Here is a 144179-nt window from a genome sequence, read left to right as displayed (position 1 = left end):
CCATTTATTTCGACTCCCAACCCCCATAGAAATGACTCCTGTCTTAGCAAAGACAGGAGTCATGCCCCCTTGCCCAATGGCCCCTGGGCATGGTCATTGGGCATAGTGGCATGTAGGGGGGCACAAATCAGACCCCCTATTCCACAAAAAAAAAAGAAAAAAAACACTTACCTGAACTTACCTTAATGTCCCTGGGATGGGTCCCTCCATCCTTGGGTGTCCTCCTGGGGTGGGCAAGGGTGACAGGGGGTGTCCCTGGGGGCATGGGAGGGCACCTCTGGGCTCCTTCAGAGCCCACAGGTCCCTTAACGCCTGCCTTTTGCAGGCACTAAAAAACAGCGCAAAAGCGGCCGTACGTCATTTTTTTTGACCGGCCCACTCCCGGGCGTGATTTTTGCCTGGGAGTATAAATCCGACGCACATGCCTCGGAGTCGATTTTTTAGACGGGAACGCCTACCTTGCATATAATTAACGCAAAGTAGGTGTCCACGCTAAAAAATGACGCTAACTCCATGGACTTTGGCGCTAGACGCGTCTAATGCCAAAGTATAAATATGGAGTTAGTTTTGCGTCGAAATTGCGTAAAAAAAAACGACGCAATTCCAGCGCAAACGGAGTATAAATATGCCCCATGGTGTTTACCCAAACCATGCGGGTAGACCATTAAGACTTCAAGATTGGTTTCTTCACTAACCACATTTTAAGTTTAAGCCCCAAAAATATCTCAAACTTCTCCAGGAAAGTGGGAGTCCACTGGTGTGCCCTAGAAGGAGACACAAGAGTACCTCCATGCTCCCTCAGAAATTGTTCAGAACGCAAATATGCTTTTTGCACAATTTCCTCAAGGAGGTAAACATCCCAAAAAAGATGGACTTAGTTAAATGGCAAAAAAAAGGCTGTATCAATATTTTATCCAGCATCGCTAGTGAAAAATAAAATTTGCGGTTGAACTAAATTGGTTAGCTGCCAAGACAATACTCTGTCTGTGCTTGCCACCACACTTACCTACTCTCTGGGTTGTTCAAACCTGCTATGATTGCCCCGCTGGAAAGACTGTGCTTGGGAAGAGACATCATGACTGCCATCATTATGTCCCTCAGTATCGCTGAAAGATGAGTCATTGGATAGAACTCTATTGACTGAAATACCACTTCCAGATTCTGCTCCATTGTCTTCTCCTCAGCTGCTGTCACAGTATAAGTCTTTGATCCTGCCTTAGAGCTGTCCTCCATAGTCTGAGTTACGTCCTGGGCTGCAGTCATCCACCGAGATGCCATCTCTGCTACTTGCTAAAACCACCCATCTAAAGCACTGTCCTACATAGAAGGCAGACATTGGGGGTTATTCTAACTTTAGAGGAGTGTTAATCCGTCCCAAAAGTGACGGAAAAGTGACGGATTTACCACCAGCCGTATTACGAGTCCATTATATCCTATGGAACTCGTAATACGGCTGGTGGTATATCCGTCACTTTACCGTCACTTTTGGGACGGATTAACACTCCTCCAAAGTTAGAATAACCCCCATTATGTTCTAATTTAGTCAGTAGATGTGTCTGTAGGAGATGTGTGCAACAGTAAATAAAGACTAAGTTAACTTACCTTATATTCTTTCCTGAATTTGCAGGTTCTCCATAGACACTGAAAAAGACAGAAAAGGACAAAATATCATTTCAACTTGCCACATACCCGATGATCTGAAAACCACCCAGCATGGGTTGCGATCTCCCAGTCTCCAACATCGATGCGGCGCGTCGTTTCTCCTGCTCCGTGCATTGACTCTTCAGTCGCATTTCCGGCGAGCGTCGATTTTCAGCCACAGAGCTGGTGGCACGTCGTTTCTTCAGCTGCAGATCGGAGTCGCGATGATCTTTTCCCCACACGGCTCTGTGTGCGTTGATTTCCTCCTCTTAGGCTGCCAGCTTCTCCTTTCAGGGTCCCAGGATCTGGATGGGCATCACAGGGCAGAGTAGGAGTCTCTCCAGAGACTCCAGGTGCTGGCAGAGAGAAGTCTTTGCTGTCCCTGAGACTTCAAACAACAGGAGGCAAGCTCTAAATCAAGCCCTTGGAGAGTTTGTCTCAAGAAGGAAGGCACACAAAGACATAAGCATATGAACATCACCATCCGCCCCATCTAGACCACATTTCCTGCAAGCTATCTGAACATTCGTATTCATTTTCTTTTTTTTTTGTTGGTGTATAATATGCTGTATGTAGGACAAAAAGGTGATTTTTCCTAAGGAACTCCAGTTTTACCACCTTATAAAGAAGCTGCCAAGACTATGGGGGTCATTCTGACCCTGGCGGTAAATACCGCCAGGGCCGGGGTCGGCGGTAGCACCGCCAACAGGCTGGCGGTGCTCCGCCGGGCATTCTGACTGCGGCGGTACAGCCGCGGCCAGAAGCGGAAAGCCGGCAGTGTACCGCCGACTTTCCGCTGCCCATGGGAATCCGCCATGGCGGCGCAGCGTGCTGCGCCGCCATGGGGATTCTGACAGCCCATACCGCCATCCTGTTCCTGGCGGTTCACCCGCCAGGAACAGGATGGCGGTATGGGGTGTCGTGGGGGCCCTGGGGGCCCCTGCAGTGCCCATGCCAATGGCATGGGCACTGCAGGGGCCCCCGTAAGAGGGCCCCACAAAGAATTTCAGTGTCTGCTTTGCAGACACTGAAATTCGCGACGGGTGCTACTGCACCCGTCGCACCTTCCCAATCCGCCGGCTCCATTCTGAGCCGGCTTCCTCGTGGTAAGGGTGTTTCCCGCTGGGCTGGCAGGCGGCCTTTTGGCGGTCGCCCGCCAGCCCAGTGGGAAACCCAGAATGACCGCCGCGGTCTTTTGACCGCGGTACGGTCTAATATCCTCCCTGCTTACCACATCATCCCAAAGAGAGCCAGGGAATTTCAGTTCACAATCTAAGCTGTCTACAAATATTCTATATTAGGCAGCAGCTTCCTTCTTACCGGAATGATTCCTACTCAGTAGCTTCTCTAACTCATTAGTGTCTTCACCCCTAGCTTGTAAGGACCTGGCCCAAATTTGTAATTGATAATATTTAAATCTGGATAATGAGCACTGCATCTCAGTTACAAAAGTCTCCCAAGATTGTATTACTCCTTCATATAATACTTGTCCCCATTCTACAATGCCACCCTCCTTCAAAGGTCGAGATAAAGCATCTTTAAGGCAGTCTGGAGTTCCTGGGGAATCCCAGATAGGGGCATAAATACTATAATAGGATAATTTCATAATCTTCCCTATCTTCACCCACAGTAACGCGGCTGCTTGTAATGTTTCCAACTTCACTCTTTTGTAAAACATTGGGTGTCCAAATGTATACATACATTTCCATTCGCCCTTCCCCTCACCTTTCAACATAGCTTTCTTCTGATGGGAACCACCCTCTTCTATTAGTAAATCCTTTACATTCTTTAACTGGAAGGCCCATGCATATAATAGAATATCAGGGAGGGCAATCCCTCCTTTAACATACTTTCTTCGAAGTTTTTTCTTTGCAAACCTGATCCCCTTAGAGGCCCAAATAAAGCTATCTATTCTTGCTTGAAGGCCTTGTATCCTCTTTTCATTAAATTCCAACAGGATCATATTGAAAAGTAAAGTAAGTTTAGGGAGGATAAACATCTTTACTAAGTTTACCCTCCCATATAGTGTCAAAGGTAGCTGTGCCCAACTTTATAAAAGTTTATCTGTTTCTTGTGCTACAGATTTCAAACTTACTAATGCAATATCTTCCAAATTTTAGCAAATCTTAACCCCAAGATATTTTATCTCCTTTTTTATTAACCTAGGTTGCACATTCATATTCCTTGTCATTATCTCTGTCTTTGACATGTTAACCGCATATCCAGACACCTGACCAAAATCCTGTGTTATCACCTCAAATCTACCTAGCGCCAATGGGAGATCTTCCGTGAAAAGTATAATATCATCAGCATACAAGGATATTTTTTTCTCCCTACCCATATAGACAAATGACTTAAACAAAAAATATTTTTTAATCATAAGGGCCAATGGCTCTATGTATAAATCAAATAGTAACGGAGAGAGAGGGCAACCGTACCTAGTCTCTCTGTTAATAGAAAAAGAGTTAGTTAGGTTCCCATTTATTAACAATCTTGCCGATGGGGTATTGTAAATACATTTTAAAATCCCACATAACTTTGGTCCAAAATTTAAATGTGTTAGAATAAAATCTAGGTAATTCCAGTTCACTCGATCAAACGCTTTGGTGGCATCCAGAGTTATAACTTCCAGAGGTAACTCAAATGCCCTTGCTATACCAATTACCCCTATCAATTCAGGAGACAGTTGATGCATATATCTACTCTTTGAGAAGCCCTTTTGATCATCCTGAATCAAAGGTGCCATACTTCTCCCTAGTCTATTGGCCAAAATACTAGTAAATATTTTATAATCATTATTTAGTAAATAAATTGGCCTATATCATTCACAAAGTAAAGGGTCCTTCCCAGGTTTTGAAATAATCATAATTATTGCTTTATTCCAAGATATTGGGAGACAGGATTCTCCCCTCCAAATTAGATTGAAGAGGTCTTTAAGAACTGGAGTTTAAACTCCACGTAATTTTACATAAAATTCAGCCGGTAAGCCACCAGGACCAGCTGCTTTCTCCTTATTACTTTTAGAAATAGCCTGTGCCACCTTATCCTCTAGAAATTCATCTTCCAATAATGTCTGTCCTTCATCATCAAGTTTTTCCATCCTTAATTCCTCTACATTTGGTAGCCTAGCCTCCTCTGTATCTGATAAGTCCTCTGTATACAAAACTTCCAAAAAACTCTTAAATGCTTTCTGAATCTCTTAAGGATCCCTTAAAATCGCCCGTGTAGTGGAGTCTCTTATCTCTGAGATCTCATTCCTAGCAAAATCGGATTTTGCTTTCCATGCCAACAACTTTCTTGCACTTTCACCATAGCCAATTCAAATTGAGTTTAAAAAAACACTTGGTTTCACTTGACAGACGCTCTACGACTTTAATATCATTCAAAAGAGAGCAATCCAGCGTCCATCTTCTTGGTAACTGTGACCCTGCCTCCTCCAAAGTCAACATTACTGCAGCATGATCAGATAAATGAGCTGGAATATGTTGAACGTCCACCACGGACGCCCTAACTGACTTAGCTAATAAAAAGTAATCTATCCTAGAATTATGTTTATACTTTTTATTATGAAAGTTAAAACTACGAGAGCGTCCATGAGACTCTCTCCAGATGTCTACCAACGCATAGTGCTTCGTTATTATCTTAATATACGCTGACGACTTATACGCCCACAACTTCTGTCATCCGGACACTTTACTTCCAGTGGACTTATCTAATATATGATTTAATACTGTGTTAAAATCACCAGCTATTATAATTGGGTGCTGGGCCTCCAACAGCTCATTACATACTTCCTGCAATGATGTTGTGTCATCCACATATGGGCCATAATAAGATGCTAAGGTATAAAAAGCCTTGTGAACCCTAGAATCTGCCGTAACCCATCTACCTTTCAAATACGTCCTAGAGTGCAGGATAGAAGCATGAAAAGCGCTTTTCACCAAAATCACAACCCCTTTGAATGTGACTTATTATTTGAGCGAAACATTTGCTTAACCCAGGTCAAGGATTTAAAAATCTCATAAGCTTCTACAGCTGCTAGATGGGATTTTTACAGCATTACAATCTGAGCCAGGGAATCCTTGATATATTTTAAAATGTGATTCCTTTTTTGACTTACCCTCAACCCATTCACATTCCAAGAAAGAATCTGAAAACTGCCTCTAGCCATTTCTGCTATGTATATATTTTTTTTATTTTACGGACTCCTTTATAAATGTTATTGCGGGCCGGGCCACTCCCCTGACACCTCTTCCCCACCCCCAAAAACCCCCACCCAGTTTTCCCAGATCCCTTCAACCCCCAACCCTGGGGAACCCCCCCATCTTTCTAGCTGTTAGGCGTTTTGGCGCTGCTTAGCCCCTACATCATACTATCAAAAACTAAGCGCGGTTAAGAGCAGAGAGTGAGAAGACTGGGCTTAAGGTCAAGTCTAATTTTAGCTTTCCTTAAATTTATCCAGTAGAGAGTTTGAACATCCCGAAGGTAATACCTTTGATTATTTCTCATCATTCTCAGGGTCGCCGGGAATTTTTGTTTGACCGTAGCTCCTAACTTCTGAAAGTCCTCCATCCTCTTACCTAACTCCCATTGTCTATTAGAAGTGGTGAGAGAAACATCAGGTCTAATCTCAAAGGAGTAACCTTTTGCAATAAGTGTTCCCATTTTTAGGGCTTTTAAGAGGATTTTCTCCTTAATTGCATAGGTAGGGAAATTCACTAGTATCCTCCTGGGTTTGGTCTAATTTAGTGGCTTCCGGAAGGGATCCTTATGAACACGTTGCATATCTTTAGTTAGTACATCCTGAAGCCCCTTCCATACCCCACTTTGTTTCAAAAGATCCACCACCAGAGCTCTGATATTGTCTCCTTCAGCCCTTTCCGTAACATTGATTATTTTAATGTTATTCCTTCTTGCGCTATTCTCCAAAATTTCCAACCTCTCAGATTTCAGGTTTCCCATAACTCTCAATGCGTCAAGTTCTCTAGTATGTTTCTCTACTGTTTCATTTAGCTTGTCCACTTGTTTTTCCAAAACCTGGGTTCTCCCGGACATTCAGCTCCTGAGTGTTCCGGACCTGCAGTGCCCCCCCCCCAATACCTGAGAAGCGGTGTCTGTGTTACTTTGGGAGTCACTTTGATCGAGGTCGGGCTCCTTCCATGCTTGTAGGAAGGAAAGAGATTATTTCCCTCTCCTGAGAGGCAGCGTCTCTCTTCGTGTGCTCCTCAATCTTCCCCAAAGACTTGTGCTGCGTCTACCGAGGTTACCCCCAGTCGCGCCTCTCAGTGTAACCCTGGAGGTGAGAGTTCTAACTCTCCTGACTTCGAGGGCGGCGCGCTCCAAAATTGCCGCCGCTCTCCCTCGCTGTCTCTGCTTCTGTCGATGTTGGCGTCCCGACCCGAGTCAGGACGCGGTCGCATGGGCGAGTCCGCGGCGGCATGTACTGCCGATAAGGTGAGAAACTCCATAAAACGAAAGGAGCACTCCTCGGCCGCCCTTTCTCTGCTCTGCTGCTTGGTTCGGCTAGTGCAGCGCTACGACTAGACTAGCAGCGTCCGTGCTGCTGGTCGCTAGCCGTCATGTTCCCCCTCCCCCACCACAATCAATTATTACATTGTTTAAAAAACTTTTCAGTTTTTAAATTGTTTTTTCTTTTTTTTTACAGTGACTTTTTAATTCATAAGTTTCACATTAAGAGTTTTATATTTGTTCTAAATTAATAGGTTCAGTCAAATATGTAATAGTGAGAAAACCTGATTGATTGCAGAAGCCGCCTAACATTTTTCCCTCCGTCTCAAGGCCTGTGCTCTGTGTAAGATAAGTATGCAAATTAGGCTAATTATAACTGGCTATGTCAACCTACCTATAACTCCCTAGTCTAGGGTAGGGCATGTAGGTTTAGTGACCCCAGTATAGGTGGTGTACCCATAGGTGCACTGCTGAAGGGCCCAGTGTCATTTTAAAGGCGGACCTGCCTTGCTGGCTGCTTTTAGAGTAACATTAAATGTAAATTCAACTTTGGAATTAAAGGTAATTGCAAAGTCTTAAACGACTCTGTTTTTAAACATGTCACTCCCAAGGTGTACCTTAAGTGCCCCTAGGGCTGAGTGCTACGTAACTAAAAGCAGGGACCTTATACACATTTTTTATAAACCCTGGTGAGGAAAAATCTGCCAAATTTGTTTTTCCCTCTTTGAAGTGTGGCTGCTAGTTTTGTATAGGTATAGTGTGTGGAGAGCTGACTTATACCCCTTAAACCACAGATATATGTCACGCTCCCTTTTGTAATCTATCACTAGGTCTTTTGGCATGTTTACCCTGCTCTCAGGCTATACTGAGGTACTGCTGCCACCACCTGTGGTGGACTGGCTCCTTTGGTCCACCTCCCTCAAACTTAATTCATGAGCCAAAATCACCTGTTTCTCTTCTATGGCTAATGTTCTCTCTTCTATTTCCATTTTAAGTTTTTCTTATTCAAATTGGTGCATCCTCTCTTCTTGTTTGTTCTGCAACTCCTCAGGGGTCAGACCTTTGGAAGAAACACTGCTACCTGTCCTGGAGGCCCTCCCTCCCAGACAGGTCAGGGTTACCCAGCACAACATAATTTATGCTCTTCATCTCCTCATCCACATTCTCCTTCTCTGTGTCCCCCCAGCCTCCTTAGCTGCTAATTAGGCCTTCAGCGGCTTTTGCAGCTCCTTCCTACCTTGCAGAGCTATTAATTAGGCAGGGAAGTACTCCTCCAGCTTCTCCAACTCAAACACAAACTTTGTAGAAACATCTGGTGCATCCCCAGAATGAGAAATGCTTGTGAGTGAGTTTCAATAAAGATGCAAGAGTTCCCCAAATCCAAAAAGGCAGAGTGGTCCCAAGATAAAAACAAAAAGGAAGCAGAAAAAAAATCCATAGACAAATCCATAGACAAAAAACAAGTAGTACGTGGTCACGCAATGATCTGCACTGAAAACAGTAGTGTACACCAATCACTGTACACCAAGTACAAATACAAGTCCTATCCCAAATATCTGATCACCAGTGTTATAAATGGGGTCTCTGGTTGGCAGTCAGTTAGCACTCTGCCCCAAGCAGGGATCCTCACTCTAGTAAGGGTAAGGAAGATACACACCAAAGATAACCCCTGCTCACCCCCTTGGCACAAGCAGTCAGGCTTATCTCAGAGGCAAAGTGTTAAGTATTTGTACAGACACACACAGTAAAACAGTGAAAACACCACAAAAGTACTCAACATCAGTTCATTAAAGTAGCCCATATTTATCTGAGTAAAACAGGACCAAAATGACAAAAACCCAAAATACACAACCAAAGATATTAATTTTCCAAGATTAAACTTCAATATAGCGCTTAGAAACACAAATGATTCAATTTGGTGCTATCACAGCATTGTGATAGAATCGTTCCCAACAGTCCAACTCCAATGGCCTCGGTCATAGAGTCGCATGGACCCCCAGATACAGTACCTTGTGAAAATGAGGAAACAAGGTGGTGCATGGAGTCGGGGAACTGGTGCAGCATTGGTTCTGGTGCTACGAAGCAGAGGAGTGGAGATGTCAGTACAAGGTATTGAGTTCTTGCTGCAGAGCTGTGGAGATGAGGTGGTGTTGGTGTGAAGTGTTGGTTCCTTATACTTCCAGTGGTGTCGAGGTCTGGCGGTGGGGTGACCTGATGGGGTCGCGGTCTCACCCCAAGGCTGCAGGCACTGTGGCGGAGCTGTGTGTCACGGACGTCAGTGACACAGCACTTTAGGACTCACAGAGTGGTGGACTTCAGTGAGGCTGCTGTGACGTCAGGCCTGAGATGTCAGTCGAGGTAGTCACACTCCAGCGGAGACCATGGCTTCAGTTGCAGGCGGCATTGTGGCATCCGGCAGCGGGGTCAGTTTGGCGTTGTCCGAAGTCAGTTGACTTGGTTTTTCACCAGCTTCTCCTTTCAAGGGCCCAATGACTGGATTAGGCACCACTTGCCAGGGTAGGAGTCTCAGCAAGAGAGTCTAGGTGCTGGCAGAGGAAGTATTTGATGGCACTGAGACTTCAGAACAGGGTGCAAGCTCAGTCCAAGCCCTTGGAGAAAATTCACAAGCAGGATACACAGCTAAGTTCAGTCTTTGCCCTCTCTAATGCAGAAGCAGCAACTGCTGGCTAACACAGCAAAGCACACACAGCAAAGGGGAAGCACTCCTCCTCCAGCTCTTCAGCTCTTCTCCTTGGCGGAGGTTTCTCTTGATCCAGAAGTGTTCTAAAAGTCTAGGGTTTTGGGTCTACTACTTATACCCCTTTCTGCCTTTGAAGTAAGCAAACCTCAAAGGAAAGTCTTTGTTGTTGACAAATCCTGCATTACCCAGGCCTGGCCCCAGACACACACCAGGGGGCTGGAGACTGCATTGTGTGAGGACAGGCACAGCCATTTCAGGTTTAAGTGTCGGCTCCTCCCTCCCCACTCTAGCCCAGGAAACTCATCAGGATATGCAGGCTACACCCCAGCTCCCTTTGTGTCACTGTCTAGAGGGAATTCACAAACAGCCTGACTGTCAGTCTGACCCAGATGTGGATTCCACAAGCAGGTAGAGGCACACAGTGTTTAAGACAGAAATACCCACTTTCTGAAAGTGGCATTTTCAAACTGACAATCTAAAAACCAAAAGATGTATTTTTAAATTGTGAGTTCAGAGACCTCAAACTCCAGATCTCTATCTGGTCCCAAAGGAAAACTGCACTTAAAAGATATTTAAAGGCAGTCCTCATGTTGACCTATGAGAAAGACAGGCCTTGCAACAGTGAAAACCGAAGTTGGCAGTATTTCACTGTCAGGACATGTAAAAGAATTCAGTGCGTGTCCTACCATTAACATATACTGCACCCTGTCCATAGAGCTGCCTAAGGCCTACCGTAGGGGTGCCATACATGTACAAAAAGGGAAGGTTTGGGCCTGGCAAGTGGGTACACTTGCCAGGTAAAATTGGCAGTTTAAAACTGCACACACAGACACTGCAGTGGCAGGTCTGGGCCATGTTTACAGAGCTACTCATGTGGGTGGCACAATCAGTGATGCAGGCCCTGGACACCTCTAGTCCAATTTACTAGGTACTTACTAGTAAATCAAATATACCAATCTTAGAAAAGCCAATTACAAATACAGTTTACTCAGAGAGCACTTGCCCTTTAGCATTGGGCAGAAGTGGTAAAGTACCAATAGTACCAAAAAACAGCAAAAACAAAGTAAAAAAATAGACAGCAGAGGCAAAAAAAAGACAGGGGAGACTACACCAAGGATGCCAGGTCTAACATTCTCTTTTTCTGAAGAAAACATACTGATTGTACAATCATTTATGGAGTGTTATTATTGTGTGCCAGTGAATGGTCATTACTAACCCACACCACCTTCCTTAAGGAGACCTTGGATTGCTCTGCTTCACTACGATGTGACAGTCCAGCACTACAATGTGATTTTTTGTTCCCTATAAGGACAATTGTGGACTTATTACTTATACAGCCACACAACTAATAATCCAGTTTCCTACAGGATTCCCTTTCAAAAAGTGCCACTAGATGAATTACAATACCACCTTTGCAATCTATTTCAAGAGAATGCCCATGCAAACTGACATACTTAGGAAGCACAATATTGAATAGAGTTTCCCATAATATATAGAAATCCGACTCAATGCTACTATTATCTGAACATTTAAAAAAAAAAAAAGAATATCAGAAGAACCTTCACTTACATGCCATCAATTGTGATCAATAAATTCAACTTCAATGAAAAGTCTGTGAATTGATACTTTTTTTGGACACTGTTCACCATAAATTTAACAGAGAAGCAGGCATGCATGGATGGCTATAATGATACACAATTTAAAGTTCAACAGCAAATATTCCTCTGCCTTACTAGACACATCACTGGGAACTCCTCCTCTTAACACTTGGTTTTCCTTCCCTCTCTATGATCTATGAGAGAACTTCCTAGGCCCCAACCTGGCCCAGGAATTCTTATAACAATTCTCAGTTACTCCAAACTAAGCTGTTAATGAAATTGTGACAGTCCACCTAACGTTATGGAGAGACATGAATGCAACAAATCAAACTATGAGGACTACTCATACAATGACTCATAAGGGGGAACTCTTTATGTTATTTTAAAATGTGATATGTACAGATAATCATTTAATGATACTTTGAACACCAGAGTGTGTATTAGTGTTTATGTATTTATTTTTATATCTCCGTTGCCCCCTCATAGAACTGTAATGTCTTCTGGAGTGCTACAGTTTGACATATTAATGGAGATGTAACAATTGAACCACAATATCCCCAGAATGTCTATACCTCAGTTTATAAATATTTAGGAGGATATCATTTTCATTAAATATCATGGCAGATTGACAAAACCATTTGTGATCATGTGATAGATAATTGCAATGGTTCTTCTCCCTCAGAGGAATGTATTTATCCAATTGACCACCGAAAATTGTACTGATAAATAGATAATTGAAAGAATGTTTGCACCACTGTATGTCAAAATTGTTCTTTCTTTACAGACAAACACTATCAAGCAGAAGATGGAGGACAACACACACATTTCTGAGTGAGTTGCATAACACACAATACTGTAATTGGGGGTCTTTTTTGCACATATTATTTATATATTTTATTTTTAGTGCATTTAGGCCCGTATTTATACTTTTTTTAGCACCGCATTTGCACCGCTTTTTAACGCAAAAGCGGCGCAAACTTACAAAATACAATTGTATTTTGTAGGTTTGCGCCTCTTTTGCGTTAAAAAAATGACATAAATGCTGCACTAAAAAAGTATAAATATGGGCCTTAGTGTGTAACTACAGAAAAGTTCAGAGGAATGTACGTGGTAAATTTCATTTTTGATATATGCATTTTACACCCATGATGTGTCAAACAAGATACACATTTCAATAAAATAATGTAAATGAACTATTCCATTGGACCAGAATGTTATTGTTAACTGTTTGAGTAATTAATTTCTGTAGTGAAATGCAATTCAGGACATTTTGCTGAGATGTACAAATGTTTTTGGTGGCTCCAATGGCCAGATTCACATAATTGGGCCATTTGGAAGGCAAACATGCTTTTTGTAACATTCACATACAAAATTGTAATTTTGAAACTTGTTACTGATTTGCAGTTTGAGTTTGTGAACAAAAACAGCTTCACTATTTTTAAGAGCATGTTCAGGGCATTCCTTCTAACTATGGAATCTTCATACTATATACTTTTGTTTTGTGACAGAAATGCAGTTACAACTCATTCACACTTTATCACCAAGTCAAAGTTGATGTTACCCATTTGCAAATGAGAAAAGCACACCTTGAAACCCATTACCCTTTTAGAATGATTAGAAAACTATTTTTAAGAGCATGCAGTGGTTCTATGGACTACTGCCTGCTCTTAAAATATAAAAATGGAACATTTCATTTTTTATTTTTAAATGCATCAAAGTTTCCTTTAAGAAAAATGGGCTGCATTAAAAAAAACGTTTTATTTAGAAGCATTCACAGACATGGCGCTGACTTCAGCAGGCCACCATCCCTGTGATGTCAGTGAATCACAGTGGGTTACACATTGCAACCAACCTCATTACCATTCATGAGGTAGATCTATTTGTGACCCTCTAGGAATCGCTAATTTAAGATTACCAAATAGTGATTCTTAAAGAATCACTATTGGATCATCGCTATAACTAGTGTTTATAGACCTAGCCCTTTGTTAATTGTGCAAAATTAAATTGTGATTCAGCAACCGGTTAACAAATCCGATTTGCATTAGCAATTCTGTATTTGGAAAGGGCATGTTTAGGGCATTCCTTCAAAACACCAATTTCCATTCATATGTATTGATGTTTTGAAACTAAGTTCAGGTTCCAAAACATTAATACTTTAAGACCAATTGAAAATGGTAAACCATTCACAAATGGGAAGGGAGCTCTAAGGTGCCCTTTTCCTGGTGACAGTGCCAAAAATATATATTTTTAAGAGTAGGCAGTTGCCCCGTGGAGTACTGCTTACTCTTAAGGAATGAAAGTTACTCTTTTCCTTGAGCTTAATTTTTAAAGCATCCATTTTCCTTTAAGGAAAATCGGTTGCACTAAAAAAAAAAGATTGCTTCACTTGAGAAAGCAATCACAGACATGGTGGTTTGCTGACCTCAGCAAGCCACCATCCCTGTGATGACTGTCATTCCTGATGAGTTGCTAAATAATTGCTAAATAACACTTTCATGCACTTGGAAAAATGCCATTTAAAAATTGCAATCTTAAAGTTACGTATACCTGGTCTTTTATTCTTTAAAGAGTGTAGTGTCTGTGCAAATGTAACCCTGCAGTGCCCCCATCCCGCAATTATGAGGGCACTATCTCACTGTGTCTACATCTGAACACATCTTGTGTCAGTGAGTTTTGGAAAAGACCAAACCAATTCTATTGGATGAGTCTAGTTCAGGTGTGAGAATGCAAAATATTTAGCAGGCCTGGTCTGTTAACACTCCCGACCCTTGAAGGTGCAGCTCTAAATGTGGCTCCTAATGCATATCAGGGCCTCCATGTATTATTAAGTAGATGTGCTGGATCGTTTAGGTCACCTGTGGTATTGTGTCAAACACATTTATTTGGTTACAGATAACGATAAGAAGTTTTTCATTCATACAGACATAGTGCAAAATGGACTGTGGATACAGTGTAGCAGCAATTTAGAGTTTTGTCTAAACAGAAACTATGGCTGCATGTGGGGAAAGAAAACCTCTTTTGCAGAATTCTACAATATGGACAAAATACTAATAGAATTACCTTGATCAATTTAAGCAAATGGGTTGTAGAATTCACTAACAGATTCTTTACAGGTGAGATAACTATTACCTTCACAAATTAGAAGATTCTCCATTTTCAGACACCTGTAAATTATGCAATCTGCCTTTTTTATGGATTTTCAAAACCATCAGTAGGGCAGGCCTAAAAAGGTATCCAATAAAGTTTAATCAGAATCACACACATATGCTGATAGACCCACTTGACGCTCTGGAGGTCTTGGTTGTCCAAAAGGGTTGCTCCTGTCAATGTTAAGAGTTGTCTTTGGAGCTGGCAGACAAGTCTAGTTTTGACAGAAGGAGGTCCCTGAAGATGACCAAGGGAATGTCAGAAAAGCACAACATGGGATTGGCCGCAAGGCTGGATCTACGGCAAGGCCCTGTGAATAACCCCTCGCAGACAGCTAACCTACGCATGGGGTTGGCTATAGGGTCTGGCTACTGACGTCAAAGAGACAGACACTAAAATTTAAAAGTGAGCCAATTGGCTTTCTGAAGTAGTCAGAGCATCAATATATATATATAAAGCACATGTATTGTCTTATCAGAAAATGACAATTAATTATATTGAAATGTATATTTTATTAATTCACACAGTTCAATGTTTCATAAAGTGATTGGCATGAAAAAATGTAATGGAGCTTTATTTTTTTTTAAATCAACATATTTTTAAGTGCTTTCTTTTGTAAGCATTTTTCAAACCCCAAAGTACATCCATGGAATCAACCACAAGGGAGCTCTGTACACCAGCTGAAGAGCATAGGGCTCCAGCTAGGACTACTTTAAAAAATATGGTAAGTTCTTGTGGGGGTCATTTATTCAATGGCACAGGAGACTCACTGTTGGTTTCAATGTTGCTGGAGAGCTGTTCCACTCGTTGCACCCTCCACACAACATTGAAAAAACAGCTTTCCTTTGCTAAGGGACACCACCATGCCAAAAAGTATGTTTAAAAAGCCCTTGTTGGGCATTGTCGAGTGCTCCTTGTATGAAGCAGTGACTAATCAGAGAGGATCAGGGAGGGGACAACGCACCCTTTCCCTTTAATTTAATGTTGACATTTGAGATTGGGTCCATGGAGCCCTCACCCCTAAATATCCAAATGCACCACCCTGGACCCTGGCACACCGGTTGAGGGCTTTTTGAAGCATGCGATCCACTGCAAGTTTGCCACATCATTTAAAAAACAATTAGGGGCCTCATTACGAGTCTGGCGGTCAAACAATTCTCAGACTCACAATGGCTGTCAGACCACTGCAGTCCTGGCTGTTCAAATACCAGATTATAACCCTGGCAATCGGAGCACCAGGGGACCACTGCCAGCAACATGGTTTCCGATGGGGTGGCAGCGGTCGGAGTTGTGGTCAGCCACAACAGCGCTGACTTCAGCAACGCCGTGCTCATCACGAATCCCCTTTTCACCAGCCTTTTCACGGGGAGGTCCCCGTCATAAAAAAGTTGCCTGAAAGCCAGTGCTGGGGCCACAGGGGGCCCTTGCCCAGCACCATCGGAATGCACACTGTCTGTTACAGCAGATTCCAAGGGTGCTGAAGGCCTCTTCTGTGTGATATCACTGGCCTCCGCTCCATGATGCGCAGAGGCCAATGCCAACACACTGTTTCCAATAAACTAACCGGCGGAAACCTGCTAATATCAGCCCAATGGAAACATTATAATAGTGTAGGGAGAAACTGCCACCGCCACGGCGGTCTCCTCCCCACAGGGCTGGCAAGCCTGTGGTCAGCCCGCCAACCTCGTAATGAGGCGCTGTATGTTTTTGGCCTCAGCTGGGATCTCTCTGGGGTCCATACACAAGGCCTAGGGGGCAACGCATCTCCCCTGCGCACAGATCTTTTTTTAACCTTTTTTTCAGGGCTCGGGGCTGGTTCTCAAGTAATAAGATGCCTTCCGCCACATCATTGTTGACATGGTGGAAACCAATCAGACCTCATCTTGATCTGGCAGGTCCGTGGATACTCCACGGTGTCAATTATACAAGGTTTTTGAGGCTTAACTACTGAATGAATTTACACCAGATCACACAAAGCACATTTTTGGACCATGACATAAATTTCTGCCAATTATGTTGGAACTCTGTTTCGGCTGCAGCTATGTCTAAATTTTCTATGCAAAAAATTAATGAATGAAAGAATGAATTAACGAATATATGTATTACTCAGTGGAAGTCAGCACTGGGTAGTTATAGTTAGGATCATGATTCCAAAGGAAGATCATTTTTTGCTTTGGTGTAGTTTGACAACTCTTCATGAAACTTTCCAAAAAAATGTTCTTCCACCCCAGCTCCTTCCTGAAACGTTTCAGGGGGACCTGTCTAGCAGAGGGTGAGAAAAAGGGGGGCCCAAAACACATTTTTCCCATTCATTTTTCCATAGAACATTTCCACCTTCCCAATTATTTATATTAGATCTTTCCCTCCCTTCTTCTGGGGGCAAGATTGTTTTCTTTTGTTATAAAATGATTTAACATGGCCGAGCCAGTCGTGATCTTGGATATGAAATTCCTTCATTTTCCCTGGTACCCCGATCATATTAGTTGCCCATTTCTTGTATTTTCTCACTTGATGTTTGTTTTATCTTTCCCCAGGTCCTCTGATGAACTTTGTTCTTCTTCTGCCTCTAGACATTTTATAGTTTCTCCTTGCAGTTTTAAATGTCATTTGATCTGCAGCTCTACTGTGATGTATGTAAATACATGTGATAAACTATTTTTCATCAGCCAACATTCTCTATCAAACTATTCATATATTTTAAGTGATTTGACCTTAGTGGGAATATTTCCCGTTGTGATATATCCAGCTACTTATTCAATCATTTGCTCAAAGTGGGAAAATATAACACCCTTACCTCCCTTTTCTACTTTTCTACTTCCATTATAAAATTTATGTTCCCAACAATATTGACCAGGCCATGCTATTGCATATGATCTGTAGAAAATACATAGCCACTTTACTTGACTTTTTAAGATCTCAATAAGGCATCTGGTCAACAGTTATAAAATACTGACAGTATTATAGGTCATAGGGGTACAGAGTGTATCGCGGGAGCCAATTAAAGATATATACCACAGAACAAATGTCAGAGTTCTTTATGACCAGATCAGACTATGTACAAATAAATAAATAAATAATAAATGTTACTTTGAATCAGTAGGGCTTGTATTATCTTTGCTATTTTTAGCTTTTAGCTGGGTAACTGTGGCACAGAGCAATAGGATTAACTGAAAGGAAAACAATGGGAAAGCATTTATCAGTACCAAAACCATTAACCCCTTCTGTGCCGAGGACGTAATGGTTACGTCCTGCGGCACAGTGCTGCTGTGCCCAGGAGGTAACCATTACGTCCTGGGCACCCAGCCCAGAGGGAGCGCTAGCGCTCCCTCTGTGGGGTTCCTCCCCACCCTCCCAAGTCAGGGATGGAAGGGGAAGCCCTTCCCCTTCCACCCCCTACCCCCTCACCCCCCCTGTGACGTCAGCGCACGAGCGCGCGCTGACAATCACAATGCCTCCTCCTTCTGAAGCTGAGCTTCCAGCGCGATGATCAGAAGAGAAATGCAAAGCATTTCTCTTCCGATCACGAGGAGGAGGCAGAGAGGCTTCAAAGGGAAGGAAATGTATTTCCTTCCCTTTGAAGTCTCTCTCTGCGTTTTGGCAGCCGGATTGTAAAGCAATCCGGCTGTCAAAACGCCCACTAGACACCAGTGATGTCTTTTTTGATGTGTGTAACTGGCAAAAGGGAGTGACCCCTTGGGCAAGGGTCGCTCCCAGGGGGGGGGCATTTTTTTTTAAGGCCCCCTTCAAAAAGGGGGGGGGGGGCAGAAACCTCTAGGCACCAGGGATACATTTTTATTTTTTTTATTTTATTTTTTTAGGTTTTGTTTTTTGAGGTGGGGAGCGACTCCTTAGGCAAGGGTCGCTCCCCTAGGGGGCAAATTATATTTAGGCCATTTCTGCCCCCCTTGGGGTCAGATTGGCCTATTTTTATGAGGCCAATCTGCCCCCAAGGGGGGCATAAACCACTAGACACCAGGGAGTTTTTTTGTTTGTTTGTTTTTCACATAAGGGGAGCGACCCCTTAGGCAAGGGTCGTTCCCCTGGGGGGCAAATGTATTTTAGGCCACTTCTGCCCCCCATGGGGGCAGATCGGCCTATTGGTATTAGGTCAAAACCTCTGGGCGCCAGGGCAAATTGTATTTTTGTGTTTTTTTTTTGTTTGTTTGTTTTTTTAGAGATGGGGAGCAACCCAATAGGCAAGGGTCGCTCACCTGGGGGGCAAATTGTATTTAGACCATTTCTGCCCCCCTTGGGGGCAGATTGGCCGATTGTAGGTCAATCTGCCCCCAAGGGGGGCAGAAACCACTAGGCACCAGGGATCTTTTTTTTGCGCCGTCACGCAAGGGGAGCAACCTTGTAGACAAGGGTCGCTCCCCGGGGGGGGGGCAAATTTATTTTAGGCCATTTCTGCCCCCCGGGGGCAGATCGGCCTATTGGTATTAGGCCGATCTGCCCCAGGGGGGGCAGAAACCTCTAGGCGCCTGGGCAAATGTTTTTTTGTGTTTTTTTTTTAGATTGGGAGCGACCCATTAGGCAAGGGTCGCTCCCCTGAGGGGCGAATTGTATTTAGACCATTTCAGCCTCCCCTTGGGGGCAGATTGGCCGAATGTAGGTCACTTGGCACCAGGGATCTTTTTTTGCGCCGTCACGCAAGGGGAGCGACCTTGTAGGCAAGGGTCGCTCCCCGGGGGGGGGGGCAAATTTATTTTAGGCCATTTCTGCCCCCCCGGGGGCAGATCGGCCTATTGGTATTAGGCCGATCTGCCCCAGGGGGGGCAGAAACCTCTAGCCGCCAGGGCAAATTGTGTTTTTGTGGCATTTTTTGTTTGTTTGTTTTTTTAGAGATTGGGAGCCACCAATTAGGCAAGGGTCGCTCCCCTGAGGGGCAAATTGTATTTAGACCATTTCTGCCCCCCTTGGGGGGGGGAATTTATTTTAGGCCATTTCTGGGAGCAGATCGGCCTATTGGTATTAGGCCGATCTGGCCCCGGGGGGGGCAGAAACCTCTAGGCGCCAATGTCACGCAGGAGGAGCGACCTCATAGGCAAGGGTCGCTCCCGCGGGGGAGGGCTGGGGGGGACAAATTTAATTTAGGCCATTTCTGCCCCCCCTGGCGCCGGCTGAGCTAGAGGCCAAAATCCACAGGTAAGCACTATTTTCTATTAAAAAATTTGATGTGTCTACGTTGTGTGTTGGCCCATTTCCTGTCGCGGGCGCTAGGCCTACCCACACAAGTGAGGTATCATTTTTATCAGGAGACTTGGGGGAACGCTGGGTGGAAGGAAATTTGTGGCTCCTCTCAGATTCCAGAACTTTCTGTCACCGAAATGTGAGGAAAATGTGTTTTTTTAGCCAAATGTTGAGGTTTGCAAAGGATTCTGGGTAACAGACCTGGTCAGAGCCCCACAAGTCACCCCATCTTGGATTCCCCTAGGTCTCTAGTTTTAAAAAATGCACAGGTTTGGTAGGTTTCCCTAGGTGCCGGCTGAGATAGAGGCCAAAATCTACAGGTAGGCACTATGCAAAAAACACCTCTGTTTTCTTTAAAAAAATGTGATGTGTCCACGTTGTGTTTTGGGGTGTTTCCTGTCACGGGCGCTAGGCCTACCCACACAAGTGAGGTATCATTTTTATCGGGTGACTTTGGGGAACGCTGGGTGGAAGGAAATTTGTGGCTCCTCTCTGATTCCAGAACTGTCACCGAAATGTGAGGAAAATGTGTTTTGTTAGCCAAAGTTTGAGGTTTGCAAAGGATTCTGGGTAACAGATCCTGGTCAGATCCCCACAAGTCACCCCATCTTGGATTCCCCTAGGTCTCTAGTTTTTAAAAATGCGCAGGTTTTGTAGGTTTCCCTAGGTGCCGGCTGAGATAGAGGCCACAATCTACAGGTAGGCACTATGCAAAAAACACCTCTGTTTTCTTTCAAAAAATGTGATGTGTCCACGTTGTGTTTTGGGGTGTTTCCTGTCACGGGCGCTAGGCCTACCCACACAAGTGAGGTATCATTTTTATCGGGTGACTTTGGGGAACGCTGGGTGGAAGGAAATTTGTGGCTCCTCTCTGATTCCAGAACTGTCACCGAAATGTGAGGAAAATGTGTTTTGTTAGCCAAAGTTTGAGGTTTGCAAAGGATTCTGGGTAACAGATCCTGGTCAGATCCCCACAAGTCACCCCATCTTGGATTCCCCTAGGTCTCTAGTTTTTAAAATTGCGCAGGTTTTGTAGGTTTCCCTAGGTGCCAGCTGAGCTAGAGGCCAAAATCTACAGGTAGGCACTTTGCAAAAAACACCTCTGTTTTCTTTCAAAAAATGTGATGTGTCCATGTTGTGTTTTGGGGCGTTTCCTGTCACGGGCGCTAGGCCTACCCACACAAGTGAGGTATCATTTTTATCGGGAGACTTGGGGGAACGCTGGGTGGAAGGAAATTTGTGGCTCCTCTCAGATTCCATAACCTTCTGTCACCGAAATGTGAGGAAAATGTGTTTTTTTAGCCAAATGTTGAGGTTTGCAAAGTATTCTGGGTGACAGAACCTGGTCAGAGCCCCACAAGTCACCCCATCTTGGATTCCCCCAGGGTCTCTAGTTTTCAAAAATACACAGGTTTGGTAGGTTTCCCTAGGTGCCGGCTTATCTAGAGGCCAAAATCTACAGGTAGGCACTTTGCAAAAAACACCTCTGTTTTCTTTAAAGAAATTTGATGTGTCCACGTTGTGTTTTGGGGTGTTTCCTGTCACGGACGCTAGGCCTACCTACAGAAGTGAGGTATCATTTTTATCGGGAGACTTGGGGGAACGCTGGGTGGAAGGAAATTTGTGGCTCCTCTCTGATTCCAGAACTGTCACCGAAATGTGAGGAAAACGTGTTTTGTTAGCCAAAGTTTGAGGTTTGCAAAGGATTCTGGGTAACAGATCCTGGTCAGATCCCCACAAGTCACCCCATCTTGGATTCCCCTAGGTCTCTAGTTTTTAAAAATGCGCAGGTTTTGTAGGTTTCCCTAGGTGCCGGCTGAGATAGAGGCCACAATCTACAGGTAGGCACTATGCAAAAAACACCTCTGTTTTCTTTCAAAAAATGTGATGTGTCCACGTTGTGTTTTGGGGTGTTTCCTGACACGGGCGCTAGGCCTACCTACAGAAGTGAGGTATCATTTTTATCGGGAGACTTGGGGGAACGCTGGGTGGAAGGAAATTTGTGGCTCCTCTCTGATTCCAGAACTGACACCGAAATGTGAGGAAAACGTGTTTTGTTAGCCAAAGTTTGAGGTTTGCAAAGGATTCTGGGTAACAGATCCTGGTCAGATCCCCACAAGTCACCCCATCTTGGATTCCCCTAGGTCTCTAGTTTTTAAAATTGCGCAGGTTTTGTAGGTTTCCCTAGGTGCCAGGTGAGCTAGAGGCCAAAATCTACAGGTAGGCACTTTGCAAAAAACACCTCTGTTTTCTTTCAAAAAATGTGATGTGTCCATGTTGTGTTTTGGGGCGTTTCCTGTCACGGGCGCTAGGCCTACCCACACAAGTGAGGTATCATTTTTATCGGGAGACTTGGGGGAACGCTGGGTGGAAGGAAATTTGTGGCTCCTCTCAGATTCCATAACCTTCTGTCACCGAAATGTGAGGAAAATGTGTTTTTTTAGCCAAATGTTGAGGTTTGCAAAGTATTCTGGGTGACAGAACCTGGTCAGAGCCCCACAAGTCACCCCATCTTGGATTCCCCCAGGGTCTCTAGTTTTCAAAAATGCACAGGTTTGGTAGGTTTCCCTAGGTGCCGGCTTATCTAGAGGCCAAAATCTACAGGTAGGCACTTTGCAAAAAACACCTCTGTTTTCTTTAAAGAAATTTGATGTGTCCATGTTGTGTTTTGGGGTGTTTCCTGTCACGGACGCTAGGCCTACCTACAGAAGTGAGGTATCATTTTTATCGGGAGACTTGGGGGAACGCTGGGTGGAAGGAAATTTGTGGCTCCTCTCTGATTCCAGAACTGTCACCGAAATGTGAGGAAAACGTGTTTTGTTAGCCAAAGTTTGAGGTTTGCAAAGGATTCTGGGTAACAGATCCTGGTCAGATCCCCACAATTCACCCCATCTTGGATTCCCCTAGGTCTCTAGTTTTTAAAAATGCGCAGGTTTGGTAGGTTTCCCTAGGTGCCAGCTGAGCTAGAGGCCAAAATCTACAGGTAGGCACTTTGCAAAAAACACCTCTGTTTTCTTTAAAAAAATGTGATGTGTCCATGTTGTGTTTTGGGGCGTTTCCTGTCATGGGCGCTAGGCCTACCCACACAAGTGAGGTATCATTTTTATCGGGAGACTTGGGGGAACGCTGGGTGGAAGGGAATTTGTGGCTCCTCTCAGATTCCAGAACTTTCTGTCACCAAAATGTGAGGAAAATGTGTTTTTTTAGCCAAATGTTGAGGTTTGCAAAGTATTCTGGGTGACAGAACCTGGTCAGAGCCCCACAAGTCACCCCATCTTGGATTCCCCCAGGGTCTCTAGTTTACAAAAATGCACAGGTTTGGTAGGTTTCCCTAGGTGCCGGCTTATCTAGAGGCCAAAATCTACAGGTAGGCACTTTGCAAAAAACACCTCTGTTTTCTTTAAAGAAATTTGATGTGTCCACGTTGTGTTTTGGGGTGTTTCCTGTCACGGACGCTAGGCCTACCTACAGAAGTGAGGTATCATTTTTATCGGGAGACTTGGGGGAACGCTGGGTGGAAGGAAATTTGTGGCTCCTCTCTGATTCCAGAACTGTCACCGAAATGTGAGGAAAACGTGTTTTGTTAGCCAAAGTTTGAGGTTTGCAAAGGATTCTGGGTAACAGATCCTGGTCAGATCCCCACAAGTCACCCCATCTTGGATTCCCCTAGGTCTCTAGTTTTTAAAAATGCGCAGGTTTGGTAGGTTTCCCTAGGTGCCAGCTGAGCTAGAGGCCAAAATCTACAGGTAGGCACTTTGCAAAAAACACCTCTGTTTTCTTTAAAAAAATGTGATGTGTCCATGTTGTGTTTTGGGGCGTTTCCTGTCATGGGCGCTAGGCCAAGGGGGGCAGAAATGGCCTAAATACAATTTGCCCCCCAGGGGAGCGACCCTTGCCTGATGGGTCGCTCCCCATCTCGAAAAAAAAAAAAAAACAGAAAAAAAAAACACAACAAAAAAATTTGCCCTGGTGCCCTGAGGGTTCTCCCCCCCCCCTGGGGGCAGTTCGGCCTAATAATAGGCAGATCTGCCCCCAGGGGGGCAGAAATGGCCTAAAATAAATTTGCCCCCCCAGCCCCCACCCCCCCCCGGGAGCGACCCTTGCCTACGGGGTCGCTCCCCCTGCGTGACATTGGCGCCAAAAAACAAATCTCCGGTGCCTAGTGGTTTCAGCCCCCTTGGGGGCAGATTTACCTAAAATCGGCCAATCTGCCCCCAGGGGGGCAGAAATGGTCTAAATACAATTTGCCCCCCCAGGGGAGCGACCCTTGCCTGATGGGTCGCTCCCCATCTCTAAAAAAAGAAACAAAAAAAAAAAAAACACACAAAAAAAATAATTGCCCTGGCGCCTAGAGGGTTCTGCCCCCCCCTGGGGGCAGTTCGGCCTAATAATAGGCCGATCTGCCCCCAGGGGGGGCAGAAATGGCCTAAAATAAATGTGCCCCCCCCAGCCCCCACCCCCCTCGGGAGCGACCCTTGCCTACGGGGTCGCTCCCCCTGCGTGACATTGGCGCCAAAAAACAAATCCCAGGTGCCTAGTGGTTTCTGCCCCCTTGGGGGCAGATTGACCTAAAATCGGCCAATATGCCCCCAAGGGGGGCAGAAATGGCCTAAATACAATTTGCCCCCTAGGGGAGCGACCCTTGCCTGATGGGTCGCTCCCCATCTCGAAAAAAAAAACAAAAAAAAAAAAAAACACAACAAAAAAATTTGCCCTGGTGCCCTGAGGGTTCTGCCCCCCCCTGGGGGCAGTTCGGCCTAATAATAGGCCGATCTGCCCCCAGGGGGGCAGAAATGGCCTAAAATAAATTTGCCCCCCCCAACCCCCCCCGGGAGCGACCCTTGCCTACGGGGTCGCTCCCCCTGCGTGACATTGGCGCCAAAAAACAAATCCCAGGTGACTAGTGGTTTCTGCCCCCTTGGGGGCAGATTGACCTAAAATCGGCCAATCTGCCCCCAGGGGGGCAGAAATGGCCTAAATACAATTTGCCCCCCAAGGGGAGCGACCCTTGCCTGATGGGCCGCTCCCCCTGCGTGACATTGGCGCCAAAAAACAAATCTCCGGTGCCTAGTGGTTTCTGCCCCCCATCTCTAAAAAAAGACAAAAAAAAAAAAAAAACCACACAAAAAAAAATTGCCCTGGCGCCTAGAGGGTTCTGCCCCCCCCTGGGGGCAGTTCGGCCTAATAATAGGCCGATCTGCACCCAGGGGGGGCAGAAATGGCCTAAAATAAATTTGCCCCCCCCAACCCCCACCCCCCCCGGGAGCGACCCTTGCCTACGGGGTCGCTCCCCCTGCGTGACATTGGCGCCAAAAAACAAATCCCAGGTGCCTAGTGGTTTCTGCCCCCTTGGGGGCAGATTGACCTAAAATCGGCCAATCTGCCCCCAGGGGGGCAGAAATGGCCTAAATACAATTTGCCCCCCAAGGGGAGCGACCCTTGCCTGATGGGCCGCTCCCCATCTCTAAAAAAACAAACAAACAAAAAAAAAAAATTTGCCCTGGCGCCTAGAGGTTTCTGCCCCCCCCCCCCCCCGGGGGGCAGATCAGCCTAATATTAGGCCGATCTGCCCCCGGGGGGGCAGAAATGGCCTAAAATAAATTTGCCCCCCCAACCCCAACCCTAGGTCTCTAGTTTTTAAAAATGCACAGGTTTGGTAGGTTTCCCTAGGTGCAGCTGAGCTAGAAGCCAAAATCTACAGGTAGGCACTTTGCAAAAAACACCTCAGTTTTCTTTAAAAAAATTTGATGTTTCCACGTTGTGTTTTGGGGCGTTTCCTGTCACGGGCGCTAGGCCTACCCACACAAATGAGGTATCATTTTTATCGAGAGACTTGGGGGAACACTAGGTGGAAGGAAATTTGTGGCTCCTCTCAGATTCCAGAACTTTCTGTCACCGAAATGTGAGGAAAATTAGTTTTTTTAGCCAAAGTTTGAGGTTTGCAAAGGATTCTGGGTAACAAAACCTGGTCAGAGCCCCACAAGTCACCCCATCTTGGATTCCCTTAGGTCTCTAGTTTTCAGAAATGCACAGGTTTGGTAGGTTTCCCTAGGTGCCAGCTGAGCTAGAGGCCAAAATCTACAGGTAGGCACTTTGCAAAAAACACCTCTGTTTTCTTTAAAAAAATGTGATGTTTCCACGTTGCGTTTTGGGGCGTTTCCTGTCGCGGGCGCTAGGCCTACCCACACAAGTGAGGTATCATTTTTATCGGGAGACTTGGGGGAGCGCTGGGTGGAAGGAAATTTGTGGCTCCTCTCAGATTTCAGAACTTTCTGTCAAAACAATTTGAGGAAAATGTGTTTTGTTAGCCAAAGTTTGAGGTTTGCAAAGGATTCTGGGTAACAGATCCTGGTCAGAGCCCCACAAGTCACCCCATCTTGGATTCCCCTAGGTCTCTAGTTTTCAAAAATGGACAGGTTTGGTAGGTTTTCCTAGGAGCCAGCTAAGCTAGAGGCCAAAACCTACAGGTAGGCACTTTGCAAAAAACACCTCTGTTTTCTTTAAAAAAATGTGATGTGTCCACGTTGTGTTTTGGGGCGTTTCCTGTCACGGGCACTAGGCCTACCCATACAAGTGAGGTATCATTTTTATTGGGATACTTGGGGGAACGCTGGGTGGAAGGAAATTTGTGGCTCCTCTCAGATTCCAGAGCTTTCTGTCACCAGAATTTGAGGAAAATGTGTTTTTTTAGGCAAAGTTTGAGGTTTGCAAAGGATTCTGGGTAACAGAACCTGGTCAGAGCCCCACAAGTCACCCCATCTTGGATTCCCCCAGGGTCTCTAGTTTTCAAAAATGCACAGGTTTGGTAGGTTTCCCTAGGTGCCGGCTTATCTAGAGGCCAAAATCTACAGGTAGGCACTTTGCAAAAAACACCTCTGTTTTCTTTAAAGAAATTTGATGTGTCCACGTTGTGTTTTGGGGCGTTTCCTGTCACAGGCGCTAGGCCTACCTACAGAAGTGAGGTATCATTTTTATCGGGAGACTTGGGGGAACGCTGGGTGGAAGGAAATTTGTGGCTCCTCTCTGATTCCAGAACTGTCACCGAAATGTGAGGAAAACGTGTTTTGTTAGCCAAAGTTTGAGGTTTGCAAAGGATTCTGGGTAACAGATCCTGGTCAGATCCCCACAAGTCCCCCCATCTTGGATTCCCCTAGGTCTCTAGTTTTAACAAATGCACAGGTTTGGTAGGTTTCCCTAGGTGCCAGCTGAGCTAGAGGCCAAAATCTACAGGTAGGCACTTTGCAAAAAATACCTCTGTTTTCTTTAAAAAAATTTGATGTGTCCACGTTGTGTTTTGGGGCGTTTCCTGTCACGGGCGCTAGGCCTACTCACACAAATGAGGTATCATTTTTATCGAGAGACTTGGGGGAACGCTGGGTGGAAGGAAATTTGTGGCTCCTCTCAGATTCCAGAACTTTCTGTCACCGAAATGTGAGGAAAATTTGTTTTTTTAGCCAAAGTTTGAGGTTTGCAAAGAATTCTGGGTAACAGGACCTTGTCAGAGCTCTACAAGCCACCCCATCTTGGAGTCCCCTAAGTCTCTAGTTTTCAAAAATGCACAGGTTTGGTAGGTTTCCCTAGGTGCCAGCTGAGCTAGAGGCCAAAATCTACAGGTAGGCACTTTGCAAAAAACACCTCTGTTTTCTTTAAAAAAATGTGATGTTTCCACGTTGTGTTTTGGGGCGTTTCCTGTCACGGGCGCTAGTCCTACCCACACAAGTGAGGTATCATTTTTATCGGGAGACTTGGGGGAACGCTGGATGGAAGGATATTTGTGGCTCCTCTCTGATTCTAGAACTTTCTGTCAAACAAATTTGAGGAAAATGTGTTTTGTTAGCCAAAGTTTGAGGTTTGCAAAGGATTCTGGGTAACAGATCCTGGTCAGAGCCCCACAAGTCACCCCATCTTGGATTCCCCTAGGTCTCTAGTTTTAAAAAATGCACAGGTTTGGTAGGTTTCCCTAGGAGCCAGCTGAGCTAGAGGCCAAAACCTACAGGTAGGCACTTTGCAAAAAACACCTCTGTTTTCTTTAAAAAAATGTGATGTGTCCACGTTGTGGTTTGGGGCGTTTCCTGTCACGGGCACTAGGCCTACCCATACAAGTGAGGTATCATTTTTATCGGGATACTTGGGGGAACGATGGGTGGAAGGAAATTTGTGGCTCCTCTCAGATTCCAGAGCTTTCTGTCACCAAAATTTGAGGAAAATTTGTTTTTTTAGGCAAAGTTTGAGGTTTGCAAAGGATTCTGGGTAACAGAACCTGGTCAGAGCTCCACAAGTCACCCCATCTTGGATTCCCCCAGGGTCTCTAGTTTTCAAAAATGCACAGGTTTGGTAGGTTTCCCTAGGTGCCGGCTTATCTAGAGGCCAAAATCTACAGGTAGGCACTTTGCAAAAAACACCTCTGTTTTCTTTCAAAAAATGTGATGTGTCCACCTTGCGTTTTGGGGCGTTTCCTGTCGCGGGCGCTAGGCCTACCCACACAAGTGAGGTATCATTTTTATCGGGAGACGTGGGGGAACATAGATTAGCAAAACAAGTGTTACTGCCTGTGATCGGGTAGACCCGAACACATCCTCGGCAGCGGCAGACATCGACGTGTCGGGTAGTCCCGACACGTCACTTCCGCGTTCCCACGTTTCCGTGGGAACGCTCCCAGAACGAGGACAGCGTTTCCCGGTTGCCGGGGTAACACCACGGGTCTTCCGGGCCGCGGTGTTGAAAGGGGAGGATGGACGTGGAGACGGGGGCGGAAAAGGAGCGAGAGGAGAAACCCTGAGAACACCAACCCGTACAGAGGAACTTACCGCTGTAGAAGAGACCCGGACCAGAGACGAGTCTGCGGAGAAGGAGAGTGTCGACGGAGGAGCACCGGAGACAGAACGCCCAGGAGCCAGCCACGACCCAGGAGGGTCGTGGCTTGCAAAGGTACGGTCCTTGTGGGGCACAAGAGAAAGTACACAGTTTAAAAAGGCACTGGGGAAGGGTTCTGGGGAGGATTAAAGGGGGGGCCCCGGGAAAGGCAATTGTAAAGGGCGTGCCTGGGCACAGGAGGCCACATATCACGTGCACTTTAAGGATACTATTTACGGTGTCCCAACACTCTGCCAGCACAAACCCTACCTTTTTTCCCCCCCTTCCCCTTGTTTTGAAAAAAAAACAAAACTCAGATGTAATTAACCACTTACCTTAGCGTTCTCCTTCTTTTCCCGGTAAATCCGCTGGAGCCATACGGGAGACATAGGAACCACCAACCTGAGAGACAAAGAAGAAAGAAGAAAAAACCCTAATTAGAAGATTAGAAGAAGCCATCCTGAAACCTCAAGAACCCTGTAACTTTATAACAGAAAATAAGAAAAGACAAACCTCATAAATAAATCACTTACTTTAGCACCATAACCGTTCTCCGTCGTCTTTATACCGTTCCGCCTGCCACAGTGGTGTCAGAAGTGGGATCAGGCAAAAGGGCTCTAAGGCTACCGAACGGTATAGACAATGAGTGAAAGTCCCTCATTAGAGGACATGATTAAACAACTGGCGGAAGGCCAGCGCCACTTGCAGTTGGTATGGGAAGCTCACCAACGAGAGGCGAAAGAGGACAGGGAGGCCTTACAGTCCGCCTTGAAAAGTCAAGCCACTATACTAGCGAACAACCAACTGGTACATGAAACGGCGATGAAAAAATTAACAGAGACAATAGCCGCCAGCAAAGTCCACCCCAATGTCACCAGTTCGGTGCTACAAAAATATCAGGAGGGGGAAGACCCGGACTCTTTCTTTACTAACTTTGAAAGAGTGGCTTCCTCTGCACAATGGCCTGAGGAAAGATGGGGACAATACATCACGCCTTTACTCACAGGACTCCTGCAAGCCGCGTACCAAGCAGCGAATCCCGGGGGGACAACACCGTACAAAGACATAAAGAATAGTATTTTAGAACGGGTGGGACACAATACAGAGTACTATAGAGTAAAATTCCGTAAAGTAAAATGGGGACAAAATGAGGACCCCCGAACCTTTTATTTTCGTGTTAAAGATTTAGCCCTGAAATGGTTGGGACCTATAGGGAATAGCCGGGAGGAGGTCATACAGACAATTGTCCTCGAGCAATACTTGGACTCTTTACCTACTCCTACAAAAAACTGGATAAGACAACATCCAAAGGTAGATACAGACATGGCCATTGACTTAGCCTGTGCATTCCATCGATCCACCGATGTGAGAGGTATACAGCCCAGACCTAACATAAAAGCCGTTATACCACCCCCCAAACCCTTACCGAGGTTTCCTCTAGAAGACCCGGTTACCCGGAAAATCAGAGAAGGTCCTCCCATACAGGGGCCACAATGTTTTAACTGCGGAGAGTGGGGTCATATAGCTCGCATGTGCCCCAGGAAAGTAGACGGAGGAGAACCTATGGAGATCGGGGTGACCCGACGAAGAGTACTATGTACAGGAGGGGGAGACATTAAATTTAAACAAACCCTAAAAATCAAAGGGCCGTCCCTATGTGCTCTCATAGATTCGGGTTGCAGCCAATCCGTTGTTCGCGAAGATTTAATAGGCCCTATAGATAGGGAAACCAGTCAATGGGTCAATATCTGCTGTATTCACGGCGATAAGGAGCAATATCCCGTTATAGTAGTGGAACTAGAGTGGGGTAAACACAGGGACTTCCTTTCTATGGGAGTTATGGACCAACTCATTGAGGAATGTATCGTTGGTACCGACTATAAACATTTCCAACAACTTTTAAATCATATCCAAAATCCAAGAGAGAACCTGGAGTGGTGGGCTGAGGCTCCTTTTGCTGGAAGTCCCATTGATTGTCCTCTAATCCGCAGGAAACTTTCCCGCTGAGAGAAACGGGATGAGAGGGTACAATTCCGGGCTCACAAAGAGAAGGAGCACCCCCTAAGACTTATAGCTGAGAATCATGAAGCACCCATAAGCTTCCGTCAACAACAGAGAGAAGACCCTACCCTCACTCAGGCCTGGAGAACCGCAAAAACCGAAGAAACCGATGAGGTGGGTCCCTACTTCCTGGTAAAAAGAAACCTCCTCTATAGGTTTACCACTACCCAAGCAGGGGATCGCAAACATCAGTTAATAGTCCCAGAATCCTTTAGGAACCAAGTCCTTATCCTAGCACACAACCAACCAGGGGGGGGGACATTTTGTGAGAGAAAAAACTGAGGAGTATCTCCTCAGACGGTTCTATTGGCCGGGAGTTTTTGCACACATTAGGAGATATTGCTCTCAATGTCCCAGGTGTCAGCTTACAGAACCAGGTAGGCCCAAGAAAGCGCCTTTCCTACCACTTCCCATCATTGACATTCCATTTAGCAGGGTGGGGATGGATTTAATTGGACCCTTAGTACCCTCCTCTAAAGGCCATAGATATATATTGGTTATAGTAGACTATGCTACCAGATACCCCGAAGCCGTCCCGCTGGCAAGTATGACAACAAAAACAGTCGCACAGGCGATGATAACCGTATTCAGTCGAATAGGGTTTCCCCGAGAGATACTCACTGACCAAGGTACCCCATTCATGTTGAATCTCATGAAACAGGTATGTAGGGTACTAGGAATTTCCCAAATAAAAACCTCAGTTTATCATCCACAGACGGACGGATTGGTTGAGCGCTATAATCGGACCATCAAAACACTATTAAAGAAAGTAGTTGAGGACTCAGGGAGAGATTGGGATAAAAAATTACCCTTAGTTCTGTACGCTATTAGAACCCATGAACAGGCCTCAACAGGCCATAGCCCATTCGAACTAGTGTTCGGACGGCAACCCCGTTCCCTTTTAGATATGGCTGTAGAAACCTGGGAGGAAGAAGGGGAGGAGGAAGGAAGGCCGTTGTTGGAATATGTCCAAAACTTGAAATCCCATTTACAAGGACTATGGGAAGAGGTACGGCAAAATATGGAACAGGCCCAAGAGACACAAAAACACTATTATGACAAAGGAAGTAAATTGCGTACCTTTCACCCAGATGACCAAGTCTTAATAATGCGTCCCACGTCTGAGCAAAAGCTTCTCGCGAGATGGCAGGGACCCTATCGGGTTATTAGAGCAATCTCCCCTGTCACTTATCTCAAAGAACTAAATGCCAATCCTAAAAAAAAACAAATTTATCATGTGAATCTCTTAAAGAAATGGGAAGTCGCAAATGAATTAGACAACCCAGTAGAGATGGGCCAGCTTCTATATCCCAGTAAGGAATTAGACATAGAGTTCTTCCCCAAGGACAAGCAAAATACTGCAAATATGCCCTCTGTCAATGCTTCTCTGACAAGGTCGGAAAAGGAACAGTTGTATTTCCTGTTAAGTCAGTTTCAACATGTTTTTGCAGAGACGCCCGGAAGAACCTCTCTAATCTGTCATAAAATACGAACAACCCCAGGTAAAACAGTCAGACTGCGTCCCTATCGTATTCCTGAGGCAAGGAAACATATCATAGAAGACGAGATACAGAAAATGTTAGCCTTGGGAGTGATCGAGCCCTCTAATAGCCCCTGGTGCTCTCCAGTAGTCCTGGTTCTGAAACCTGACGGGTCCGTCAGATTTTGTATTGACTTCCGTAAACTTAATGCGATATCTATGTTTAACACATATCCAATTCCCCGAGTAGACGATGTCCTTGAAAAACTAGGAAAAGCTAAATATATGTCTACATTGGACCTCACTAAGGGGTATTGGCAGATTCCTCTTTCCCCAGACGACAAAGAAAAAACAGCCTTCTCTACACAATCCGGTCTCTATCACTTTACGGTGTTACCCTTTGGTCTGCATGGAGCCCCGGCTACGTTTCAGAGACTAATGGATAGGTTACTAAAACCCTTTTACACATTCTCGGCAGCCTACTTAGATGATGTCGTCATTTTTAGTGAGACATGGGGGGATCATCTTTACAACCTTCGTCAAATATTTAATACCCTGGTGGAGGCAGGGTTAACAGCCAACCCCAAGAAATGCATATTAGGGAACACAGACATATCTTATCTCGGATACAAAATTAGCCAGGGTACGCTACAACCACAAACCACGAAGGTGGAGGCCATAAAACATGCCCCTACCCCTAAAACAAAGAAAGATTTGCGCTCTTTTCTTGGGTTAGTGGGCTACTACCGTAGGTTCATACCGGGATATTCCACCATTGCGGCCCCCCTTACAGACCTCCTGTCAAAATCCCACCCTAACAAGTTGATACCCTTTACAGACGGTCAAACGCATAGTTTTGAGAGGTTAAAATCCTCTCTTACTGAGGAACCTGTATTGAAATGTCCTGATTTCTCTAAACCGTTTCATCTGTATACGGATGCCTCTAATGTAGGGCTGGGGCGGTTCTGGCCCAGCCTGACGGGGACGGCAGGGATCACCCTATCGTGTTTATCAGCAGGAAACTTCTTCCCCGGGAATGTCATTATCCCATCATCGAGAGAGAGTGTTTGGCCATTAAATGGGCAGTGGACAACTTGCAGTACTATCTTTTGGGCAGGCCTTTTATTCTATAAACGGATCACGCTCCCCTTACCTGGCTGGCCGCTCATAAGGATTCCAACTCCAGGATTTTACGATGGTTCCTTGAACTGCAGCCTTTTTCCTTCCAGGTCCGCCACATCCCGGGGTCGCAACAAGGGCCTGCGGATTATTTGTCCCATTTTCCCTGTTCTTCTTCGGTCCTCGAGCAGGACCATTCTTAGGATGGGGTGTGTGATCGGGTAGACCCGAACACATCCTCGGCAGCGGCAGACATCGACGTGTCGGGTAGTCCCGACACGTCACTTCCGCGTTCCTACGTTTCCGTGGGAACGCTCCCAGAACGAGGACAGCGTTTCCCGGTTGCCGGGGTAACGCCACGGGTCTTCCGGGCCGCGGTGTTGAAAGGGGAGGATGGACGCGGAGACGGGGGCGGAAAAGGAGCGAGAGGAGAAACCCTGAGAACACCAACCCGTACAGAGGAACTTACCGCTGTAGAAGAGACCCGGACCAGAGACGAGTCTGCGGAGAAGGAGAGTGTCGACGGAGGAGCACCGGAGACAGAACGCCCAGGAGCCAGCCACGACCCAGGAGGGTCGTGGCTTGCAAAGGTACGGTCCTTGTGGGGCACAAGAGAAAGTACACAGTTTAAAAAGGCACTGGGGAAAGGTTCTGGGGAGGATTAAAGGGGAGGATTAAAGGGGGGGCCCCAGGAAAGGCAATTGTAAAGGGCGTACCTGGGCACAGGAGGCCACATATCACGTGCACTTTAAGGATACTATTTACAGTGTCCCAACACTCTGCCAGCACAAACCCTACCTTTTTTCCCCCCCTTCCCCTTGTTTTGAAAAAACCCAAAACTCAGATGTAATTAATCACTTACCTTAGCGTTCTCCTTCTTTTCCCGGTAAATCCGCTGGAGCCATACGGGAGACATAGGAACCACCAACCTGAGAGACAAAGAAGAAAGAAGAACAAAACCCTAATTAGAAGATTAGAAGAAGCCATCCTGAAACCTCAAGAACCCTGTAACTTTATAACAGAATATAAGAAAAGACAAACCTCATAAATAAATCACTTACTTTAGCACCATAACCGTTCTCCGTCGTCTTTATACCGTTCCGCCTGCCACACTGCCCATTGTCTTTCTCTACAATTTTCCTTTCAAATATAAGAGAGTGTGTAAAAAAGACATCTATTTGAGAAATGCCCTGTAATTCACTTGCTAGTATGGTCACCCCGGAGTTCAGAGATGTGCCAATAACCACTGCTCCTCAACACCTTATCTTGTGCCCTTTCTGGAAATACAAAGGTTTTCTTGATACCTATTTTTCACTCTTTATATTTCAACAAATGAATTGCTGTATACCCGGTATAGAATGAAAACGCAACCAGAGGAGTCCAGCAGACGTAACGGTATATTGCTTTCAAAAATCTGACATTGCAGGAAAAAGTTACAGAGTAAAACGTAGAGAAAAATTGATGTTTTTTTCACCTCAATTTCAATATTTTTCTTTTTCAGTTGTTATTTTCTGTAGGAAACCCTTGTAGGATCTACACAAATTACCCCTTGCTGAATTCAAAATCTTGTCTACTTTTTATAAATGTTGCGGTTCCTGGGATCCAGCATTGGCTTCATGCCCATTTCTGTCACTGACTGGAAGGAGGCTGAAAGCACAAATAATCGTAAAAATGGGGTATGTCCCAGTAAAATGTCAAAATTGTGTTGAAAAATTTGGTTTTCTGATTCGAGTCTGCCTGTTCCTGAAAGCTGGGAAGCTGGTGATTTTAGCACCGCAAACCCTTTGTTGATGCCATTTTCAGGGAAAAAACCACAAGCCTTCTTCTGCAGCCCCTTTTTCCCATTTTTTTAAAAAAAACGAAATTTTCACTGTATTTTGGCTAATGTCTTGGCCTCCTTCTGGGGAACCCACGAAGTCTGGGTACCTCTAGAATCCCTAGGATGTTGGAAAAAAATGACGCAAATTTGGCGTGGGTAGCTTATGTGAACAAAAAGTTATGAGGGCCTAAGCGCGAACTGCACCAAATAGCCAAAAAAAGGCTCGGCACAGGAGGGGGAAAAGGCCTGGCAGCGAAGGGGTTAATAAAAAAAGAAACACAACTTAAAAACAATCCCACTATGATTTATAAAAATCGTATGTATTTTTAGCTTCAAATGGACATCAAAACAATAAAAGCAGATGAAGGGAACTGGACTTATGATTTTTTCAGGCTGAAGTAAAGTAATGACTTACTTTTTTCCTTTTTTGTTTTAATTGAGTGTAGTATTTTTTTAAAGTGCATATTAATTTTTATTTAAATAGGGAATCTTTTATCTTCCTTTTCTGGCTGATCTTTTTCGTATTGTATTTCTAGTAGATATCATCAATGGAAATAGGTTGTAATGGCACAAGGCACCGCTCCGAGAAATCATACGAATGTGCAGAAAGTAACAGTAGATTTTAAATAATCATCACCAATATACAGACGTTCATTCATGCTGCATTTTTCTAGATACTTATGGATGATTCCTAAATAATTAATACATTGCCCATTATATAAAAGATAATAAAGACAACGAAGTATGGACAGGTTTCAATCAAGGGGCTTTCACAAATACCATACATGCCTTTACTGTGGATATCAAATACCACTCCAATTTGTTCTGCAATGTGGACAATGCATTATATAAAGACCTCTTTATCTTTGGCTCCAAGTAAAGAATTGTAGGAGACGTGAATATTTGTTGAAGGTGAACAGGGAAATCAAATGGCAGGCTGCTGCTGTTGGATGTACATTTTAGTCAGCATAAGAAACTGGGTTATTAGTTGAGAAGGGTGGGAGACCCAATCAAATAAAAACTACAGTCTTTGTCAGGTTGAATCACAAAAGTCACTAAATAAACCTGTACTTAACCTTCTGATAGCTTTGCAAAAACGTACACAAGCTTAACTTAGAGTCAATGTATATAAAGTATTTATGCAGTAGTCAAATAGTAATAAAGTAAAACACAAAACAAGGACAATCCCAAACCAATTTAGAAAAATGGAGGATATTTTAATACATGACATCAAAATAAAAAATAGGATCAGAGTTATTAATTTTTAAAGTTTTAAGCAAAAATAGCAAAACAGACACAATCTCTGTAATCTTGTCGCTCTGCTCAGAGTCAAAGTCAAAAGTTCAGGCTAACTGTAGTAGACCATCAATCAGTAAATTTCTAAAGCGCGCTACATACCTGTTAGGGTTTCAAGGCGCTGAGGGGAGGGGGGGGGGTAGCTGCTATTGGTCGAAGAGCCAGGTTTTGAGGAGTCTCCTGAAGGTGAGGAGGTCCTGGGTCTGGCGCAGGGGGGTCGGGAGGGAGTTCCAGGTCTTGGCGGCGAGGTGGGAGAAGGATCTACCGCCGGAGGTCTTGCGTTGGAATCAGGGAACGATGGCGAGGGAGAGGTTGGCAGAGTGGAGGTCCTTCGGGTGGTGGGAGATGTGGCATCGGCGGGGTACGTCGAGGATCAAACGGGCAGAGGCGTTCTGGATGCGTTGGAGTCGTTGGATGTCTTTTGCTGGGATGCCTGTGTAGAGTGCGTTGCCGTAGTCAAGTCTGCTACTGACGAGGGCTTGGGTCACCGTTTTTCTGGTTTCCGTCGGGATCCACTTGTAGATTCTACGGAGCATGCGGAGGGTGTTGAAGCAGGAGGAGGAGACTGCGTTGACCTGTTTGGACATGGTGAGGGTGGAGTCGAGGATGAAGCTGAGGTTGCGTGCTTGGTTGGCTGGAGTAGGGGGGGGGGCAGCGCGGTGGGCAACCAGGAGTCGTCCCAGGCGGAGGGGGTGCGTCCGAGGATGAGGACCTCCGTCTTGTCGGAGTTTAGTTTCAGGCGGCTGTTTCTCATCCACTCGGCGATGGATTTTAATCCCTCATGGAGGTTGGCTTTGGCGGTGTGTGGGTCATTGGTGAGGGAGAGGATGAGCTGGGTGTCGTCGGCATAGGAGAGAATGCTGAGGTTGTGCTGACGGGCCAGTTGTGCGAGGGGTGCCATGTAGACGTTGAAGAGCGTCGGGCTTAGCGAGGAGCCTTGGGGGACGCCGCAGATGAGGTTAGTGGCTTCGGAGCGGAAGGGTGAGAGTCGGACTCTCTGGGTTCTGCCGGAGAGGAATGAGGAGATCCAGTTGAGGGCTTTGTCTTGTATTCCGGCTTCGTGGAGACATGTTAGTAGGGTGCAGTGGCAGACCGTATCGAAGGCAGTGGAGAGGTCCAGGAGGATGAGGGCTGAAGTTTCGCCGTTGTCCATTTGCTGTCTGATGTCATCTGTGGCGGCGAGGAGCATGGGTAGGATACAGAGACCAGATTCTTCCAGGTGGAAATTTTACCTTCTACTTAGTCGAGTTCCACACAGGGAACCTCAGTCAGAGCTTCACATTTGCAAGGAGACAGAGGATGGTTCATTTTTAACCCAAAGAGCCCACAACCTCTGCATTTTCACCTGCAGGCCAGTTCTTCATGTCTTGTAGGTTGGTGGAGTACACTCTGACACCAGCCAAAGGTCCAGAAGTTATGGGGGCACTTTTTGGTCTGGTGTTGAAGGATGTCCTCTCAGCAGTGTTGAAACACCTGGACAGCTATATCCATTTTTCCCGAGGTGAGGATTTCACCCATGTGAAGGCTGAATTTTATGGTTTACCACACATATCATATGTGGTTAGGGCCATTGATTGCACACATGTAGGCTTGGCCTCACCTCAGGCCAATGAACAAGTATGCCATAATAGAAAGAACTTCCATTCCATCTATGTGCAAGTTGTATGTTTGGCAGATCTCTATGTTTCACATGTGTGTCGGTTTTCTGCGTTCAGCCCATGATTCTTTCATTATGCAGAAGAGAACCACACCCCAGATGATGTCACAACCGTACCCAGAGAGGGCCTGGCTGGTTTGTAAGTCACATCTGTCCTGATTGTGTGTGTGCAATGTCTGGTGCAACAATAAAAAAGTAAGTGACTTATTGTTGCACATATGTCCCATGCCTTACCAGGAGACTCCATATGTCCAAAGTATCCTTTGTTGTTGACGACAATAAGGAATTCAACTACACAAGGAGAAGACCACTTCAATGAGGCCCATGGAAGAACATGGCCTATTGTGGAACGTGCTTTTGGGCTCCTGAAGGCCAGATTTCGGTGTCTTGACTGGACTGGTAGAGTCCTCCTCTACTCACCCACAAACATGTGTCAGACCACTGTGGCATGATGTATGCTCCACAACATTGCTCTGCAGACAAATATCCCATACAAGCCAGAGGAGGAGGAGCCTGCAGTACTACTGGATGAGAATACTGAAATGCAAAGTACGGATGTCAGTGGTGAGGAGGAATACGTTGACTTGTGAGAAGATCTTATAGACAGCCGCTTTTCATGAGTGTAAGTATGGCATGTGATGTCATGACTGTGACTGTTAAATGTACTGTAGGTCTGAGAATGTGTGGAGTTGAGAATTTTGACGACAAGTATGGAGCTGATACTCTGCAATATTCATCCAAAGGGTGCTTGAACAGTTAGCCTTTGACATAACTCCACCTTGACGATGCTGCTTTGTTTCTGACAGTCTCAATGCAATATAATTCTATCTCCAGAAGCTTGATATCTGATTTGTGTAATAGGTATATTTCAAGTCTACACTCCTTGTTTTGTCTTTGTACAGGTACCTTCACCATGACATCCTCATTTGGGCATTTCAGAGTTGTGACTTTGGCAGGTATCTGGCACTGTTGTGACAGACAAAGTAGACATAGATTGTCCCAGGAAATGGAGGTCACTCATTTGGGGTGTATGAGACCTGTGCCAAGGCAGCTTGAACAGTGTTTGGGTGGAAGGTGTGAAGTGCACATTGTACTTGTTAAGTGTGTTGTGTTGGGCCATTTGCATCATGGATGTCATTATGTGGGCATGAAATTAGTAGTAATCAATTGTGAGCATAAAATTCACCCTTCACATTGGTTAAGCACTCTTCTTGAATGCCCTGTATGTAGCTGTAGGTGTGTTTCATCATTGCAGACCACAGTGCCTGTGCCACAACACTGACATATGTTTGTGTCATACCAACAGATGCATGGTCATTGGATAATATTTGGTCTATGATCAAGGAATGTTGCCTGTCCTCTGATTGTACAGTGGTTTATGTGATAGTGGATTACTCTGGTGTGATATGTGATAAAGCTCATGCTGGTGACCCCATCTACTTTTCTGTTTGCCTATTCAACAGGACAGTGTTTGACAAGGCCCTTTGTTCAGTCGTCTGTGGGGCTGTACCTTGGTATGTGTACCTTGACTCAATATGAGTCAGCAATTCTTAGCTATGACAGTCCAGAAATTTTAACAGCCTATGTGCTGTACAGAACAATACAATGTTTGGTATGACCAGACACTTTTAGTAATCTGTTTGTGTGTTTTTGTAGTAATCCTTTGCAGGATACTGGACCTGTAACATATCCCTCCCTGCATTAGTATTTTGTGTCTTCCTCATTTGCTTCACATGGTCTTGCATGTCTACATAGCAAAATGTGGAATAAAACCAAGCAGACAATTACAGTGTGATAGGTGGATTTATTGAAAATGTGTGCAGAAAATAAAATTAGGGCATGATGGAACAGAAAAGTTAAGAGATCAGCCATGGTGGATGAAATCATTGGAGTAGATGCCACATCATTGGGAGTCCAAAGTACATTGTACTCCCCCCATTGGAAATGGAAGGTGGCTTAAGAACACTCAACTGAGTGAATATGTGGCACACAAAGGAAGTCATTTTGGAAGAGGTCTCTTGCTGGCAGTGATGGTTGTCTTACCATCAGCACCTCCTGGATGCCTCACTGGACATTCCCGCTTGCAGGAAGTGATCTACTGCTACAGAGGCAGGGGTGTCTGGGGTGGTTCTTCTCCTGTCAGCACCTCCTTTCCAGTGGCTGGCACAGATGAAGGGCCTGGTGTAGCTAAACAAAGGGGTAGAGTGTTGTTGTCGATCCCTGCTCAGCATGGTATTAATGTCCCTCATCACTCCAGTTAGGGAGGCCATGTTGGTATTTTGAGCCTCCCACTGTTCACGCATTTCCCGATGGAAGTCCCTCTGCAGCTGCTTCACTTCCCAGGGTTTGGAAAGTGCCTGGATCATCACCTTGGAACTACAGAGAGATGCCCAAGATGTGACTCATGGCGTCCCGGCCACAAGCAGCCACAGTGGCCGCACCCCACTTGCCCACATCATCCCTCCCATGCACCTTACCCCCATGTCCCTGTGCCCTTGCACAGGGTACCCTCTCCAACTGGTTCCTGGACCATCACTGTCAGACGTGTTGTGCTGCAACTCAGGATCCATGATGGGGGCACAATATGGTTGACACTGTGCCAGGGACCCAGGTTGGGAAGCGGCACTGTTGCCTGTGCTGTTGAGGCAACCATGCTTGGAGCCATTGAAGTAACCACAATGTGATTCACTCTTTGTGTCTGACCAGACATCCTCCACATCTAGATGTCCAGTAATAGCTTCATCACTGAGGGCTTCATCCATTCGGGGTAGTGGAAGTCTCTTCAGTGGCCTCTGTGTGGCCAGCACTACCTTTTGATGTGAAAGATGCAACTTTACTGGTTGTATTGTAACATCTACCTACAAACGTTTAGAGCAACATTTTGCAAAGACCTTGTACATATTTGATTTGCAGGTAATCCTATTGTGACAGGTGCACATGGCATTGGTTGTATTGACATGACATTTGTGGAACATGCAAGATCTTCTTGCCAGAAACAGCTGCTGAGATGTGCAAAACATTGTCCTTTGGGAAGATGGCCTGAGAATGTCATCTTGCCACCAGTGCAGGCTAAACAGCGGCTAGGCAAGCTGGGTGCTTATTCCATTTTGAGGCCTAGTCGAATGTGATACAGGCAGACCCAGGAGTTTGTTGTATAGGTGACATGAGTCATCATGCCGTTACTGCAGTGCTAATGTGTCTGCTGCCACTAGTATTCTGGTGATGCATCTTAAGGCCTTTGTGATCATTGTTTTGCACACTGGGTAAGGTGTCCTTTCTGTCCTCAATAGTTTCATCTTGGGTTAGCAGGTCAATATAAAGCTAAGTAGCGGGACACATCTCAGAGTTGGGCATGATCTGTATCCTGGTCAATCTCAGACAAGTAAACCTCAAATCTGACTTGGCAAGCAAGGGTATTTGATCTAGTGACCCCGGGTGTGACGTTTTGACTTAGAGAAACAGTACGTCCTGGGAGTTACAGTCTTATCATTGTCTCTACTGCACACACTTGACAATTCTCATCCTCCTAGGTGTGTAGAGTTCATTTGGGAATTCTCTACTAGATGGATTTGGGAAAGTGAAACTGGTTCTGTTGTTAAATTTAGGGAAACAGTGTTGATTGGGATTTGCATTCTGGTCACTCCCTCTACTACCTACCATTTTTCATATGGTATCCTCCCAGGTGAGTGTACATAAATTGGGATCTCACAGACATGACTATCTGGGCATATGAACCCTGGGCTTGTGTCTGAAGTGAGAGACACAGAGACTCCTGGCAGTCGTGTCACACCCTCTACCATTCTCACTTTACAGATGGTATCCTCATATCTAAGTAAACTTACATTGTGATTTGCCAAACTGTGCTATTTGATCAAATGTACACAGTTATGGTGTTTGGAGTCAGAGAAACAGTGCCTCTTGTGAGCTGAGGTTATTCTAACAACTTCACACACTTGACCAATGTCATCCCCACATATGAGTAAACTAAATTTGGAAGTTGACAAAGAGAGGTCTTTGGACAAGAAAACACTCTGCTGGTGGTTGGAGTTATAGATACAAGACTTCCTGGGAGTTGCAGTCAGGTCACTCTCTCTACTACACACACTTGACAAATGTTATCCCCCCCCCCGGTGAGTAAACTTTGTTTGTGAGTTGACAAACGGGGTTATTTGGCAAGGGAACATTATGCTGGTATTTGGAGATACTGGAACAGTACCTCCTGGGATTTTCTGTCATATCACTCCCTTTACTTTACACACTACACATATGTCTTCCCCCAGATGAGTAAACTTCATTTGGGAGTTACCAAACCAGGTTATATTGGGAGGAGTAAACTGTGCTGGTGTTTGGGGTAACAGTGTCAGAGCCTCCTGGAATTTGCAATGATGTCAGCCCGTTTACTACACACACCATTGATATGTTGCCTCCCCAGGTGAGTACACTTCATTTGTGAGTTGACAAACAGGGGTATTTGGACAAGAGAACACTATGCTGGTATTTGGAGTTACTGAAACAGCGTCTCCTGGGATTCAGTCAAGTCACTCCCTCTACTACACACACTATACATATGGCACTCCCCAGGTTAGTCAACTTTATTTGGGAGCTATCAAACCAGGTTATATTGGGAGGAGGATACTGTGCTGGTGGTTGGGGCAACAGTATCCAAGCCTCCTGGGATTTGCATTCATGTCAGTCCCTTTACTACACATACCATCCATATGTTGTCCCCCCCAGGTGAGTACACATCATTTGTGAGTTGACAAACGGCATATGGGCACGTGAACAATGTGCTGGTGTTTGGAGTTACAGACCAGTGTTGATTGGGATGTGCAGTCATGTCACTTTCTATACTACACAGACTTGACAAATCGAAAACTTCCAGATGATTACATTTATTTTCAGAGTTTAGTAACATATTTATTTGTGCAAGTGAATAGTATAGTCAGAGTCATGGTTTTGGAGAAGCAGGGGCTATTGGGCTTTACAGTCATGTCACTTCCTCTACTTCCCAATAGTTAGCCCACGGTATCCTCCCAGGTGAGTATACTTCAATTTGGAGTTCACAAACAGGATTATTTGGAGAAGACTACACTGTGCTGGTGGTTGGAGTTATTGAAACAGTGCCTGCTGGGAGTTATAGTCATGTCACTCCCTGTACTACACACACTTGACAAATGGTATCCCCCCAGGTGAGTACACTTCAATTGGGAGCTACCAAACAAGGGTATTTGGAGAAGGAAACACTGGGCTGGTGATTTGAGTAACTAACAGTAACAGCGCCTCCTGGGCGTTGTAATCATGTCCATCCCTGTACTACACAAACTATACAAATGTCATCTCCCCAAGTGAGTACGCTTCAATTGTGAGTTGCCAAATAGAGGTCTTTGAACAGGTGGACACTGGGCTGGTGAGTGGGGTGACAGTAAATGATGCAAAAGGTGAGCTCTTCATTACATAGCATTTTGGTGACATTTTTGGGTTATGACTTACCACCCTGCTCTCCCCCAGGTATTCCTGTCAAGCCCTCAAGATGCAGGATGACCAAGTCCTGCTCCTCCCAGGAAAAGAGATGTAATGGGGCACTGAGAGGGCCACCACCAGTCTTCTTGGCCTGCAGCTGGTGCCTGGAGACCAGGGAATGGACCTTGCCCTCCGGGTCATTCCACCTCTCCTTGATGTCCTCCTTTGTGTGCAGGGTGGTGTCTACAGCATTTACTTTCTTGACTATCTTGTGATACATTTCTATTTTCCTATTGAGAGGAGTGTGCTGGACTTGTGCTCCAAACAATTGTGGCTCTACTCTTATGATTTCATCCACCATGACTCTCAATTCGTCCTCAGATTTTTTTTTTTTTTTAACGTGACATGGTGGGACAAAAATGTGTAACAGTGACTTACTAAAGAGGGGAAGTGTAAAAGGATGTGACTAGACAAAAGTGTGTGCTGGGTGTGAAAAAAGATGGTGAGAAAAAGTGGTGCCTAATATCTGTTCTATGTACAACGGTCACTCTGGCTTCAGTGTTTTGCCTTGGAGATGCAAAGTATTGTGGTGTGTCAAGGGGTGTGTTTTATAGTGTCCTTTGCAGGTGTGTCCACTGTGGCAAGGTATGCCAGCTGTGTTGTTTTCAACTCCACCCAATGTACCGTTCTTGATTACTTTGGTGACGGCAAACCGCCGAGGTTCAGACTGCTATTGGCTGACCGCTCTGGGTGTCTGTCACAGTGAATTTGTGCTTGTAATATGCTCAGTGTTTATTTGCGGTGCTGTCGGCACTAGAGGTCAGACCGCCTATTTCCAGTCTTCTGCGCATCCGGTCTGCCTTTTTTGGTTGGCAGTCAGCCGTCCTGCCTGTTTGACTTGAAATGGGGTGGCCTTAAGACCGCCAACACGGCGGTCTTTTTAGGCCTGCCAACATGGCGGTCTGGTGGTCCAATCACCAAACTCATAATTAGGTCCTAATACCAGTGCAGTCATGACCATTAACCACAGAATAGGGCGCACACCCCATTAGGATGGAAAATCAACAACAGTTTCAGTCCATGGCTTGAAATGCTCTTTCTATGTGTCTAATCCTGGTTTGGATTGACAACCACATGAATGTGTATCATACAGTTCATCGGCAGGCATGCTGAGTTTAAGTGACTGTATTTCTGTCCCACACTTCTATTTCAGGAACAGTAAAGCAGCAAAACAGAGAAATAATGTGTTGTTTGCAGGGGGCAAGTGAGGAAAAACGTGTAAAATCAAGTATAGGTTTATGCAACTAAACAGTGCCAAAAGTAAGGGGGTCCTTCTTGTCTTCGGTCGCACATCATGTTTTGACTGTAAGTCTAACTACATAAACTTCAAAAATAAGGTTTTATAAACGCTTTCTTAATGTACTATGTTTGGGTCTTCCTGTAGCCAAAATATTGTCTTCCCACAGATTCATGCTGCAGGGAGTCCTCTTTAGCTCTATCGCTCTGTAGCTCTTACTTTCCCTTTTGGTACTGAGATACATTTGCATCAAATAGGGTGGGGAATCCTAGATAAAACCCTCTGGAGGCACTTAGGGGCATATTTATACTCCGTTTGTGCCAAATTTGCGTCGTTTTTTTCGACGCAAATTCGGCGCAAAACTAACGCCATATTTATACTTTGGCGTTAGACGCGTCTAGCGCCAAAGTATGAGTAAAGAGCGTCATTTTTTTGTGTGAACGCCTTCCTTGCGTTAATGAGATGCAAGGTAGGCGTTCCCGTCCACAAAAATGACTGCGACGCAAATGTGTCGTATTTATACTCCCGGGCAAAAATCACGCCCGGGAGTGGTCGGGGAAAAAAACCCCGCATTTGCGCCTCTTTTTAACGCCTGGGTCAGGGCAGGCGTTAAAGGACCTGTGGGCTCAAAATGAGCCCACAGCTGCCCTCCCATGCCCCCAGGGACCCCCCCTGCCACCCTTGCCCACCCCAGGAGGACACCCAAGGATGGAGGGACCCACCCCAGGGACATTCAGGTAAGTTCAAGTAAGTATAATTTTTTTTTTTTATATATATTTTTTTTGGCATAGGGGGGCCTGATTTGTGCCCCCCTACATGCCACAATGCCCAATGACCATGCCCAGGGGACATAAGTCCCCTGGGCATGGCCATTGGGCAAGGGGGCATGACTCCTGTCTTTACTAAGACAGGAGTCATGTAAATGGCGTCTGGGCGTCGTTAAAAATGGCGCAAATCGGGTGGAGGCGATTTTTTAGCGTCAACCTGACTTGCACCATTTTTAAGACGCCCTAACGCCATTTTTCCCTACGCCGGCGCTGCCTGGTGTACGTGTTTTTTTTCCACGCACACCAGGCAGCGCCGGTCTGCTTGCGCCGGCTAACCCCATTCAATAAATACGGCGCCCGCATGGCGCTTCAGAATGGCGTTAGCCAGAGCAAACATTTTTGACGCTAAACTGCGTTAGCGCAGTTTAGCGTCAAAAAGTATAAATACGGGCCTTAATTTCTTCTCATTCCTGTCTCAAATATTCTCAAGATCAAGATCCGTACTGGACTCAGAACTCATTCAGAAACAGGGAGCAAATACACCTGCTTACCACGCACCAACTCATCTGCTGAATTACACATTATTTATTGAAAAGAAACACATACTCAATGAATGAAAGCAAAGGATTATGATGTGTTGTCCAACACTCTCCAAAGGCAACAAGTGCCATTTTTCAGTTTTTCCAGCGAAAAATGTACAGTTGGGCCCAGGTTTACTATGACTTGCGTCACTGCTGCGGGATGACAGGTGATGCAAACAGCGCAAGCCCTTCATTGAGATTTAATATGCCACACAGAGACACCTTATGTTGCTCTGCGTAGCATAATAAATCTGGGGTAATGCAAGGCAGCTCAAGTAACTGCCATGTGTTACTATGCACTGTGAAGGCATTCCATGGGTGGAGCTTGTGTGTTCCCATGCATCCACCCATGGTTTTTGTGCATTCCCAGAGTTACTAACACTAGTAAGCCTGGGAATGTGTCAAAATGCTATACCTTCCCAGATGAGCCATAGCAAGAAGAAATACGTAGTTCACCACATTGTTCATCTTTCTATGGATGCTACAATTTGCAACACCCATAGAAACAGAAAAATGCCTTAAAATATTGTTTTTGTGCAGGAAGGTTGTCCTTCCTGCACAAAACAATCCTGCCTATAACGCAGGCACCCCGCACAATTGCAGCAGTGCAGATAGAGAGCAGGGATGCACCATATGTCAGTGGTTCCCAACCTTTTGACTTCTGTGGACCCCCACTTTATTATTACTGGATCCCAGGGACCCCATTGAATCATTATTGGAATCCGGGGACCCCTCGACTGAGTCATTACTGAAAGCTGGAGACCTAATCTTTTAATATTATTTAATTTTATAAGCAGCCGTGGACCCCCTCAGAAGGCTTCACGGACCCCCAGGTGTCCCTGGACCACAGGTTGGGAACCACTGCCATAGGTAATTAAATATAGCACATTCATACCCCCTCCATTTAATACATCGCAGTGCAGCAAGTTGCCTTGGTGTATTGTGCCAAATGTCAGAAAATCTACCGCCATCTGCGTCATCCAACCCCACCAGTTAGGAAGTAGGACAATTTAGCTCAATGAATGCAAAACCCTAATTAAGACGGAAGATGGTTATTGCTACTATAGGAAAAGAATGATCAAAGGGCTGGCAGTAAGCGTTCAACTAGACTACACACACACAGAGCATCGATGCAAACCTGCACATCAAATTTAGCAAGAGGTTTGGATATAAAAACTTCACTAGGCATAACTACACATTGCTGATAGCTATATCATTTCTGCAAAGCACGCTAGGGAAAGCTTTCATTCAACATACAGAAGTATTGTATCGATACTGCTGAAACACTATACAAAAGTGTCAGATTGTAAATAACCGGTGTGGTGTTATAATCGCATCAGAAATGTTGGATGCATTTCCCAATTATACAACCGATAGAGTTGCGAATTTTATCAATTTTGCATAACTTTACCAGCTGAAACTGCGGTTTCATGGTTCCTGCTGCGAACAAAAACTATTTAAGAGATTTTTTCTCGTATGCATTTTAATAACCATTCCGTAGTTTAGCGAAGTCTCACTTGTGTATCTCGGTGGGATTTCAGACGCGGGGACGTTTAATGCTTGAATATTAAGGTGAGTGGCATATGACGAGCCCGTACCTGCACTCTACTGTGGATGAACTTGTGCTTCGTTTATTATTTGGTTTGTTTTTGAACTGTGCCCAAAATTTTCGCTTTGAGACGTGTAAAAATAATCCTTCAGGAATAACAAAATTTGAAAATGCAGTGCTTATGACTGCACGATTTGCCCGCTGGCGAGCACGATTATTTTGTGTTTTCCAGCAGGTGTCCAGAGCTATATTGGATTTAATCCCTTCATAACATTATCCATCTGTGATTTTTCTGCATCTCTGTGTTCAATTGCATTGTTGCCAATGTGCATTCTGAAATAGTTGCTTTAGAAACGGCAAATAAATAGAATAACATTCGATAATTGAGCAGCGTTCTGAAGGAATTCTCCAGTACAGATTTGAGTTTTCTAATGCAATTAACATACCTGAGCTGAATACATTACATGTGCGTGGGTTTCGGTTTCTCATTAAAGATGACTATTAAAATTAGCGAAAGTAATGCAATTGATTTCCTGGCAAGGAAATATATATACCCTTTGAGGGTTGGAGGACAATACGCAACCGAGTTTTAGATTTGTTAGGGTAAGGGATCCTTTCAAACATCCCGAAACAAAACTCGGCTGAGAAATGTTACCTCAATATTCTTGTAAGCACATGCATGAGTTGCCACTTGGAAACAAAATCAAATAAATCTTCCCTGGGTACTTTAGAGAAATAACTATCCTAGGTACTATGCCACATGAGGAATTAATGAAATATCTCAATAGATTTTTCGCCACCCAACTTGGACTATCTGTTCATGTAGCCACTATTTTCAAAACGTATTTGGAACGTCAGTTAGCTTTCTACTCAGTAAGGCTGATATTTTAGTTTTACCAGTTTTTTTCCGATTTGCAAGCAAATGCAGGTATCAAGATGCATGCATACACATGGCCAGCTATGTTGCAATGCATTTTCATAGTCTGGGTTGAAAGCGTAGCTGTTAACAGATAATTATGTGAGAATCCCAAGGAGTGGGGCTTTGACTCCCCCCACATGTCTGTAGCCAGCAGTAGATGTTTTTATTGGGCAGAAGTTGTGTGCTTCTCATAGAAAAGTGTTTGCCCTCCACACAGCTGTAATCATTTTGTTTATTTATCCAGCTCCCTGAGCTTGATGTTTTAGGGGCACACACATGACATTGTAATGCTATTACAGTGTCTTACATAAGTAGTCATAAACTTACATGTATTTTGATGCCTGGATTCGAACTGATTATTTTCTGTTCGTGGTGCTGCCAACTAGTCCTGACAAAGACCTCAAGGGAGTAATTGTACCAGGGGTAGAATCGTTGACTTCACATCATGCAGACCTTCAATTATTGCTAGCTGCTCAAAATATACTTTACATTTAAGTCTTGATTTTGGTTAAAGCAAAGCATGACCTTAATCTGCATGAATGTATTTGTTTGCATTATCATGCACAGCGCACTATCCACTTATGACTCACTGCACTGTTCACTGGGGCACTTGGTATACAGTTACTTAGGCCCTCATTATGAGTTTGGCGGTCTGGGGACTGCCAAGGTTGAGGGGGCAGTTGGACTGCTGCACTCCTTGTGGTCCAATCGCCAGATTATTACCCTGGCATTTGGACCCTCAGGGGCACTCTGCCACTGCCAGGATCATGGATCCCAGCAAGTTTGCAGCGGTCGAAGACATGGTCAGTCACGTCGGTGCTGAGTTCAGCCCCACCATGCTGAACACAAGTCCCCGTCCCATCAGCCTTCTGTGAAAAGGCTGGTGGAAAGTCAGTGCTGGGGGTTACAGGGGGCTGCCCTGATCACAACCATCTTGTGGGCAGTGCAGGGACCCCCTGCCCAGCACCCTTGGAATGCACATTGTCTACTACATTCCGAGGGTGCTGGGGGCATCCTCTGTGTAACGGCATTGGCCTCGCCACCATAAGGAGCTGAGGCCAGTGCTGCTGCACTGTTTTCACTGGGCTGACTGGCGGAAGCATCCATATTAACAGTGCCAGCAGTCGGTCTGCTAGCCTCAAAAAGTGGCCCTAAGTTGTTTGCATTTTAAGATCTGTGCATATGGTTATTTCAATTAAAATTAATTACAGGAATTGTTACTGTATACACAATTTTGAGCTTTTTGGCTTCCTTTGAGAGAACTGGTGCTTTCAGATAATATTGATTACCAAAAGCATATGTTATTATCAACAGAAGGATGGATTGTTATTTCACTGCACTAAAGATTATAGATAGGTATTTTGTTACATGAAATGTCAAATTATCTTTGTAAAGAATGACTTTGATGTTTATAATTCTTGCTAGAATCACTTCTTAAAGGACTGCAAAGATTTTGTAATAAAAACATTAAATTATCTATCTATCTATCTATCTATCTATCTATCTATCTATCTATCTATCTATCTATCTATCTATCTATCTATCTATCTATCTATCTATCTATCTATCTATCTATCTATCTATCTATCTATCTATCTATCCATACAAACGCATCTAAACTGACTGGTCCAGTATCATGGGCTGCTTTGTGGCTATCGAGCGGGGCTCCGGCACCCCCAACATTGTACAGCCAAACCTCATGCGTCCACAGGGAAAACTCAGGCTGAGTCCAAAATAAAATTGCAAAAAAAAAAGAAAAGGGTAAAGGGTAGGAATACCCTAACCCCCTAGCCTTGGTCCCCCTGGGATCCTTCCAAGATGAAAAAGTATATTTTTAATACATTTTCACCAAAATTCAAGGCTGATCTGCAGATTATGTCAAAAATAAATAAAAAGCAAAGTCTCCAGTGCTTGTTAATATTTTGCCCCCTGCTAGACCAGGTTCCAAGGGCATGCTGTTTAATACATACAGAGGGGGCTCATTGGGCCCCCAACCTAGGGCACTTAAAAGCCACGGAGACCACCACCTCCCCAGGACTGCATTTAACAAATATATTGGGGGGCCACGTGGACTCCTTGGGCCCTGGGGACCACAACCCTTTCAGGGAAAATTAATACATTTAAAAGAAGGAGGGGGCCATATTAGGCCCCGGGCCCCCACCTGACTGGGGCCAGCCCATTTAAAAAAAGAGGAGGTTCACACGGCTTCCCCTCCTGGAGCCATGTGTGGCCCTGTGGACTGCCACCCCCATGGTCTGCTCCTGCTGCCTCCCAAGGTGTCCATCATTGGGAGACAGCTGTTTGCTTTTGCTTGATGGGAGCTGTGACAGCTACTGCCAAGCAAAGACAAACATTCCACATTCAGCAAGCAGGAGCTGTGAAAATTCTTCTGCTTGCTGGAAGCAGAGTTTTCATCCCTTTCCCTGCCAGCAGAATGAAAGTATTGCTTCTGCACGCAGGGAGCTGCATTTCCAGCAGCTCCCTGCATGCAGGATTATTGCTGGCTCATGCAAGAGGCAGTGAGCCATCTAGGTCTGCAGGGGTCTTCAGGCTCACCCCCCAGTACCAAAATCTATTTTTAAAAAATGTGTCCTGCTCTGTGTGTTTATCTTAGAACCAAGTACACAGGGCAGGATTCATTGTGGCATGATGCTCACTTCATAGAAATTAAACCTAATCGGGAAGCACATACAGATAGAAGCAAAGCAGAAGCCCAAGTTGAAGTATTAATCACCTAATTTCTTGCACAAGGTGAAGGCAGAGCAAGTGTGTTTTCTCTGCATTTCCACCACGAAATCCTTGATGGAGGTGTTTACATCCTTGCCTTTTTCTAGAGCAACATCTAATCTTGTGACTGTGACAAGTGGGTTATTTCTTGTTGTTTGAAATAGGGTCCCTGGTTGGCAGTCAGTATGCACTCTGGCAAGCAGGGACCCTCCCTCCAGTCAGGGTAAGGGAGGTACACACCAAGGATAACCCATGCTCACCCCATGGTAGCTTGGCACAAGCAGTCAGGCTTACCTCAATAGCAAAGTTTAAAGTATTTGTACCAACACACACAGTAACACACTGAAAACACCATAAAAGCACAAAGCACTATTTTGGAAAAATAGCCAATATTTATCTGAGTAAAACAAGACCAAAACACCAAAAATCCAAACATACACAAGCAAAGTTTGTCTCCCTGTGCCACCGGGCCCCATTATTGTTCATTGGGGGCATTGTTGTGGCCCCCCCTATAGAAGGGCCAGTACAGGCCCTGGGGGCCCCAGAGATTGTGGACCCAGGAGGGGACTGTTATACGACCAAAGGAGAGGGTGCGGACCACCCCCTAACCCAGGCTCACCCGTGGCACCTGTTTCGCATATGGGAGTGGTGGGGGGCCCACCATATTGATCTTTGTGGCCTGGGGAGTGCCTTTTTCATTAGAGACCAGGTATTTAAGAAGGACATACATAATTCATATGTTCCTTCTAAGGACATTAGGGGTTTATATGTTAACCTGCCTTGTATGCTGATGTGCTACATATATGGTCTGCTGTTCCTTTTATGAGCATGATAGGATGATATGTTTTTAGGACTTGCCATAAGTTTTCATAATTTTCTTAGTATAGGCATTTCTTATATTCCATGACAAGTGCATTTATATCCTTTCTGTGATTCCTGACTACTGCTTATGTTGCAGAATCCTGAGTACTTACGTGTTCTAATGTGACTACTGCTTATTCTTGCAGAGTATTAGTAACCTGTGTAATGTTCTGACAGCTGCTAAGGTAGCAGGTTATTACTGACATGTAATGTTTGGTCTAATTATGTTTTGTGCAATACAGTTTATTTTTACATAGCCCAGTGTTGTGCTTAGTTTGTGGAGTATATTTTGCGTCACATGTGTTGTGCGTGTTGTGCAAACGCTTTACACACTGCCTCCAAGGGGGTGAGCAGTGGGTGGGTCCTGCCTGGCTTAGGTGCATACCCTACCCAACCAGAAAACCCATTTCTAATACCAGACAAGCTGGGGCCAGGCTGGGGAAGACGGGGATGCCTGACACCTCAAAGGGGTGGAAAACTCTAGACACTTCTTCCACTTCAAAGGAAGGCTCAGGTATAAATAGTGGACCTCAGGAACCATCTCTTCATCCCACTTCTGGACCTGCCCTGTTGGACCACTGCCTAACTGTACTGCTGCCTTGCTGGATTTCTGCCCTCCTACCCTGCTGCCCTCCTGCCTTAGGCAGAGGGCTTTGAACCGGTACCAGAACCTAGGACACCCACTGTGACTCCAAGGCCTAGTCTGCTGGCCTCTTGTTCAGAGCCACAGGAACATAACAGTCTGACAACCATCTATACCAGCACAAATATCCAGTTGGAGCAAGCCCCTGACCCCCATTTGATGCCCCTAAAGTCCTAGACCATTGCTGTGGCCTCAGAGAGGCTGAATTGAAGTTTTTGGGCCCTTTGTGACAGCAAAGTTCTCTCAGTCTGACCCTTTGCGCTATTGACTGCTTGAGCAGAACACAGTCATGGAACTCCAGCACCCCACTCACTACCAGAACTGGATCTTTGGGTTATATCAATTACAATTCACAATGCCAGGCCTGCTCTTTGAGCTACACCAACGACCGTCTGTGATGCTTCTCTGCTCTGACTGGCCCCCCTACACTGTGAACAGAAATCTTTACTCTGGACTGAGAAACTAACTTTTCAGGGGAACTAACCTGGTCCCTGGATCTTGCCCATGCTCACTGTGGTCATTCTGAACTTGTGACGTTCTCCCGGTCTTACATGACCAGATAGCCACGAGTGACACTGTGGACTTTCAGGCACTCTTTTTACATACATTTCTCGAATTGCATATCTCCTATTCTCCTGATTGATTTTTTTGTCATTTTGTCCTTGATTTATTTATTAAATTTGTTGTATTTTTCTAAATTGGTCTTGTGTTGTATTTTCACTTTAATACTCTATCTTTGAAGTGCTGCACAAATAGTGTAAATATTGCCTTTATGTTAAACATGACTGCTCTGTGTCAAACTACCAAAGTTGAGCACTGGTTAATTTGGGGTGTGCTTGTGCCTAGTCCTGACAAGGATTGGGGTTGCTGCTTGAGTAGGGTTTCCACCCTGTCAACCAGTAACCCAATTTCTCACAGCATTGGATAAAAAAAGAGAAAAGGAGATCAAGAAAATCAAAAGAATCAAAATAGAAAACAAAAATGTGGAGGAATAGTAGATGAATAGTGCCAAATACTAAATTTGGCCAGAGTCCACCTCAAAGTGAAATGTACAAGTCAAAATATCATTTAAACTACATAATACACAAATAACAATAACCTATATGCCCTGATGTTACTATAATTAAACTCAACCATTCCAATTGATTCCAATTACATTGCATTTTCATCTATTCTGTTTAGTATTTTGTCACCATTTCAAAATTATTTCTCTCAATATCAATGATGCCACTATCCTTTTGCATAGAAAAAAATACATCTGTAACTTCATACCTTATAGTTCTTTTATGACATTTGTCATTTGACTTTCACTCTGAAAGTATCCTTTCACTTTGGGTTGGTTTCATTGCCCCCTTCCACTATCTACAAAAAAGTACAATAGAATTTCAAACAGTGTGTAGAGACAGTAAAAGGATTTTCGGGTTAAAAACCTAAGGTCCACCTTGGAGACCAATTGTCTCTCGGATATGGTCCCACACAGAAAGGATATCGGAATACACTGATATTTATTTTGCCCCATCGTTATTACCTTTCCATCTTTTTTTAGAGGTACGGAGGACCTGTTAAATCAGATCATTGATGTACCTTAGAAGGAGGATTATTTCCTTGCAACATTGGATTTATTTACTTTGTATACAATCATAGAACATAAGAAGGAACTCGAAGCTCTTAATTGTTTTTTATATATTAAATCATCCAGTTACTTACAACATTCAAGGATGATATTGGACCTGGCAGAGTGTGTTAGACAACAACTTATTTCTGTATCAGAATAAACTATACCATCAGGAAACCGGAACAGCAATTGGTTTCATGGTTGCCCCCTCTTATGCAAATCTGTTGATAGGTTTGTATGGGAGGATCATGCCTGTTATGGGGATGTATACTGCCACACAAGGTAGTGTTTTGGGGCAGATGCATAAATGACAACCTTATGACATAGACAGAGTTACAGGATGAACTTAAACAATATTGTAAGTATCTTAATGGTGATACATGTATTCTGACTCTTAGTCTGGAACATCACAGACATTGTTTTACTGGATACAAAATCCTATGCAGAAAATAAGGTGTTATCTTTGAAAACGTTCTGTAAACAGACTGCACTAAACAAAATGTTTGATGCTAAGTCAATGCACCATTGTAAACAAAAAATATGATATTCCCTATGGTGAGTAATTAAGGGACAGCAGGACTGTAGTTTGGAGGAGGAAGATGTTAAACAGGAGATAATAATAACCCCAAAAGTTTTAGAAATAGGTTATGTTCAACAAATAATATTGAAAAGTACAGAAAAAAGCCAAAGTTGTGTATAGGTCGAGTTTATTAGGACCTAAAAAAAACAAATCAGAACAGGCAGAGAGAAATACATTTTGATTCATCACAATGCTGAGTACAGAAAATGTGTTTAATTATGAGACCTTGCTAAGCAGTTGGATGTTCTGAATTTGGATAAAGATATAAAAAAATATATTTAATGTAAACCTCTGATAGCATATGATATGTGTCCTTCACTTAAAACTACTCTGAGCCTGAAAGACAGTATAAAACATAAACCCTAAAAAAGACACTGTACCAATAAGTACTCATTGGATCCCAACTTGCTCAATTGGGTATTTCAAATGTGGTACATGCAACTGCTGTAGGTATGTCATAGATAAGGCAATTGATTTTGAAAAGGAAATTTCAGATAAGATTCTTGATAATTTGTAACACAAAGAATTGTATTTGTATGGCATATGCAATTGTGGTTGATGATATGTAGGATCAACTAAATTAAAGCTCAAGGAATAAAGGAAAACATTAAATCAATAATGAATAAAGATGAGAGGTACCCCTGGTTACACATTTGTTGATGTTTCATGGTCTGTATGCTAAAGCAGAACTTAGGTTTATTGGTACAGAGACTATGAGAACAGGTTGGAGAGGTGGTGAAGCTGAAAATACACGATGATCAAAAGAGACCAAAAGAGACGTTTTGGATATATAGATAAAAACGGTTGCTTTGGGTTTAAACTTGAATAGAGAACTTTTTACTCTTCTGAAAGGTCAACCTCTCTGTTTATTTATGACAAACTTTAGGATGTTGTCAATAAACACCTTAAAACTAGAGAACAGAGTATGACAAACAGTATAGTGCAGGGGATCAATTTGGTATGCATGATTTGGAAACCCAGGGAATGACTCTGGGTGGCTTGGAGTAAATGAAATCATGGTCTTCTTGTGTGGCGCATTTTCTGATTCCTGTTTCTTTATTACTTTGCTATGATCTATCCCAGTGTGATTTAGTTGAAGATATTCCTATCAATATTGAACTGTTTTGTTTTAGAATTTAGAACATAATGACGGACGTGTCCAGAATATGCTTATGAAGTAGGCAATGAATTGAACTAAACTGAATACCATTGTTCAGATAACAAAATAAAATTTGGGGTATGACAAGAGCAGCTGTGGCACGAGGGGTTGACTTGGTGTGTATGATCTGGGAAATCCAGGCTTGTTTCCAGGTGTTGGAATCCTGAATTCAAAGTCTGTTCTTGAACTTATTTTTTGAGAACTGCAGTCTGGTTATTAGTTGTAATTTCAGCTACAAACTTATGATAGGAAAAAATGTATTACGTTGCAGTCAAATAATTTTTCGTCCAGCATTTAATTTTTGGAGTACGGTGGTAATTGTGATGGAAGTTGAATCTTTTTTCAATCTCTATGCATCTATTGATATAAACATATTCCAGGATTTAGAATGTAGTGAAATTCTTTACCAAAATTCTGAGGGTTGAGATGCTAGAAGTTAGGCAGTATGGGGGATTTGACCAAGAGAATATGGTCAGAAGTGTCCCATTTTCGAAGTCGGTTCATAAAACTTTTTTTTCCCGCTAATATAAATATTTCTGAAGTAGAGTTGTTGATTTGATAATCACAATGGAAGTTGAGTCTTTTTTCAAGCTCTATCACTTCATATCTATCGGTTTAATACTTGTGGGTTACATTGTGAGGAAATTGTGTAGCAGGAACATGGATAGCCTATATAAAGGTCAGGGAAATAGTGTCCAGATACATACAGAGGAATTGTTGAAGAGTTTATGCCATGATAACTTCATTGCTGATAAGAAACTTAGGTAAAATGGTATCTGTGTTGTTTTTAAAATAAGGGAATATTTAGTGTTCCCGTGAGTATTCACTTAGAATAGTGATTATTTTTGAGACAATGAATTATGTAAGTTGTGGGGGAAAAAATCTTCATATAATGTCCCACATATATAAATTTGAATGTAGTTAATGTCAGAGTAATTTTAGATTAGTGCAGTGAGGGCAATGGCTTTTGATCACCTGGAATGGTCTGCCAATAAATCCCATCGCTCATTGGGACAAATGGCATACTTACGATCCATACTTGAGAGCAGATGAACTTTTCTGATACTTTGTGGAAGTAACATCAGGAGGTTCAATGACAGTGCATACTGTTTGAAAACGTGGTGTACTTTCTGTAGATACCAGAATGCAGCAATGAAACTAACTCAATGTGACAGGATATTTGCAGCATGCAAATCCATTGCCAATGCCTGTCTTTTTATTAATGAAAACTCATTGCGAGATGGGCATGATGCCAATGCATGCATGTCCCCATCCTAATGCATGTGCACGTGTGAGTTGTGATGCATACACCTGCATCATGACATATGTATATGTATGCATGCTAATGATTGATGCTTGGTGGTAGTGCTTGGTACCATTTTTATTGACCAATCTAATATGGCAGATAGCCTTGTTATAATGATAAATAAAAAAATGTAAGAAAGGCAAACATTCTGGATTAAACCTAAGGGCAACAGAAGCTGGAGTTGAGGAATGAAAAGGGTTCAGGAACGAGAAAAGGAAGAGGAAGGGAGAAATGAAACTTTCACTCCAGTAGGTCACAAAATTGAAAATAAAAAGAGTACTTTCGTGAAGGGAGTGGAGAATACAACTCATTCGATTAGAATATTGTGACACAAAAGTGCTCCTTGCTGAAACTAACACAAGAATAAAGAGGAAATCCATAAAATTAAAAGCGGATAACTGAGAAAAAAAAAACAACTACTGATTCATGAAAAAAAGGCTGACCAAAAGACCGTTCTTTGTATGTAAAAGGCAGGGTTATCTGCCCAGACCAAAAAATGAGTTCTCACATGAAACCAATTGGACCCATTTTTTTCACATTAATCCTTTTGGTTACCCTCAATGCTCTTTCTCCCAGTTCATAAAGGGAGCCCACTCGTTGCACCTGCCTTGTATTGTTCGAGGCTACTATTGACATTGTTTTTGAGTGCTGCTATTGGCGATCAATCCAGCCCTAATACAAATAAGGATTGCCTTGTTTTTAAAGAAACCCAATACCAGCAAATGAAATAAAAGCAATGATAATTGTGAGTTCCCCTAATACTAAGCTCCTTCTGAAAGAAATTGTTATTGGAAAGGTCCTGTCAAATTGTTTTCATCGTCTTTCAGGTAAGTGACCTTTTGTACCAAATCTGTTACCACTAGAAGAAATGCAGGGAATGTCAGTACTGCAAACAAATGTAGTTGCACTTTGGTTTGCATTGGTCCAAATCACCACTACTTTCTGACTGGTAGGATTGGGTGATGCACCAAGTATGCATTTTCAATAATAAAATTGTTGGAAATGATCATTGTTTACATTGTATTCCCCCAGATTTTTGCTTGCACTGTTTGGTAGTTCTTATGACTCTACGTACCTTACCCCTGCTAACCAGCAGCAAAGGTCTAAGCTCTCTCTTCAAATGCATTGCAAGGAACATTCACCTGATTGGTTTATTCATTTTACTTCTAAGTCCCTAGTACATGGTAACAACGTACCCAGGGCATTCAGAATTCATTGTGGTACTCTCTACATCTATACTGTAACACATTTCTCCAGGTCTTGCACTACAACCTGGATGTACAATTTTCAAACTGCTAATTTGGGAGGTGTCAACCTTACTTTAAAAAATAAAAAATAATAAATAAATAAAAACAAACATATATATATATATATATATATATATATATATATATATATATATATATATATATATATATATATATATATATATATATACACACACATATATATAGGAATTATTGCCCATCAGGCAGGGTGCATGGTATTTAAAAGTATGACAAGTAGAAATTAATGTTACATATGTCTAACAGTGTCACTTTGCTGACTAATCCTCCAAATGCCTTTCTACCAGCATTTAACTGTCACCTGACTGCTGATGGCTCCTCTATAGTGAGATGTGGATTGCCCGCAGAGGACAAAATGCCTTGGATGTGTGAAGGTGTTTGGTTACTCAGATGGGTTAACCATGTAAATTGTGCGCAGAAACTTAGTTAACTTCAAAGGGGCCTTTCCTGTCACAAGCAGATTTAGATAACACCTGGGCCTGTCCCTTCATTTTGTCCGCCAGTCAGACGCCAGGCTCAGTGTGGAGCTGCCTCTAGAACTGGTTTTGAATGGCCAAATAGGAGGGATTTCTCATTTCCCTGGCCACGCATCTAGGGTGGGCACAGGAAGTCAGCACAGGGGAAGACAGATTCTGCCAAGTTCATTTTGGGCACAGAGGGGCATTGTGTGATTGTATTCAGTACAACCCCCAGGAAGTGCTGTACAAATAGGTAGGGACATCCCTAATAATTTTGACCCTATTAGTTAGGGAGTGGCTACAAGTTTTCCCCATCACAGGCCGTCACTGGGTATACATGTAATATCCCCAATACACACTTTAGAACACTGCTGGATCTGAGGAAGATTCAAAAGAGAAATGCACTGCTGTCAGAGGATCCAAGAAGACTGGACCTGCTTCATTTGTACCCAGGACACCAGAAGTGACTCCAATGGCCTGAAGGCTTCCATCCTCTTTGTACTACAGAGACCCAGCAAACTTCAAAAGTCCACGCCCAACTGAACCAGACCTCTTCCCCTCTGTTGGCCTCTGTGGAAGTGAGTCCTGAACCCTACCTTCTGTACCCTTGTTTGTGGTCAGGTTGTACTCCTCCCTGCCTACCTGACAGCTTCAATGGGCCCGACTGTGAGCTTTGATGCCGACAACCTTCATCTAATGCATCACCAGATTCAACACCGAGCAGCATCTGGCCCAGTGGTATCCCCAGGACTTGATGCCGTACAGAACCCAATTGGAGGCTGCGCTGGGTTTCATGCTGAGCAGCACCCAAATGATGACTTCAATGAACTCGAAGTTGAGCAGCACCCAATCATTGACTTTACCAAACATATCGCCGAGCAGCCACCATGATCTCACACCATTGATCCCCATCATCATCAGACCCTTTCTCAGATCCTGTCACTGCCTGTAATACTTATGGCAGTGTTGCCTCATACTTGAAGTGGGTTCTCTTGGAATTTTTACCACCTGCATAATTAATGGCCTCTTCCTAAAAAACATTGAGAAACCAAGTTTTATTTCTTTTTTTTCTTTTAATAGTGCAAAATTTTAGTAAGATATTTAAATTAATCCCCAAGGCCTGGATCACAAAACCTGTTTGCCTGGTGCTACTTCATGTAATTGGTGGTAGAGTTAAAGCAGTACTTGGTTTTTATCACTGTACTATGAAGCTGATAATGTGTGACAAAATGTTTCTGGATATATGTTGTGTAGTATTTTCTGATGCTGGTGAAATATTCTGTTTGTTTTGTGCTGCTGATCTAATATGCTGCATTATGGAACTAGTGTTTGTCGATGTAATGTTGTAATTATGCTGCTTTGTGTATATTATTGTGCTACAGTGATTTGTTTACTTTTCAATATGTCAAAAAATGCTGCCACTTTTCTAGATAAATGCAACACATTCTATTAAAATTCATAGGACAAGCAATTAAGTAGCACTTTCAACAGTTGTAAAAATGTAGCTCTTCAACTATGTAAGAAATTGGATCATTGGTTCTGTTGAAGCAGATATGCTAATTAAGAACATTATTAATGATGTATATGTGTTTACTAACGAGAAAAGCATAGAGAAATTAATCATAGAGAAAATAATATGCACGTTTGAAAATATGCCTTTGGGGTGTGATACCCATGTGTTCTAATATGACTGAAAATGTGTAAAATAATGAAAAGATATAAGAAATATATAATAATATCTCATAATGAGATGTATAACCTATGTTTGCATTAATTTGTACTGCTAAGTTAGCCAAACTAAAGGCCTATTTTTTCCTGGGCCTCAAACGCACAAGAAGCTGAAATCACTGAGCGCTTTGCAAAGAACTGGAGGCACGCACTGACCATGACCCGGACAATGTTGAAGTTACTTAGCTAGAATTTTCTGTAATGTACCGGCGGACGGGAGATGATGAAGACAATTTGATACAATTATGTGTAGAGTAGGCTAAATGTACTTTCCCAGGACTTGAACAATGGAGCCACTGACTGTAGAGGAACATGCAACAATTTCAATACCTGAAGAGCTGGATGAAGAGAACATTGCATGGTGAACCAATCTGCATCTTGTGAACAGACACATATTAAAATTACTAGATTCAGTAAACAAAAACTATAGGATAAAGTCATATGTGCTGACTGACTGACCAATTAGCAATCAGGGCATGGACTGGGAGATCCTAATAAAAAGTCATGACAAGGGGCTAATATTTCAGAAGATGATGAGGCGAGAGTTGCAGGGAGAGAATTGATGACATCAGGAGATGCTGTCCGAGGTGCTGATATTGGGTTCATACTCCATAAGCCTGATCCTTAGCTGACTAATTGATGACCTCAGGACAAAGACTGACTTTTGCTGACCCATCCTGTATAGGTAGCTATGAAAATGTGACTGATAATTTTATGCATTTTCTTCTATGTACCAACTGCGCTGATTATAGATATTCTTATTTAGATAGATTTTTCCAAATTAATGTTTTCTCTTAAAGGTTTTCACATGAGGTCCCACATGCTGATGCTAATCTTGGTTAGATAGGCTGATAAGGGAGACGCTGGCAGTGACAATTGACTGACAAACTAAATTGCTGAACTTCTTTATTAATGCTGGCCTCCTTAGTTATGGAGTTGTATTTTTTCATATGTTTCCTTTGATTGATGATGTTTTGCAATAACAAATTAATAAAGAAGTGGTTTTGAATAAAGATTTAATTAACAGATGCTGCTTTAGAGTTGTAATCAATAGGGAAATAAAAATTATTAACTCCTTTCCGAGTTGTGGTTGTTCATGAGTAGATGGTTTAGAGCTGTTGAATATCATATAAGAAGTTTCTTGATTATTGATGTTGATTATTGGTCCAATGATCACTGCATAACTAGGATACTCCATACGATTCAAAAGGTTCATCGGCTTATACGCGTCCCCTTGTAAGTTTACTTACTAAGGACTAGCCACGCTAGCAGTTCTGAGGAGTGGAAGCCCTACTCAACCAACAACCACAACACTTGTCAGGGTGAACCACAAAAAGTCAGCAAATTGACTTGTGCTTAACCCTCTGATTGCTTCACACAAACACAGTTAGAATTAACTTAGAAGCAATGTGTAAAGCATGTATGCAGGACACAAACAGACATAAAGCGAAAGAACAACACAAGAACAAAACCCACATCATTTCAGAAAAATTGAGTAAAATTTGATAAGTAAAATGACACCAAAATAATCTAAACCTAAACAGTAGAACCAGAGATATGAATTTTTAGTGAAATCTAGTACATAAAAGCGCCAACCGCTGATATCTGGTCGTGCAAAACCAGGTCAAAATCAATAGTTGAGGCCAACTGCGATGGGTGCAGTTGGAGAAAAAGAATGGATTGGGTACAGTCTTGACTTACATTTGGACTTAAAAAGAAATCCTGAAAATGTTCTTGAGAAGGTAGGGGCTCTGCAGGGCATGGCAGCAGGCTGTATTGAAGAATGGGTTATCGATTGGAAGCTGCTGGACTAGGTCTTGGTGAAGCTATAAGCGAAGGATGGAAAAGCTCTAAGCAGGAGACACTAGATTTCTAGGCTGAGGAGGTCATCCTCATTGATAGGGAGATAGTTTTCATTGAGCCTAGTCAAAATGTCTTCCTTGAGATTTAGAAGTTTTCTGGAGCTCGGATTCAGCACTGGGATGAGGCTGCAGGATGTAGCCATACAGGGCTCCACAAGGCCTGATGCCATTGCCAGGAGGTCCCAGTGATGAGGACTTGCTGCTGCAGAGAAGAACATAGCTGGAGCTGCATCAAAGGCAATCCCATCAGTGATGCACCTTTGTTGAAATGGCTTGCATGTAGATCCTGGTCTCCTGTCGGTTCACAGACTGAAACATGTTCCACTCTCCTGTTGATTCATAGGCTGAAAAATGTTCCACTGTTTTGGATGTTGGTAGGAGGAGGCCACTTTAACACAACACCAAAGATCCAGGAATTGTGGGGGTGCTACTTGGGTGCTAGGACTCACTCCAGTAAGGACCTGAGGCAGCAGGCAGATAAACTGCAGAGTCTCTGGAACTTGCGGTGTCCCCGTAGCTCACTCAGGAGTCCAGCCAGTTAGCCCCTAGAGTTACTCTGATGACCCTGATTCAAGGAGCAGGTCCAGTCTTTCTTCCTCAGGCATCAGGGCATACTTTCCAGCAACTGGGCAGCATAGCAGTCCTTCTTCTGAGTCTTCCACGGGTACAAAAGTGATCTAAAAAAGTGATTCTAGGGGTCCAAAATGTATACCTGCTGCCAGCTTTTGTGTGTGGGCAGATACCCTGTCCTACCCCCACATCTGGTTCTGGAAACGTATTTCCCTCCCCTGGTAATGTTCCAAACTGTCAGGGGTGACAAAAGGCTGGAGTCAGGCTCCTTAGTGGGTGCTGAAGGTGATGCCTTTTGAAGTGTAAGTGGGGTAGTGTACAGGTCTGCCTCCAGTCATTTTGGCAGGATGGCCAATCCTGCATGTATCTAGTCCCCTTTGAGTCACTGTCTGAGAAGAATACACAAAATCCCAACAGCAGAGCCCATCATAGCCATGTGACCTAGGTTGCTGGCAGAGGGCGCAAATGGTTTGGACAAGAATATGGCAACTTTGTAAAAGTACAGTGCAAATAATTGTTGTCTCTGTTGACCACACATTCTTGCCTTTTTTAAATAATATAAATATATGTTGTGTTTGTGTATACAGATATATATTCACAAAAAACAACGGTTACGGGGTCACTATAGTTAGACTCACATTTCAAACGTACAAAACATTAGAAATTCGCAAGTTATAGTTAGAGTAATCTCAACTAAATATAACTTGTGTCCTAAACTAACTATAACTCGCAAATTCACAGCAAAAAAGAAAAAGAAAAACGCAAGTGGGGGTTCCTGTGCTTGTTTTTTCATAGGCCCCTGGGTGGGCCAGGTCCCGGGGCATTAGAAATTTGTGTGGGAAGGCTTCCACGCCCCATCACAGCACCAGGGACCAGCACCTACCCAGAGCTTTCATTTGTTTTACATGCAGGGGGCCAGCAGCTCCCCCGCTACCCTGGGGACTGCCACCTCCCCAGAGCTTTCATTTTAATATATGCGGTGGCCTGCAGCCCTCCCTGCTGTCCTGGGGACTGCCACCTCCCCAGGGCTTCAAGTTAACTATATGCGGGGGCCTGTGCCCCCCATTCCCTGGGGATCACCACTCCTGGGGCTTTGCTTTAAAAATATGCCCAGGGACCACCACCCTATGGGGCAAAGCTTAAAATAAGTGAAGGGCTTATGTTTGGTATCCCCACACTCTGCGGACCCCCACCCCCCAGGTTTTGCTTTAAATATATGTGGGGTGCTAACAGCACACCTGCTGCCCTGGGGACTCCACCTCACCAGCGCTTTCATTTTAATATATGTGGGGGACTCGTGGCTCTCCTGGTGCCCTGGGGACTGGGGGACCCGCGACCCACCTGCTGCCCTGGGGACCACCACCTCCCCAGGGCTTTGAGTTGAATATTTGTTCGGGCCACCACACCTGGGGTTCTGCTTTAAATATATGCCCAGGGACCACCACCCCCGGGGCAAAGCTTTAAAAAAGTGTAGGAAGTCCCATTTGGACCCCCGCATCCTGGGGACTGTCACCCCCCCAGGACACAGCTTAAAAAAAGTGAAGGTGGTGCTTCACGGTCCCAGATACCCCATAAAGGGCTAAAAAACCTTTTTCAAAACCCATAGCTAAGAGTGAATGTTGCAGAATTTCACACTGAGCTTTGGAGTTTGGAGTCCAGATGGACTCTTTTTTATTTTTTTTTCAAACAGAAAAAAACAGATACATTTTTTCATTTTAAATTGGAAACACACATCCCATTCTATGTATATCAGAAATGAAAGCCTAAAACACTCTATCTCTCTCCCTCGCAATTTCTTTCTCTCTCTCTCTTTCAATCAATTCTCCCACTCACACATCCACTCATGCCCTTATACAACCAATCACAGACCCATTCAGACACTCACCCACCCACCACAGACCCACTCAGGCACTCATGCCCTCACTCACAGTCCCAGTCGGACCGTCAGACACCCACTCAGAAAGTTCTGCACCCACTCACACACCCACTCAGACCATCACAGACCCACTCACATACGCACTGACACCCTGATGCACCCACTCACAGACCCACACACACACACTGATGCACCTGCTAAAACACTGATGCACACTCTCTCACACCCAGATAGACACTCTGACAGCCACTCTAACCCCCAGTTACAGCCACTCACACCTATTCTCACACCCAGAGAGGCCGCGGGCAATTTCCGCCGTGCATGCACAAAGGGCTGTGCACATCACTGGGTGGTGAGGGGGGTTGGCCGCAGGGACTTGCTGTAGGCCAGCCCTTGCCGGCAATCCCTTCTGGGCACAGAAGAAGGCCAGCCCCTGTGGCCAACCACCACCGTGCATGGCCAAACATGCTATACGTGGTTGGATACACGTATAGACATGAAAATTACTATACGTTAAACAAACCATGAATCCATTGAAAGAAATCAAAGTTTACAGGGATGTTATAGTTAGGTTCTGAATTTACCCGTACAAAACCATAGAAAGTTATAGTTAGAGTTCTTTCAAGTGACAAAAATTCGACCCCTAATTTAACTATAACTCACGCCTTTGCCATGCACAGCTAATTACTCCACATATTATATCATTTATGACATTTTCTATGCCATCTTTCATATTCTCATATTTGCAATAATATCATTGATGAGAAAATTGTGCATGGCAAAGGCACCAGTTATAGTTACCTTGGGGCGCGAGTTTTAGTTACTTCAAATAACCTTTGTTTTTTTCAATGAATATATATATATCACAAGAATTTATGGTATACAGGGGCAACAAATATTTTCACTATAATACTCGATCCCAGCACCCTTGTACTGAATTGGATCATCCCCAGTTTTTTGTACTGTAACTTTCTAAAAGTAGCTTTTTCAGAACTGAGACTTAAAATCCAAACTTACCCTTAAGGAGTATTTTCAATTACAATTTATTTGAGTCTAAACAACATTCTCTATCCGCTCCCGATCCACAGTTAGCACTTATTAAATGTAATACGGTAACCCCGTGTTAGTGGGAGAGACAAGCCATAACACTGTGAAAAAACTACTACAAGTGTTTTTCACCCCAAGGACATGTAAAAAGATGAGTTCATATTTTCTAAATTTTACACAGCGTTCACCTTGCCCTGGGAGTTATTAGGGCTACCCTTTGGGGTAATCTCTAATTATTATAAAACAAGGCTTAGGCTTAGACATAGGTTTTGTTCGAAAATGGGTTATTGGTAAGGGCAGGTAAGTACCTAGACTTAGCAATAGGCCACTAACCTCCACCTAGATCCAGTTAGGTCTCAGTAAATTAAACCTAGCTCAACCCTTGGTAGCTTGGCAACGAGCAACAAGGCTTAACTTAGGAGACAAAGCGTAAAGCATTCAAATATCACAAAACAGTAATTAAATAAAACACAGGAAACATTTTAAAAACCCAAAATCAATTTATAAAAATAGGAAATATTTTTAGCTTTAAAATGACACCAAAACAAATAAAATCGGATAAGGGGAACCGGAGGTATGAATTTTGAAAGAATTAATGCTTTCTAGCGCACAGAAACAAAAAGTGCCAATCTGGTCGCACCTTGACCGGGGCAAAGTATAGTTTAAGGCCGACTGCGATGGAGCTCGGCACGGCTACAGCCCGCGGGACGCCTCAGTTAAAAGTTTACCTTAGGACTTAGTCGTTTTTCTGGAGATTTTCTTCAGCGGGACTAACCTGCCAGTCCAATCTGACCTCCTGGAACTCTTGCTCGGATACGCGTCGTGGGAGCCCTCGGGGGAGATTTTTACTTTCGGACTTAGTCGTTTTTTCGAGGTGAACATCCTTCGACCGGAGCAAACCTGAATCTTGATCCAACGTCCTTGGAGCCCTCTTTGGATACACTTTCTGGGAGGTCCCGGTCAACTTCCTACGTTCGTACTTAGTCACTTTTTGGAGATTTTCTACACTGGGATGAACCTGCAAGTCAGGCTGGGACGCAGTTGAGGGAAGCTGGCTAGAGTTGCCATGGGGAGTCGGTCCCTGTATGGAGCTTTTTTCCAAAAGTTCTCCAAACTTCTCCAAACTTCTGGATCTTCTTCCAGGTGTTCTTCTAAGGTTCTTTTGAGGTCCACAGTTCACCCCAAGGTTCCAGAAGCTCTGAAATGCTCCTTGAGGGTGCGAACTACAACTCCCAGAATGCACCTGGTGCAAACTCATTTTGGCCACTGGACAGTGGTCAGCTGGTTGGTTTCTTCAGGAGTTGGTGCAGGGGACTCTGGTTAGCAAGTTTTCACCTATAGCAATCAGGGAGTCCCTCCTTGAACCAGTTGAAGCCAGGCAAAGTCCTTCATGTGGTGAAGCCCAAGTGTGCAGCTGGTGCAGTCCTTTAGAGTGCAGTGTTCAGGTGCAGGCCAGGGCTCCAGCAAAGCAGTCCTTCTTCTTCTGTAGTTTTTCCTTGTTGGAATCAGATAAGGATCTGGTAGGGAACTGAGGTGTGGGTGCAGGTCTGCCAGTTTCTCTCCTTGGTCCTGGGTGTAAAATAGGGGGGTCCTGGTTCTCCAATCAGGGGCAGAGTCCTTCCCCCTGTGATGACCACTTCCTGGGAAGTGTGGCAAAAATCAATCCCAGGGAGCAACATTCCTCAAAAATCCATCTGGGTTTGCAGGATGTGAGTGTGTTACTGGGTTGCTCCAACTGTCCTTCCCTGCCTTTGACGACCAGTTTGGCAGCACTCCCCCTTCCTGCTTTCCCATTTGCTGAGGGAAGATCTCCTCTCCCAGGCACATCTCTTTGTGTTGAGCCAGGCCACTTCACACCTCATCAAGGCAGCCTGGCCAATCAGAGCAAAGCAGCAAAAACACTGCAGGGCTGAAGTTGGCAACTTTTCAGGTAAAGTTTAAAACTCCTTACCTGAACAAGTTGTATGAAATCCAACAACTGGAGGTTGTGGCCATTATTATAACAATTAATTTGATACCAAACTTGTGGTATCTGTTACTTAAGGGTACTTTTAAAATTTAAATAAAGTCTCCCCATTCTAGCCTATGGAGGCCACTCAATACAATGAGTGAAAAACAAATGTGGCTGTTTTACCTCACCAGGGCTTGTAAAATTATTTTTATGAGGTCCCTGCTTATAGTTACATGGCACCCAGCCGTACGGGCACAGAGGGCATACGTTAGGGGTGACATATATGTAAAAATAAGGTAGTTTAAGACTTTGGAACTACTTTTAATTCAAAAGTCGAATTTGCATGTAACTTTAATTTAAAAGCAGCCAGCAAGACAGGTCTGCCTTTAAAATGACACTGACACCTCAGCAGTGCATCTATGGGTGCACTACTTATGCTGGGGTCCCTAAACCTACATGCCCTGCCATATACTAGGGACATATAGGTAGGTTGACTTAGTCAATTATAATTAGCCTAAGTTGCATACTGATTTTACACAGAGCACAGGCCCTGGGATTGGTTAGTAGTACCCAGGCCACCATCAGAGTCAGGAAGACACCAGCAAAAAGGGAAAAATGGTGGCAAAAAGTTAAGGGGCCTCTGCAATCAGAACTGTTTTCTCACAGGTTTATTTTGGCAAGTCAGAATAACACATTTAAAACTGCACTACAAGTATCAGTGGCAGGCCTGAGACATGTTTTAAAATGCTATGTTAGTGGATTGCACAAAGAGTACTGCAGGCTCACTAGTTGTGTTTGTATAGCGAGCTAATCACCAGTGATGGTATTCAGGCATGTAGTAGGTGGTCAAGCAACTGTCACCTGGAGGTGAATACCTTAACTGATGGGTCTTCTCCCTCATTGCTGAGCCCTTTTTAGGCTATTTGAGGCAGTTTGCACTTAGGGCTCCATACTTTTTCCACTTAAGGCATCCACGCCAAATTTTGCCTACTTTTTTCCATTATCCTGGAGATTTTAAAGGTGCATAGGGCACGCAGTTTCCACTAGAGAGGATGTTGAAAATAGACAAAATATAGCAACATTTTGAGAAAAATAGTGCTGCAGATAAAAGTGTCAGTTTTTTCCCCTAAAAATGACATCAATTAAATGTTTGATGTCCTAAATCCACCATCTGCCTAGCTTTCAAGAACATACAAAGCTGAATCAAAAAACCTAACGTTGTAACACAGTTTGGGCATTTTTCTGAGAGGTGGCCTCTTTTTCCTATTTTTTGCGCTCTCAGACTACCTCCAGTTTGTCATGCAATCAGTGTCAAACCCATGGGTGATCCAGGAAAGCTACAGATGTCTGAAAAGTAGACAAAATTTAATATTCAGCAGAATATGTGTTTAGATCCATTAAGGTTTTCCCAAAGAAAATAACTGTTTAAGTAACAAAATATTGAAAATGAGTAGGAACAAAAAGTCATTTATGACAATGTTTTTATCTGTAACTTTTTGTCACAAAGGCCAATTCACAAATGCAATATACCATTACATCCTCTAAGCCCTTCTTGCTGCTGGGATATATAGGGTTTGTAGATTCTCCAAGAATCCATGGTACCTAGAGCCAACAACTGAGCTGTACCAAACAATTGTTTCCATTGCGAAGAGAGTATAGACCAAATCATATGGTAAAATATATAGGGGCATATTTATACTCCGTTTGCGCCGAATTAGCGTCGTTTTTTTCGACGCAAATTCGGCGCAAAACTAACGCCATATTTATACTTTGGCGCTAGACGCGTCTAGCGCCAAAGTATGAGTAAAGAGCGTCATTTTTTAGCGTGAACGCCTTCCTTGCGTTAATGAGATGCAAGGTAGGCGTTCCCGTCCAAAAAAATGACTGCGACGCAAATGCGTCGTATTTATACTCCCGGGCAAAAATCACGCCCGGGAGTTGGCAGGGCAGAAAACCCCGCATTTGCGCCACTTTTTAACGCCTGGGTCAGGGCAGGCGTTAAGGGACCAGTGGGCTCAAAATGAGCCCACAGCTGCCCTCCCATGCCCCCAGGGACCCCCCCTGCCACCCTTGCCCACCCCAGGAGGACACCCAAGGATGGAGGGACCCACCCCAGGGACATTCAGGTAAGTTCAGGTAAGTATAAATATTTTTTTTTTAATATTTTTTTGTGGCATAGGGGGGCCTGATTTGTGCCCCCCTACCTAAGTCCCCTGGGCATGGCCATTGGGCAAGGGGGCATGACTCCTGTCTTTACTAAGACAGGAGTCATGTAATGGCGTCTGGGCGTCGTTAAAAATGGCGCAAATCGGGTGGAGGCGATTTTTTGCGTCAACCTGACTTGCACCATTTTTAAGACGCCCTAGCGCCATTTTTCCCTACGCCGGTGCTGCCTGGTGTACGTGGTTTTTTTCCACGCACACCAGGCAGCGCCGGTCTGCTTGCGCCGGCTAACGCCATTCAATAAATACGGTGCCCGCATGGTGCTTCAGAATGGCGTTAGCCGGCGCAAATTTTTTTGACGCTAAACTGCGTTAGCGCAGTTTAGCGTCAAAAAGTATAAATACGGGCCATAGAGTGAAAAAAGGGTATCAAGGAAAAGTGTGTATTTCTCAATTAGGTACAAATATATAGTTTAAGAACAGTGGTTATTTTTATATCTCTGAACTTGTGAGTTCCCTTGCTAGCATATGATTTAGAGGCTATGTTTCTATATGTTTTCTTTCTTCTACACTGGCCTACATTTGAAAGACACAAATGCAGCAAATCCCAATTGGTAATAAATGTTCTACTATTGTATGCTCCTAAAAGTATTCCAATAAAAAATGTACCTTACTTGCATGGGTAGGCCTAGTACCTGCAACAGGAAAGGGGCCAAAACACATCACATTTTTGTAACCAAAAACTGAGCCTTTTTTCCAATATTGATAGCTCTAGAGTCTGGACCCTAGCTTAGCCAGCACCTAGGGAAACCTAGCAAATCTGTGGATTTTTAAAAGATAGACACCTAGGGTTATTCATGGTGGGGTAACTTGTGTGAATCTCATCACTTCTCTGATAAAAAGTTCTGGAATCTGTGGGGAGCCATAAACTTCCTTTCACCCAGCGGTTCCACAAGCCTTCCCAAAAAATGTGTACCTCACTTTTGTGGGTAGAACTAGTGTGAGTGACAGCATCCCTTGCACACTCAAACTTTGCCTCAAAACACATTTTCTTCAGATTTCTCTGGGATGGGAAGTTTTGGAATCTGTCCACCCAGCATTCCCCCAAGACTCACAATAAAATTGGTACCTCACTTGCAAGCTTAGATTAGGTGCTTTGATAGGAAATGGGCCAAAACACAACATAGACGCATCACTTTTTCCATGACTTGCGTGGCTTTCGCTAAGAAATTTTACCCAGACGCCTCTGCAAATGTCAAACTTTTGGTAAGAAACACACATTTTGCTCACATTTCTGTGATGGAAAGTTCTGGAGTCTTCGGGAAGCCACAAATGTCCTACAGTCCTGAGTATCCATACCACCACAGATATAAATCTGCTACTAATTTTTAAAGTTAATAAAGTTAATCCACCACTTACACTGTGTGGTTTTAGCACCTCCAGAGATGCTAGATCAAAGCACAAATACTCATCAAATTAGTTGAATATTGAAACCAAGATTACTGAAGGTGAGCCATAACAACATGTCAAGGCACCAATGGTTTTATGGACCATTCACAAATCAATCAGATGTCATACACAAGACTTTCATACCACAAGGCCACAGGCCCAACACAACAGATCAGTGCACTCACATCAACATTCTGCCGCCATTTAAGGGCCTATCACATTCATAAGCCACATGATGGAATCCCCATATAAACCTGTCATCAACCAAACTTCACACAAACATACCACAAACCTCTCTAAAATACATATGACCAGACATTTTGAAAGTTGATGCATCCAAAACCTTCACAAATGTATAAACAGTTTGACTACATTTTTACCACCCATCAAGTAATTGCCTCCATTCTGAAGATCACCAAACACATACCTAGTGAACCTTTATTAATGGCTCCTGTGACAGACACATGAGGCTCAGGAAGACATGTCTTACATGCGTCTTTAGCACACTCACTGTGGTTAATCCAAGTCATTCCAGTTTATGGATGCAAGTTGAGGGTGTCTGAAAATGCTTTCCAAGGCCTATATTGCCTGAACTGAGGGAGCATATCTACCTTTGAAACTAGACAAATATGCTGGGGAATATTGCTAAAGTTCCCTAAAGAGCATGTGGTGAACTACAAAGAACCTTAGTTTTTGGCATACAGGATAGGCAAAGAGAACATAGGAAATATCACATCTTCTGTTATGTGAAGTGCTGTGCCTATAATGCACTTGTCATACAGTATACTGAACATATGCTATGAACTTGCTGGCGAGGAACATGGCAAGCAAAACATACATTTTACCCAGACATTTAGCATTGGGTGCAGAGTTCTCTGTAACTCTGTAATGGCGTGATTTTTTTTGTAATGTGCATTATCACCTGGGACATAGCCTGTCACCGATGGAAGAGCAGTCAGGGCTGATACATGGATTAACCAAGTCGAAGATCCAAGTGTTCAGCTTTATGGGTAATGCACTAGAGACAACACATATGTGTAGAAGCAGATGATTCTGCCCGTTTGGAGCCATTTAGGAGAAGTCGCTTCTCCTTGTTCTGGTGCTGCATGTGCATTGAAAGCACGTGAGTACTAGTTCAGCTCAGCAAAGGGCTCGAGAAGGTTTCTGAAAATTGAGGCGTATTATGGTATGCTGGACCAGTGCTGTGGAAAGTTTTGAATGTTTGTTTCAGGAGTTTCAAAAGAGCTGTGGATGGGGAGGTAGTGAAGCTGTTTGAGGTGCAGGGTGTTTGTGTGTTGGGATGTTGGAGGAGGAGTCTGTCTGCTGGGTCCTCTATAATTTTGAGTCATCTGCTTAGTTGATTGCGGGAACAATTCAGTATAGGGGAGAGTGCAGCGCCAATGGGTTTAAATCCATAGGTGAAGATGAAGTAGTGGTATGTGTCTGTACTACCTTTACGATCTGCCTCCTACCTATGCGATATCCCTGTGAAAGAACACCTAGCCTCCTAGCCGTTCATGTCTCTGTCCTCATTTAAGTCCTGACTAATCCTGTATACTTGCAAATTGAACATTTCCTAATGGCTTCTATCTCTAGCTACTTGAAGATCAAGAAAACATGTCTTTTATGCACCTTCAGCGCACATCTGTGCTAAATCCAACTTTTTCCAATTTGTGAATGCAAGTTGGGGGTGTCTGAGAATGCCTCCAAGTACTACATTCCTCAAACTGAGTGAACATATCTACCTTTGATACTGTGGCAAACTCTCTAGGGAATACTGCTTGAGTTCTCTAAAGTAACAAGCCAAAGAAATGTCCTGTGGGACTTATTCACTGACTTTTGCTTCAATGTTTTTAAAGGGGGTTATACGACACAATAACTTGTATGAAGATGATTTTCATTGTCGCGTAGGCTCTCATTATTCTAATGAGACTACTTGATTTTGAGCGCAGAATCACCTGCGGTGTGGGAGACTGAGTCCAACCCTTTGCGTGTGACACCTGTCGCTCCAATCCAGGTTTTGCTCCGGCTAACTAGCAGTGCCTCATCTCTACCAAAGGATAGTGATGATTGGGCAGCCGAGCGTATGACATACTTGGCTTCTCAGGGAAGTCGTGGTCACTCAGGTTGCATCCGGTTCTCTAATTTGTAACTTAGTCTCATATATAAATGATAAACAGAAGCAGTATATGTTTCAATAATGAGTTTAATAAAACAACTGCATCTTAGATAGCAAATCGTGAGCTGCAATAACCAGGACGACACAACATGATAGTTTTAAAATTGTGACAAGAAGAGTGAAGCACAAAAACAACGCTATCATATTGTCACTATGATCAATAGACTATTTCCTATCTAGGTTGTAATTTGAGCACAGCATGTTAAGCTCTAATTTTGCCTTTCAGGTTCCCCCTGGAAGATATCAACCCCCATACCTGAGCAAAGTCCTGTGGTCTGCGTTAGCATCCGTAGCGAAGCATTCAGCAATCAGCATACAGTCATGGTTCCCTGGCTGGAATCTCCCTCTAACGTGTAAAGGACAAGGAAGTGTTTATATAATAACCAAGCTGATGTTCGGAGAAAATGTCCCTATGTAAGGATGTGTATTTTCAACGAATGTCGGAGACTAAACTTCTACCACGTTCACCAGCAATGTACCGAGCTGCAGCCTTGAATGAAGCACAGAGTGATCAAGAATGTCTTGTTTGGTGACAGAGTGCTGGTTTAGGCAAAAACAGTTAGATAGATGAAAATAAAACAAGACCGTAAAAATGGTTATTGTAATAATAATAAAGCAAAACTGAATAAAAAATATCTAGGATAAAGTGCACAGCGGCCTAGTGTGTTAAAACAACGTGCATGGAGCTATAACTAAAATGGCTACACAACATCATATGTTCAGTGTAAGGACAATATACATTTCCTGATGCATCCAAATTAATGCAGACTATGCAATGCTCAGACAGTGAACAATTATACAGTATATACAAAAATATAGAACAAAATACTGACCATATCCCAAAGCTGCACAGAATTTTATAACAAACAAATGTAAGCAGAAATCCTGCTTGAGCATATACGGTATCTCCTGGCGAATCATAACATGTTTTGAAAGCAACTTAAGGAGGGAATATCAATGCTTTAGCCTGTTGTTAGTCTTTGGGTTGCATCAGAACAAAATATGTCCGATTAAAGGCCCTTCAATAAGACATCCTGTTAGCAATATATGCAAGACACTTCAAGTCAGAATCTACAATGTATGCCTGGTTGCTTGGTCAGTCAGACATTTTTGGTGGGGTAAACAAATTATTTGGGAGAAGTATACTTTTGTACTGTGAGGAGAAAGTGGTCCCCCCTACACAAACAAGAGTTTTCCTGTCAGGACAGAACAGATCCAGTTGTGGGTGGGTCCATGTATGCTTGTCTTTTTCTGATCTGGGTAGAGTGGTAGTCCAGTAGCCTTTAATTTACTTGCCATGGGTGCATGTAGCACCATTTACAAGGGACTTGCAAGTATGTTAAAAGTGCCATTTAGATGAAGGGCAATTTTACCATGTTTTATGGAGAGGGGCAATCACTTTAGCACTGGTTGGCAGTGTCTGGTGCTCAGAATCCTAAAGCCAACAATGATGAATTTAGAAAGCTAGGAGGGGTGAGGGCAAAATATCTGGCGGTCTAACACCCACGGGTTTCAGAGTTAACAAACTAGTTAGCATAACAATCAACATAAAATGGTGGTAGGGACTATGGGCCATTCCACATAAAGTGAGAACTAGGAATGGTAAGCTAAATCTATGGCTCTGCCACAGTTTTATGGAAACTAAAGTTATATTTACTAACATTTATATCACGTCTGTGCCACAAAAGTGGCACTGCCACACGACAAAAAGCCTCTAGATATTTACAAAGCCATGCAAGGTCTGATTAGAGTGGCGTTTCGTGGCTTTGTAAAAAAATTTAATGCAATGAAGAAGCTTGTGCTGGTTTGCATTACATTTTGATCTTGGGGGCATTCCATGGGCATTCCCATGCATCCACCCATAGATTTCATGTAATCTCAGGTTTACAAAGGTTTGTACACCTCAGACTGCATGAAATTGATAGGCTTCTCAGAGGATTGTGTAACAAGGAGAAAAAATTTTTTCTCCTTGTTTTTTTCCTCTTTGTGAGAAATTGGGTTGTTGGTTGACTGGGGTGTGAGCCCTGGTCAAGCAACATGTGAACAACAAAAAGATACTAAATAAACCTGTGCTTAACACAGGGTAGCTTGGCACAAAATCAGTCAGGCTAAATTTAGAGGCAATGTGTAAAGTAATTATGTAGCACCCAAGCAGGAATTATGCGAAAACACCACACAATAAAAATTCCAAATCAATTTAGAAAAATAGAGTACGTTTTAATAAATTATCTGACATCAAAACAACTAAATCCAATCATTAAACTTTTAGGTTCAAAATAGTGCTTAAAAACAAAAAGCGCCAACTAGACAGGGGAAAAGTCAATAAGTTAAGATTGACACGATGGAGTTCAGATACACAAAATGGTTTAGGCCCAATCAGCGCTTACCATTGGACTTGGAACATTTTTGAAGAAAAAGTCTCTGAGAAAGTAGAAGTTTAGTGGGGCAAGGGTGCAGGAGTGTCTGAGGAGGGAGCATTGATAGCCTTATTCTTAAAATTGAGAAAACCTCTAGCGTGACGAAACAGAAGGCTGTAGCCGAAGACAGTTCCACAAGATATGTACCAATCAAACAATATTTAGGGGAGTAGGCACAAGCCCTCTAGCACTAGCTAGCAGTTGGAAAGTGTTTAGAGTTCTAAGGGCAACAGAAGCACAAGTGCAGAAAAATGGAGGCAAGAGGTTTAGAGGAATACCACCCTAAGGCTGACAGGTCTAACACTCTTTCTCATTCTGCAGCACATATATAAAACAGAAAATGCCCTGAGGAATAGTTTTGGTACAAGAAGGTTCCCTACCTGCACAACAAAAATTCTGATCATAGTGCAGGCACCTTTGCATCATGGTGCAAGGATGCTTGCATTGGTGCTAGGCTGCACACAGTGCAAAAGCGCAAGGACGGAGCAGAAGTGAACCATATCTTAGTGGTATGGGTTTATGATGAAAACATCCCTTCAGAAGTGATATAAAAAATATGATCTAGGAGCATTCAAAGATGCACTTTGAAGTTGTGTCTCTAGATGATCAGAACACCATCATACTTCTAACTAAGCAATGGAGTCAACAATTTAATTTTACATGGTCCCTTTCAGGTCTGTACTGTCTTCCCTTAATGCAGGATCATCTCTTATCTCACTATCTCTTCACATTGTTGTTTTTTCCCTCTTCGGTTTCTAAAGGTCTCCCCTGTTGTTGATAAAAAAAATATTCTGCTTGTTGTGCTCGTGCTCTTCTTGTCTCACAGTCAACCTTGTCTTCTTTATTGTTTGTGTCATCTTGGAATCCAAAGATTAATCATCAGTAACCTGCTTTATGAGTGAGGTTCCTCCAGCAACTCCCACATTGCGAACGGTAAGTCTTCATTCAATTATTTGGATTAGCACTTACCCCTACTAGTGTTTATATTTGGGTGCTTTGTGGTAAGGATGCTTTAAGGAATTACCTTCACAACCTTGGCAAGAAAGCCATGATGGAATTAAAAGATGCCTGTGTTTTTCCAATAACCTCATTTTCCTAGAAGGGTTTAGTGGGACACTATATAAATGCTAGTATCTCCATAACTATTTGGGGAGGGTATGGAATCTCAGCTGGCTGTCTTTGACCTGACTTAACATGTAGTTCATTCCTGTAAATTAGGTGTTTCACATTCTGCTCGCTCATATTAGTGCTGTTGTTCACAATGTTGAAATCAGGAAAGCAGCGTTTAACCCCTTCGCTGCCAGGCCTTTTACCCACCTGTGCCGAGCCATAACTTTTTTTCCACACAAGCTACCCATGCCAAATTTGCGTCCTTTTTTCCAACATCCTAGCAATTCTAGAGGTACCCAGACTTTGTGGGTTCCCCTGAAGGAAACCAAGAAATTAGCCAAAATACAGTGATTTTTTTTTTTTCAATAAAATGGGAAAAAAGGGCTGCAGAAGAAGGCTTGTGTTTTTTCCCTGAAAATGACATCAACGAAGGGTTTGCGGTTCTAAAATCACCATCTTCCCAGCTTTCAGGAACATGCAGACTTGAATCACAAAACCCCATTTTTCAACACATTTTTGTCATTTTACTGGGACATACCACATTTTTACTATTTGTTGTGCTTTCAGCCTCCTTCCAGTTAGTGACAGAAATGGGTGTGAAACCAGTGCTGGATCCCAGAAAACTAAACATTTCTGAAAAGTAGACAATATCCTGAATTCAGCAAGGGGTAATTTCTGTAGATCACACAAGAGTTTCCTACAGAAAATAACATCTGAAACAAATAAATATTGAAATTGAGGTGAAAAAAAACCAGCCATTTTTCTCCACGTTTTACTCTGTAACTTTTTCCTGCATATCATATTTTCAAAAGCAATATACAGTTACGTCTGCTGGACTCTTCTGGTTGTGGGGATATATAGGGCTTTTAGGCTCATCAAGAACTCTAGGTACCCAGAGCCAATAAAGGAGCTGCACCTTGCAACGGGTTTTCATTGTATACCAGGCACACAGCAATTAATTTAGTGCAATATAAAAAGTGAGAAATAGGTATCAAGAAAACCTTTATATTTCAAAAATGGGCACAAGATAAGGTATTGAGAAGCAGTGGTTATTTGCTCATCTCTGAATTCCAGGGTGCCCATACTAGCATGTGAATTACAGGGCATGTCTCAAATAGATGTCTTTTTTACACACTGTCTTACATTTGGAAGGAAAAAATGTAGAGAAAGACAAGGGGCAATAACACTTGTTTTGGTATTATGGGTTACCCCAAGTCTCCCGATAAAAATGGTACCTCACTTGCGTGGGTAGGCCTAATACTCGCGACAGGAAACGCAACATGGACAGATCACATTTTTACATTGAAATCTGATGTGTTTCTTGCAAAGTGCCTAGCTGTAGATTTTGGCTTCTATCTCAGCCGGCGCCTAGGGAAACCTACCAAACCTATGCATTTTTGAGAACTAGACAACTAGTGAATCCATGATGGGGTGATTTGTGGGGCTCTCACCAGGTTCTGTTACCCAGAATCCTTTGCAAACCTCAAAATTTAGCCAAAAAAACACTTTTTCCTCACATTTCGGTGACAGAAAGTTCAGGAAGCTGAGAGGAGCCACACATTTCCTTCCACCCACGTTCCCCCAAGTCTCCCGATAAAAATGGTACCTCACTTGTGTGGGTAGGCCTAGTGCCCGCGACAGGATATGCCCCAAAACACAACTTGGACACATCACATTTTCCCAAAGAAAACATGCCTGTTTTTTGCAAAGTGCCTAGCTGTGGATTTTTGCCTCTAGCTCAGCCAGCACCTGGGGAAACCTACCAAACCTGTGCATTTTCGAAAACTAGAATCCAAGATGGGGTGACTTGTGGGGCTCTCACCAGGTTCTGTTACCCAGAATCCTTTGCAAACCTCAAAATGTGGCCAAAAATACATTTTTTCCTCACATTTCGGTGACAGAAAGTTCTGGAATCTAAGAGGAGCCACAAATTTCCTTCCACCCAGCGTTCCCCCAAGTCTCCTGATAAAAATGGTACCTCACTTGTGTGGGTGGGCCAAGTGCTTGTGACAGGGAAGAGCCAAAAACATGTTGAAATTGGTGGGGAAGCAAAGCGGGTCCAAATGGGCAGTTTGAAAAAAAAAACATTTTTAGGCTGACAAATGCAGCAGAATCAGTATAGATGAGACAATACTGGGTGGTAGGAATTGTTTGGATTCCTGCAGATTCCAGAAGGTTCCATCACAAAAATGTTGGAAAAATGTGTGATTTCCAGCAAAGTTGGAGGTTTGCAGGGCATTGTGGGTAAGAAAATGGTGCGGGTGCCTGTGAAGCACACCACCCTGGAATCACCCAGATGTTTAGTTTTCAGATGTGTCTAGGTCTTGTGGATTTTTCTACATGGCAGCGTCCCAAAGTCCATAAAGTGCAGCCCTCACCAGTCCAAGTGGGACGATTTTGAGAGTTAGCCAAGTTCTCATGGCCCGAATGTAAAACGAAAACCCAAAATAATCAAATGTCCTCTTGCTTTCAGTGGGATAAGATGTTTTAGTGTGCGGGGGAGAGCTGAAAGACTGTTACTCCATTCAGTTGGGGTGGGGGCATAACCAGGCCCATACTGGTTGGTAGCCACAACCCCACTATTTTTTTTTTTAATTCCCTGGCTTCTAGTAGGCTTTCTGCCCCCCCCCCAGGGTGTGGATCGGGGTAATTGCCCCATCTGCCCACTGGTGGGCAGAACAACTTTGTCCACATTTATTTGGGGTGGGTATGGCCACACCCCCACCCTCTTATTTTAAAAACTTCCCTGGTCTCTGGTGGGCTTTCTGCCCCTCTTGGGGGCACATGGGCCTTCCAAAAATAAGCCAAGGGGGGCAGATATGGCCAGCAGTAATCTGCCCCAAAGGGGAGCGACCCTATCCCAAGGGGCTGCCCCCCCAAAAAAACACACACATACACACACACCAATCCATGGTGCCTAAGTGGTTTCTGCCCCCCTAATAAAAATAGGCCAATCTACCCCCAAGGGGGGAGGTAATGGCCTAAAATAAATTTGCCCCCCTAGGGGAACAACCCTTGCCTAAGGGGTCGCTCCCCTTGCTTGAAATTGATGCAAAAAAATAAAGATCCTTGGTGTCTAGTGGGTTCTGCCCCCCTTGGGGGCAGATTGGCGTAGCAAAAATTGGCTGATCTGCCCAAATGGCCTAACTACAATTTGACCCCTCAGGGGAGCGACCTTTTCCTAAGGGGTTGCTCCCCATCTGTAAAACAACAACAAAAAATCCCTGGTGCCTAGTGGTTTCTGCCCCCCTTGGGGGCAGATCGGCCTAATTAAAATAGACCTTTTCCTAAGGGGTCGCTCCCCATCTGTAAAACAAACAAAAAAAATCCCTGGTGCCTAGTGGTTTCTGCCCCCCTTGGGGGCAGATCGGCCTAATTAAAATAGGCCAATCTGCCCCCCTTGGGGGCATAAATGGCCTAAATGTAATGTGCCCCCTAAGGGAGCGACCCTTGCCAAAGGGGTCGTTCCCCACCTCTAAAAAAAACACACAAAAACAACAACAACAAAAAAAAGATCCCTGGCGCCTAGAAGTTTTTGCCCCTCCCGGGGGCAGACCAGCCTAATAATAAGCTGAGCTTCAAGCGCAATGGGAGGCAGCCTCTGTGAGGTTAGCGCGCGATCGCGTGCTGATGTCACAGGGGGCTGGGGGAGCCGGGGGTGTCAGGGGTGGAAGGGGAAGGGCTTCCCCTTCCATCCCTGCCTTGGGGAGGTGGGAGGGAAGCCCACGCTCCCTCCGAGCTCCAGGCCGAGGACTTAATGGTTACGTCCTCAGCACAGGAGTACTGTGCCGCGGGACGTAACCATTACGTCCGCGGCACAGAAGCGGTTAATAAACCAGTAAAAAAACAAACATAAGCAATCCACTAGTACCAGCTCTGTTCCAATAATGAAACTGATTGCACAGATCATTTGAACTGACTCATCTCAGACCAGTGTTATTTCCTCTTTCTCTGATTCCACGTGGTCATTTATGAAGAACAAAAATAGTCCTGTTGAAGTTCCTTCACCTCCCACCTCTATTGTATAATGGTAATGCACAAATTAGGACATTTTCAGATTTAGCTTGAGTGAATCCTGATGTGTGACCATAACTGACCTGTGAAAAACATAACATTCTGCATAGCTTTGAATGTTTTGAACTTAGTACCTTAAACTGTAATGAAGGTGAATTTGAACCCAAACACAGCAGAAAAAAGTGAGAAACATGCTCTGAAGACAAAGTGGAGCAATCCCATGTGCAGAGAACCTGAACAATAAAAGCCCCAAAAATGTATGCCTGGCAACTCGTTCTAATAAACAAACCAAACCCAAAGGTATCGGAATAAGGCACTAGCCAAGATTATCGCATTTTAAAAGAAACCACTTTCTGCCCAAACATGCTATCATACGTGATACACAAAGGGAAAAATAGGAAGTGCCATGGGAGGTGGTAATGGGGGGAGATGGGCATTAAGCAAATGGAATGCAAAAACAGTGTTGAAGTTCTCTATATGGGGAATACATTAGGTGGAACCTCACTATTTAAGGAATGGAATGAAGAAAAGGATGAGGTAATGAAAAATTAACTGCCTGAGAGTTGGATAAATTTTTTCTGCAAAGTGGTGAATCAGAAAGCACTATTGAACACCACTCTTTGGGTCATACTGAAACTATCTCTCCCTCAGGGGAGGGGTGTGACCAATTTCCCCCTATGAGGCGCCGCCCGTTGGACTTGCCTGGATAAAGGCCAACACTACATCCTCCCCAACTGAAAACAAACAAAAACAACAAACATAAACATTTCACATATGAAACACAGTCAGAGCTTGGCAGAGGCAAACATCAACTCACAACATGTGGGGCATCTCTTACACGTCTCCTTCAGTCATCTATAAAGTCAACATAGCACCGGGATGGGTTAGGATGGACCTAAGGTTGTATCTCCCCGCTCTGGACCTTCCTGACAGTGCCTTCTGGGCTCCCCCGGTGCACAGCACCTCTCCTTCTAGGACCGGGGTTCTATCTGGCGCCAGTAGGGGTGGGTGCAGTGGGGCAGGCTGTTCCAACGCTGTACTCTCCTCTGCAGAGGCTTCCCCAGGCAAGGACCCCGGATGAAGGGGTGGTGTCCTCCTCGTCACTCTGAACACTGACCGTCAAGGAGTCATTATCGTTGTGACCTGACGGGGTTGAGAAGGAGAAGTGTTTGAACTGGGATACGTTCCTTGTTACACTCTCGCCCTCTCTTTCCGGCGTTATCATTGTTCCTTTCCCCCTGGAAGCAACCCTTCACCAACACGGTATCTCCCACACAAACAGGAATTATTCAGGCCCTCTGTTTCCGTAGGCATAGTCATGGGTATGAGACCTCTGCCTCCTGGATTGGCTCTGGGGCAGTGGCTGAGTTGTCCTCAGAGGGTGGTGCGTGATGTCGTCCGTTACCCCTCTCCTGAAACAGAGTTGGCTCGGGGTCGCCCCGGTTGTGGCATGGGGCATGACCCAGTACTCCCAGAAAAAGGTGTACAGGGCACTCTCAATGTTTTGTGACTCCGCAGTGGCAATGCACATGGTCTTGGATAGCGTCTTCAGGAACCTCTCTACCTCACTGTTTGCCTGTGGCCACCTGGGCGTGATTCGGTGATGCCTGATATTTCTGAATCTCAGAAACTCAACACCACTCACGACTGTTGAATGGGGGTCCGTTGTCCGTGCCTACCTCCCAAAGTAGGCCATGGGTGCCCATTAACTTCTCCATCTGTGGAATAACTATGGATGCTGATGTGGACGGCACGAGCTCCACCTTCGGGTATCGAGAGTAGTCATCAACCACTATTAACATGTAGGATCCATTGGGCAGGTTTCCTAATTCTGTGCTTACTCTCTGCCAGGGGGCGGTAGGGCTATCTTTGTTAATGACTGTCGCTGGGGGATTGGGCAGACGAGGCATCACTTCACCACATCCTCTAACTGCTGGTCCAAACTGGGGAACCTGACCTTGCTTCGGAGCCTGTTCTTCTATTTGACAATACCCTAGTGTGCTCTGTGCGCTAGTAAAACAGCTCATGGCCCCAGACAGGCAGGTAGCACAAGGCGGAGTCCTTGCAGCAAACACCCATCATCACTCACTGAAAGCTCATGGCGAACATTGAAAAGAGCCTAGGGTGTAGCTCTGGCCTCCGCAGTGCGGAAAGCAGCAGGGCGCTGCAGAGGGCCCCAGTCACCATACCGTGTAGCTTCCATGGCCAACTGCAAACAGTCGTCATGACTAGTGGCTTCCACCACTTCGGTGAGCAGTATGGGTAGTGTCCTGGCCCAGTCAACCACTAGCCTGACATACTGCTCGGTTTCAAGGGTCTTGTCGCCTTCATGTTCAGGGTGAGGTGCTCAACCCTCTTGTCCTGATGGTGGTAGCCTGTGCAGTGATATGCTCTCCTCCTCACCTTACAAGTCCTTGCTGGTCCACCTCTGAGCCTTCCTGGGTGGCCTACATACTTCCCTGGTTCTGGGGCAGCAACCTCAGAACTGGGGTGCACCAAGGGGAAGAAAACAGCAGGTGCAGCGGTTTGCACAGCAGGCCAAACGATGGACACGTTGCCCGCCACTGTCTGGAGAGAGCCACAGCAGCAGGCTGCTCCGATGTGCCACATCCTAGAGAGCTGCGGGATGCACCACGAAGGCGGGGCTGGGAGAAGTCACTCAGGAGGGGCAGCAGGCTGCTTGAGGGTGTGCCGCTTCGCCGAGCGTGGCCTGTGCGCGTCGGGAGGGTGCACAGACGGCAGGCAGAACTATTGCAGCGGAATGGGAGGCTTTGTCTGCTCTTCAGCTGAGGGCATTCTGCAGGGTGGCACTGCGCAGCAGCACACAATGTGGTCAACTCAGGGTCCGGTGTGGCAGGGGGCTTGACCCTCCTTATCGCCAAATGTGAGGTAGTCGGCCGACAGATAACCTGGGAGCCAGAAGTGTGGTCAATATAACTTTTACTAACTATGCAGGGCCCACCAGAACACCCCTCTCCCCGCCGTGATCACTTACAGATATTCCCTAAGCCTAGGTCACACTAGGCACGGCCATAAGGACCCTCACGGGAGGGGTGTTACCAATTTCCTCCCATGAGGCACTGCCCATTGGACTTACCTGGATAAAGGCCAACTACAGGAGGGAACCTGCTAAATGCAAAGCCAAATAATTGTTTTTGATGGTGCCAACATCTAAACTAAACCAGTCCACCCCCAAAAAGGAAGTTAACCAAGGTGTTGCCAATGCAACATGTAGACTCCCCAGATTGGTCTATCCCATGAGTTTAGACCATGTCCTTTACAGGATTAAAGTTGGCAGTAGGGCAAGTATTACACAGGATGTGGCCAATCTGATTCACTGTATCAAATGCAATAAGTGGATATTTTATTGCGAGCTGTATTGTATGATGTTGGCCAAACAGAGAAAGAGAGTAAATTGTGTCAGATATGGTTTGGGAATCATGAAGTTCACTTTATTGATATTTATCCTACTATACTGTGTTCAGTACAACGTTTCACATGGTCAATTTATCTTCAAATCTGTGCTGGATTGTGTTGTTTCTCATGTAGGACTGCCAGCTTGAGGCTCCAGGCCTTGCAGCTATAGTTGCACTGTGTTACAGTAGATTCTCATCTTGCTGTGATCAGGGTTGTGCTATGCATGCTTGTTTCTTTCAACACAGGTGTGGAGGATGAACTGCCATGTTTCAGTCGACAGAAATTATAATTCATATAGGGTTTATGGAATAATGTGTTTCCATCGCTCTGTCTGTTGTGTTTAGGGTACATTACCATTGACAGAGGAATTAAAATGCATTAGAGATGGTGGTTGTTTGATCGATGGCTATGTGCAGGGAAACAGATATTTTTTGACTGCCTGTGAGCATCTGCCAAACTCTAAATAGGCCGTTCAGTCCCTTATTGTGGACAATTTGAATGTCTTATGGAAGCATTGTAGCTGTCATTGTGTATTAGAATGTTTAAGATTCAAATTAGGTCTGAAGGGATTACCCTTTCATGTCTAAACCTGCATGGTTGCTAAGAGGAAACTCAAACTCAATGGTTTGTCTATGTCTTTGAACAATTATTTTTTTACCATAGTATGTTTTATTTGAAAGCCATAAGTAACCAAGAAACTGGCATCACAACACCATTACAAGTAGTGCAATGTGCTTAACACATAGCATATACTGAGAAGAAGTAATAAGTAGAGTGTTAGAGTAGTTTAACAGCATTATTTCAAATGTTTTTGGGGACAAACCCTGGATTTTTAAGTAGTTTTTTGGCTCTGTCACACAAGTTCATCCAGTGCATACACTCTTGCATGAGTGGCGCTCTATCAGAAAGCCTGTGACACACTGTAACCCATTTGACCAACATGAGTCGATCAGGCTTCTAATGGCCTGCTGCACTACCTCCCCCGACTCGTCCATGAGTCCCAAAGATGTAATTCTAGGGTCAGCATTGATGATCCTGTCTATCACCACTAAGAGGGTAGAGTGCATTCAGGACCAATATCTCTGTGTAATGGGGCATGTCCACACTGTAGAAAATTGGTTCCTGATTCTGTTTATACCTAAAGCAATTGGGTCCATACCTCTGTTCCCAGGACACGTCAATCAGCAGTGTGTCCACCAATACAAGGACCCAGGGAACACCACAAACACAGCACGATCAGGGACCTGGGGGTCAGTGGCAGTGGGCATACAGTTCAGGGGACAGAGGCACAGGACAACAGGGAAGCTGAGAGGACTGCTGTGCGACGGGCGAGGACTGGCCTAGGGAACCGACTCTCCAGGAGGCACTCACCGCAATCCTGTGAGCATACCACCATTGGACGATGGGCCACATACTGGACAAGTTGCAGAACATACGGCTGCAGGAGGGACAGTATCTGGGGATCAGGGAGGACTTGAATGACATCAACACCACCCTGGTCTCCATTGCAGGGGTGCTTGCAGACATGGCCAACACTATGAGGGAGGCAGTTGCACCCCACTGGGCATCTGCCACTAGCCAAACAGATGAACAGCCCTCCACCTCCACTGCCGCTAGTGGACATGAGGCCCGCCACAGGACCAACAGGCCACCAGCACCCCTCCTCCTGCAGAAGGAGAACCACCCTGCAAACATTCCCTGTGATCCAGGCAGAAGCCAGAGGCTATTGCCAAGACCCCCCGCCAGGATTAAGACTCTCCTGATTGTCACCCTTGTGTCACCCTGTCCACCTTGAACTGCCATTGCTCCCCTTCCTAGGCCCCCTTGGTCAATGCACCTGTGATACAAATAGACTGGATTCCTACCTGGACTTTCCTCCATCATCACCCGAGCCTATTGCACATCCCTCTCTACCTCTTAGCACTGAGATAAACATCCTTTGAAAAAATACAATTATGGAGTATGTCAAATGATTTAAGTACGTATCTGTTTAACAAGGTTGAAACATTGATAATCAACTGTACAGAAATGTATACATAGGAATGACCTGTAGTTGGCCGCTGTCAACACACCAGGAACAATAGTCAAGCACAAGTATCTGCAAATAGGATGCCAAAGGCTACAGGGAGAGGCGCTAGAAGTGGCAAAATCAGCCTGTCAGTGACAATATCAAACACAAAACTGTCAATTAAATGTGAAGTTACACTGTCTTACCTGTGTGCCATTGGAAGTATTGGCAAATTATTGCACTTCTGTTGTCCTCATCCTCATCCTCTGCCTCCTCATCTTTACTCTCCACAGGGTCCACTGCGGCCACACGGCCATCTCCAGCTTCATCCTCCTGCAGAAAAGGCACCTCACGACGTAAGGCAAGGTTGTGCAACATACAGCATGATCTGGCAGACCTTCTTGGGTAAGTAGTACAGGGATCCACCTGTTAGATGGAGGCAACAAAACCTGGCTTTCCGGAGGCCAAAGGTCCTCTCTATAATCCTTCTTGTTCACCCATGTGCCTCATTGTAACGTTACTCTGCCATTGTCCTGGGATTCCTCACAGGGTTCAATAGCCATGAGAGGTTGGGGTAACCAGAGTCACCAGCAAATATCAAGGGACAACTGTTAGCCACACACCAACCCTTAGGGCCCACACCATACCAATACACCAAAATCCACTAAGTGGGAACCAGGTCTCACCTATTAGCCACACCCTGTGCCTCTGGATTTGAACCATCACATAGGGGATGCTTCTATTCCTCGGGATAAAGGCATCATGAACAGACCCAGGATATTTTGCATTGACGTGGGAGATGTACTGGTCCGCCAGGCACACCATCTGCACATTCATCGAGTGAAAGCTCTTTCAATTTCTGAACACCTGTTCATTTTGCAGGGGGAGGGACAAAAGCTATATGTGTACCATCAATTGCCCCAATAATGTTGGGAATATGTCCCATTGCATAGAAATCAGCTTTCACTGTGGCCAAATCCTCCACCTGGGAGGAAACAATGTAGCTGCGCATATGTTTAATAAGGGCAGACAACACTCTGGTCAGCACTGTTGAGAACGTTGGCTGAAACATTACTGCTGCCAAGCCCACTGTCACTTGGAAGGAGCCAGTTGCCAGGAAATGGAGCACTAATAGTAATTTCACAAGAGGGGGGATCCTGGTAGGGGGACGGATAACAGAGATTAGGTCAGGCTCCGATTGGGCACACAGCTCTGTGATTGTGGCCCTGTCCAGTCTATAGGTGAGGATAATGTCCCTATCCTCCATTGTTGCAAAGTCCACCAGGGGTCTGTACACGGGGGATGTCTCCATCTCCTATTTATCCGCAGCGGTTGCAATCTATGGGGCTAAATGGTGAGCAGCTGGTCAGTATCTCTTCTTTCCAACCACTACACTTCAATGCATGTCATGATTGTAACAGTATTGTTTTGGAGAGGTCCAAATGGTGCATATGTGTACTGTGATGCAGTAAGGAGCCATGGCCTGCACCCCCCCCTGAAATGGCGTCTGCCTGTCCTGTGTGGAAGGACAGGTCGAAATGAAGTAATTGCGCTGACGTTGTGTGCCATTACGGAAGGCGGTCGAAAGCCGCCATGCAGCTCCTCATTGGTTAACATTGGGCCCTATGGGGTACAGTGGCCAATGTTGATGTACGCCGGCGGTGACGGTATGCACCGCCGCGGACGTCACCACCATCTTCTATCTGTTCACTTACTTGCTACCTGACATTCAACAGGAGAGGACCTACACTGCAAGTGCTGCTGTGACCTGGGTCTGGAACTGACCATGGCTCATGTCACTGGGGAAAGGCCCCGGCCTTCACCTCAGCGGAGTTGGATCGACAGGTAGATGGGGTCTTAACCCAGTACCGAATGCTGTATGGGCCTCCAGACCAACAGGTGGGTACACTGTGAGTACAAATCATGGGGGGTGAATGCATGGAGTGCTGTGTGTGAAGGCCTCATGTAGTGGGGGTTGGTGGATAGGCCCTGGGCAGCGTGCTGCATGTATGGTGGGCCATGTCTGTGCTAATGAGGATGTGAAGGGGCATGGTAGGCCATGAGTTTAAAAGGCAGGACGGTCGGACTAATACCTTTCTCTGTGTCCATTTCCCTGCAGGTCAGCACCCATCAGAAAAAGGGAATATGGCGTGCCATCACCAAAGATGTGCGGACCCTGGGGATCTACGGCAGGGGGAGCACCCACTGTTGCAAACGATGGGAGGACCTGAGAGACTGGGCACGGAAGATGGCAGAGGCCCATCTGGGGATGGCCTCCCAGCGAGGAAGGGGTGCCCGTCGAACCTTGACCCTCCTGATGGTCCGCATACTGGCGGTGGCCTATCCGGAGCTGGATGGGTGCTTGGGGGCATCACAGCAGCAACAAGGGTGTGAGTACAGTGCTCCCATATTCAACTTGTGCTTGGTGGGGTGGTATCCGGGCGGGGAATGTGGGCCTAGGGGTACCGCTAGGCCAGGCCTGACATTGCAGAGTAGGTCCCATGTTGTGCAGGGTTGTGATGTAAAATACCTCCAACCAAGTTAGTAGGCATCCACTACTGGGCAGGGGTCTCTGGGTCTCAGGTATGCCGCAATTGGTGTTAGGTGTCCCTCTCCATGGCCTGGTGACTAGTATTGTGACTGGTAGTGCATTGCCTAATGTGCAGGGCTGTTCCCTGTGTGTGTGTGTGTGTGTGTGTGTGTGTGGTGTACGCCAACGGTGGTGTTGTTGCCACCATTGACCAAGTGTATCCTTTGGCCCTTCCCCCACTTTTTGTTCTGTCACCCTGTCCTTATGTGCATTAGCATCACCTGGCAGAGGAGCCGAGGTACCAGCGATGGAGGGAGTTGCATCCTACAGGGGCCAGGAAGCCGAATCCACCGACGGTGAGTGCACCAGTGGGACGGAGGGCGAGGGGAGCACCATGGTGGAGACAGGAGGGGGCAGTTCGGACACGGATTCCCCCTCCGATGGAAGCTCCCTGGTGGTGGCAGACACCTCTATGCCCACCCCAGCTACAGGTACAGCCGCCACCCCCTTACCAGGACTGCCCTCCCAGCAGCCCTTCAGCGTGTTTCCCGTGCCCGCTCACCCAGGAGGGTGGGTATCTCCTTCGCCCCAGGCACCTCAGGCCCTGCCCCAGTGAGCCCTGCTGCCCTGAGTGAGGAGGCTATTGACCTCCTGCGATCCATCTCTGTTGGGCAGTCAACCATTTTGAATGCCATCCAGGGGCTGGCAGCCCAAATGCAACAGGCAAATACACTCCTGGAGGGCATTCACACTGGCATGGTGGCCCAACACAGATCAATCCAGGCTTTGGCCTCCTCTCTGATGGCAGCCATTGTCCCTGTTTCTAGCCTCCCCCTCCAACCTATTCCAAGCACACAGGCACATGAGCAGGCACCCAGGACAACACACAAGAGTGGACACGGCAAACACAAGCACCACACTTCATCCACAGGCACTCACACAAACACCATCCAGATGCAGACATACCAACATCCACTGCCTCCATTGTGGTCCCTTCCTCCTCGTCGTTCACCTCACTCCCAGTTTCTTCAACACTCACACCTGCATGCACTACATCCTCATCCACTACCCCCATCACCAGCACACCTATCAGCACAATCCCCTCACTGGCAGTCCCCACCCCCACTTCCATGCACATGTCCCTGTCTCCTCTCCCACTCTGTCTGTGCCCACTCCTCCGAAAGTACACAAACGCAAGCACTCAGACACCCAACAGCCATCCACCTCACAACACCATCCAGCCCATGCACCTGCACCCAAATGCAGCAGACAGATACCTCCTACAACCACTCCCTCTACCTCCACTCCCAAACCATCTCCCTCTTCCCGCACCAATGTCCCTAAGAAGCTTTTCCTTTCCACCTTTGACCTCTTCCTATCCCCCCCGTCCCTCACGTCAGGCCAGGGTGGCCACAACCCAGCAACGCACCTCAGCTACCCAGTCCAGGGTGCTGTAAGGAAGGGCAAGGAGGCACCCCCAGCTGCTGCAAAGAAGGGCAAGGAGGCACCCCCAGCTTGTAAAAGGAAGGGCAAGTAGCAATCCCCAGCTGATGCCAAAAGGAGCAAAGAGCCATCCCCAGCTGCTGGCAGGAAGGGGCCTGCACCAGCAGGCAAAAAGGACAGGAGGCCTGGTGCTGGGACTCAGTCAGAGGCCCCACCACCAACCATGGTAGTGCAGCCATCTAAGGCTGCAGGAGATGGGCTGGAGCCCCCCAACCACTGCTAGCACCGCCACCAGCACCGCCACCAGCACCACTTCCAGCACCACTGCCAGCAGCAGCAGCCCTATTGGGCAGCCATCTGAGGCTGCAGGGGATGGACTGGAGCCTCCCCCCCACCACTGCCAGCACCTCCACCAGCACCACTGACAGCAGCAGCAGCCCCAGTGGGCAGCCGTCCGAGGCTACAGGGGATGGACTGGAGCCTCCCTCCACCACTGCCAGCACTGCTACCAGCACCACTGCCAGCAGCAGCCCCAGTGGGCAGCCGTCCGAGGCTGCGGGGGAAGGGCTGGAGCCTTCCCCCAACACTGCCAGCCCCGCCACCAGCACCACTGCCAGCAGCAGTAGCCCCAGTGAGCAGCCATCCGAGGCTGCAGGGGAAGGGCTGGAGCCTCTCTCCACCACTGCCAGCACCGACACCAGCACCACCACTGAGCAGCTGTCACCACCGGTGGACAGTGTGTAGTCCTGTTTCCATGGGCTGTTGGGCGGCCTGGCCCCTGTAAATCCTGTGGGTCTGACTCCCAGGCGAGAGACTGTGACCTTTTACTCCCCAAAATCTGCATCACAGGGCACAATGACCCCTCCAGAACCAGTGGAGAGGCCATCCACTCACCACATCCTTCCTAGGATGAAGCTCACTGGGCACAATGCCCCCTCCAGAAGCAGTAGAGAAGCCATCCACTCACACCCATCCTTCCCAGGATGAAGCTCACTGTGCACAATGCCCCCTCCAGAACCAGTAGAGAAGCCATCCACGCACCCCCTCTTCCACAGGATGAAGCTCACTGGGCACAATGCCCCCTCCAGAACCAGTGGAAGAAGCCATCCACTCACCCCATCCTCCACAGGATGAAGCTCACTGGGCACAATGCCCACTACAGAACCAGTGGAAGTAGTCACCCACTAGAGAGACTGTGGCCTTGCACTCCCCAGGACAAGTCAGTGGGGAAATCACCCACTTGAGAGACTGTGGCCTAGCACTCTCCAGGACAAGTCAGTGGGCAAATAACCCACTTGAGAGACTGTGGCCTTGCACTCCCCAGGACCAAGCACAGGGCACGTTGCCCCCCCAGAGCATGTGGGGAAATCACACACATTAGAGACTGTGGCCTTGAAATCCTCAGGACAAGTCAGTGGGCAAATCACCCACTTGAGATACTGTGGCCTTACACTCTGCAAGACCAAGCACTGGGCATGTTACCCCCTCCAGAGTATGTGGGCAAATCACCCACTTGAGAGACTGTGGCCTTGCACTCCCCAGGACCAAGCACATGGCATGTTGACCCCTCCAGGACCAGTGGTGTTCCATCTTCCGGCTGAAGTGCCCCCCATTCCTCATCCCCCTTAGGTGACTGTCTATTTTTTACCTGATGCCCCTGCACTGTTCTCTCCGTGTTGTTGCAGGAGTGAGGTTGGGCCTTGGACTTTGTGATGTGTCCCTGTGGCCCACAGACATTGAGGACTGGGCAGTGTCCCTTGCATTGTAAATATGTATATACTTTTTGATTTGGATGCGCTAATTTCACCTATATTTATCTGAATCACTTGCATGCCAACATGTTTAGAATGCTCGGGGGGACAGCTCAATGGCATATAATTCTGACTGTTAGAGTGCTCTCTGGATACCAGGAAGTAGGTAGACTTTGTTCATTTTACTGGTGGCCTTGCAGTTGAGTTACAACATATCCATTAGTCGAGGTAGCATTGATGGAGGGTTGCTGCTGTATACCAGGAGGTCTTATACATATAAAGAGACACTATCTTTCCCTTTAGATGCCCATGATGATACACAGATCTGGGCATCTCATTGGATCCATTTCTCCCGGGGCTTAATCATCAGACTGAATAACAGCAACGATAGGGAGCATCCTTGTCTGGTGCTTTCTCTGACTGGATAGGGGGTGAACAGTGCCCCGTATGCCCTGATATGCACCCAGGACTCTCTGGGAGGCCAAACATGAAGGGCTAGTGTACTGAATCAAAGACTTTTTCAAGTCGATAGAGACTAGGGCTTGAGTTTCCCTGCAGTCGCTGGATCTTGCAAAGATTGTGTTTAGTCACCTGAGACTAAGGTAAGGTGTGGTAGGAAACTGTTTTGGTCACCAGATCCAAGATCACCACCAATAGTTTGTTGCTCTGCACTTTAACTAGTGTCTTGGCCTCTCGGTTTACCAGGCATGTGGGTGACATGGCTTGTCTGCTTTCAGTGTAACACAGATGGTGGTCCCTCGAAGGCCCTGTGCTAGCAACCCTATCTTGTGTTTCTCCTCATACATGTGCAGGATTTGTGGGTTGATAGAGGAGGAGTAGCTTCAGAACACCTCTATGAGGAACCCATTAGACTCAGGGGATTTACCATGTGGCAGGCCCACTGCAGCTTCAAATATTTCCTCTTCACTGAGTGGCTCATTGAGTCAATGGCAGTCCACAGGAGGTAGAGTGTGTTCTGCGTCTAGTGGGTTCAATGCTTCATATAGAGAGTTGGAGTATGCTGCAAACTCTCAGTACGTACATACCCTTGGGGCTCTCAAGGCTAGAAATGAATTGAAGGTCCAGGTTTTTATTGGCCAGCCAGTGTAGGACATTGCCACCATCTTGCCTACATGTATATATGAAATGAATTCAATAAATTTTTGTCTGAGCAAAAGGTATGCTGAGTCTAGTGTGTTATAGCTGATCATTGTGTGAATCGCTGATCTGTGCTTTTATGTCATGAATTTATATTTCAAGGTAAGAAACATTTTTAATTTTCTGTTTTTTTTGGAGGCTGTTTACTATGAAATTGCTTGCTCCTAGATGTCTGCCTTGAATGCTTCCCAAAGTGTAATGGGTGAAGAGACCCTGCCTGTGTTAAGTATTCAGCAATCAGTCCCAAATGTGGTCAGTGAATTCCTCATCTTAAAACCACCATGCAATAAATATTAAAGTGACATCCTTCCGGGTGCATGAGCCTTGCAATTTGATAATCATAGAGGCGTCATCAGTTAGGGCATGGGGTAATATCTAAGCATCTAACAGGTATCTCATACCAGTTAAGGGCAATAAAAAATTTTAGTCAAGTTATGCAGACAAGTTGTATACATGAGAGTAGTGCGTGAATTGAGTGTGTGCAGGATGAGTTTGACACCATGGCCCATATTTATACTTCTTTAGCTCCGCATTTGCGTCATTTTTTGACGCAAAAGTGGAGCAAACTTCTAAAATACAATTGTATTTTGGAAGTTTGCGCCGCTTTTGCATCAAAAAGCAGTGGAAATACGGCACTAAAAAAGTATAAATATGGGCCCATGTGTCTTGTAGGGCCAGGGAGTGTGACCATTGGGCTGTTGTCCGTCCACTGATATCACTGCTTGTGCCCATAGCTGAGTTGCAGTCTCCCTCAATATTTAAGATTTCCAAAGGGGAGTTCAATATGAGTGTCATGACCAAGTCCATTTTGTCTCTATACACATGCTAGTGTTCACAGCATGCCATCTACCATGCCTGACTTATTGTGTATCTCCCTATGTCATTGTGAGTAACCTTAAATGCCCGCATTGGAAATGTATTGGGTAGGGCCACTGCTGTGCCTTGGGAGTTGGTGGTGTAGCCAGAGTGGTATACCCTTCAGTATTGAACCTGAACCATGTGGGGGTGCCTGGTGCCCCATAAGTTTCTTACTTACAGGAATACCCTGGAGTCACCAAGGGTGTAAATCACTAATGTTGCAGCCCAGGGTGCATACTCAGTGCCATCTTTGATGGCCTGAAGAACCTCTTGTATTGTAATGGGGGAGTCTAGCACTGCTCTGGTGGTCACAGCAATGTACAGGATGGTGATAGCTGAATGGAATTCTGATATGGTTGCTGGAGGGGTGACTGCCGGGACCCTATACACGCTTGTGTAGTATTCAGATAACTCCTGAAGTATTGCCTCTTGTGTACAGATCATCTCCCTTGAGCAGGACTGGATTTCTGTGATAGGGGAGCAGCCATATCATGCCGCACCAACCAGGCCAGGAATGGTCCAGCTTTATCCCTCTCCTGATGGACTCTTCAGGCATGTGCAGTAAAGTTGAAGCATTTCAGACATTCAAGCAGTGACGCCAAAGAGACTCTTGCTGTTGTGTGCTGGAAAATGGCACTAGCACAAGCATCAGGCACGCTATGTAGGCTGGCAAAGTGGGATTCAGCCTCGCCAAACCCACGTTCTAAAGTGCGGTGTAAGCCCACTATCCTTTTTATACAGATGCACTGTGCGACGACTTTGAATGTGTCCCACTCAATAATACAACTGATGGCAGTGCTTTGGTTAACAGTAAAGTATTGTTGGATGTGCAATTCTTGTGTGTCTCTGGATGTGAGAACATCTAGGGTGTTATTCTGGAGATGCCAGAGAGGAACCGGGGCCATTGGAACAGCCACTCCAGGTCTGATATGTGGGCTTCATGGTCTGCAGTTACCCTCCTGAGATAGTTAGAGGGTTAGGTGTATGGGAGAAGAGAGACTGAGCAGAAGAAGCAATCTAGGCAAATGTAGAGCTGATGGGGGATGGAGAAGAAGGAGTAAAGCCTGTAAGTGGGGTAACATATGTCTATGAGAGACTAGTGGGTGGTTCATGCGTGGAGACATGTTGCTTGCTGGCTGGGTAGGGAGCAAGATGGGGGGGGGGCAAGTGGGATCTTCCTAAGGCTGTATCTAACACACAATTGTAATTGCCTCTCAGAAGCCAAGGGAGATGGGTCTTTTGTGCGAGAAGGGCAGACAACTACTCCCGGAAGCAGTTCTGATTGACACTGGGGTCATATATACTACCTAACAGTAATGATTTGCCATCCAAACAGTCCTGTAGGAGGACAAAATGACCTTCTTTGTCAATGGTGGCATGCATTTCCTGAAATGGGAGACCAGGTCTCACCCAGAAAAATGCCCCTTGTGCATAGGTGGGAGTAGGTCATAGCATGAGGCATTCCCCACCATCACTGACGTAGCCTGTTTATTTCCTGCAGCGTGGTGTATGTTTCCTGGAGGAGGCATATATGAGCTTTGTGACGGCATACATATGAATATACTGAGTATCTTTTTCTTGCTATGTGCATTCCCTGCGGATTAAGTATGAGGAAGCAGGCGTTTGTGGATGGCTTCATGGGTGAGACCGTGTTGAGGGGGCCCTGGGATAAGGAGGCTACCAGAACGTAACCTAGGACAGGTTCTGTTGATAGCACCACTTTTTGCATGTGGAATGGATGAGCACTCAGTGACCACTGAGGGGAAAGGAAGATATCTGCAGGGGAAGGAGTAACTGTAAACAAGAAACGCCATGGAGAGATCTCCACAATGATCAGAGTACTCAAACTGTTAGTGTGTAACATTTTCTATTGGTAAAGTAGGGTGTGGCAGCACGTAGCGGGTGGCCGAGTTGACTCATAAGTCCTTGTGTAAGTGACGATAGCAATGTGGATGGTTCAATGTCAGCAGGAGTGTCAGCGGTGTGGGTAGAGTTTACCTGTGTGGGAGACGTGAGGCATGTCACATGCAGTGTGGGGAACAACAGTCAACAACACAATAGTGTGCAGGTCGAGACAACAAAGTTCTATTGGCCTCCCATCACATCAGATTGCATCACATATCAATAGCCCTCCCCCTATGATCATAGTGCTAGACTGCCAGAGAGGGGAAAAGAATACTGATATCTGGGATAGAAACATCAGACTAGGCAAATGGCAGTCTGTTGAGCGATGGTGAGGAGGGGCTGTGAGTCATGTAGTGTTTCATCTGTGTCCACCGAGTCTTCATCTGACATGAAAATATGCAGTCCTGTGTCCCCATCAGTGGAGGCAGCCACAGATTCCAGAGAGGCTGCTGCCTAAAGCATCTCCCTGCGCTCCTTGATGGTTTTCTCCAAGTTTGGAGATGGGTTTTCAGGAGCCTAAGGAGCCAGCCTCCATGACTACTCTGTGGCTACCTCAGATTTTGGGGATCCCCAATGTTATGTGCTGCAGGCTTGCTGATTTTTACAGCTAAAAATGAAGTGCATTGTTGTATAAGTCTCTGGGAATCCGGGAAAGGAATTACTTTTTCATCCTCACTTCATAATATAGTGTCTCTCTCGCAAAAAGTGAAACTGTTTCACTAGCATAGGTTGTGGGGGTGACCTTGAAAGGGGGGAGGCTAACTAGGACTCTGGTCCTTCTCCAAGGCGTAGAAAGGGGTGAGGTCTGAGGCTGGAATTAATGTTTTAAACCAATTCTCATGGAAGGACAGGTAGTCCCATCCCTCTGCTCGTTCTGGAAGGCCCAACATCTGAATATTGCTTATCAGGGATCGCCCCTCAGAATTGTCAGCTCTCGCTTCCAGTTTCTGTATGTCGTTACAGAGGTCCTTGAGTGTTGTGTGGTGTTCTGCTACTTGGGGCTAAAGTTCAGGAAGTGTTTCACCCCTCCCCTGAAACATTATCCTCTAACTTGCAGTGGTCATTATGCAAGAGACTGAATTCAGTGGCAAGTGTCCCCAGTTGGGCTTCCACTGACAGCCTAGAATGTTCAATTGCAGCCAGTACTTGGTCTAGCTTGGCAGACACTAAGGGTGTTTCACAGCTTCCCAGTTTCAAAGCGTCAGTGTTAGTGGACAATGTTGGATCCACCATTGTAGACGGTGGGGCTGATTCTATTGATTCACAATCGGCCCATAGCAGGACATGCTGGAGCCATGTTCTCCTTTTGGGCTGGCGCAGTGCCAAAGCTCAGCGTACAGTAGTTTTAGGGGATGGGGAGCAATGCTTATCCCCACTGCTGTGCACAGTCTAGTAGTATGTTGCAGGTGCACAAGAACCACAGTGTTATGGAGTGTATTTTACACTCCTTCAGGGGTTAGTTGGTCGCAGGGGAGTGGGTGTGCAGCAGTGGGATAACCAATGGTGCTGACGTCCCCTGCAGAGGCCTCAGGGATATCCTGGTGTGGTGTAGAGATAGTCCTGCCCAAATCATCTTGTGAAATACAGGGCCATTGGCACTGGCAACAGCCGGGAAAAAACTGCCTACTTGATGCTGGTCGGCAGTGAAGAGTGGTCTAAGGCACTCTCCTCTCTGATCCCCCAAGGGTCTCCCCAGACAGCCACATCATGGAGTTCAGGCCACTCAGCCTTGTAAGCAGGTATATGCATGGGTGAGGAAAAAAACAAGCTGTCAGACAGCAGAGAGAAAGACAGTTGCTGGAACTCAGTTACTGAGTGTCTGCCGCACTCTCATGTAGGGGAGGTGGGTGGACCGAACACGTGTTGCAGGCCTTGCTGGGTTTCCCAGGAGCCTGACACCCAATGTGGTGCATGATGTGACATTGCGCTCACAGTTACATGGTCTTCCAGTCCAGAGGGTTGTTGCTCCGGCTCTCACGCCACCCTCCATGAATGGCACCTAAGTCATGGGTCCACCCGAAGTTAAATGGCCTCCGGCAGTAATCGCAATAACAGAGGAGGCTCAGGGTGGCCCGGTGCCTCTGGCAGAGTGGACTGATCAGAGTGGTCCAGTGCCTCTCCTCTGGCCACAGTGCCCCCCACTATTTCCAGGGCCACTTCAGGACGTATGGAAGATTGTTACTTAGGCCATTTGAAGGGATGAATTTAGATTGTTCGGGCTTTAAGATGTAGCAAGATTAATTGGCTTCTGCCATTATGGCTGGCTGTGAGAAAGTAGCCTCTTTCTAGCATTGTTACCCTCACTTTCGGCCTGTTTGTGAGTGTGTGTCAGCAAGTTTTCTACTGTGTCACTGGGATCCTGCTGGCCAGGACCCCAGTGCTCATAGATTAAACCTATATTTCAGTGTGTTTTGCCCGTCTCACTGGGAGCCTGCTAGCCAGGACCCCAGTGTTCAAGTTTGTGGCCTAATGTGTATACCTGTTGGTAGCGTCCCCTCCTGTCTCCGTCGTGGTGCTCCACTCGCCCTCCGTCCCACTGCTGCCCTCACCGTCGGTGGATTCGGCCTCCAGGCCCATGTGGGATGCAGCTCCCTCCGTCGCCGGTGCCTCTGCTCCTCCGCCAGATGATGCTAATGCACACAAGGACAGGGTGACAAAACAAGAAGGGGGGGAGAGACAGAGGATACACTTGGTCAATGCCAGCAACAACATTACCGTCGATGTGCACAACACACAGGGATCAGCTCTATGCACTAGGCCATTCACTACCAGTTACAAAGCTAGTTACCAGCCCATGGGGTACATTGCCTAACGCCATTAGCTGCACACCTGAAACCAACAGGACCATGCCCAGTAGTAGATGCCCACTAACACTATTGGGATTGGAGTGCTTCAGAGCCTGCTCAAGAAGGGACCTACCCTGCCAGTTCACCCTGACCTACGGGCAACCACAGCCCACATCCCCCACCCAGGTAAAACCTTAACGTGCGCAAAGTCAGGATTCTGAATCTGTACTCACCCCCTTGTTACTGCTGTGATACCTTCAAGTGCCCATTCAACACTGGATAGGCCTCTGCCAGGATGCAGAACATCAGGGGGGTCAGGGTACAACGGGCACCCCTTATTCGTTGGGAGGTCAGCCCCAGCTGGGCCTCCGCCATCTTCCTTGCCCAGCGGAGCAGGTCCTCCCATTGTTTGCAGCAGTGGGTGCTCCACCTGTCAAAGACCCCCAGGGTCAGCACCTCCTTGGTGATGGCATGCCAAATACCCTTTTTCTGATGGGCGCTGACCTGCAGTAAAAATACAGCAGAAAAGGGATTAATCATACCGTCCGGACAGTCATTCTAATGGCCCACCATATCCCTCCCGTCCCCTTATGCACATACATTCCCCACCATACATCCAGCACTCTGCCCAGGACCCCTCAGACCCACCCTACATGGTGCTTACACACACAGCAATCCATACATTCATGGCCCACGCATCATGCTCACAGTGTACGCACCTGTTTGTCTGGAGGACCATAGAGTGAAGTGTACTGGGGTATGACCCCATCCAACAGTCTTTCCATCTCCTCCAAAGTGAAGGCGTGGGCCCCTTCCCCAGACACTCGAGCCATTGTCACTTCCAGACACAGGTCACAGCAGCACTTGCAGTGTAGGTCATCTCCTGTTGAAGGTCAGGTAGCAAGTGAGTGAACAGACAGAAAATGGCAGTCACTTCCGCGGTGGTGCGTACCGTCACCACCGGCATACATCACCATCGGCTCCTGGCACCCCTAGGGCCAAATGATAACCAATGCGATGTTGTGTGGCGGTCATCGAATTACCTCATTTCCACATGTCTCTCCTCACTGGTCAGGCAGCTGCCATTTCAGTGTGGCACAGCCCATGGCACCTAACTGCGTCACATCAACTGACTCTCACGTTCACATACTGTTTCTATAAAGGAAGAAATGCATATTAATTTTAACATATGTGTGAATATGAGACTCTGCTCACCGTTTTTCACCCTAGACTTCAACCGCTGAGGATGAATAGTAGATGGAGACATCCCCCCGTGTACAGACCCCTGGTGGACCTGGCGACAATGGAGAACAGGCACATTATCTTGACCTACAGACTTGATAGGGCCACAATCTAATAACTGTGTGCCCATTTGGAGCCAGACCTGATTTCAGCTATTTGCCAGCCCACAGGTATCCCCCCTCCAGTGAAAGTCCTGTCAGTGCTTCATTTCCTGACAAGTGGTTCCTTCCAAGCAACAGTGGCCATGGCATCAGGGATGTCTCAGCCTATGTTCTCCAACGTGTTGGCCAGAGTGTTGTCTGCCCTGCTGAAACACATGTGCAGCTACATCGTATTCCCCCAGATGGAGGATTTGGCCACAGTGAAGGCTGCCTTTTATGCCCTTGGACATATCCCCAACATGATTGGTGCCATTGATGGTACACATATAGCATTTGACCCCCCGGAGTAATGAACAAGTGTTCAGGAATAGAAAAAGCTTTCACTCTCTGAATGTGCAGATGGTGTGTTTGGTGGACCAGTACATCTCCCATGTCAATGCCAAGTATCCTGGCTCTGTGCATGATGAGTTTATCTTGAGGAATAGCAGCATTCCATATGTGATGTCACACCTCCAGAGGCACCAGGTGTGTCTAATAGGTGAGCCCATGGTCCCCACCCAGTTGATGTAGGTATATGGGTGTGGGTTTGACCCTAAGGGTGAATGTGTGTCTAACAGGTATCCCTCAATATTTTCAGGTGACTCTGGTTACTCCAACATCTCATGGCTACTGACCCCAGTGTGGAATGCCAGGACAAGGATAGAGGAACATTACAATGAGTCACATGGGAGAACAAGGAGGATAATTGAGAGAACCTTTGGCCTCCTGAAGGCCAGATTCCGGTGCCTCCATCTGACAGGTGGATCCCTGTACTGCTCACCCAAGAAGGTGTGCCAGATAATCGTTGCATGTTGCATGCTGCATGTTGCACAACCTGGCCTTGAGACGCCAGGTGCCTTTTCTGCAAGAAGAGGAGCCTGGAGATGGTCTTGTGGCAGCAGTGGAGCCTATGGACAGTGACGAAGAGGAGGCAGAGGAAGAAGATGTGGACAACAGAAGTTCAATCATTCAACAGTACTTCAAGTGACACACAGGTAAGACACTGTAACTTAAGTTTTCATTGCAGTTTTGTGTTAGACATTAAACATGGCAGCCTGATTTCCCTATATCTATGGCCACTTACTGTACCCTTTGGCATCTCTATTTTCAGATCTCTGTGTCCACTACAGGTCATACCTATGTATATATAACTGTACATTTGAATTACAATGTTTACAGCTTGTTAAACTAATACATATTTCAATCAATTGGCAGACTCCATACTTGTATTTTCTTACAAGGATGTTTATTTATGTGCTAATAAGTGGAGGGGGTATTGGAATGGGCTGGGTTGCTGATGGAGGAAAGTCCTGGGTAGAGTCCAGTCTATTTGTATCACAGGTGCATTGTCCAAGGGGGCATATGAAGGGGAGCTATGGCAGTTCAAGGTGGACAGGGTGACAGAGTGGGACAGAAGGGTGACAATCAGGAGAGTCTTATTTCCTGGCAGGGGTCTTGGCAATGTTCTCTGGCTTCTGCCTGGATTGCAAGGACCGTTTGCGGGGTGGTTCTCCTTCTACAGTGGCTGGGGTGCTGGTGGCCTGTTGGTCCTGTGGCGGGCCTCCTGTCCACTAGCACAGGCGGAGGTAAGTGGCTGTTCATTGATGTGGTTAGTGTCAGGGGCCTGTTGGTGTGCCACTGCCTCCCTCATGGTGGTGGCCATGTCTGCCAGCACCCCTGCAATGGTGACCAGGGTGGTGTGGATGTCTTTCAGGTCCTCCCTTATCCCCAGGGACTGTCCCTCCTGCAGCCGCTGGGTCTTCTGCAACTTGTACAGTATCTGGCCCATGGTCTCCTGGGAATGGTGGTATGCTCCCAGGATCACTGCAAGTGCCTTGTGGAGAGTGGGTTCCCTGGGCCTGTCCCCCCGTCGCATAGCAGTCCTCCCAGCTTCCTTGTTGTCCTGTGCTCTGTCCCCTGAACCGTGTGCCCACTGCCACTGACCCCAGGTCTCTGATTGTCTTGGGTTTGTGGGGTTGCCTGGGGTCCCTGTAGTGGTGGACACACTGTTGATTGATGTGTCCTGGGGATAGAGGTATGGGCCCGCTGGGTGGGTGTTGTGCTGGTGTTTCCTGAGGGGGGAGGCTCTGTGGTAGGTTGGGACTTTGGCAGGGTAACCGACTGTCCAGAGGTCCCTGATGGGCCAGGTTGGTCATTGTGATCCATGCATGCAGAGGTGCTGTCAGCACTGTGGGCCTCTTCTGGGGGGACTGGATGTTGGTGGCACCTCCTCTCCGGTGACGTTGAGTGGGGGTCCTGTGGGGGTGTAAATGCTGTTTTATTGTATCAGCGTGTGCCATCTTGTGCATGGATATGTTTCCCTCTATGGTTGTTATTAGCAAGGCACCTTTGGGTTGTGTGAGATGTTATTGGTTTGGCTAAATGATTGTCACTAGTGTGCATGCTGTGGTGATTGGTGTCCATGCAGGTCTGTGATGGGGGTCTTTGCATTGTTGTTGCATGCAGGGCTTGGTATTGGGATGGGTGGGTTGTGATAGTGGGGTATATGTGTGGTGGTGGAGTGATGGGGTGAGGGTAGGGGTAAGTGTTTGTGATGGGATGCAGGTAGGGTGGGGATATAGTAGTAAAGATTTGTCTTACCAGAGTCCAGTCCTCCTGCTACTCCTGCGAGGCCCTCAGGATGCATGATCGCCAAGACTTGTTCCTCCCATGTTGTTAGTTGTGGGGGATAGGGTGGGGGTCCACTGCCAGTCCTCTGTACGGCTACCTGGTGTCTTTCTACCACAGAACGCACCTTCCCGTGTGGGTCGTACCACCTCTACCTGATGTCATCCCTTGTTCTGTGGTGCTGTCCCATAGCGTTGACCCTGTCCACGACTCTCCGCCATAGCTCCATCTTCCTAGCAATTGACATCTGCTGCTACTGTGATCCGAACAGCTGTAGCTCTACCCTGATGATTTCCTCCTCCTCTGAGAACCTGGGATGTCTTTGTGGTGCCATGGGGGTAGTGTGAGTGGTATGTGTGAGGGTGGGTGGGGTGATGTGTTGGGGTGTGTGCTGTGAGGTGCGTGGATGGTGTATGGGTGATGGGTGATGGTGTTATGTGGCTCAGATTCAGTGGGTGCTCCTGGATTGTCTATCTCTCTCAGTTGGCAATATTTTTTTTCATTGTAAGGGGTTGTGGATATTGTGGGTGGGTGTTTTATATTGGATTGGGTGTGTGGGTGTGGTGTGTAAATGTGTGTTTTCGTCACAAAGTCTTAGTTAGGCTCACCTCCTTTCTCACCGACCGGAACCAAAAAGTCTGCCTCCCACCCTTCTACTCCACCGCTGCCAAAATCATCTGCGGAGTCCCCCAAGGGTCCTTCCACAGCCCCACACTCTTCAACATTTACATGATCCCCCTCGCCAACATTCTCCGACCACATGGAATCACCATCCTCTCCTACGCAGACGACACCCAACTCATCCTCTCCCTCACCCGCAAGCCCACCACCGCCAAAACCAACATACACGCCGCTCTCCTCGACACCACCAACTGGATGACAACAAACCACCTCAAGCTTAACTCCAACAAAACCAAATCATCATCTTCGGCCCCAACAAAACCATATGGTACGACTCCTGGTGGCCCACCACCCTAGGCCCCGCACCCACCCCCGCAAACCACTCATGCAACTTCGGCATCATCCTGGACCCCTTCCTCTCCATGACACAGCAAATCAATGCAGTCACCTCCTCCTGCTTCCACACACTCTGCACACTGAAAAAATCCTTCAAATGGATTCCCTCAGAGACCAGGAAGACAGTCACCAATGCACTCATCAGCAGCGTACTAGACTACGGCAACGCCCTCTATGCCGGCACCACACTCAAACTCAGACACAAACTCCAGACAATCCAAAACACGCCCGCACGCCTCGTCCTGGACCTCCCCCGCCACAAACATATCTCTCCACACCTCAAAACCCTTCACTGGCTCCCCATAGACAAGCGAATCACTTTCAAGATCCTCATCCACGCACACAAATCCCTCCACAACACCAGCCCGACCTACCTCAACGAAAGAGTGAACTTCCACACTCCCACCCGCAACCTCCGATCAGCCGACCTTGCACTAGCTACAGTCCCCCGCATCCAACGAACCACCACAGGAGGCAGGGCATTATCATACCTCGCCCCCAAAACCTGGAACTCCCTACCCACAAACCTCCACAAAACCAAAGACCTCCTACTCTTTAGAAAAAACCTCAAGACCTAGCTGTTCGAACAGTAACCTTCCCCCCAACCCCTCCCTTTTTCAAGCGCCTTGAGACCCTCACGGGTGAGTAGCGCGCTCTATAAATTCTTCTGATTGATTGATTGCTTAATTCAGGTGTGTGTAGTTTGGATTGTCTAATTTGGTGCAGTTTTGTTAGAGTGTGTGTATTTTGAGCGTGGCGGTGTGTACCGCCAATAGTTTACCGTGGTTAAATGACTGCTGCAGTGATTTGTGGGTCATGATGCTGTGAGCGTATTTCTGTTGGCGTAACAGTGTGGGTTTTGGTACCACCAGTTTATCACTGACCTTTGGGCTGGCGGACTTGTGTGGGTGTCTGTATAGTGGCAGATTTCTCAGTGTGGGTCACAATAACCGTAACGGTAACCCGCTGTGGTCACTGTGTGTTGGCAGCCATCAGCACGGCGGTCGGCGGCATTTACCGCCAGGGTTGTAATGAGGGCCTAAATCTCTTTAAGGACTGACTGAATAAAGTACTGCAAAACTCAAGAGTTTATGAAGGAGTGCAAATATGGCCAATGTTTTATTATATTTGCACTTGGCACCTTTTTAAACACATAGAAAGATCTTTAATCTCAGTTCAGTGAAAATACAAAGTTAATATTTTGCAGCACCATTCACCCACAGGATGAATACTGTAAAGCACTACAGACTTATGAAAAATGAAGCACTGCAGTCTCACTGTAGTAAACAGCAGACTCATGCTGTAGTCAAAAAGAAATAAGAATATTGCCCTTGTGATGACCTGGTAAATTATAATGTCTCCACAGGACATAATAAATGTATTAAAGGCTCCATATGTGACAGGTTACTTGTGACAGATATCGGACTGAAATAAACAGTCATCCTACTCACTCAGCCCTCACACACGTATGCGCACATGTCCATTTGTAAGCAGCTAATAGCCTCTTACCCTAGCTGCCTGGGGACACTAATTACAAAAGCAACTATTGACAGTTAATGCTTCGAACCATTTTACAGAAACGTGCAGTGAGTGAAACTCAATAAGTGGGACTTATGTATACAGAGATCTAAAAACTAGGTGGTAAAACTTGGGTGACTTCAGTACCTTTGAACCCACTCTGTCCCAGAGACACATACAGTGGTGGCAGGAGGCGGGGGGAACTATGACATCAGTTGACAGAGGTAAGTGTAATCTCAAATATGGCTGAGTTGATTAGGATTTATACTGCTATGAAAACAAAAACAACTTGATGTGGACAGGTTGTTTGAGTCTACACAGAAGAGTACAGAAGAGAGTGCATCATTGCTTATCTGATGGAAATGTATCGATTTGCTTCTCCCAATGCAAGCCCAGACAGTGGGAGTTAACTTCTGGGTCACTAAGATGGTATTTTACGTCTGCAAGTAAAACCTTGTTAAATGGGGGATTTGTAACAAGCATTATCAGTTTAGACTGCAGATGTGTTCTTATGGCAGTGTTGCTTTTACAGCACAACTTGGACCTGCTTGCATTTTCCATGCCACTGTGTTTTAGTTTTCTTTTTTTGGCACTTACCACCAAACATGATTATGTGTGGTCTACCTGTGCAGCTTGATGCCTAGTTTTCCTATTCTGAATAGAAATTACATGCAGCCAGTACCCTAACTATACCTTTTTATTGCTTGTTGTAATTTTCACAAGATTCACCTCTTTTATATAACACAACTGATCCTTACTTGTCCTCTCTTCCTATTCATTTTTAACCTGGTGAAGGCAGCCACGGATTTGTGACAAATGATAATGCTCCTGCTCACGTGACACTTACCTGCATAGTCTTTGCTGAGGCGTAGCACCTAGTAGCAGCATGCAGAGACCATTACAAAGTTCTTTCACTCTCTGAAACCACACATTTGTAGAACTGTACAGTTTTTTTTTTATCTGTTTGTTTCCCAGTACTTTGTCTGTCAGGATTGTATCACTACAGTTCCAAGATGGTCCTTTTGTGGCAGCTGACAAGTAGTTTCAGGCATAAATAGCTGTTTTAGAGGTTCTGGTTGAGTGTGCTCATGTTTGTCTAGGATTGGGAGTTGTTTCTTGATTATTATGTTTCTCAGCATCAGGCAGGTCTGCTGTAGGTCACTTCATCATCTTCATTTGACTCCCATATATTCCTTGATGTAGGCACTTAAAGCACTGTGTAAATACCACACATACAGCACAAACACTGCATTAAATGCACATTATATCAGCATTTGTGCCTTGCTGTGGTTTGGCATCAAGTGTTTCTTCAAGGTCTGTCTGCTGTTTCTGTTGGAGGAAAGGCATGAGTACATACGTGAATTTTATCTGTCTAAACACGTGATGTGCCACTTTCCTAATAAAATAGGTATCTACGTCTTCACATTTGGCTGGCCAACTTCATTAACATACTTGTTCCCAGAGAATATTTTGAAGTGGGAAGTAGATGCACATAGGTATATACATGCATAGAGGAGCTTTGGGTAGGTCCTTCATCCAATGATTTGTTCAACTGGCGTTCACATTTTTCTTCCACCGAAACAGCATGCAATATAGCACAACGTGTCAGCCCACTGCATTGTCTGAGCACTTCAGTACATCAACCTAGCAAGAAGTTGGTATCAGTGAGAGTGTTTCACCATGTGTGCCAATACTTGACTTTGCAAATGTTTTTATTTTTATTTCCTTTATGTATGTTTTTAATATACAGAAATTCGATACCAACAGTAACTTGACATCATGCTTGTGAGGATCTAGCTTTCCTGTGATGGGTTTAAAACAATGAACAGTTTCTCTACATGTTCTTTCCACAAGTGTTTGCTAGGTAGCAACTGTACTGAGCTACTAAAATTATATTCAATGGTTGTTTCTGTAATGTAATCTTTGTATTGCAAGCATATCACCAGTACTTTTAAGTAACTGCACTGTTTCTTCTTTTGTTTTTTTAAGTTGTTTGCAATACAAATAAAAAAATATATATATTGAACAAGTTTACCAATTCAATAATGTTGGATTTGCCACTGCTTGTTGCTAAAAGTTGTTGAGCACATATAGGTGGTCATTACAACCCTGGCAGACGGTATTAAAGCGGCGGTAAGACCGCCAACAGGCCGGCGGTAAAAAAATTGCAATTACGACCGTGGCGGAAACCGCTAACAAAGACAGCCACTTTAACACTCAAACCGCTACGGCGGTACAAACAAACAGCGCGGTGGTCACCACCAACAGACAGGCGGAAGACAATGTACCGCCCTCACTATTATGACAGTCCAATCCGCCACCTTTTCCGGGGCGGATGCACCGCGGATAAAAACACAGCGGAAACAGGAATTTCGAAGGGAAAACTCTCACCTCTACACACTCCACGAGGAACGAGGACACCATGGAACTGGAACTCCAAATTCTCCCTGCGATAGTCTTCCTGCTCCTCTACCAGGAGCACGAACGCCGACGGCGAACACCACGGTGATTACTGCACCTACGACACAGGGGAGGGGGGAGGCAAAAAACAGGGACACACACACGCAACACCCCCACCCTCACCCACCACAACACACACACTAATGCATATCAATACATCACAGTTACACCCCCCAAACACCCCCCGGAAGAATGCAAAGACCAAAGAAAATGAGTGTAACCATCGGAATATATTAAAAACAAGTATGCAGAAAAATATATATACACAATGTACAAAATAAATACCAGGCATAGTAGTCCAGGTACTGCACAAAGAAAGTCTGTGGAACACTGGGACCACATGGTATGGACGAGGCCCACACAAGATCCCCGACCATGACGGAGAGAACACTGGAGGGGCATCAGACAGCAAGAAAACAGGCATCTCAGGGGGAGGGAAAGGGGGGGGGGCGCCTCAGCCGCTTGAGTGCACAAAGCCAAATCTACTAGGGGGCCACATGCCCACTGTTCCATCCTGGGGAGTGGAAAGCCACAGTCTCTCAAGTCTCTACACTGGGTGGGTTGCCCACTGTTCAATCCTGGGGAATGCAAAGCCACAGTCTCTCAAGTCTCCACTGGCTTCTGGAGGGGGCATGGTGCCCAGAGTGCTTCATCCTGCTAAGGACAGAGGTAGTGGATGCTTTTCTCCACTGGTTCTGGAGGGGGCATGGTGCCCAGAGTGCTTCATCCTGCTAAGGACAGAGGTAGTGGATGACAGTCTCCACTGGTTCTGGAGGGGGCATGGTGCCCAGAGTGCTTCATCCTGCTAAGGACAGAGGTAGTGGATGTATCTCTCCACTGCTTCTGGAGGGGGCTTTGTGCCGAGAGTGCTTCATCCTGCCAAGGACTGGGGGGGTGGATAAGAGTCTCCACTGGTTCTGGAGGGGGCATGGTGCCCAGAGTGCTTCATCCTGCTAAGGACAGAGGTAGTGGATGTATCTCTCCACTGGTTCTGGAGGGGGCTTTGTGCTCAGAGTGCTTCATCCTGCCAATGACTGGGGGAGTGGATGCTTTTCTCCACTGGTTCTGGAGGGGGCATGGTGCCCAGAAGTGCTTCATCCTGCTAAGGACAGAGGTAGTGGATGTATCTCTCCACTGGTTCTGGAGGGGGCTTTGTGCCCAGAGTGCTTCATCCTGCCAAGGACTGGGGGAGTGGATGCTTTTCTCCACTGGTTCTGGAGGGGGCATTGTGCCCAGAGTGCTTCATCCTGCGAAGGACAGAGGTAGTGGATGTATCTCTCCACTGGTTCTGGAGGGGGCTTTGTGCCCAGAGTGCTTCATCCTGCCAAGGACTGGGGGAGTGGATGACAGTCTCCACTGGTTCTGGAGGGGGCATGGTGCCCAGAGTGCTTCATCCTGCTAAGGACAGAGGTAGTGGATGTTTCTCTCCACTGGTTCTGGAGGGGGCTTTGTGCCCAGAGTGCTTCATCCTGCCAAGGACTGGGGGAGTGGATGTTTTTATCCAATGGTTCTGGAGGGGGATTGTGCCCAGAGTGCTTCATCCTGCTAAGCACAGAGGTAGTGGATGTATCTCTCTACTGGTTCTGGAGGGGGCTTTGTGCCCAGAGTGCTTCATCCTGCTAAGGACTGGGAGAGTGGATGAGAGTCTCCACTGGTTCTGGAGGGGGCATGGGGCCCAGAGTGCTTCATCCTGCTAAGGACAGAGGTAGTGGATGTATCTCTCCATTGGTTCTGGAGGGGGCTTTGTGCCCAGAGTGCTTCATCCTGCCAAGGACTGGGGGAGTGGATGCTTTTCTCCACTGGTTCTGGAGGGGGCATTGTGCCCAGAGTGCTTCATCCTGTGAAGGACAAAGGTAGTGGATGCATGTCTCCACTAGTTCTGGAGAGGGCTTTGTGCCCAGAGTGCTTCATCCTGCCAAGGACTGGGGAGTGGATGCTTTTCTCCACTGGTTCTGGAGGGGGACTGCTGCCCAGAGTGCTTCATCCTGTGAAGGACAGAGGTAGTGGATGGATCTCTCCACTGGTTCTGGAGGGGGACTGGTGCCCAGAGTGCTTCATCCTGTGAAGGACAGAGGTAGTGGATGGATCTCTCCACTGGTTCTGGAGGGGGACTGGTGCCCAGAGTGCATCACTCACCCCGTGACATGCGCAGTTGCGTCCGTGCCCCTGCCGCTCATGGGCTAGCGGTGCTCCAGATGGTGGTGCCCTGTTCAGCAGTGCTTCTGATGGCGGTGCCCTGTTCAGCGGTGCTTGAGATGGCGGTGCCCTGTTCAGCAGTGCTTGAGATGGCGGTGCCCTGTTCAGCGGTGCTTCAGATGGCGGTGCCCTGCTCAGCAGTGCTTCAGATGGCGGTGCCCTGTTCAGCGGTGCTTCAGATGGCGGTCTACATTGCAGGGTCTCAGCTGCTGGCGGTCCTTCATGGCCCAGCAGGGCTTGTGCTGGCGGTCCTTCATGGCCCAGCGGGGCTTGTGCTGGCGGTCCTTCATGGCCCAGTGGGGCTGGTGGTGGCCTCCTGGCCAGCTGGGCTTGGGCTGGCGGTGGCCTCCTGGCCAGCTGGGCTGGGGCTGGCGGTGGCCTCCTGGGCAGCTGGGCTGGGGCTGGCGGTGGACTCCTGGGCCGCGGGGATGATGGCGGTCTTCTCCGCCGTGCTGCTCTTCCCAGACTTGCCGGGTTTCTTGTGGCCCTTCTCCACCTTGGAAGGTGTCACAGCTGACTCCACATCCCAACGGGACCCCTGGGAGCAGCTTTGGTGGCTGGAGTCTTCCCCCTCTCCCGCCGGGCACTGGCCAACTTCTGATGCTTCACAGGTGGGGGACTGTCTGTGCTGTGGCTCCGTGCCACACTGGCTGGCGGGGCACTCCACATACAGGTGACTACAGGCACCACTGGTCGCGGAGATGTTGTGGCTGAGGTGCAACTTCGGGACCTATGAGATTGACGGGGTGGGGGAGGTGTGGGAAAAAGGTCAAGGGTGGACAGGAAAAGTTTTTGGCACACACTGGGATGGGTATCTGGAGGGGGTTTGGGAGTGGAGGAAGAGGTGGTGGCAGTAGGAGGTGTACGTTTGGTGACTTTGGGTGAAGGTGCATGCACTGGAGGCTGTCGTGATGTGGATGGCTGTTGGGTGGGTGTGTGCCTGCGTTTGTGTATCTTGGGAGGGGGCGTCACAGACACACTGGGAGAGGACACAGGGGACGTGTGAATGGTAGTGGGGGTGGTGACTGCACGTGAGCGGGGTGTGCTGGTGGGTGTGCTAGTGAAGGACGTAGTGGCTGTAGAGATAGTGCATGCAGGTGTGAGTGTAGACGAGACTGGGAGGGAGGAGGGAGACGAGGAGGAGGGGGACACAGTGGAGGCAGTGGATGTTGGTGTGTCTGCATGTGTGTGTTGCTTGCGTGAGTGCCTGTGGGATGTGTGGTGCTTATATTTGCCTGAGCTTCCCTTGTGTGTTGAGGTGTGTGCAGGCTGCTCTGATGGTGTGCTTGGGATAGGCAGAGGTACAGGGGATTGGGTCTGAGTGGAGGAAGTTGGAGGGGGGAGGCTAGCGACTGGGACAATGGCTGCCATCAGTGCTGAGGCCAGAGTCTTAAAAGCATGTTGAAGGGCCGCCTGACCAGAATGAATGCCCTCCAGGAATGCATTTGTTTGTTGCAACTGCCTTTCTACACCCTGGATGGCATTCAAAATGGGAGACTGACCAACAGTGAGGGACCTGAGGAGGTCAATGGCCTCCTCACTGAGGGCAGCAGGGGTGACTGGGGCAGGGCCTGAGGTGCCTGGGGGGAAGGTGATGCCCACCCTCCTGCGTGAGCGGGCACAGGGCGAAGGCTGAGGGGCTGCTGGGAGGGCGGTGCTGGTAGGCGGGGTGGTGGCTGTACCTGTAGATGCAGGGGGCACAGATGTTGCCGCCAACAAAAGGGAGCTCCCATCAGAGGACGAGTCTGTGTCGCTGGTGTCAGCTCCTGTCCCCGCCGTGGAGCTCCCCTCGCCCTCCGTCCACTGGTGAATTCCGAATCCGTAGTCTCGCCCTCCAGGGCCATGTGGGATGCAGCTCCCTCGTGCTCCGGTGCAAACAAGAACAGGGAGACCACAAAAAAGGGGGGGACGACAGAAGAAAGACATGTTGAGTGCATGGATTACCGCTACCGTTGGCGGACACGACAGACACAGAAGCCCCCTGCACTACGCCGCGCTCTTGGGCTCCACTGTTCAATTCCTGGGAAATGGCCTACAAGGCTATGGACGACATCGGCACACATAGATGACACAAGGGCATGAATAGCTGTACCTGGCACTCTATAGAGATGGGGTGGGGTGCCACATGGCCTGCCTTATGGAGGGGCCTTGCCTACGGAACTCGCCCTGGCCTAGGGAAACCCACAGCCCTCCTCCCCACCCAGACACCTCCACTGCGAGCAAAGTCAGCAGAATGAGAGTGTACTCACCCCCTTGTGTCTGCTGTGATGCCCTCAAGCGCCCATCCAACTCCAGGTAGGCCACCGCCAGGATCCTGAACATCAGAGGGGTCATGGTGCGAAGGGCACCCCTCCCACTTTGGGAGGCCATCCCCAGCTGAGCCTCCGCCGTCTTCCTGCTCCAGCGGCGAATGTCCTCCCATCTATTCCGGCACTGGGTGCTCCGTCTGTGGTAGACCCCCAGGGTCCGGACGTCCTTGGCGATGGCACGCCAAATATCTTTCTTCTGGTTGGCGCTGACCTACATGAAATGTACAGGGGAAAAAGAGAAGTCATTACCAACTGCACCATCAAAGTGATTGGCCCCCATCCCTACCCTTGCCATGTGGCACATGCATTCACCGTCTTTCATGCACGCAGCACTCTGCCCCCTTCCGTCTTACATCCAGCCCTCTCCACACATCATAGCCCATACAACATGTTCCCTGTGTACTTACCTGTTTGTCTGGAGAACCGTAGAGTCATTTGTACTGGGGGAGGACCCCATCCACGAGTTTCTCCAACTCCTCCGATGTGAAGGCAGGGGCCCTTTCCCCAGACGCACGAGCCATTGTCTCTTCCAGACCGAGGTCACAGCAGCACTTGCAGTGTAGGTCCTCTCCTGTTGAAGATCAGGTATCGAGTGATTGAACAGATAGAAAATGGTGGTCATGTCTGCGGCGGTGCGTACTGTCACAGCCGGCATACATCATCATTGGCACCTGGGACCCATAGGGTCCAATGTTAACCAATACAGCATTGCGCCGTGGTCTTCGACCGCCTACCGCTATGGTGTACAATGCCAGAGCAGTTACCTCACATCCCTTTGTCCCACTTTAGAGGTCAGGTAGCCGCCATTTCAGGGGCCCACTTGGCTTCATTTTCAACTGCGTCACACATACCTAGGCCTAGACTCAACACACATACAGGCCACCTTTTGTGTATGTATGGTGTTCTGTGTAAATTGTGGGTACGTACCGCTGAGTTGGTTGACTCTGTGCTCGCTGTTGTCCTTCATAGGCACCGTCCGCTGGGACATGTGAGGAGATGGCGGCATCCTCCGGTGTACTGACCGTTGGTGGGCCTGTCGACAATGGAGGAGCGACATTTGATCATGACCTACAGGCTTGACCGTGCCACAATCCAGGAACTGTGTACCCAGTTGGAGCCAGACCTGATGTCGGCAATCCGCCATCCCACAGGAATCCCCCCCTCAAGTGCAGGTGCTGTCAGTGCTTCATTTCCTTTCAAGTGGCTCTTTTCAAACAACTGTGGCCATGGTATCAGGGATGTCCCAGCCTATGTTTTCCAACGTATTGTCCAGAGTGTTGTCTGCCCTTCTGAAACACATGCAGAGCTACATCGTTTTCCCTCAGGTGGAGGATTTGCCTACAGTGAAAGGTGATTTCTATGCCCAGGGACATATCCCCAACATCATAGGTGCCATTGATGGGACCCATGTGGCTTTGCTCCCCCCAACAGGAGAGAACAGGTGTACAGAAACCGGAAGAGTTATCATTCTATGAATGTACAGATGGTATGTTTGGCAGACCAGTACATCTCCCATGTGAATGCCATGTTCCCTGGCTCAGTGCATGACGCCTACATCCTGCGGAATGTCTGGGTCTGGGGTTATCCCTACAGGTTAGTGTGTGTCTAACAGTTGTCCCTCGTCATTTGCAGGGGACTCTGGTTACCCCAACCTGTCATGGCTACTGACCCCAGTGAGGAATCCCTGGACAAGGGCAGAGGAACGCTACAATGAGGCCCATGGGCGAACTAGTAGGGTGATCGAGCGGACCTTCGGCCTCCTGAAGGCGAGGTTCAGGTGCCTCCATATGACAGGTGGATCCCTATTCTACTCACCAAAGAAGGTGTGCCAGATCATCATGGCCTGCTGTATGCTTCACAACTTGGCTTTGCGACGCCAGGTGCCTTTTCTGCAGGAGGATGGTCCAGATGGCGGTGTTGTGGCAGCTGTGGAGCCTGTGGACAGTGATGGAGGAGGAAGCAAGAAAGAAGACATGCACAACAGGGACTCAGTGATCCTGCAATATTTCCAGTGAGACACAAGTAGGAATACAAACCTGCCTACTACATGTACTTTGACACTACTACCTCTCTCCTGTCTGTCGTTTTCACCCAGTGTATGATCACTGAGTTGTCACTTTCCCTTACGATTTCACAGATGTGGGTCCCACTGTGTGAAATCTGCTTAGATTCCTCATGGACTAGCGCTTTGTGACATAGGTATGTTGACATTACTATTTAAAAAACATTTTAGCACTGTAATTGCTAATACACTATTTGGAAATCACAGACAGACTCCAGATTGTTTTGTGCTTTAGGTGCGTTTATTTAAATGCTCAATATTGGAGGGGGTAGTGAAATGTTGAGGGGTGATGGCAGAGGAGTGTCCATAGCAGAGTCCAGCCTATTAGTCTCACAGGTGTATTGCCCATTTGGGCATAGGAAGTGGAGCTGGGGCAGTTTAATTATGGACAGGGTGACAAAGTGGGACAGTAGGATGACAATCAGGGTGGTCTCATTTCTTGGCGGGGGTCTTGGCATCGTGCTCTATCTTTGTCCTGGATCTCAGGGACCGTTTGCGGGGTGGTTCTCCCTCTGCAGGGGGTGGGGTGCTGGTGTGGTGGTCCTGTGGCGGTGCCTCCTGTCCACTAGCGCCAGCGGAGGTGGTGGGCAGTTCATCGTCCATGGTAGTGTCAGGGGCCCCTTGTAGTGCCACAGTGTCCCTCCTGGTGTTGAGTAGTTCCTTCAGCACCCCTACGATGGGGCCCAGGGTGGAGCTGATGGTTCTGAGTTCCTCCCTGAAGCCCATATACTGTTCCTCCTGCATGCGCTGGGTCTCCTGAAACTTGGCCAGTACCGTTGCCATCGTCTACTGGGAGTGGTGGTAGGCTCCCATGATGGAGGAGAGGGCCTCGTGGAGAGTGGGTTCCCTTGGCCTGTCCGTCCCCTGTTGCACAGCAGCCCTCCCAGTTCCCCTCTGTTCCTGGGTCTCTGTCCCCTGGACCATTTGCCCACTACCTCTGCCCCCAGGTCCCTGTTGTTGTTGGGGTGGTGGGTTATCCTGGGTTCCCTGTAGTGGTGGACACACTGCTGATTGACGTGTCCTGGGGACGGAGGTATGGGCCCGCTGGGTGGGTGCTGTGCTGGTGTTTCCAGAGGGGGGAAGGTCTGTGGTGCCCTGTACCTGTGTTAGGGGAACTGACTGTCCAGAGGTCCCTGATGGTCCGGGCTGGTCATCTAGATCCAGTTGGACAGAGCTGCTGTCATCACTGTGGGCCTCTTCTGTTGGTGGTGTGGACATGTGTGGACCCTCCTGTCCGGTGATGTTGGGTAGGGGTCCTGCAGTGGTATAAAAGGATGTTTATTAAATATGTGTGTGTGTAATGGTGTGCAATGGGTGGGTGACCGTGTGCCCCAGTGCTAGCATTCCTGTGTGGGAGCTTGTGTGATGATGGTTTAGGGGGGTGTATGGGTATGTGCAGTGGGCATGCTTTGGTGATGAGTGTCCATGCTTTGATGTTGCATGCAGGGCTTGGTGTTGGGATGTGTGGTTTGTGATGTTGGGACATATGTGAGGAGTTGGGGTGCTGGAGGTGAGGGTGAGGGTATGTGATAGCATGCAGGTAGGGTGGGGGATGTAATATTAAAGCTTTGACTTACCAGAGTCCATTCCTCCACCTACTCCTGCAAGGCCCTCAGGATGCAGAATCGCCAAGACCTACTCCTCCCATGTTGTTAGTTGTGGGGGAGGAGGTGGGGGTCCACCGCCAGTCCGCTGAACCGCCAGGTGGTGTCTTGATACCACGGAACGCACCTTCCCCCATAGGTCGTTCCACCTCTTCCTGATGTCCTCCCGATTTCTTGGGTGTTGTCCCACTGCGTTGACCCTGTCCACTATTCTTCGCCATAGCCCCATCTTCCTTGCAATGGAGGTGTGCTGCACCTGTGAACCGAATAGCTGTGGCTCTACCCGGACGATTTCCTCCACCATGACCCTGAGCTCCTCCTCCGAGAACCTGGGGTGTCTTTGCTGTGCCATGGGGTGGTGTAGGTGATGTGTGGGGTGGAGTGTGTGGTGATAAGTGTGGTGATATGTAGTGGTGTGTTGTGTGAGGTGCGTGGAAGTTGTGTGGGTGATGGTGTTGTGTGCCTGTGGATGCTGTTGTTCTTGCTGGTGGTGTCTCTCTCTGGCCTTCTTTGTGAATTTTTTGGCATGGGGGTTTGTGGCTGATGTGGGTGTGTGTTTTATATTGTATTGGGTGTGTGGGAGTGGTGTGTGTCTGTGTATCAGGTGTGTGTATTTTGAATTGTCCAATGTGGCTGTGTTTTGTAAGAGTGTGTGTATTTTGATCGCGTGGATTCGTGTGTCGTGATAGTGTGGGTGTATTTCTGTTGCCGTGACGGTGGAGGTTTTGTTATCGGCAGTTTATCACTGACCTTTGGTGTGGCGGACTTGTGTGGGTGTCTGAATTTTGCCGGATTCCGAGCAGTGGGTCATAATAGCTGTGGTGGAATTCCGGTGTGTTGGCGGTCTTCTGCACGGCGGTAAGCGGTTTTTACCGCCAATGTTGTAATGAAGGCCATAGTGTTTGTTTCTGGATGAGCAAAAAAATTTAGCACTCCTTCAATGTGTTTGTCAACAATATCTCCGCTTTGTCTGCCTTGACAATTTGTGTTGTTCAATTTCTCATGGTTGTTCATTTACTTAACTGATTATTTATTGTTTTCGCTAGCAACCATTTTCTACTTGTTACCTGGAAATTCCATAAGGAAAAGCTATTAATGTTGAGGCCACGACCTTGGACAAGAAGGGCAAATGGCAAAAGCTAGAAAAAAATGCAAAGCAGTATTAACACTCAATGAATGATGTTGTAAGTAGAAAGCAGTTTTGATTTACTGGTACAGTAAAATGAGATGAAGGAAAAGTAGCGATGGGATTAAATACGTTAATTTAGGTATTACATATTGTGAATGCACATGCCAGCCAATATATATGGCACTGTGATGAAAAGACAGTGTGTGAAAATCACTATAGGTAGGCCAAATTCTTTAGACAATTCAGCTTTGAAAATGTATTTATAAAGCAATACACATCCGTAGAAGCATTTTCGCCATCTGTATTTGAAAGGTTTGATCGAATATGTATGCATTATTTATGAAATCCTACTGAGGTAGTCAGAGTGCTGCTTCCCCTTGTTCATTTTTAATGTTGCTATTTTTCTATTTTGCCAGACAAACCACTAGGCGTCCACTTAGAACAATCATGTAATGCTAAAGTTGGCGAACAATGGTACTGTAGTCAATAAAATTCAGCGTGAACATAAACAATAAGTCCTTGGATAAATGCCTCATTATGTATTGCGGGAGAAGAGATCGGATAAGCTCAACCTGTATCTGAGCTCACAGGTGCCAGTCTATTAAATATCTATCCCTTCTATCATCTTTCAACTCAATTTCACTGTTTGTTTACATGACTCTTTCTAATAATGTTTTGGGTATGTTTACTTTATTTCTCTTGTTAGATACAACATGTTTTTTCATGGCTTAATCATAATGTTCATTATATGGTTATTATCTTTCAAATCTTCCTCTCCATAGACAGCTATAGCACAGAATCCAGTGAAGTAATGTATGTTTGCTGTTCGTATATGATTATATAATATTACTTTGTAAAACCACTACTACTTCACAATACAGATGTGCTTTATAAAACTGTTCAATACATAAATAAAATAGCAATGTTGTCTATGTAAAAAATGAAGATAATATGGTCCCTGTCCTTTCTGTGAGGTCTTTACAACAATGATCAGGTACGAAAGACCCAACCCAGGTTCTACCCACCTGTAGGGATGTGAGACCTTTTGTCTATAATAGAGGCTGAAAGGGATACATTTTTTCAGAACTTAACTGCAACAATATCAGGTATCCCCCACCTAACACTAGCTCAAGTGCACCTAGTAAGTGTTTGCCACTCAGGAGAACAATCCTGCTCTTTTCCCCATGTAAACCCCACCTGCTCTAGTAGTGGCATGCTTTATTATCGGGTTCATCCTGGCCCCTATAAGGTAGGGAGGGATGGACCATATTCCAGGGAGTTTTTTGTATATCATGGGGACCAAGGGAAGCTAAGTGTAATAAAAATGTCTCTTCCACACCCAGTTATCCCTTATCAGAGGGGTGAATGGACACAAACTAAAATCAATAACAAGGGCCAGTGAAGGATATGAATGGTCTGATGACCCTTTCTATGTCTATACAGTCAGACCATAACAGGGTGTGGGAGGAGTTAGTCACACAGTCGTCAAGGGTCCACAAACCACCGGTATCCCTACTACGTCCCTCATCTCCTGACTCTCCTTATCTTTTTCCTTAATTCCATTTTACTGTTCTTTCATATGACACTTTCTGATATTGTATTGGATATATCTTCTTTCCTTTACTTTATTGCTCTTGTTAGGCATGACATGGTTTTATCATTATTTAGTCATAATATTCATTATGTGGTTATTCTCTTTCAAATCTTCCTCTAAGCTGACAGCTACCCCACATAAGCCTGTGAAGTAATATATATTTGTTGTTCCTATATGATTGGATATTGTTATTATGTAAAACACACTAATGCTTCACAGTACACGTGTGCTTTATAAAACTGCTCAATACATAGATAAAATAACAATGTTTTCTATGTAATAAATGAAGTTAATAGGGTTACAGTCCCTCTCTGCTCTCCGAGGCCTGTACAACAATGGCGTGGTCTGAAACTGTAAGATCATAACTCTCTGGTACTATGGCTAAAATAAGATATTACCAAGTTGTACCGTGTAAAGGTTGTTGTGGACAAGCATCCTTCTAATCTACCCTGTTCTGACGTTATGTTATGTAAACGATTGAGGTGCGTGTGATATTTTGTGAATAGGATGGTTGAGAAGCTATGAGAACTCTGAACGGAGGAGTTATACTTTTACTCCTTTGTATGAAATTAGTCCACTTTTTCTGGATCGTAGTTCTATTATAAATTGAAGATTCACAATAAAGATGGTGATGAGGAGCTGAGTGGTAGTGAAGAAGAGGACCATTGAGAGGGACCTTAAAGAATGTTTCCTGGTGGGCTGATGTTTTGGCTTTCAGAGAAGTTGTTCAAAATGTTTGAGTCTAATGTAATGGTGAGAATCTTCATGAAGTGCTTCTTCAGCAGTGAATTTGACTCTGCTAGAAGTGTGTATTTGATTTTAGAAGAGAAACAGGATTTGCTGCTGTCTTACTTGTGAACGCAGGGGACACGCATGCACCAGCAGCGACAACAATGTGGGGTGTCATGTCATTTATTCACCTGCATTTTTTGGGTCACACAACATGACTTTGCTTAACAGCCATCTTGCCTCATGCTACCCTTAATAAAGACTCTGTGCTGTATGAGTCACATATAGTATTTGACTGCAAGGAGTGGTAATGTAAAACGTTTACATCATGTACATCATTAGAGAAAAGTTATTCTGTTTTAGGTAACATCAGCACATTTATCAATTATATTAAAATCTGATCAATGGGTGCAATTAGGCCTGAGGGAAGTTTAGATTACGCCTGTATTATTTGGGGAATTTTCACATTTTACTTGTTACGCAAAAATTCCCAAAATTATGATGGTACACCACCTTGCATAATTGCCACTATTCATGGTAAAATGTAATTGAGCATCTGTTGTTTGAAATTCTTTTATTTAGATGTGTCCTCATGCCAAAAGTCACACAAGGACATATTTCACACTAAAATATAGCACATTATATATTCTTTCACAAATTGATGATCAAGGAGAAAAAAAGGTTATTATAGTTTATACATCCAGATCTTTTTCACCAGTCATTAGAAAAATTCAGTAATTGAATGCAAAACTTTGTCATGTGTATGGGTATTGGAACATTGTGGCCATACACCTTGGGTTACGATATAGACAATATAAGGTGGTTTTAATGCAACAGCAAGGATTCGTATATTTTCATGAGATTACAATATTTCTGTTAACAAGTTTATTATGTCCCAGGAAAAGACAAAGTGATTGGTGATTTATTGTCTCATATACTGTTGGAAAACTGCCCACTCTGAATGGACACCCCAAACTTTTTGCCTTCCTCCTCCTCTTTCACTGATCAAATTTTTGCTGGCTTTAGGACTCTGTCCCACTTTACCACTGCTGAGCAGTGCTAAAGTGCTTGTGCTCTCTCTCTTAAATATGTAACATTGGCTCAAACCCAGATGGCATTCCTAATTTACCTGTAAGTCCTTAGTAAAGTGCAGTAGATGTGCCCAGGTCCTATAAATTAAATGCTACTAGTGGGCATGCAGCACTGATTGTGCCACCCACATAAGTAGCCCCTTACAAATTGTCTCACATCTGACATTACCAGGCCTGTGCGTGCAGTTTAACTGTCACTTTGACTTGGCATTTAAAACTACTTGCCAAGCCCTAAATTCCCATTTTGTACATATACGTCACCCCTAAGGTAGGCCCTAGGTAACCCATAGGGCAGGGTGCTATGTAAGTTAAGAGGCAGGACATGTACTTATATGTTTTGTATGTCCTGTTAGTGAAAAACTCTAAAGTTGTTTTCACTACTGTGAAGCCTGCTCTTCTCACAGGCCAGCATTAGAAATTTGAAGTAGTAATTTCTGATTTAGGAGGAGTAACCTTGTCATATTACTATTTTAGAAATACCACTTTTAGAAATTAGGCACTTCCCTACCCTTACTGCCATCTGTGCTTACAGCCGGTTTCTAATCCACATCTGCTCTGTGCTGATTGACAGCTCCTCTTGTGCATTTCACCCAGACAGTCTTAAACACAGAACGCTTAGTTGCAACCGCATTCATCTGCATACAGATGGGTTTTCCTGGGCAGAAAGGGTGGAGGGGCTCTCTCTTACACTTCAAAGGGCCGAGGCCTGCCCTCACACAAAGGACTGATAACACCCCCACAGGGCTCCTGGGAGACAGGGCTGGGTTGAAAGGGGATCCTGCGCACTTCAAAACCACTCTTTGAAGTTTCCTCAACTTTCAAGGTAATTTTGGGTACCTATAATGGGTCTGTGACCCCACCAAATCAGACACTTCTGGACCTGTAACTGGAAGCTGTCAGAGGAACTGCCTGGCTGCCCAAAGGACTCATCTGGACTGCTTTGCTGAGAAGACTGCTCTCCTGCTGGTTGCTCTGCTGCCTGCTGGCCCCCGGCCCTGCTGAAAGGACTCTGCCTTCCTCCACAAGTGCTCTCCAAGGGTTTGGATTGAGCTTCCCTCCTGTTCTGAAGTCTTAGTACCACAAAGACTTTACTAAAAAAAGGGAAATGCCAGTGCATCGAATAATAGATGTAACTTCTGCAGAAATCGACACAGCGCCTGCCTCGTAGCTGGAAAATTACTGCATTGCCTACGGGATTGACACAGAACCTGCTCCTTCCTACCAGTGCATATTGAATTTACAAAGCACTTTCAAAATACCACTGCATCACAGTGATGAATCAAGGCTGTGCTCCTGGACATGGAAGCATCACCTTGCAACGTGGAAAGAAATGACGTGTCGTCTTGCCGTGCTGGAAAATCCAACGCATCACCTTACTTTTAAAAAATCAGCTCCTCTGTGGCTCCTTTGCGTCATAATTTTTTCACACATCCTAGGTACTGTGTGTTAAAATAATACAACCACTGATTCTTAAGGATTGAGACTCATTTAAACCTTTAAAAAGTCATATTTGTACTTGCACAAATTACATTTTTGGCTTTTTTGCCTTGTTTTAATCAAGTAAATAAGATCTATTTTTCTAAACTGGTGTGGATTACTTTTTGTGGTGTTTTCACTGGATTACTGTATGAGTTATTAAACAAATACTTTACACATTGCCTTCTAAGTTAAGCCTGCATGCTCTGTGCCAAGCTACCGGAGGGTGAGCACAGGATAATTCAGGTTGGGTAGTGACTTACCCCGACTAGGCGTGTGTTCCATACTTGGGTAAGGGTGTATACCTCTGCCAACTAGAGATCCAATTTCTAATATATACCATGGAAATTAGAGGATTGGAAGACTTTAGGGCAGTGAGTGGCATGCTGCTTTGATACACAACCAATGGTACTTTGAGTATAGACATAGATATATGGAAGTGTAATGGTTTGGAAGATATATAACGGTAGGAGAGGTGGGGAAATGTAGAAAAATGTTGGCTATAGAAGGAACTACTGGAGTTTAAGTAAAAGCTTCATTTGGAAGTAAGACCTGAGTTGTTGCTGGAGAATTAAGTAGTGTTCAGAGGAGGAAGAGCCCTTCCTGCAGAGTCTCTAGTTGAAGCAGTGCCAAAGTTAGTACTTGAAGTGTATTTGGAATCATTTGAACTAAACAAAGGGACAAACAGTCATATTGGTGGCCAGGTATGGGTATTTACATTGAAAGAATATTGCGAGAATGTGTTAAATGCATTATGGCCGATACATCACTGCAAATTTTACAACTGTTATTGTGTGAAGTGGATGCACAAAAATCCATAGGAGTCCATCTTTGAAGTACATCACTGGCATTATTGTTAAAATTTTCAGGTGTTGATTGTGGAAATGTTTGATATTGATGCTGTTTGGAAGTGCTGGAATGAGCATTTTTACAAGAAGATATATCAGCACAATATTAAATGGTAATGGGGTATAGTTTTTATCAAGAAAAGACAGATTGTATTTTGAAACATTGGGAATCATGCATAGAAACACATCATTATGTAATCCAGAAGAAATGGTATGGTGGAAGGATTCACCAGAGAACGTATGGGAGACATACAGTTAGCAATTCAAGGTATTTTGGGAAGTACAAGTTGATAAATCAGTTTGGGTATATAGAGTGACTACAAATGAAGTAATTGGATACCCCCCTTTTGTTAGTTAAGGGATATGACTCAGAGAGCTATGAATAATCCTAACTATCTATTTAAAGCTGAAGTTCAGCAATGGTTCGTGGAAAGTGTGAGAAAAGGGATTACAGTTAAAGACACCAATGACAAAAGTTTGAACTAAATATGGTGAGAGAAACAGAGTTAAAACTGTGAGAATTCAGGTGGGGAATTGGGTTCATATAAAAACTAAGCTGTGCAAGGGTGAAGGGAATTTTAGGTACCAAATAAGGTAGTGTAGGTTGTGAGAAATTCATTTGGGGTAGTGATGGAAAAGTATGGAATACGAAGAGGGTGTAATTTGTCTATGTTGATAAATGAAAAACAAATCATCATACAAAGTCAATGAATAGCTATGATGGATGGGGGCAATGAGGGAGAATGTGAGCATCATGATGAGGGGTAAAAGGGTGGTGAACTTGATTTGAGAGGTTCTCCTTCATCTCCACCTCGGAACCTGGTGAAGTTGATGCTTAGTTTGGAAATGAAAATAATTGTGTGCCTATAGTTTCGGACATGTGGGATGGTCCTGAAGATGGTGTTACTGGAAATGAAGTGTGTTCTTCATTTTGAGGCATGGGCTTGGAGTTTCCATCGTCTATTCCTACAGAGAAAGTAATGAGTATTACACAACCCTGGTGAATGAATGATTACAACACTGATTTTAACAAAAGCATAGTTATTTTTTTTTATGATTGTGTTGTTTCTTTTTGTTTTGGGAAAATGATCTGTTGTGGAACCTTGCTTGGATGGCTGGGTGTGATGCAAGGAGATTCTTAATAGGACGTTTGAGCAGCTTAGAGAACCCTGAAAAGGGTGGTTGTACATTCACTGTTTTGTATGCAATAAATGTACCTCATCTTGGATCGCAGCGGTGTAGTAAACTGAAGATACACAATAGGACCCCCCACCCCTGATAAATAGTATGGCTCTACCTAATGAGGCAAATATTTCTTGGTGATCTCCTTTCGAAACATGACATTAAAAAGTTGTATAAAGTGCTAGAACATTTGCGCAGGACGATTAAGGAAATTCGAGGCCTGAGCATGTACTTAATGAGCCATTTCTAAGAAAAGTGCCTTTTATTTGGATCGTGTACCCAACTGGGCTGTGCATCCAGATAGTGGAAGAAAGAAACATTCCCGTTTAAAAGGAAACTTGCTTTCATCTGAGATGGCACAATCTCTCATTTGAGTTTAATGTCCCATTTGAATATGTGGTACAATACCTGGTGTTACATCTCATAGAGTGTGTACCTGTGGTGTAAAAATTTACATAAATGTTCATGCTGCCTAACGTTCGTAAATAACGTTTGGAGCAAATGAAAGGTACACAAATGACATGCTCACCAACTGATCGGTGCAAAATGTTCATTTTAAATGCATATTAATGCTGCTTAGTAGTAAAATGGTAGCCGGTCTTAACACAAATGTGCGTGTGCGTCCCCAGTATACTGTTGTGCAGATTTGCGTCCCTCCATATGAAGATGATTGTTTCTCTGTAGTAGTTCTGCACTTCTGACTACATACCTCTCGATCACTGGCTGCCCACCACTATCTCAGTGAGTGTGTTCTCAGATGTAATCGCTGCTGTCTCTTTGTCTGTGTCTGCGTGCCATTGATGTGTGCCCACGTGGAAACCGTGTTTTATTTAGTGTTTGGCAGCCAAGGCCCAGAATGTTTAAAGTAAAGGAAAAAATCTGGACACAGATTATGGTCTCAAGTTTGAATATTATTGTTACCCGTCCACTTTAAGCAGATTTGTGATTATAGTTGCAATTAGAGAAAGGGTGGGCCACTCTTCCAATCTTCTTTTGTAGATCTGATATAGAGTTTTTATTGTGAAATAAAAAGGGAAGCACATTGACGACCTCTTAATACTGAAACTGTATGTGTTTGCTTGTAAATTGCTAATGAATAAATTAATGCATTGATTGAAACTGTGAGAATATCGCACAAAATTAATTAGAATGTTAACTAGTAATCGTTTAGTTGGTAGCCTTCCCTGACAAGGTGTGAACAAAACTGAAAATCATGCAAACACTCAATTTCCCCTCATCTGAGCTCTTTTTCCTTTAAAACGAGTACTATGTAGGAGAAAATACAATTAGTCGATGTCTTATTTTCTCCGAAAATGTGTGAATTTGAAGTTTCTACCTAACTTTAACGGAGACCCTAAGTCATTTACCCTACCTATTACAGATTGTTCATATTTTAGCAATGGTGGGTTCCACTTTGTCTTCGGAAAATTTAACCCATTCAGATGTCTTCAATGTCATTTTTAATAACAGATCAATATGCAATATCAGCATTTGATGCTGGTAACACATTGGTTGAGACATCAAAGAACATGAACGATTATTATCAGCGTGTAGAGCCTGATTTTAAGTTTAGTAGATGGGTACTCTGCCACAAATGTGACAAATATCGTTTCTGCCTTATTCCATGGGCAGCACATCCATCCACCAAGCTCTAAATCAGGCCCTCAATGTTGGTAACACATTGTTTGAGTCAACAAACAACAACAACACTTTTATTATGTAGGTGTTCTAAACTATACTTATTTTACTCCCAAAACCCTGCTATTAGCTGTAAGCTTCCCTTACCTGACTCCTGTCATTTGCTGTCTCTGACTGCCCTCTGTCTCCGATCCATTGACAATCACAGTCCCTGCCTGTGGTTCTATATTTAATCCCTTTTAGTAGATATTTCTGCCTGTTCAACTCTCAAGACTTGTCACTAACTGTTTCTTCCTATCCTTTAACTTAAGAGGCTATGCACTCTTCTGTCTCACACTGCCCTCCCTTGCCACCAGCTGCTTGACTGCCCTCCCACTTCACAACTCCTCTCACCAGTTGTCTTTGACTGCCCTCCCCTGTACCTATTTGTATCTGCATGCCTTCCCAGTCTACAAATCGTGTCATACCTGTCTTTCCCAACCTTCTCCCACACCAGCATTCTTCGCCTGCCCTGCTACTTCAAAATCCCTACTTGTCATACTACTGGGTACCTCTGCTTGCACTCACGTTACAAAATGTTTCACTAGCTGTCACTGTGTACCCTCCCACTCTGCAATCTCTGACTGTTTCTGCATGCCTTCTCACTCTACAATCTCTGACACTACCTGTTTTGTTGCTGCAGGCTGGCCATATGAATGCACCTGTCATCCTCAGCCTTAATGGCTCACAGTCCTATAATTTGACAGACAATCACTGCCTGCAGAATTTCTCTATTTAATAATGATTGATTCTTACTGGGTTGAATGGTGGTCTCGCTACACCACACAACACTGCTACCCCACTCTTCAACACTGAAACAAACTCACACACACATACACGTGTTACCATCCTTGCAAGCACTATGTGTGGATAATTGCCTTGTGGGGTTTAACCTTTCCTAGTGTTTTTAACATAGCCAATATTTATCTGAATCATACAAGACCAAAACTACAAAAATCTAACATACACAAGCAGAAATATGAATTTTAAAAGATTAGAACTTAGAAACACAACAGCTCCAACTGGGGCTATCATGACGTCGTTGACAGAGCCGTCCCCAAAAGTCCGACGCCACTTGCAGGGAGGGCGGCACCAGTCACAGAGTCACACGGAGCCCCAGGTACAGTACCTTTAGTAACAAGGAAAACAAGCCGGTGCAGAGAGTCTGGGAGGTGCGGTGTTGCACGATTCAGTGTGTTTGTTGGCTCCATTCTGCAGAACAGGGGAGGTGATGTGGTGTCACTACTTAGTACCAGTCCCTTACGATCTGGTGGGGTCGATTAATTCAGTGTGTCAAGACACATTGGGATGACTTCTCGGGGTCGGCAGGGTTAGGTGTCAAGGATGTCGGTGACACAGCACTCGGGACTCACAATGTTGGAAGACTTTAGTGGGGCTGCAGTGATGTCTGGCCTGCAACATCAGTCGGGGTAATCGCACTCCAGTGGGGACCACAGCTTTGGGTTGCAGGCAGCAGCGCAAAGTTGTGCATCGGCACTGGTTCTAGAGTCGTCCACAGTCAGTGTGCCTGTTTTGTCTTGATTTTCAGGCCAACTTTTACTCCCAAGGGCCTGGGAACTGGATTGGTCCCACTTGGCAACTCAGGTTCCTCAGTAGGAGTACCAAGGTGCTGGCAGATTAAGACTTTGCTGTCCCTGAAACTTCTTAACAGGAGGCCAGCTCAGTCCCAGCCCTTGCATAAACTTCAAAAGCAGGACACAGAGCAAAGTCCTGTCTTTGACTTCTCTCAGGCAGAAGCAGCAACTGCAGGCCAACCCACAAAAGCAGAGACAGCAAAGGGGAAGTACTCCTTCTCTCTGTTCTTCAGCTCTTCTCTTTAGCAGAGGTTCCTCTTGATCCAGAAGTGTTGTAAAGTTGTAGGGTCAGCAGCCCAATACTTATACTAATTTCTGACTTTAAAGCAGGCAAACCTCAAAGGAAAAACTTTGTAGTGCACAAGACCCTGCCTCTTCCTTGCCCTGCTCCAGACACACACTAGGGGGTTGGAGACTGTGTTGGGACAGGACAGACACAGCCCTATCAAGTGCAGGTGACAGCTCCTACCTCCCACTCTAGCCCAGGAAGACTCATCAGGATATGCAGGACACACCTCAGCTCCCTTTGTGTTACAGTCTAGAGTGAATTCACAATCAGCTTAACTGTCAGTCTGACCCAGACATGTATTCTGCAGCCAAGCAGAGGCACAGAATGGTTAAGAATTAAAATGCCCACTTTCTAAAAGTGGCATTTTCAGACAATCTAAAAACCAACTTTACCAAAAGATGTATTTTTAAATTGTGAGTTCAGAGACCCCAAACTACACATGTCTATCCGCTCCCAATGGGAAGCTGCACTTAAAAGAGATTTAAAGGCAATTCCTATGTTCACCTATGGGAGAGATAGACCTTGCAATAGTGAAAAACGAATTTGGCAGTATTTCACTATCAGGACATGTAAAACACACCAGTTCATGTCCTACCTTTTAAATACACTGTGCCCTGCCCATGGGGCTGCCTTGGGGCTACCTTAGGGGTGACTTCAATGTAGTAAAAGGGAAGGTTTGGGCCTGGCAAGTGGGTGCACTTGGCAGGTCGAACGAGCAGTTTCAAACCACCCACACAGACACTGCAGTGACAGGTCTGAGGCATGTTTCCAGGGCTGCTCATGTGAGTCCCATAATCAGTGCTGCAGGTCCACTGGTAGCAATTGATTTACAAGCCCTGGTCACCTCTGGTGCATTTTACCAGGGACTTACTAGTAAATCAAATATGGCAATCACGGATAGCCAATCACTAATACAATTTAGAAAGAGAGAATATGCATTTTAGCATTCGTTAGTTGTGGTAAAGTGCCCAGAGTCCTAAAGCCCACAAAAACAAGTGGAAGGAGGCAAAAGGTGTGTGGATAACCCTGCAAAAAGGGTAAAGTCCAACAATGTGTTACCACCCTTGCAGTAGATTTCTCCATAATTATCATTTGTGTTGGAATGCAAACATGATCATAGGGCTAAATGTTTACTTTATCAGAATTGTACACAAATCACATCATAATCTGTTCATAACTGGATGACTGCATCTATCCTAGGGGTAGACAATTGATGGGTTATATTAATATTGCATCAGAAAATTTCATACATCAGAATTACAGAAGGGGAAATAAGACTGTGTTTACCTTTTTGCTTAGTTCCCCATGTCTTAAGAGCAAGGGGACTGACACATGGATAAATTAAATGATGGAATCAAGCAATGTTTATAGCTGAGTGCGATCACCTTAATTTGGTATTAGACCATATCTTCCTATGGATAACATACACTGCTACTGTCTGCCTAGGGATGGAGTGTGATGCTGCCCACAGAGATCATATCTGATCATAATAATATCATAGTCTCTTCAGCGATGCTAACTACAACCATGGTGTAAGTTAGCCATAGAACTAGCATGTGAAGATCATGATGTTTAAGTCCCCACAAAAACAGTGGATGATTGTAAGAATATTCAAGTCCTAACTGTGATAGTACGTAAAGGTAATATTTCAATCCCAAGATATATAGTCTGTGTGTTATTGGGATGTTCAAGTCCCCACAGAGATAGTGTGAGGTGAAGGAGGTGTTCAAGACCTCATAGAGATGTTGTGTCAAAGTAGGCATGTTTGAGTCCCCTTAGTGTGTGAAGATAATGTTCAAGGCTCCACGCAGATAGTGTGTGAAGATACGGATGCTAAAGATTCCACAAAGAAAATGTTTTATTATGGTAATGTTCAAGCCTTATTATAGTGTTTAAATATGGTGATGTTCAAGTCCAATCAGACTGAGGGCGTTCATTATAACTTTGGCGGACGATTTACAACGTCCACTGAATTCCCGATGGGCAGGTTGTCACCAGTGCGGCTGCTTCCCCGCGGGCCCCATTTTGAGTTTCCTGCTGGGTCAGCGGGCAGAAACAGAGTTCCCACCCACAGGCCAAGCAGGAAACATTCTACAGCATTGTTGTCAGCTTGTAATCAAGCTGGTGGCAATGCAGTAGTGCGTAGAGTGCACCAGCAACCGTTGTGATGTTCACTGTCTGCAATACAGACTGTGAACATCATGACAGGGCTGCCCAGGCCGCCCCTACACTGCCCGTGGCAATTGCATGGACAGTGCTGGGACCCCGCAGCCCCCTGCACCCTGTCTCCACCAGCCATTCATGGTGGTGCTACCACTATGAAACCACTGGCAGAGAGGGGAGTTGTAATTCCCAGGGCAGCTTGAAGTGCTGCCTTGGCAGATTAGGACTGCCAGCACCTCCGGTCCATCCTGTGGCAGAAGAGTGGCAATGGTCTGACCGTGACCCTGGCAGTCTTAAGGATGGCAGGGTAGTAATTAGGGCCTGAGTGTGTGCAAATTATCATGGTCAAGTCTGTACAGTGAGAGCGTGTAAATATAATGATATCTAAGTCCCGATGGAGATAATGTGTGATTATAGGCATGTTCAAACCTTATAGATATGTTTATGAAGGTAAGCATGTTCAAGTTCCAACAAATATAGTGTGTGAAGATAATGTTCAAGTTCCCACACAGATAGTGAGTGACTATAGGAAGGTTCATGATTCCTAATAGTATATGAATATAGTGATTTTCAAGTCCCTACTAACAGAGTGTGTGCAGATTATCATAGTGAAATTCACACAGTGATGAGTTGTAAAGATAATGATAGCCAAGTCCATACAGAGATACTATGAAATTATACTGATGCTCAAGTCCCCACAGACATCGGGCCGATTAGGAGTTTGACGGTTAAACTGCCCGAATATGGCAGTGGTGAGGCGGCTCTGAAGCCGGCGGCCTCACCACTGTCAAATTATGATGTTTCCAACAGGCTGACCAATAGAAATGTTGTATTACAACGCTCCCGCCGGTCAGCCTGGTAGTGCTAAAAAAAGAGATGATGGACGGAATGCAGAACAAATCAAACATTCATCCCCAGTCACAGATCTGGGTTTAATCCATCAGTTTTTTTGCTTGCCATTCCATTTCAGTTTGGACCCACCCATTTTCAAATCAGTCTTCACCCTGTTACCCATGGGAACAGTCCTGCCCGAACTGCCAGGCCAGGTCTTCCCTGGACCAGAAACAAGCATCCTGGGACCGGATTCAGGGTATCACCCTTCATCAGCCAGGCTAGCTTGAATCTGGTGGCATAGAAAGCACGGGACCCATGTCTGGGAATACCCTTCCCACTTGGGGCGACTAATTCAAAAACAACAGATGATGGACGTAATGCAGAACAAATCAAACATTCACCCCCAGTCACAGATCTGGGTTCAATCCATTGTTATTTTTGCTTGCCATGCCATTCCAGTTTGTACCCAGCCATATGCAAATCAGTCTTGACCCTGTTCCCTACGGGAACAGTCCAGCCCAAACTGCCAGGCCCGATCTTCCCTGGATCAGAAACAAGCATCCTGGGCCCGGTTTCCGGGTATCACCCTTCATCAGCCAGGCTAGCTTGAATATGGTGGCATAGCAAGCACGGAACCCACGTCTGGGCATACCCTTCCCACTTGGGGCGACAAATGCAAAAACAACAGATGATGGACGGAATGCAAAACAAATCAAACATTCACCCCCAGTCACAGATCTGGGTTTAATCCATCAGTTTTTTTGCTTGCTATGCCATTCCCGTTTGGACCCAGCCTTATGCAAATCAGTCTTGACCCTGTTCCCATGGGAACAGTCCAGCCCGAACTGCCAAACCTGGTCTTCCCTGGACCAGAAACAAGCATCCTGGGACCGGTTTCAGGGTATCACCCTTCATTAGCCAGGCTAGCTTGAATCTGGTGGCATAGCAAGCACAGGACCCACGTCTGGGCATACCCTTCCCACTTGGGGTGACAAATGCAAAAACAACAGATGAGGGACGGAATGCAGTGCGGCAGCAATGGCCTCAGCTCCTTTAGGGAGCCAAGGCCAATGACATCACACAAAGCACCCTTCCAAGGGTGCTGACAGGAGGAACTCCAACTCTGCCTTTCTGCCAGCCTTTTTATGGTGGGGACCCTGCCGTGAAAAGACTGGCAGAAAGGAAAGCCATGATCAACACAGTGGTGCCGAATTCAGCAATGCTGTCGGTGACCATGACTTTCACTGCCACCAACCTGTCAGGATCCCTGATACTGGCAGAGGCATCAGTTTCCTGGCGGCTCTGAACACCAGGATTGAAATTTGGTGGGTGGACTGCCGTGGACTGCGGCAGTCTGACTATTACTGCGAGCCTGGTGGTCCTGGAACCACCAAATTCGTAATCAGACCCATAGTGTGTAATTGTAGAGACACTCAAGTTTCCATAGAGATAGTTTGTAGATGTTGGGATGTTCAATACCTCATAGATATGGTGTGCAATGGTAAGCATGTACAAGTCTCCATAAAGATAGAGTGTGAGGATAATATTCAAGTCTCCACACTGGTAATATGTGAAGATAATATTCATATCCTCACAGAGATAGTGTGCAAAAGATAATAGGGAGGCATGAGGCATTTCTTCTCCAGTTGGGTTGGCGAAGATTCATTTTTCTTCCTCGCAAGAGAGCAATGTGTTGATTTCAGGACAGGGCACCTCGGATTCATGCAAAGTCGGGTTGACTTTGATTTCCAGGGATGATGCATGAAAAATTATTTAGCACAGTGTTAGAAAACTGCGCTGTGTTGAGTTTGCATCGTGATCAGCAGCAGCAAGCAGGTGTAGTGTGTCATTTTTCCAGCCACTATGTGTCGATCTCCCAGCCACGATACAGGTGGAGCGCCGATTTTAGCCACAAGGCTGTCGGAACATTGTTTATCAGCCATGTTGCGGATGGTGCATCAAACATTTCCCTGCAAGGCATTCTGTGCGTGGATTTTCAGCTCTTGTCTGCCAACTTCACCTTTCAAATGCCCAGGGACTGTATAGGACATCAAGTGGCAGGGCAGGAGTCTCAGCAGAGAGACCAGATGTTAACAGAGGAAGTCTTTGATGGCCGTGAGACTTCAAAACAGGAGGCAAGCTTAGTTCAAGCCCTTGGAGATTCTTCGCAAGCAGGAATATACCACAAAGTCCAGTCTTTGTCCCCTTACACAAGCAGAAACAGCAACTACAGGATAGCCCAAAAAGCACAGTCACTGGCAGGGGCAGCACTGCTCCTCGGCTCTTCAGCTCTTCTCCTTGGCAGAGGTTCCTCTTGATTTCGGAAGTAATCAAATTTTCAAGGGGTTTGGGTTCAATACTTATACCCTTTTCTGCCTTAGAAGTAGGCCTACTTCAAAGGAAAGTCTCTGTTGTTCACAAGATCCTGACTTGCCAAGGCCAGGCCCCAGATACACACCAGGGGGTTGAAAACTGCACTGTGAGAGGGCAGGCACATCCCATTCAAGTGTAAATGACCACTCCTCCCTTTACTGTAGCACAGATGGCTCATCAGTATGTGTAGGCTACACCCCAGCTCCTTTGCCTTGTTGCTAGAGGGGATTCTCAAACAGCCCAACTGTCAAACTGACCCAGATAGGGAATCTACAAACAGGCACAGTCAAAGAATGGTTTAAGAAAGAAAATGCCTACTTTCTAAAAGTGGCATATTCAAACTAACAATCTAAAAACCAACTTCACTAAAAGATGTATTTTGAAATTGTGAGCTCAGAGACCCGAAACTCCACATTTCGATCAGCTCTCAAGGGGAATCTGAAATTTAATAATATTTAAACACAGCCCCCATGTTGACCTACGAGAGAGATAGGCCTTACAACAGTAAAGACTGAATTCAGCAGTATTTCACTGTTTGGACATGTAACACACATCAGTACATGTCCCACCGTTAACATACACTGCACCTTGCCCATGGGGCTACCTAGGGCCTACCCTAAAGGTGGCGTACATGTCTGAAAAGGGAAGGTTTAGGCCTGGCAGGTTGGTACACTTGCCAATTAGAATTGGTAGTTTAAAACTGTACAGACAGACAATGCAGTGGCAGGTCTAATCCATCTTTACAGGGCTACATATGTGGGTGGCACAACCAGTGCTGCACGACTACTAGTAGCATTTGATGTACAGGCCCTGGGCACCTCTTGTGCACTCCACTAGGGACTTACTAGTAAATCAAATATGCAAATCGTGGATCAGCCAATTACACATACATTTTATAAAGGAGCACTTGCACTTTAGCACTGGTTAGAAGTATAAAAAAAATAAAAATCAGAGTCCATCACACATCAACAACCTGGGAAGCAGAGGCAACACGTTAGGGGAGACCACGTCAATTATGTCAAGTCTAACAGTGTCTGAAAGATAATATTCAAGTTTTCACACAGATACTGTGTGAGGATAATGATGTTAAAGTCCCAGAGAGATAGTGGGTGGACGATTCTAGGCATGTTCAAGACCTTATTGAAATGGTATGTGAAGCGAAGCATGTTCAGGTCCCCACAAAGACATCCTGTGAAGGCAATGTTCAAGTTTTCACACAGGTAATGTGTGAAGATAATGATGTGCAGGTCCCCAGAGAGATAGTGTGTGTGGTTTTCGGCATATTCAAGGCCGTATAGAGATGAAGTATGAAGGTAAGCATGTTCGAGCCCCCTCAAAGATGGATTATGATGCTAATGTTTAAGTCCCCATGCAGTGAGTGTGTGATTAAAGGAATGTCCAAGTCTCCTTGTAGCTTGTGAAAATAGGGGTGTTCAAATCCTTACCAACACAGTGTATGCAGATTGTAGTAGTCAAATTCATACTGTGATAATGTGTAAAGATAATGATAGCCAATGCCCCATAGTGACAGTGGGTAATTATAGAGATGCTCAGGACCCCATAAAGATAGTGTGTGGTTACTGGGATTCTGAAGTCCTCAGAGAGCTACTGTGTGGTGTTATGGGATGTTCAATACATCATAAACATGGTGTGTAAAGTTAAGCATGTTCAAATTCCCACAAAGATAGTGTGTGAAGATAATATTCTAGTCTCCAAGTAGATAATGTGTGAGGATAATGATGTTCAAGAACTTAAAACATGATTGTATGCATGTTCAAGCTTCCTCATAGTGTGTCTTTAGTGTAGTAATGTAGTCCCTCCCGGCACAGTGTGTGCTAATTATCATGGTCAAATCCACACAGAGATAGTGTGTGAAAGTGATATTTGAGTTGTCACATAGATAGTGTGTGATTATAGGCATGTTCCAGCCTCCACATAATGTGTGATAATTGTAGCGTTTACGCCTCTACTGAGATAGTGTGAGAAGATAATCATGCTTAAGCCTCAGAGTGATAGTATGAACGATAATGAATGAGTTCCATATACAGTTTGTGAAATAATCATGTTGAAGTACCTAGAGTGATAGTGTGTAGAGATTATGCTTGCTTTCTCACACAGCGTATAAAGATAGTAATGTCTAAGTCCCCAAGTGACCATTTGTAGAGGTGATGTTTGAATCTCCACTCAGTGTGTGAAGATAATCGTGGTCAAGTTTCCTGAGAGACAGTGTGTGAAGATGAAGCTTCAGTCCCCACACAGATAGCCCAAACAAAGATTGTGGGTGAGTAGAGTGGCGTTCAAATGCCCACAGATATAATTATGAATTTATAGGGATGTTCATGTCAAACAAAGATAGTGTTTAAAGATGATCATGTTCATGTCTAGAGAGAGTGTGTGATTATTGTGATGCACAGGACTCCACAGAGTTAGTGTCTAATTATAGCGATGCCAGTCTGAGCTAAATATAAGTGATACTTCTATGTACTTTGTTATGATAGCCATTTTAAAGTTCCCAATGCAGAAGGGCCTGATTCACAAACTGTGTTATGTAATATGTAAGATAGTAATACAGTAGTACTACTTACTACAAAATGCAATTCACAAACCTATGGACACTATTCACAAAGGTAAACTTACAAGTGAATAAATCTATATGTGTAAGTTTATTCTTACACTTTTGAGTAACTTTACTACCTTAGGTTATTCACCAAGAGTAAAGATATTAAAAAAATGTACACTTACATATTCATACCATCTGAATTAGGGTGCTTGAGTCTAATTTACAAGTTTGAAGTTACTACTTGTAACTTTACACCTGTAAGTGAAGATCTCAACCACCCAGCGAGGTGATCTCTCTGTGGTAAAGAATAGGGAAAAGTTTAAACATTATATTAAAGTTTTAAAAAAATCAGAAGAAATATTTTTCTGTTAATGATTAATGTTAATTCATTTTATATATGCATTTAAAATGAAGAATAATATAAAAATTTGATAACCTTATTAAGTTAATTTCTCCAAGCATTTGCCACATTAAGACCATGGAGTTTATTACGAGTATGACAGTCGGACAAGCTGATCATCAAATTTACGGGAATGAGGCAGCCATCAACCCAGGTGCCTCACCCCCGCTATGTTACGATGCTCCCACTAAACTGACTGGTGGGAACATCATATTACAATGTTCCCACCGATCACCCTGGTGAGAACAGTACTATAATATTGGTCTTGGCTCACTTAAGGGAGCCAAGGCCAATGCCGTAGCACACCAGCTCTCTCAGAATGCACATTGTCTGTAAACAAAGCAGACAGTGTGCATTCGAGGGTGATGGGCAGGGGCGGCCCTGCACTGTCCTTGGCATGGACAGTACAGGGGCTCCCCTTTGGCCCCCTGTACTGTGTTTCCACCAGTCCTTTAATTGCAGGGTCCCTGCCATAAAAAACCATGCAGAAACTGGACTTGTGATCAGCGCAGCAGCACTTAACTCAGCACTGCTCAGGCTGACTACGACTGCGACAGCCATCAGCCCGTTGGGAACGATCTCATGGTGGGCACAGCAGTCCCCTGGTAGTCTGAGCACCAGGGTTATAATCTGGCTGTCTGACCGCCTAGAGAAGGGCTGTCTAACCACCACAGCAGCAATGGCGGTCCTAGGACTGCCATTGTTAAAAGCAGGCCCCATATCACCCACAAATAAAGATGGAGATACTTTCATACACACAGAAATATGGAGACTCTGACATGCAAACTAGAACAATGACACACACAGGTGCACATATAATTGGACAGGGAGACATTGATATGCATGCTGGATTAAAGGGTACGAAAACACTGAAAAACACACAGTAACCGGGGATGCAGGCACATGCCCAAGGTTAGGGAGGAACATACACCAACACACACTCACAGACCTACTGTGACAGACCAACATAGACATTCATCAAGACAACCAGGGTCAAATAATGGGATAAAGAGATGCATACACTGAAATTAGATATGGAACAAACTCTGTCATATAAGAGCAACACATAGTTCTTCCTCATTCAACCACATTACTTGTAACTCCTCCAACACCTTCCCAATGCAGCCATATTATCCAACACAGAAATGGGATTTTGCCAGAAAATAATTTGTTTTATTTAAAAAATTACATTTGGCTCACTCATATATTTTTGTTGCACAGATTTGCAATAGAGATCTCAGCATAATCCCTACCTGAATGTGAATGAACAGGGTCCGTGTACAACATATGTTCTTCTATTATGAATTGTCGTTTGGGAGGGGAGCGTGAGATGTTAACTGTGTGGCGGAAAAACATAGCTACAAATACTACCAAATAGAAAAGAGATACATGGAAAAGGTTTTGACTTATTATTCGGTGCATGCGCTTGTAGCTGTATGAATTTCAAAAGTGGGATGAAAAGAAGTACATAAAATGACCTTTCAAAAATGAGCAGTCATTTTGATAGATATCCCTTTCAAATTCAGCCTTTATAACTCATTTCGCATCACACACTAGGGACTCTGCCCCTTGAACAGATTCACATGGAAAACTTGTGTAAGGGGGTGGGAGAATGGCAATTCTCAAAGTGTAATGAATAGAGAATCTAGATGTCATTAAAGACATGCAGGCTAGCATTATGCATTATGGGCCACATGTACAAAGATCTGGTTTTCCGACTTGCAAACTGCGAGTCTTAGTGACTCAAAATTTGCGACTCATAAAACCGGATGTACAACAGTGTACTTCACACTGTTTGCGATTCACAATGGGGTCGCAAATTATCTATCTCATGAATATTCATGAGGTAGGTCGCAATTTGCAACCCCATTGGGAATGGCCGCCCTCACAGGGATGGTGGCCTGCTGGAGACAGCAGACCACCATGTCTGTGGCTGCTTTAAAACAAAGCATTTTTTTTTTTTTTATGCAGCCCATTTTCCTTAAAGGAAAATGAGATGCATTTCAAAATCAAAAATGAAAAGTTTTTTTATAATTTTTTCAGAGTAGGCACTTTGGACCACTACCTGTTCTGAAAAAAATATTGTTGGTGCTAATGGGTTAGCACCAGTTTGAAACTGGTGCCAACTGCGATTGTTTTGCAAACGCATTCACGGTCACAAAACAATCATACATACTGTAGGAGGCTGGCCTGGTTTGTAGCGGGTACCTTGGGTACTTACACCTTATACCTGGTCCAGTTATCCCTTATTAGTGAAATGTAGTAGTGCTCTAGCAGCTTAGGCTGATAGAGGAAGCTATAGCAGAGCAGCTTAGGCTAAACTAGGAGACATGCAAAGCTCATACAATACCACTTATAGTTACGCAGTACTTATACACAAGTAAAGACAATACTCAGTATTACCAAAAATAAATGTATTTATTTGGGTGACACAGTACCAAAAATATCTTAGAGACAATACTCCTTCTGGAGGTATACACTAGACACCAAAATGAGACAAGTAAATAGTCATAAAACAATGCAAACAGTAGGAAATCCTATAGAATGCAATGGGAGAAAGTAGGTCTAGGGGCAACACAACCCATATACTAAAAAAGTGGAATGTGAATCACAATTTCCCCCCTCGACAAGTGTAGTGTGTGCAGAATCGCTGGGAGAATAAGGATACAGTAAAGGTAAGTAAATTACCCCACCCCAGAGCCCAGAAAAGCAGGAGTAAAGTACTGCCGCCGGAGAACAACTCAGCGAGTTGAGCGTCGCAGGGTGGAGTGCTGAGACCTGGGCCAGGCTGCTCATGAAGGAATTTTGCAAAGAGTGCTTCAGTGTTGCAGGCCGCCTTCCCGCTGGGCCGGCGGGCGCTAACAGTGTTAGCGCCCGCCGGCCCAGCGGGAAGGTCGGAATGGCCCCAGCGGTCTTTCGACCGCGGAGCGGCCATATGGCGGTTCCCGCCTGGCGGGCGGCGTCCGCCGCCCGCCAGAGTAGGAATGAGGGCCTATGTCTCTCCACTCCATATCAAACAACTCTAACCCGTTCCAGTGCACACTACTCCTCTGTCTGCCACTCCAGTGTACGCCTCCATACTCCACTTTATGCCGCTATTCTACCATATAACACTACACCGTACCTCACTTCAGTCTCCGCCAGTGAAATCTAGAACACTCCATTGCTTGCCACTTCAATCTAAGCCTCTCCAATGTATGCCACTCAACTATATGCTATTTCACTCTATGCTACTACACTTTATGACATCCACTATATGCTAAGCCAGTCCACTATATCTCACTCAACTCCACTTTTCACGACTCCACTTCATGCTTTTCAACTGTACATCGTTCCTCTGTACTACATTCCACTCTACTTCGCTATAGGATAATAGACTCTACAACAGTCCACTTTAAGACACTCTCATCCACTCTACTGCACCAAACATCACTTAATAACACTCCACTCGATAACAGTAAACTCTACGATTTCAATTTAAAAATAAATAAATACAAAAACAATGAGATTCAATGAAAAAAAGGTGATACTTTGTTATAGTTAGGACAACTTTATTTATTCTTTTTATACAAAACAAGTTTAAGATAAACACATTTTAGAAATTCTTCAGATATAATTATACCTTACATTTATAAATTACACACCTTTAAATATATGTAACTTTATAATTTAGAAATGTATATGTTTGTGTACTTTAACATTTGTTTGCAGTTAAAGAAGAAATAAAGTTATACCTATGTTTTTAATTGATATAGCTATACATAAAGACACAATACAATAACAAAGAAATTAACCTTATAGTGACAAATCTATAAAGAGAGTACAAATAAGCGTCCAAACAACAGAGTGTAATACATTATATTCCAATTAAATAGTAAACCTTGCAAAAAAAGAACAGGAACACAGTTTGGAGCAGATTTAACCCGTTGGATGTCCCAGTTCATATTGCACAGTTGAGATAAACTGGAAAAAGAGCTAGCTCTTTAGTTTTCAATGTCTGGCATAACTTGCCACTGCCAACTGCTACATTCAAAATGCAATCACAAAGAAATGAACCTTATACTGACAAATCTATAAAGAGTGTAAAAATAAGCCTCCAGACAACAGTGTTTAATACATTATATTCCAATTAAATAGTAAACCTTGCAAAAAAATGACAGGAACACAGTTAGGAGCAGATTTAACCCATTGGATGTCCTAGTTCAAATTGCACAGTTGAGGTAAACTGAAAAAAGAGCTAGCTCTTTAGTTGTCATTACCTGCATAACTTGCCACTGCCAACTGCTAAATCTCTTTTCCATACCCCACAGGAACTGCTAGAAAAAATGTTGCAGCCCTTTGACCCTGCATCAGGGTTCAACCCCCCCCCCCACCTCTACAAACCCTTTTATCAAACTGACAAAAACTGCATGCACTGAAATGTAGGGTTTCTTTAAGCCTCCTTCTCAAAAAGTATTCACATTAAAAAAAATTATTTGATACAGACGTTGTCCATTCTCTGAGCTCCTTGCATGCAGTATATTATTCCCAGTTACAATTGCCTCTTGTGCCCACCTTACCGAACTGACCCCCATTTGACTAGTCTCTTAACATCTACTGAAAAATGAAGCAACTCTCAGGAGTCCTGCAGCTTTAGATTTATTTGGGGTCATATCTTTTTTCACTCTCCACCTGTGAAATATTAACTTCTTTCTTCTCTCCGCTTCTGCAATTAAGATACAGTCACTCCCCAGCCTCCTTCTCTCTCCTCTGCCATCCATCACCAGAAAGTGCAGCTGTTTGCCTGACAACATAATGTGTGCAGTAGCAGGAGGAAGCTTCTCAATAGCAAGCACTTCAAAACCCTGCTCTCTCCCTCATCCCCATTTTTTCACACCCCATATCCTCCCACTTGGAAAATATACAGTTAATACATTTTTCAAATTCATTATGAGACCAAAGTCTATCATTATGCATATCTTTAAAGAATACCATAGAACATTCAAGAATAGAACTCTTAGCACATAAATAATACATGAACAGAATCCTCTTGCTTTTTAAATTGCTTCTCCTCTTCATATAAGTAGCAGTTTATTTTGGTTAAACATGATTATATTTTCTGCGTCTCCAATTTTTGGAAACCTGTTTCTTAGGTATGGTTAATTTGCACGTCCCTTCACTTTAGAGTATGTTTTATAGAGTTATAATGTATTTATTTATTTTGTATGTTAGAGTCTGTTTAGTATTTTACTGTTTTGAGGTTAACAGTTTGGACAATCTTTTTTCCATGTGTCTTTTTCAAAAATATAATGATTGCTTTGTTTTTCGATGCAACCGTATGTTTAAGAATGTGATCCCTGGTTGGAGAGTGCATGGCAACAGCTTTACCTGATTACCTAGATCGTTTGCTCTGCCATTTTTCATACACTGTTCCCTGTGGAGCAGAAGTTATCTTTGCTTTAGTCTGGCCACGAGTTGCTGGCCTCCCGGTCTTCGTTCAGGCTCCATGTAGGAATTTATTAAACTCTTCATTTGTAAAGGCACGTGCATCTGAAAGAAGACATTTATTTGACTGTGGAGGAAAGGGTTTAGAGGTAACCTCTTCTCATCTCACGGGAGTTGGTGGCCATCTTAGTTTCAACCAATTTAAATTTTTTCTAATGTAGATGTGGTAGTGCTTTGGTGAGCATTCCATTGTGACAGTTGATTGTTTTTTATTGTGTTTGCTTTAGTACATGTATTATAGGTTTGGCTTGAGGAAAAATTGATTCATAAATACATTGTGTTTTGAGGGAGATTGATTAAAACTACATTTCTAATTTATTTGTGCTATTTAATGTTTAACTTTGCTTTACAATGTCTGTCTCTGAGGTTGAGGCTGTGGAGATACCAGAGGCTAAGATCAGTGAAGAAATAATTAAAACGTTAATTCAATCAGAATTGAAAAACTGTATACAGAAATCTATTGTTGAATAAGAGGAGAGTAATCTCAGAAAATTAGTTTTGGTCTCTTTCTGATGGGGAGGCTGATAAAGTGGTTAAACAAGATAAGGAAAAGCAGAAAACTAAACTTTTGAATGGGGAGTAGAGCGGTTCAGGTAGATTAGTTGATCAGAGTACCAAGAGGGAGAGAGGTGTCCTTTGCAGCACACAATAAAAGAGCGGCACTAGAAAAAGAGGTGTCCTTTGCGGCGCAAAAGAGATGAGTACAGAGTACAATGAAATAAATTCTGAATTTATGTAAAAAAAATGAGGAACATTTTGAAGAATATGTGTTAAATTTAGACACTGCTGAAGGGGATAATGAGGATTAGTTTAAATTGATGACAGTCCTTCTACTTTGACGAAGGATGTATTCAAACATCCCCAAGGTGAGGAGATGTTTTCTTCTCATGATATTCAGCACCCCAAGAGTGTGGCTTGGTGGCCATTGGAGCACGTAGGTCAAATTATTAATAAGGGGTTAAGGAATATTTTAAAGGGCAAGACCACAAGGCCAGTTCTGGAAGGAAAGGTTTGTGTAATTCCAAACTTGAATACATAATTAATTATGTCCCTGTTGAAGATGGGAAGGGATCCAAAGAAGGGACTAGAGAGGTCTCTTAAGCAAGTGCAAGATAAGGTTTTGGATGTTTTGCGGCCCACTTGCCAGAATTTTGAATATGGCTGAGAAAGTCTATTGAATGATACTGCTTTGGATTTGAAGTTATTCAGAGGTTGGAGTCAGAGAGCGTTAAATTTAGTAGGCAAAGCTAATGAAATGCTTAACGCAGAAAGGTGGAAGGCAATTCTAATGAAGATCAATCCAAGATTGAGTAATTTGACTAGTAAAGAGGGTGGTGATGATCCAAAAGGGTTGTTGTTTGGCAAACAGTTAGTTAAGAGTATTGGAAAGTATGTTTCAATATTTACTGTTTTGAATAAAGCACAATATAATATGAGTAGAATGTTTAACTGAAGTGTTTTTGGTAGGGCTGGCAGACGGGGACTTTCTGCCAGCCAAGGACTTCAGAAGTCCCACTACTGACAAAGAGGAGGTCAATGTTATCAAGGAGGTGCAAGTTCAAATTTCTAACCACAAAGAGGCAGAGGTTAGCATGGTAGAGCAGGCAGGGCTCAAGGACAAAGTTCATCTGGATTTCAAGGTCGGTATGATTATTTCTTGTTCTTTCCAAGGAGAGATAGGAGGTTGTTTCTGTGTTTTCAAGAAGAGCGGGTGAAGAATACGCAGGATCCCTGGGTTTTGGAAACCATTCAGGGTTATGCAATATAAAATTTAGAAACACCCTATCATTGCAGTCACCCCAGGGAGTTGTTTTTGAACAAGAAGCAGGAGTTGATAGTGGGAAAATAAATATAAAATTTATTGGCAAGATAAGCAATTGTACCAATAGAATTAGCTGATGTTGTGTTTCAAAGTACCCTTTCCTTAGTCGAGAAAAACAAAAAAGGTTGGAGACCAGTAATAAACTTAAGGAATCTGAACAGGTTCCTCGTTTACAGACATCTCAAGATGGAGGGTGTAAATCTGTTAAGAGACATGCTGTTAAGGAAAAATTGGTTAATAAACTTAGATCTCAAAGATAACTATTTTAATATCCCAATGTCCAAAGACACTCAGGTT

This window comes from Pleurodeles waltl, chromosome 5 (genome assembly GCF_031143425.1).
Source record: "Pleurodeles waltl isolate 20211129_DDA chromosome 5, aPleWal1.hap1.20221129, whole genome shotgun sequence".
NCBI lineage: Eukaryota > Metazoa > Chordata > Amphibia > Caudata > Salamandridae > Pleurodeles > Pleurodeles waltl.
The sequence above is the reverse complement of the archived record's forward strand: the minus strand, read 5'-3'. Positions refer to the sequence as shown.